Raw genomic sequence first — 144,179 nt, 5'->3', positions numbered from 1 at the left:
CAATGGCTCACCCAGGGCACACACCAAGTCATGGGGCAAGCATGAAAACCCAGCCCTACCATCTGATGCCCCAGGGCTCCAGGCACTGCCACGGCACCTGACCTGTGGCCCCTGCATGCGTGGAGGAGCCTGCAGGCCTACAGTCCCACCTCAGACTTCAGGAGTGGGTGACAAGTCCTGAGTCCCCTAAAAATTACTGCATTCTCAATGTAGCAAAGAGATTAAATCTCAGAAGCAGTGCTCCTTACAAGCCTAATATATTTTAATTTTTTCTTTTAAAAAAAATATTTTATTTGTTTATTTTAGAGAGAGGGGAAGGAATGGAGAAAGAGAGAGAGAGAAACATCAATGTACAGTTGCCTCTCACACACGCCCCCACCAGGGACCCAGCCCACAACCCAGGCATGTGCCCTGACTGGGAATCGAACCGGAGACCCTTCAGGGTAGTCCACTGAGCCACACCAACCAGGGCTATATTTTAATTTCTAAGCTATGACATCCTCAAAGGCTAATTTGTATTTGATCATTTGTGAAAATTTTATGCCTGGCATGTAGCATGTGTTTTCCTGTTCGTTAATAGAGAATCACAGCTCATAAAAATCAAATGCTATTCTTATATTGTGTTCTTAAACTACGGTGTTCTTAAAGTACGCTGGTCTTGTGAAATTGCAGTACCTAGAAAATTGAAGGTTGTAACATTTCATATGATGTTCAAGAAACCAGAAGGGTAAGATAATGGTATATATATCAATAACAAATACTTGGTGAAACGCGTATGGACCAATCAATGCCTTGACATTGCCAGACAAAACAGGGGTCTGACTGACTCTTCATTGCAAAGCACTGATGGTTCTGACAGTTGCATTATTATTTCTCAGTGCACCTCGGATATTCCTGTTAATTACATTCTGGCCTTTAGTTTTCCAGTACTTTAATTAAGTTCTTCAATATTATCACTGAACTGTATTTACCCAGAAGTAGAGTCATCTTGTGACATCATAGGCATTCTCTGCACTTGAAAATTAAGAAAACACATCTTTTCCATGGCAGGAGAGAAAATATGCATACACATATATACGTATAACATAAGTGTCATAAATTTATAAACATGTTACATGTTTATACATTATATATAATACATGACAGCATATTAGAAGTGGAAGGGAAAGGACATCAGGTGAAAATAACTTAGAATTCACAGCTATCTAGGTAGATGGGAAAACCTACAAAAGCCTAATCCTGAGCAGAGCTCCAAATTCATGGGTGTCTGTCCCCTGGCAAAATAAGTAGCCACCCTCATTCATTTGTGAAAAAATTTTGAAAATCAATGAATGAAACACAGTTGTTTGGTGGGATCTAAGTGATTAAGGACGAGCAAAGTAACTGGCAGCGAGAACACAGGGTCAGGGTTAAAGAGACCGAGGTCAAATCTCTGTTCAGTGCCTCAGTTTTCTCACCTACGAAGTAGGGACGAACATGGCCTCCTGAATGTCTGCAGCTAAGATGAGATCCCTCACATGAAGAGCCTTGGATGGGGCCGGTCACACAGTAAGTGCTCATTGCAGGGCAGCAGCTGTCAATCTTGGTTATTTGTGCCTGATGTTAACAGTAATCACATGGCCACTGTTTTCACCTTGTGGAGGAAAGGCAAGACTTTTGCACTTGAGCCCAAAAGTGAAAACTGTCCTCTAGGCAGCCAGGCCTGATTGTTCAGTTGGTTGGGGCTTTGTCCTATAAACCAAAAGCTTGTGGGTTCAATCCCCTGTCAGGTCACATATGTAGGTTGTAGATTCTACCCCTGGTTGGGGCACATGCAGGAGGCAACCAATCGATGTTTGTTTCTCTCCCCTTAAGTCAGGATTAAAAAAAAAATGTACCCTGGGTATATCAATGAATCTGTTTATGCTCTTTTTGGGAGCAAAGCATCAGTCATGTAATCCTCATAAGTAACAGCTAATTCTGTTTCAATTCCAGTGTCACATAAAAAGTGTAATCAAGGATGGGCTGCTTCAAATGAGTATCACTGCCAGGTGTGAATGGGTTTGGCCACAAACAGACTTTCCATAAAACTGGAGCATCTCCCAGGGAGACAAGGAGGCTGCTCCCTGTGTTCCTGCTGTGGCTTTGTTCTCTGTTCCGAGGGCATTTTCCAGAGCTGGGTTGCTTCCTTCTCACAGAAATGGTGACAGCTTGGGGGAACTCAATCAAACTATGATGAGGGGAAAAATTGCCAGAAGAAGTATTCTCAATTCAAATTGAAATAAGTTTTTTACTCTGCTGATTGGGGAGGTCTCAAAACACGGCTCTTTCCAAGGATACGAGTGAATTCTGTGATGTTTGCTGTCAGTGTGGGTCTCCTAGAGCCATGCTCTCCCCCCACCCCCGGCTTTCCAAGCAAGCACCCATTTATCACCAGAGGACAAGGTTAGTGGGTCTGCAACCTGTTGTTAAGTGGGCAGAGAAAATGGATCACAGGAAAGGAGTGTGATGTGATCTGGTATCCTTGTAGAGAAACAAATGACAGGTCTCCTGCCAAGCAAAGTAATTGAACAGAGAGCGGGGACGTCCTTCTCACGTACCAGTTTGCCTAGGACTGCTTCTGCCAAATAAAACTGGGGTGTGTGACTCTCTGGGACAGGGCTCTCTGGAAAGTCACATAAGCTATGGCACCAGCTGAATAGAAAATGCAGAGGTCTCAAGACTAAAGTGGCCCTCTCCTGTGTAAGTGATTCAACAAGCACACATTGCTTAGAGACCTCACATGTTCACCTGGGCCAGAAATGACCTAGTGCCTTTGGAAAGGGCCTGGGGACACAGGGCTCATGGTCCCAGATGGGTTCTTGTGTTGTCTCTTGATTACTTGTCTCCTTGAAATTCTTAGTAAAGCCTGAGCCTGGGTAAGATGTCTGACATGAGTCTGGTTTGACAGTCGCATCCTTGAGATCTGTCAGGAGTCTGGTAAAGGAAGAGGGAAGGGTGTGTTCAAGTTTTCAGCAGCAGGTATCAGGCTGTGGGCTGAACTGCATGCCCTCTCAGGACAGTCCACAAACTGAAGGCTATGTCCATGTTGAATTGCCTTTGGAATCTGCCATATGTAAGGACCCAGGACTTGGTCCTCAAGAAGAGCTACTCCAGATGACCACTGAGGATAAAGAAATGGGATTTAGAAACCCAAGTGTAGATGTCATTCCATCCCACAGGTTTCTCTCTAATTCACAATAAAGGGCTCTCCTTATAAACTATTTTTGACTCTGAATTCAGCAAAGCCCGTAACACCAGAGTAAGAATGATAATACCAAACAATGTCGAGTCTTGCCAGATGGATGGAACGTTTGAACAAATGTGCTCAGCCCACCGAGACAACCATGGCAAGCAACAATGCAGGCACCGTCCGGGCAGCCTGTGGATCAGGGCATTCTTAGGCACACACCCCTTCATCCTGCCTCCTGCTCTGCCTCTTCCCAACCTGGGTCTGTAAAGTGCACCTTTGTCCCCAGACTTCCCAGTCATTATAATTTTCTACCCATTTCCTCTTAACTTTTATTTGTATCCCTCTGGGCTCCACCTTTGTAAGATACCTGCCTGAGAAGATAAAAACCAAAGTTTGCAAGAACTTCTTTCTAATGATGGAGGACTAAAGGAACATTAGTTTCCTGTAGAATGATTTTTCTGAAATCATTCTGCTGAACAACTCCAGTGAGTCAGCATGCAGCATGTCACCTGGTTACATTCAGAATAGGAGTGCACTCGTGGTAACTCCAGTCACCAGAAACAGTCTCTGGTGAAGTGGGGTGAGAAACTGAGCTGCCAGGCCCCTCTGGGACCAGGTGAAGTCATTTAACTCAAAAATCAGGTAGATTAAGCAAGGTATGTCTTTAGAGGGCAAGTAAATTGCTTGAAAAACAGTTCTTCCCTCCAGCTTGTGATGAAAACTCAGGTCTTGCAGTGCCCATTAGAGAGCAGGTTTCTGCCAAATTCTAATGGATGTTCCCACAGATTTTGGAAGCAGAATGAAAATCAAGTCATCAAAGAGCAATCAACTGTGGCTCCATTTCAGATACTTCATTGGGCAGGAGAGGTTTAATTCCACCCCAAAAGCAAGGTTAAAATCAATAACTCAGGCTCCTTAAATCTCATGCAGACATCATGGGCTTCTGCATCCTCCAAGGAAGACACAAAATATAGAATATTTGCAACACAATCAGATACCAGAAGCTAACATTGCAACATCCTTATCTTCCTTTCCCTAAACAATTGTTTGTTTATATTTAACCTACATTTATATGTCACTTACTATAAGTCATGAATTGTTATGAGTTCTTTATGAAAATTAACTCATTTCATCCCCATAACAACCATATGACTGAGGCAGGTATTATTATGCTCTTCATTCCCACTTTATAGTTGAGGAAACTAAGGAAGAAAGAGTTTAAATAAGTTGTCCATGGTCACACAGCCTCCCTGATTCAAATTTGGGGTCTGCTCCAGAATCCATTCTCTTACAGTCTGGTATGCTATCTTTTAAAATATTTTAAGAAAAAGATTTAAGCCCTGGCTGGTGTAGCTCAGTCAAATGAGCATGGGCCTGCGAACCAAACGGTCGCCAGTTCAATTCCCAGTCAGGGCACATGCCTGGGTTGCAGGCTAGGTCCCCATGAGGGGGTATGACAGAGACAACCACACATTGATGCTTCTCTCTGTCTCTTTATCCTTCCTTTCCCCTCTCTCTAAAAATAAATAAATAAAATCTTTTTAAAAATCTCATTATCTTAACAAAAGAAAAATATTAAAAGCATTTCATTTATTCTCTATCTTAAAATCTTCCTTGTCTATCTACAAAGGTATGTAAGACGTCTCCAGCAGACGGTGGCTAGAAGTCACTCACAAGATGAGGGGCAGCATGGGCAGCTGCTGCTTGGAGTCCGCCTTCTGGCCAAAGTTTTCTCCCTCCCTCTTCTGCCTCCACCGCTGGTTCTGAGTGGAGGGTCCCACCTGCTTCCTCTTCCCTGTTCTGTGCTCAGGCTCCCCACTGCAGATGCCAAATGACTCTCCTAAGATCATGGATTCAATCATTCCATAAACTCCTTCCACGTGCCAAGCCTGTACTTGGCATGAAAAATAATTGAGAGCCTCTTCTAGGTGAGTGAATATATGAGAATGCTGCCTGAAATATATAAAAGTGGGACTGAAGTTTATGCAAGTTAACCCAGCATACATCAGATAGACCAAGGGCCATCTATTAATTCTACTTTCATGGCACACCAGTGCTAGACACTACGTTAGTGTGACTCAAAACAAATGTTCTTAATTGCCTGTAGGTTCCTGGCCCTCTACCAGGTTCTGGGGACATATGAGTGAACAAGATAAACTCTGCCTCTGCTGCACAAAACATACAAGCTTTGGAGAAGGCTGCCATTTAAAAAGCAATTACAAGTATAAGTCATTTTAAAATTCTAAATTATGTTTCTAGGTTTGACTTAATCAAATGCCGAGATTCCCTGACCTGGCAGTTACATTCTCAGGAGTATCATTTTAGAACTTTTAGAATATACAAGATACTGGGCACTAAGCAATTGAATTACAATTTCTGGTATTACTGGATGGAAGAGAGGTTCACCAGTTACATGGCCACTGTCATGGTGGGTACACAGGAGGGTTCTCCTTGGGGATGGATTCTTCCTGCCAAAGGTCCTAGAGAGACAGAAAGTCAGCCACTGCAAGAACACCCTGGAGGAGAGCAAACCCTCCCTTCAAGTCAACTGATGAAGATTCACTACATAAACTCTGTCATGGGAGCATATGGAATCTTTTTAAGACAAAGACTTAGTCATAAAGTACCCCAAGTGAAAGGCGGAAATTAATCCCCTCCAGATGGTGAGAATGAGAGCCACAAGGACTCACTCGTGAATCCAGCCTGTTCTGCCCTCAGGACCACTTCCTCTGTTATCACCATTCTCTGAAGAATGAGAAGTGGACCCAGTCTTCAGTCTCTGCAGATTGTTGCTTAAGTAGAGTGAGCCTGCATGTTCTTTTTGGACAGAATGGCTATCATGCCTTTCTGTAATCTTCATAAGTTTCTATGTATGTTCCTGGAGAAAGTGGATCCTTCCTAACCGAAATTAGCCAAACTAGGTAAGCAGAGACCCCCAAGGGGTATTTACACCTTCTTTACCAGACCTGCATTCTCTGTTGTAAGCTTCATTCAGCTGCAAGTTGCAAGTGTTTTGGAGAGGGACTATCTCATCAAGCAACCATCTTTCAGTTTACCCTCAGCTCCATTATTTCCTCTCAGAAGAGCACCTTGGCTCCAAGTGAAATGGCCAGTGCTATAGCCTTAAGCATTGTGCATGGTTAGCATTTCATTTTCATGCTGCCTAGGCAAAGTCCCACTACCTTTCATTCATTTAATAGATATTTACTGAAACATGTCTAAGTATGTGCAGTAAATGGTAAGTGTGCTAACCAGTGTGACAGGGCACATCTAACTGAAGGATCTCTCATCTGGAGAATCTCAGCACCCTCAACAGTGGAGACAGACACCCTGGGCACAGCTGCGGACTAATGACTAGAAAATGCTTAGGGGTCTCTGTGTTCAGTCGCCCTGGTGGGCTTTCAGAATTTATTTAAACACGGTCCAGGGTAGTGTGAGGCACTAGATTTGCTTCTCTGGATAATAGCAGGAGTTTGGGAAGGGAGGTAGGGAGAGAGGTCTAAGCAGTGTCCTACAGCAACCACAGAGCAATTGTCAGGACTGTGTGCCCAGAACAAGGTTCTGAGACAGCACCTCAGGGAAGTGAAGGAAGGCTGGTGAAACCCAGCAGTAAAGAGCAATGAAGCATACAGAACCCAACCCCAAGGCTTTATCCTGATGGAACTGGCAGATTTACTTTATAAACAGGCCAACTGTTCCCCATCCCCAGGAAAGGTCAGTTGTTCATAATGATACCTGGGTAAATTATTAGTGTTGTGTGACCAGTCTGGGGATGCGGAGTCACACACAGGCAATGTATTGTTAAATGGGATGTGTTAAGAGATCACAGGAAAAAGCAATTATGGGCTCAGAAACTGCTTTTATGGCATTTGCATTTGAAAAGCAAGATCTGGAGAAGAAATTATTTTTTTAAAAAAACTCCATTCTAATGGACACACGAGGGCTTTAATTCATAGTATATAAGAAAGAAATATAAGTAAAGAAAAGATGTTCAATCATTTCCTCCTTTCCAACCCCGGGGGAACCTTACAGATAAGGATTTGGGAGGCAAAAACCTAAAATCATGCAATAGGTTACATGGCCTTGGACTAGTTCATGGTTGGGGATGTGGAAGACCACTTGATTTACAGACACCCCTCCCCTCCCATTAAAGGGTGTTCACAACTCTCTCACTATCAAGCAGTATAATGGTTCCATCGAGTTCCCCTTCAGCTGTAACTCTGGCACTTTTTTTCCTAGCAGAGGAGTACATTTATGAGCTCACACTTGTTTTACTAGCCTAAGCAGTCAGCATGTTACCCTAGAGCCCCATATGTCTCTTTAGAACTGAATCCAAAGGCCACAGAACAAAAGAGGAAAACTTCAATCATGATTTTTGATGCTGTGGTTCAAAATGCTAGTCCTTCCTTTAACAGAGCTACAAAGACAGCAGGAAGTAGAGATTCACAGATTATGTGGTATGACAATAGAAGAAAGCCATTTTATAGCAATTATAAGAGCTTGAGAAAACATAATTAAAGCTCTTCATCAGGCAATTTCTGGCTATTACCATTGTTCCAGATGGCATTCCTTGTCCTAAGCCATACACCTTGCAATGACCACATAATACAGATTATTTCCTTCTAGTCAAACTGTTATTGTGTATAATCTGACTAACAACAAGTGACCCTACATTCTGGGAAAGCTCAAGTTCCACTGCCTCATTTCCTGATGCCTAGAAATACAGGTCCACAGCAACATGGCTCTCTAAATTAATAATGGAAAAGGAAAATGGCAAGAGATGTTTCGCTCTTCTCCTTTTATCCTTTTGCCAAGTTTTAAGAACTTTACCGTGAAAATCACAACAAATGAAGGAAATTAAGCCCATCATTCTAAATGATTAAAACATTTTCACTTTTTGTTTCTAAAGAGAGAAATTATATCAAAGCTTTATGTGTATTTGTGTTCTAAGTCCAAAACTAGGAAAATATAATTTAGTGAGGAAATTCGGGAAAAGTAGAAAAAACTTTTAAACAAGTCAGAAGCTGATGTGAATTTTGTTTGGCTTTTTAGAAAATTATTTTCCCTATTACCTTTCATTTGGAGAAAGAAAGGCTGCTTGCAGGGAGAGTGTAAATTTTACCAAGGAAGTTTATAAGCTTCCTTTTCTGAGCAAAACCAAAATCTGACCCAGAATGTCTTGCCGGAGTCACCACCTAAATGTGACCAATAGTTAATTATAGCTTCCACTGGTGATTCTTTGCCTGCATTTTTTAAAAGATTTTATTTATTTATTTTTAGAGAGGGAAGGGAGAGAGATAGAGAGAGAGAAACATCAATGTGCGGTTGCTGGGGGTTATGGCCTGCAACCCAGGCATGTACCCTGGCTGGGAATTGAACCTGGGACACTTTGGTTCCCAGCCCACGCTCCATCCACTGAGCTACACCAGCCAGGGCTTGCCTGCATTTTTTATGATAATCTTTTACTGAAGTTGAAAGCATCATTTATGGCACAGTATGGCTTGATGAAATAAAGAAATGAGTGGAGATTGTAGAAAACAGGACAATATTATTTATGATCATATTGACCTTTAAAGTTATGTCTACATGAATCCATAATTTTGGTACATAATTTTGGTACATTTTTCCCTAGGGCTGCCATGACAAAATTCCATGAACTTGATGGCTTAAAGCAACAGGAATGTATTTGTCACTGTTCTGAGAGCTAGAAGTTCAAAATCAATGTATTGGCAAGTTTGGTTCCCTCCGGAGGGCTCTGAGAGAGAGTCTGTTCTGTGCCTCTCTCTTAGCCTCTGGTGGTTGCCAGGAATCTTGGCATTTCTTGGCATACAGACCCACCATTCACCTACCTTTATCACCACTCGGAGTTCCCTGCTGGTATGCATGTGTGTTTTCCTAAAACTGTGCTAGACATAAGGGGCCCACCGTACTCCAGGATGACATCATCTTAACTGGTATCTTAGTTACACCTGCAGAGACCTATTTCCAAACGAGGTCACACTCACATGCCCTAGGGGGTGGGTTAGGGCTCCAACAACGTATCTTCTGTGGGACACATGGCAACTTCCAACAGCCAGAATCTTTGTTTCTGATTTTCACAAAAGCGCCTAAAGGGCAAGAAACCATTTTGTATAAATTATCTCACCCCTGAAAATGTAAACCTTTAGATTAACCTATGAGATTTGGGTGTCAGCAAGTTATGTGTTACATATAAGGTCAAAACTGACAGGTGACTTTGAAGAGACACATCTAGCCAGTGCCCTTTAGTCTCATTAAAATAACTCATTTGAATTGCTACACTTGGGCTGTCTTCAGAAATAGCCTGTTTGCAGTTGACTTCTGGCATCCAGACTTATCTGGATGACGAGAGACCAAAATGTAAGGTATTAGAGTCTCATACCTTACATGCTGGATACGCAGATAGGGGACACAGAGCTGGACACCCTTTGGAAGTATTCTACGTGACCCACCAAACTTGGACTGCTTCCAGTGGAATTCCAAGACAAGACTGCTTGGAAAGCAGTTTTTCCAATTTCGAAAGAGTAATAGGAGAATTGTCTCAGTGGAAGTTCCACTGAAATTACCTTCATTTGGTATCATTCCAGTCATCCTTGGAGGGGTCCTGCCTAGTAGCACCTTACCTTGGACATTCATGTTAAGACATTCAACCTCTTAACACATCAATCAGGAAGCTCTGAGAAAAAGTCAGAGTAGAAAGAAATCATCAAGCTGTTGTGACTGACTCTTCCATTATTACCTGTTGGAATTAAGTATGCAGAGCCCTTGATTTGGGAGCATTGTAACTGTTGTGAAATTAACAACTACAAATTGTTTCACTTCCACAATCTTCCCCAATATTTTACAATGAGTAATTTCAAGCATATAGCAAACTTGAAACAATTTTACAGTGAATATCACCTAGAGTCTTTCTTTAACATTTCACTGCACTTGCTTTCTCACACATCTATCCATTAGTCCAACCCTCTAGCCACCTATCAATCTATTTTGTTTTTATGCATTTCAAAGTGAATTGCAGACATTAGTACATATTTTCCAAAATTCTTCAGCAAGCACATCGTTAACCAGAGCTTTTGTTTTAAGCTGTGGAAAAACCCACATAACCTATGAGCTATTGACAGAGGAATGCATAACACCTCTGTGAGGATATGTCAGTTCATGGTAAGCATCCAGGTAGCATGTTCCTTCTCCAGAGAATTTCAGTGAATATCTAAAATACAAGACAGGCACTCTGGGTCTCATCAGTAAAAACTCCATAAAGCATAACCTTGTATTTTATTGATATTTTTCAAACTATACCTTTGCATTAAAAAAAAGCACTTTTGCCCCATCTATTTTCATGGGCTGCTGTGCATTGTCTGAAAATATAGCTTAATTGTGACAGAAAATGTTCAAGTAAAACAGAATTTCATTGATTAAATGGACAGCAAAGACAAGGACAGGAAGCCATTCATAAACTCAGCAACCGAACGAAGCAATTACCACTCTGAAAATAGCAACTAAGAACTCAGGGAAGGGAAGGCAAAGCAATGGGAGGAGAGTACACATGAGCTGGGGAAAAGCAGCAGAGAACCAAAAGGGTAAGAAACGTCATAGAAATAAGGCAAAACTGGGGTGAGCACAACTCGAAATAGACACTGTAAAGTAATCAAAACAAAAAAGAAATTTGTTTCTTTAAAAGTTGAAAAAATAGTGAAAGAAAGGTTGAAGAAACAGGCAAAGAAAATCCAACATATAGTTGGAATTACCAAATAAGAAAAGAAAAAAAGAAAACAAATAGTATGAGGACTAGAAGGACAGAACCACAATGGTAACATCATACATCCCCTGCAATAGAGGGATTGTGTAAAAGTGATCTAACTACCATGGATTGAAATGGAAGATGGAAAAAATGGGAGGAAGAATGAGTACAATGATGTATAATATATCTGAGTGAAGGATATCATTTAAAGCTGTAAAATAAACTAATATGAACCAGAGCATATACAAATGGTATAAAGATAAATTTAAAAAATATATTGTTGACCCAAATTGGGAGGAGAGGAGGAGAACGTTGCAAGAAGGATGTGAAAATAACTTATTTTCACCACTTGCACATGGTAGTGAAAAAGAAATACTGTCTCTAAAAACACAAAGAGCTAAGGGTATTAAATATCTATTATTACACAAGTAACCACAAAACAAAACATGAAGCTTCCTAAATATCAAATGAATCATCTATAGCACAAAACAAAGAAAATAGATCAGAGTGAGATGCTTTTTAAAACTATAAAAACAACAGATATATTAGCTCAGTGGACTGAGCACGGGCTGGGAACCAAAGTATCCCAGGTTCGATTCCCAGCCAGGGTACATTCCTGGGTTGCAGGCCATAACCCCCAGCAACCGCACATTGATGTTTCTCTCTCTCTCTCTCTCTATCTCCCTCCCTTCCCTCTCTAAAAAACAAATAAATAAAATCTTTAAAAATATATTTAAAAAAGTACTTAAAAAATTAAAAAAAACAACAGATATAAATAATAGAATTAAGACAATATGTGTCTTTTAAATTAATAAATACAAATAAACTTATCTATTAAAAGAAAAATAATTGTAAACCAGATCAAATGGTAAGACAATTCCAAGCCATGTATAAAATTCACTAAAACAAAGTGATTCAGAAACATTAAAAATAAAAATATAGGCAGTTATACTAGATAACTATAAACTAAAAGAAAGCAAGGGGCCCGATTGTAATATCAGAATAGGTGGAGGGAGCATCAGAAAAGGAACATTAAATGAGACAATAAAAAGGCATTTTATAATCCAGAAACTTTCTTTTTTAAAAAAAGATTTTATTTATTTATTTTGAGAGGGAGGGGAAGGGGGAGAGAGAGGGAAACATCAATATGTGGTTGCCTCTCACATGGCCCCCCCTGGGGACATGGCCTGCAACCCAGGCATGTGCCCTGACTGGGAATTGAACTGGCAACCCTTTGGTTCTCAGCCTCTGTTCAATTCACTGAGCTATACCAGCCAGGACTATAATCTGGAAACCTTCAATTAAATGATGAACATATGGCAGTTATAAATATTTACTTAAATACAAAGTAACAGTATACAGTATACATTTTCATAATTCAGAAATTGTAGGAAATACCAGAAAGGTTAACAAAACCTTAAAGTTTTTAGTAGAAAACTTTAAGTCACCTTTCAGTGCATGAAAGATAAATCGGCAAAACAAGTAAGTATATAGAAGACCTAAATAACATCAATAGGGGACATAAATTAATGTATACTCAATACCCAAAAAATAAAGAATACTTCTTTTCAAGCATCCATGGTAGAGTCACCAAAATGGACCAGATGAGGCCACACAGAAAACCTCAATACATTTTTCTTGATAATGAGTTCTGCCATCCAAAATTATGAATGCTTTTCCATTTGTCCAAATCTTATTTTCCCTTCACACAGGTTTTTTGCCTAATTATTGATACACTTATTTCTTGATATTTTATCTTACAGTCACAATTGATAATAGGCTCTTTCATTCCATTATGTTTTTATATTGACTATATATAAAGAGAATATTGACTATATATATAGTGGTTATGATTTCTATATATATGCATATATGTAATTTCTAAATACTAATTTTATACTATGCTCCATTACTGAACTGCAGAAGATTTTTAGCTGATGCTTGTTGTTGTATAACCCGAACCTGCAGCCAGCCTCACAGCACTGCTCAGTCCTGAGGAAGGCGGCAGGCAGGGGGACCCTGAAGTCCTTGCAAAGACTCATGGCACTGAACCTATTTATCTGCCTTTGCTTCTGGAAGAGAATATGGTTTCTGCCTTCTTGCTGCCTTCTAAAATCCTACAGGTGTCCTTCGTATTCATATAATGTACTTTCTAGCTTCTAATCCCCATGATTTAGGAGTGAGCATAACCAGGGGTGAAAATGAATGCATGAATGCTGGTTGTGTGTATATATAATATAAAAAGTTTAGAAAACATACAAAAAGTTTATGATATCTATTAGATATAGAAAAAATGGCAAAGGATATTTTATTTGCATAAAAATACACGAAGTTATGAATAAACAGTTCATAGAAAAGGATGCCTCTTTAATGCCTCTTAAATATTTGAAAGCATGTTTATGCTTATTTATAATAAGAGAAGTGCAAATTGAAAGTACCCTTAGATTTTAGTTTTCATTGACTGAAAATATGCCATAAAACTGGCAGCACACTGTATTGGTGAGTGTGTGAGGAAACAGGGATGCTTGGTGTGTGATAGTAGGAAAGTGCAATTTGGCATTATCTGCCAATATATAATCATACACACACACACACACACACACACACACACATAATATTTTCTGTTTGACACAGAATTTCCACTTTCAGGAATTTGCCCACCAGATTATATTTATACATGTGAAATTATAGTAGCAGGCATCTAAACACAACCTAAGTGCCTATCAATAGGGGGTTGGTTGAAGAAATTTGGTATAGTCGTATAATAGATTATTATGCATGTTAAAAAAATTAAGAGAAACTTTGTGAACTTCTTTGGAAATATTTTCAGCACTGTAAGTGAAAAAAGGTGAAAAACTTTATAAAGAGAAGTTTAACTTTATTTATTTATTGTGGTTAAAGATTTCTTGAATTTATTTTTATCTTCTATTTTTTATTGAACTTATTTATTTTAACAGAGGAAAAAACATATATATTGCATTGGCTTTTATATCCTAAAACTTCTGAAAAGGCAAATACAAAGCTAAAAATAATGGCTATTAGGGTGAGGGGACAGTAAGAAATGGTCAAATGGAGAACAGCATGGAAAAGATGCTATTGGTTGAATTATATACATGTATTGCCTAGTCAAAAATAAACAAATGATCTTTTTTTAAATACAAATGACTTTTTTTTTTAGAGAGAGAAGGGAGGGAGATAGAGAGAGAGAAACATCAATGTGCAGTTGCTGGGGGTTATGGGGTTATGTTCTGCAACCCAGGAATGTACCCTGACTGGGAATTGAATCTGTGACACTGGTTTGCAGCCAGCACTCAATCCACTGAGCTACGCCAGCCAGGGCACAAATGATCTTTTTAATGAAGAATATTTGTGGAGGAAAAGACCTTGGCAGAAATTCAGTGGAATGCTACAAAGACTCGAGAACAAGACCTGTGAGGAGTGAGTCTGTTAATCGGGTTAGAAAAAAAGGAGGTGAGAAGGGATAGAACGGAACTCTGCCAGCCATTGCCAGCTTGCCTGAAAACAGGAGGCAGTAGGGTTCAAACACAAATGGTTTAGCTTGAATATATAAGTTAGGATATCCTATGAATATTCAGTATATATTCAAAAGAATATATAGACTTGCCTTCTGTAAAGCTAACCACTTTTTGAAATATACAGCTCTTAGTTCATTGGTGTAACTTCCCTGCACTGGCTTTTGGTCCAATTGCTATAGAACAGAGTACAGAGTCTTTAAAATCTGCACCACCTTCTAACCTAGGCTACTGTGAGGCACTTCCTGCTTCCCTCCTCCTTACATACAGTATACTCTTACTTCTGGCCTGGTTAACATCCTGTTTTTAAAATCTGTGCATTTTCATGCCCTCATGCCTTTGTGGATGCTGGTCTCACATTCAGAAATATCCTTCTATGGATCTCCCTAAAGCGCTCCCACTCACTCTGGAGATGAAACAAGGAACACCTTTGTGACAATATTTGGAGCCCTCCCTAACTATGGCACAATTTGTTGTGCCCTCCATGTCTTCCCTCACCAAATGCCCATATCCCTGCTTTCTTGTTCACTAGGGTATATGATGATCAGTGCAATAGATGTTTGGTGCCCCATTAAAGTCAGCAGATGTCAGAACTTGTCTTTTTATCCTTAGAAATGAATATGCTGGCCTTGAATTTTGCTGACTGCATGGAGAATGAAGTATAAAACCACAATTGGGAATGACAAAATCCAGGTACTCATTCTGTGTTTATACATTTCAAACAGTTTGAGGAAATGGAATAATTACTAGTTTGCTCTACTACACTTAAAACACCAGTGACGGAATCCAAGGCAGTACTTGGGGTGCACTGAATAGATCCTCAACACATGGGAATAGATTACATTTCAAAGGTGCACAATGGGCTTGCCATCGATGCAGTCATACTATGGGTAATGTAAACATGCAAAAGCATGCTCTAAAAGTGAGGCTCCCTCTGTTGTAGGCTGTACTTGAATAAATAATTTGGGTGTGTACTTTCTGTTAATGCTTGTATTTAAAACTCCAAACTTAATGTGCTACTAATTTATTTAGCAGTTTGGTTTTTTTCCTTGAGCAGGATAAAGAAAAGCAAAAGCCCACACATGCTTCTGCCTTGACCCTGCACCATGATCCTTTACATCTCCAATCACAAAATAAACAGAAATAGGACTTCTTCACGAAGCCTTGGTTTTGGAAATGAGTTTCTCACGTGTCAGAAAAACAGATTTTAATATATGCTTCTTAAAAATGTTTCCAATCATAAATTCAATCTCAGGTTCCTATTTTATAGCCAAAGGCTTGTTCAGACATCTGAGTCCCTATGCAATAATTTCATTTATCTTTATTTAAATAAATTATCCATAATTATCAGGAACAATAATATCATTTATCAGGAAATTGAAACAACTAGAAACACATATGCCTTTTTCCAGTCCAATTGCATACTGAATCTACACAAGAGAAGTGGGATCAAACCACTCTGGAGTCAGGTCACGCTGGGCTAAACTTCAGTCACTACTGTTGGACCTTGGGCAAGTAGTGATCCTCACTGAATCTTTGTTTTCTCCCTTATTGAAGAGGAGTAGTTATAACAACATGTCATCAAGAGCTTTGAATTATGAGTAACAAAAAAAATTGGTAGCCTATAGTGCCTGGCATATAACAGGTTCACAGTAAGTTTTTTAAAATATATACATATCATGGTTTCATCTGCCAATCAATATTTTCTCTGCCTTATTGCCATTTTCTCAGTCTGGAGCACCCCTTGCCCATTCCTACCTCCCCTCCTCAGGCAAACTCATCTTGGTCCCTAAATAACAGTGTCAACTCTGGAGAAAACTTCCTCACTCCCTGCCACTACTCCAGGCCAGGTGAGTCACCCCTGAATGTTCTGTTTACCTCTGTCATTACTCTTATTATATATTGTAATAAAATATTTATTCACTCATCTATCTCCCCTACTTCAGTGTAAGTTCCTTGAGAAGAGATCCGGTCTTGATCTGCATTATCTTACTATCTTTACTTCTAGCACTATGTCTGCATTTGGAAGGGAAATAAAAATAAGAGCTCTGGAAATGCTTTAACTCAGGCAGCTAAAATGAAAAGACCCGAGGAAAAGGTGTCCTCAGTGGGGAGCAGGTGAAAGGCTCCGAGCTCTGTGATATAAACCAGCATCCCCACCCAGCCTTCCCTGCTGTGTCCATTTCTCACCAGGGCCTGAGGGAGAAGCTTTTCATTCAGAGGAGGAGACCCTCTGAGTTCTGCGGCCAGACAGGAACGAGGTGAGGGCCAAGCTCTCCGCAGGACACAGTCACATCTGCCTCACACAATTATTTTAATTTTTTGGTTTGATTTAAACCTCAAAGGGGATCAATTAATTCCATTATTGACAGAACTGAGAGAAAAAGATAAACGAATCCCAACAAACAGAAGCTGTGTATATGCATCCTGCAGGGGTTAGTTCCTGGTAACTAGTCAAAACCGGTGATGTTACTTGGAGTCAGTAATGAATAAACTCTTTAAAAATCATTGAAATCAAGTTGAATAGGCCATGCTTCCCAATTTCGATGGGAATGCTATTGACAGAGTTGTAAATATTTCCTTTCAAAATCACAACAGTTGGATATAGGGTGCCTCTGCAGTAAATTCCTCCCTCCTGGCTGATACAATCAGTTGCCATGGTAACAGAGTTAAACCAGCAAGTGGCAGAAAATCATTTTTCATCTCCAGCACGATGTCTTCCCCTTTTACAAAATAACACCAACACCCAAACAGGTAAAATAACAAAAAAGGAAAGCCCTAATTATGGGCACTCTAGAATTCACAAACACAATCTCTTACTTGCTCTTGTAATCCATCTCCCTACACCACTCCATCACCTGGCCCCTACCAAAAACATTTTTTGATTCATCCCACCTCTTACTACAAATCCCCCGGCTCTTTGGCCAGAATTGTTAGTGACAGAGTCATTCCATAGATCTCCATGAATGCTCCCAGTCATCCGGGAGCCGGGACAGCCCCAGTAACACCCCAGAGGCCCATTTGTGCACACTCCACCTCATTTATAAACAAGTCCAGCTGGATCCTTCCCAGTGAAGATAAATGCCTCTCCTTCCCCTCCAAACTGGTCTTCTTTTCCAAGTTCGTCATTTCATCTCCAGGTGGGACCACTTTCCTTCATCCTGGATTCATAATTATAGTGTCACTTGTTATTTCTCCATCTCTTCTGTTCTTCAGGTTTCACCAGCTGCTAAGATCTCAGACACTTCTTGGTCATGTTGCTTGGCTCTTTCCTCTGCCCTCCCTCAAAACCCCCCAAATTCAGGAACTTCACAGACGTGCATTTCACAAGCTAACCTCCCTGCTAGCATCTTCTTTCTACTCTCATTTCCCCTCTGACCTATTTCCTCACAGTCTTACTTTGATGCAGAAGTCCAAAGATGTTCTTCTTGCCTCAGCCTTAACAAGCAGAGAACTACTTGTAGGGCAAGACCTGTCCTTGTTGAGAAAATCATCTGAGTTAGAGTCAGCTGCTTTGGGGTAGAAACTCCACCTGAAGGGCCCGAAAGTGGTGGAACTTCCTGTGTGAGGTGAGGGAATTTGCTTCAGTAGGGAAGGAAGGACACAGGAGCCAGCAAGATGGCAAGGGCTTTGCACCCTGGAGGCCCCTAAGCTTTAGTAAAGTAGGCAAAGCAAATGTCTGGTGAAAGCAGATTTTGGTTTTGTTTATTCTGTGGGGTTTTTGTGTATATGTAACAACTAATGAGTGTGCTGTGCTTATCATCCTGATTGCTGTGGCAGGACTTACACGGCCAGTTGTCTCCTTTACGGGCAGGGAGCTGGGGGAAAATGAGTTTGTGAGTAGTCAGACCTTCTCAGAACCTCAGAAGGGCTCTGGATTCTCGTTTGCCATGTGTTCCAGTGTTGGTTGGGTGTTTACATAAATATCTGAAGAATATGAGCCCTGAGCTAATGTCTAACATATTTTACTAAATTTATGTAATTTCTATAACCCACCTTTCTGGCCCAAGGGAGAGCAATAAATAAATAAGTGAACAAACAAATCTTAAAGAATATGAAAAAAAGGACATTTTATACATTGTGATTATAACCTTATAACAACTATTTTTAGGGGGAAGAATTCAGGAAATACACCAAAATATGAAATCAACTACATAGTAGTGGAGTTATGAGTAAGTTTCTCTTTTTCAAAGATTCTACAATATGGTTATATTACTTTAGTTTTACATTTTGAAGAAGTACTTATGAAGGCTCTGTAACAATGAGAAACTGTTCATGATAGAAAGTTAAGTTGAAAAATTAGACTAAAGGTAGTACTTCAGAATGTCCGCCAAAACAAAATACAAAATTAGTATGTGTATACAAGAAGTAGGGGGGATATTAAAAACTGGTACAATTTATTTTTCTGGGAAGCAGCCTCTGAGACTGAGTTGGATTTAGGCTCTTTATCAGGTAGCCTTTAGGATCAACACCTTTGGAAAAGAGCACGCAGAAGCAGGATGAGCAACGGAAGTCCAGCTGAATTGGTCCATTAGCGCTGTTGCCCATTGGGCCAGAACACCTGCCCTACACCCCACCTCCACACCCCCCTAGCCACACACACACTCTCTCAGCCACTGGACTTGGGCCCCGCAGTTGGGGGTGATGGTGGCAGAGGCAGTTCTGCATCCACACCAACAGGCTTCACCTGAGGGCTGCCTGCTGTCAACAGTCCTGGTAATGGGGCCAACAATCCCTTCCTTGAAGGGGAATCTGAACCCCTATATGTCCATATCTGGGACAAAAACAAACATTTTGTATACAATGGTAGAGTAAAATGTCATTGAAAAACATTTTTTGTAAAAGCCACTTTTAATTTTGCTACATCAAGAATATATTTCTATAAAATGGGATTTTTAACAGTACCCATCTCACAACCTAGTAAAAATTAAATAAGAACTGTGATGCACAATGCCTGACACAAAGTGCTCAGTATTACTGTTCTTTGTTTTAGACTCTTCCTAGCTTATACCATGCCAAGGAGCGAGTCATCTTCTTTCCATTGCTCATGTAGCTAGTCAACGCCAAGCCACCTTTATCTGCACCTGCACTTATCTTTCTGCTGTCTGGCATTGAAAATGATGGGGAGGTTGTTGTGCTGGGATCACAGCAGCCATTGTATGAGCATTCAGTGACAAACAGGAGGACAACAGGGTGACACTCTGTGGATGGTGAAGCCATGGAATAAGTAGTCTGGGCCTTTAAGGGCATTGCTGAGTCTCCAAACAATCCTGAGTCCACTGCCTTCTGGTCTTCTCCCTAAGTAAACAATAAATGTCCTTAGTTGGGCTTTGCTATTGGATGCTAAAAACACTTCTAGCTGATATTTAGGAAATAAGGGTAGATTAAAGATTGGGAGGAAAGAAATGCATAAAGTTTACAAGCTGACTTGAATTCTTTAAGTTGGGAGAGTTGTGTGAATATGGGAGCTTTATAATAAATATAACTTAATGATGACATCACTTCTGACTGTTTCAAATTGATTCATGGTTTAATTGTCTGAAGAACTCCATGCTCATGATACAAAACAATAATCCCACCTTTGCCTCTAAGCTGTATGGAGTAGGTATGTGTGGACCAAAGGATACCAATGACATTTTCTGTTTACTGGTGTCTAGTGTGGCCATTATAAAACAAACAAAATCCTTTATATAGCACACTGAGATTCCTAGAATTTTTGTAAGGAGACTTGCATCCTGACAACTTCTAATATTACCTATAATTCTAAATGTAAGCTATCTATGTTTTCACCATTCAGCAGATATGATCCCTGTGGTGTTGTGGAAAGACACTTTAATCTTCATTCTTAGGAGTGAAAAAATACAATAAAAATTAAATTTAAATAAATAAATAAATAATGCTGCTTATCAGAGGTACATTTTAAGCTTTTATATTGTCATATATTACATAAAAGGAGACAACTGCAGAAATAAAAGCTTCCTGATTATCATTTTAAATGGGCTTCAAGAACTGTAGAGTTTTAAATTGGAACATTATGAAAAATAACCCTGAGTGCCTGGGTTGGCTTCTAGGACTGGAGTGAGACCATTTGCAGAGGAGATGGATGAAACGATGCAGCCCTGGGCCTACAGACCACACAAGCTCATACATATCGGGAGACGTCAGTTATTTAGCAAGATGCTCCCCTAGGTTGGTGACACATTTTTGGTTGTACGTATACCCCAAATTCTGTTTTGTTACAGCTCTTAACTTTATGTGGATAATGCACACTTACCCAGCGAAGTGACTTCTGGATTCACGGCTGAGTTAGCCACCGAGTTGGCCTGCTGTTCTCTACTGGGGCTGTGCTTCTTTTGTTCCCAGTGTCAACGCTTCCCAGCTCCGACATCCCGGCATACCTTTTAGACCTCTCCTTTGGCTGCTTACATGGTCTTGTGTTTATCTTTGACCCATCAAGTGTCATGCGGTGAAGTGCACACATGTCATGTCCACACAGCCTGACTCTGCCCTAAGGACCTGTCTGCTGCTTTTATCTCAGCACATTAGCTGAACCCAGAGCCATGAGGAGGGCACTGGGGCAGCGGATAGGTCCAGTGCTACACAGTCTCACAAGGAACTGAGTGTTTCTACAAGTAGCCCAGTTCTTGCCTCTTTTGTTCACGCTTCCCTCCAGTCCCTCTGCTCATCAGAGATGCCTCAGAAGTGCCCAGCATCACCTCCAGGGTACTTACAGGCACTAAATCAGATTAGGTGATCAGAGCAAGATAAAAAAGCCCACACAAGCAAAACCATGCAAACTCTGAACAGATTGCACAATAGACTGTGAATTACTTCTTAGCCCCAAGCCAAAGAATTTGGCATAGAAGGGACCAGCTATAATCTGGTATGAGAAAGAATAATAGTTGGCAGTGAAAATGATTGCCTCTAATTCATATATTCCCTGAATTGGAAGCAGAAGCAAAGCTATAAAACAGTAGATTACCCCAGTCCAGATTACGGACTACCAGACAACTAGCAGAATGAGTGAATTTTCTACTCTATTACACCTGAGAGATTCTCCTCTATGTGGTTTTGCAATTTTTTGAACCAGTACCTAGTGCCAAAGCTCATAAAATCTATTTCTCTTTATTTTGCAGTGTTTTTCTGACAATGCCTTAATTTTAGGTTTTCTTTTTTCAAATATTTTCTGATGTTCATGGTATATATCAAACTCACTCTATCAGAACACCTGAAGTTTGTTTCTATACCATTAGCTTCTCCTCCAATGACCTTGTTGACTTTGCCTCTACATCACAGCCAAGGATTCAGAACTATTACTGCCCAGAGGCTAGAAGAGATGTCACAAAATCTCCTGCTGAGCAGCTGCAACAAAAACGCTCCGATCTTAGGAGGTCTTGATTTTTTTTTAACGATGTCCATTAATCACACATACACTTTGAGTCAGGCTAATAATCTCTTGAGTTCATGAACTAACTTAAATTTTCTGAAGAAATTTCATAAAAAACAATTTTCAGAAAACTATGTCCTGTACATACATATCGCCCAGAGCAGTGGTACATAAAAATAATGGTTGTGTCAGGGTTAGAGAAGGACATGGAAATGTCCCCCTGCCTAAAGGGGGGAGGGAGGAGATGAAATTCATCTTGTCTAAACAAACAGACATTATATGTCATTTTAAAATTCAAATTCAAACGTGGGAAGAGGAACTCAATGGTAGGCATGCTGAGTCTGATTTGGAGTGCGGTTGCCTTTTTACAGGGCTGTGTGGTTCTGAGCAGCCTCTGAGCAACTGAGCAATGGACTGTGAACAGTCCAAATGGACAGGCAAAATAAATTAGGAATTGTTGTTTAAAAGTAATTGCATTTCTGTGACCAGCTGAAAAAGTGGCCTGTTTAATTATTAGGAATGCTTTAGGCAACACTCAGACCTGATTGCTTCAGAGTTCTCTTTTTGTCTTTGTTTTTTCCCCCTTAAAAAGCTTTAATTTGCCCTGGCTGATGTGATTCAGTGGATTGAGCACCAGACTGCGAAGCAAAGGGTCATTGGTTCGATTCCCAGTCAGGGCACGTGCTTGGGTTGCGGGCCAGGTCCTTGGTAGTGGGTACATGAGAGGCAACCCCACACAGATGTTTCTCTCCCTTTCTTTCTTCCTCCCTTCCCTTTCTCTAAAAATAAACAAATAAAATTAAAAAAATAAAAAAGCTTTAACTTTGTTGAGTTAAGTTAAAGCTTTAACTTTGCTGAGGTATAATCAGCATAGAAGACACTGTACATATTTAAAGTGTCCAATGTGGTAAGTTTGGGCACAAGTACACAGCTGTGAAACCATCACCACAATCAAGATGGAGAACTATGCACCACCAGCAAAAGTCTCCTTTCATACCCGCACAAAAGTACCTTTTCGCAATCACAGCCCTCCCTCTCTATCCCTTGGCAACCACTGGTCTCTCTCTGATACTATTGAATAGTTTGCATTTTCTAGAATTTTCTTTTTTTTCCTAACCAATGAGTCATGAATTTAATTTTCAATAAAGTTATTCTTTCAGTATTAACATGCTCATTTTGCTTAGAATGTTAAGAGTGCTTTTATTCTACTTAACATTTTCCAATAAGGTGAAACAAAAGATTCAAAATGATTTCATAATACATAGAAGATGAAATCTTATTTTTATGGCATAGAGTTTGATTCTTATGTATGCATGATTAATCAAAATTGTGTCTTTAAATGACAACTTGATATTTTAAAAATTATACTCAGAAACACTATGTGTGTCATGTATTTTCAGATTGATATTTTTAAGAATAGATTTATTAACAATAGGACATGATCATGCATCCCTCAATTTTACACTAGTTTTAATACTCACAGTGTTTAAGTTCAATCAACAAATATTCAAGCCCCCATGGAAACAAATGAAATGAGATAACCTTTTTGTATAATTGGGTCAGCTCTTTTTAAGAGTAAAAAAAGTTAAATTGGGATTTAAAAATCTAATGGACAGGCAAAATACTTTTAATTCAACCACATTACTGTTACTGTTAATTCAACCACATTATTTAGGTCACAGGACTTCCCACTAGCCTTTCTTGTCAGAGCAGCTCATCTTTTGAACCACTTTTCCTCAGCATCAGCTTTATGAATAAATAAATGTGGACGAGCCAGAGAATTGTCACCTTGGTACTCGATAGCAGTAGGGATGCTGCCAGGGTCTATTTCTCTCTCATTACTGGGTGCATCAGCAACTGCTGGTGCTGGTCCTGAGAGTGAGTTGCGTGCTTCTCCTCACTAGGTTCCACTGAGTCTTTGACTTCTTTACTTGATCTGAATGTCTGCTGAACAAAAGAATTACTTTCAATGGCTTCAATTTTTTACTTTTTTCACTTGTTCTACCAGGGTGGTTTGATCTTCCTCCTTTCTTCTCTTTGCTTCTTCTTTATTTATTTCTGTGGCTTTCAATGCTTCATCAGCTTTTGAAACAGCTTCAAGAACTAGCTGTAGTTTAGCTTTGGCTTGTTCAGCTGGGGGCAGATGTTCTAATCCAGAGCTTTGTTGTTTCCAGATTCCCCGAGTTTGATGTTGTTTAATTCTTTGCCCTTGCCTTTCTCCTTCTCCCTTTCTCTTTTCTCCTTATCTCTGCCTTTACATTGTTCTCTGTCCCAAGATGAACTTTGTGTTCTTCTGTGACTGGACTTTCCACCTCTTCGACTATGGAAACATGGATGAGGTCTTGACCTGGACCTTCTTGTTCTGCTTTGTGACCTAGATCTCTGAACTCTGTAGGATTTCCCTCAACCTCTTGAATGACTTTGACTTTGTTTCCTTCTAGAGCCATAAAAAGAGTTACTGCTGATTATGCTACATCTTCGATCATAAGAATGTGAGTGAGGTTGAAAATTTCTGGACCAAGACTTGACTTTGACCTTAATGTCCCTCCACCTTTCCTTCAGCTATATGTTCTGCTATCTGAAGAACTACTTGAAGATGACTGTCTATGGTATTTCTTTTTTTCCCCTTGCATCTGCTTTCTTCTCCAGCATCTGATGAACAGCATCACATTCCTGGCTCCCTGCCTTTGGGCTCTCACCTCTCCTTGACTTGAAAGCACCACAAACCTACAAATATGTCTTCCAACTGAGGTGCTGCCAGCATCCTCTGTCTGAACTTAAGGGTACCACCTTTCTTCTAGAACTTTCTAAAAAATAGAACCCTACAGTAATATGTGCTTTTTGTCTGGCTTCTTTCACTCAACAAATGTATTTCTTGTTGCTGAGTTGTTTATCCATTCACCTGTTGATGGACTTTTGGGTTGTTTCCAGTTTGGAGCCATTATGAATAAAGCTGCTATGAATATTTGCTTAGAAATATGTGTTTGGATATATGCTTTCACTTATCTTGGATAAATACTTAAGACAGTAATGGCAGGGTCATATAGTAAATACATGCTTTTATTTTTCAAGAAACTGTCAACTTTTCCAAAGTGGTTGTACCACTTATATGCCCATCAGCAGTGTATGGGAGTTCTGATTCCCCCATACACTAGCCAACACCTGGTACAGCCAGTCTTTTTAATTTTAGCCCTTCTAATAGAGGTGCAGTGGTATTTCCTTGTGTTTTAATTTGCATTTTTCTAATGACTTATGTTGAATATCTTTTCATGTGCTTATTTGTTCTCCATGCATTGTCTTTGGTGATAGGCTTGCTGAAATTTTTTGCCCACTTTTTAAATAGAGTGTTTTCTCATTTTTTAGTTTTCAGAGTTTTTTCTTTTTACATTCTGGATACAAGTTTTTCATCAGTCATGTGATTTGAAAATAGTTTCCCCCATCCATGGCTTTTCTTTTTATTTTCATGGCCTTTGTGAAGCTTATTGACGAGAGGACGCAAACCCGCCAGTGGCCTGGGTGGCCCACGCCTGTGCTGCAGCACCAGCATGGATGGGCACTTGTTCTCTGGGGCAAATGCAGAAATCCCCGGGTCTTCCCAAATGATAAAGACCACCCACTTTTTCAAGCCTAATTTAATTTACTGACATTTTTCTATGCAAAAAAAATATGGTAGATGAAGTGTGTGAAAGATACCTATCTCAGTATATTTCTTCTACAATGACTGGGTTTTGTCTCTAGGGTGTAACAGTTTTGTGGAATTTCTTAAGCCTGCAGGGCTTATTTAAGACTATTTTTCCTTTATTCCAACTCTGAAGAACATTATGCTCATTAAAAGTCATAGGAAATTAAACACAGCTAACCACCAGGTATTACGGTTTAAACAGGAAAAAGAAAGATTTGCAATTGATCCAATTTGAAGTGATTTGAAGGTGCAGACAGTATGGGGTGACTAATTCAAATGTATGATAATTACCTGCTTCTATTGAACAAACTACAGCCAAAGATTATGTGCTTCCAGGAGGCCAACTTCCCAGTTGCCTTCATGGTGGCTAAAGAGTGTACATAAGACAGAAAAGATTTATTGATCCCTTTAAACAAGGTGCCTTTTCCCAATTACACACAATTTATAACATAATCGAGAAATGTTTATTCCCACTTTGAACTTTTTTCTCCCCATCTTCTCTTTAGTTCTGAGTAATTTTTTTTCTGAAAGGATGCTCTTCTTAGACTTCTACTGATCACCTTTGATATTTACTTACAGGTGCAAGTGTACCTTGTGAAACAGTCATGTGTGAAAGGCAGTCATTTCACTTGCCCTGGATGTAGAAATTTTGTTCTCTAGGTAGGACGGTTCCTCTGAAGATGCAGCCAGATGTGGCCTACTGGGAAGCAGAGGCAGTCTGTGATAAGCCTGGATTTAGGTCCAGAGAGCTGCTCCCTTGTGGCAGTCAGGTGCTGGGAGAAGAAGCTTTGGTACATGGAGACCCCCAACTCCTTTATCCCTAAGTGTGCTGCTTCCAAGAAAAGCCCAGCATCGGGGGCAATGGGCCATGGCAGCAAATCCTGGCAGAGTCAGACAAAAGCAGGCCTCACTGGGAAGTCCAGGCTAAGGGAGGATATAAAGGAAGTCTGTTGAAAGACAAGGCTCATGCTCAGGCTGTGAGGCCAGCCCACATGTGGGAGGGAAAGAAAGCTCTAAACCAGGGCTGCCTGATGGGGCATGTACATGCAAAGCCTCCTTCTTGATTCTCATTTGTCTTATAATATGCACATGGCTAAACCTGACCTTTTGATCAAGAAATCCATTCATTCATCCATTTGCTCATTCATCCATCATTCATTTGGTCAATCACTCGTTATGCAACAAACATTTACTGAGTGTGACAGATGTGCTAGCAACTTCGCTAAATGCCAGGGAACAAAACCTATGTATCCATAAACCACAGACTGTGTGCTAACAAATTTAAGATATAAAAATATCCCTAAATGACAGTACTCTCTTCTGGAGAAGCCCAGTGAATAATTTACATTCAGACTTTCTAAAGGAATAAATAAAGGCTAATTTAAAATGTGAGATAAAAAGAAACATTTGTCTATGATCCAACAGGAATGCACATTTAATGTGGAATACAGTCATTGGACAGTTTTGGTCAAATAGGTTCATGGTTCCCCTTTTTGCTAAGTTGGTATTAAAAGTAAAGAAAGGGTAAAAGGAGGTGAAAATATAAGTTTTGACTTCAAATTCTTTAAAAAGAAAACAAAAAACTAGAGATAATATTGAACTATACATTTAAATGAAAAATCAACATCATCATTTACACAGGTGTTCTTTTAGGATAAGGGATACACTAAATTTCGCTTCATTAGCAGAGAACAACTTTTTAATAAACAAGGTAAATATAATAAATAATCTCAGTCAAGGCATCAATTAAATAAATTGCATAAACTAGGGTTTACTTTAGATCAGTGGTTCTCAATATTTTGGTCTCAGGAGTCCTTTAGTCTTTTAAAAGTTATTGAAAACCCTAAAGAACTTTCTTTGTGTGGATTATATTTATCAATATTTATTATATTAGAACTAAATCCAAGAATTTAAAAACATATATTTATTAATTGATTTAGAAATAACAATAAGCCCATTTCATATTCATATAAATAACATACATACACTCATCAAAAATGTATTTTCTAAAACAAAGAGATTTAGTGACAAGAGTGGATTGTTCTACATTTTTGCCCTACTGTCTTGCTTAAAGATTCTCATATTCTGCATGTGATATGTTTCAATATGCCGTTTGGTAGAAAAAAATCAAACTTCACAGAGGTATATAGTTGGAAAACAGAAGAGCATTTTAAGCTTTACTGAGGTATTAATTGACAAAATATTAAGATATTTTGAGTATACATGGTGGTGATTTGATAGACATTGTGAAAGGATTCCTCCTGCCTAGTTAGTTAACATACCATCACCTCACCTTCCCTCCCTCTTTCTTTCTTTCTTTCTTTCTTTCTTTCTTTCTTTCTTTCTTTCTTTCTTTCTTTCTTTCTTTCTTTCCTTCTTTCTTTCTTTCTTTCTTTCCTTCTTTCCTTCTTTCCTTTGGTGAGAACATACACATTGTAATCTCTTAGCAAATTTCAATTGTACAATATGACATAATAAACTACAGTCACCATGTTTTACATTAGATTCTTAGACCTTAAACATCTTATAGCTGAAAGTTTATACCCACTTGCCAACCTCTCCCTATTTCCCTCCAGCCCCAGCCAATGGCAACTACTCTTCTACTTTCTGCTTCTCTGAGTTGACTTTTTATTTAGATCCCACAGATAAATGATACATTGCAGTATTTATCTTTCTCTGTGTGGCTTTTTCTTTCTTACTTAGCATAATGTCCTCAAGGTCCATCTATGTTTTTGCAAATGGCAGGATTCCCTTCTTTCTCATGACTGAATAATGACTATATACATATATGTGTATATACATACATAGATGTGCACCCCCTTTCTTTACATATACATTGGTGGACCCTGGATTGTTTCCATATCTTGGTTACTGTGAATAAAGCTGCAGTAAACATGGGAATGCAGATCCCTCTTTGAGCTCCTGTTTTCATTTCCTTTGTACATATACTCAGAAGTGGGTTGCTAGATAATAGAGTAGTTCTATTTTTAATTTTTTTTGAGAAACACGCTGTTTTCAACAGAAGCTGCACCAATTCACATGCCCACAAATAGGGCACAAGTGTTCCCTTTTCTTCACATGAAAGCAGCATTTACAGAGCCTTTCAGTAACTGTGGACTGTCTTCTTTAACACAATATGCAAATTCAACAGTGTTAGTTTCTTGAATTTGAAGAAATGTCAATGAACTTTTAATACTCTGTAACAGTAAAATTCACTGGTATATCTTGCCCTTTAAATGGATCTTTTATTCATGCATGTTTTCACCAGATCACCCACTGGCAAATATTAGTTCACTAAGTTGTGCAGATTTTCCAAAAGTTGATATAAAAAGTTATGCAGTATCAAAAAATCACAATGATTAATATCTGCATTTATCTCATCAAAAATACCATTAGGTATTGAGAAGCTACCAAACTCACAGGAGAAGATACAAGTTTTTCAAGATTTAGTTTCTTCAAGGTTGAAACTTAGCAAAAATGGTGAATTAAATAAATACAAGATTAGCAAAATTAAAAAAAAAGTTAGACCTGAGAGTGACAGGTTACTTTGTTAATTTTCCAGAAAATGTCTGCAAAATAAACCTGTCTGAATAACCACAGTTTGTATGTCATTTGTTATTTGTATGTTGCTTATACGTGGCCTTCCAGAAATTAAGCAGCTAGTTCAGCTTGTAATTTAAAGTGTTTTTTCTTCAAACAACTGTTTTCCTTCAGTACACAATAGAAATGTTTTATATATACTTACCATTTTCTCACACAAAATGTGTCTGCATTCTTAAGTGAAATTGGCTTTTTTTTTTTTCTGGGCACGTGTGATATTGAAGAATACCATCGCTCGTTGCTGGTGCAGGGCAGTTCCCTAGATCTGTATTTAGGCACCAGTGGTTCTACCCACTGTTTCTTTTGGATTTTCAGTAAAATGTCAACACACTTGTCACAAGGATAAACTGTAAGATTCAAAAAAGCTTTTCTTTCTTTCTTTTTTTTTTTAGAGAGGGAAGGGAGGGGAATAGAGAGAGAGAAACATCAATGTGCGGTTGCTGGGGGTCATGGCCTGCAACCCAGGCATGTTCTCTGACTGGGAATCGAACCTGCAACACTTTGGTTCGCAGCCTGCGCTCAATCCACTGAGGTATGCCATCCAGGGCTCAAAATTGCTTTGCAACACTGAATACTTCAGTGCCACTGTGGTTGTTGCTGAACAGTCACGTAGAAGAACCTCTTCTTTGTGTTTATTGGTGCTGGGACCAGATGAATGCAAGCACAGAAGCAAGTCTAGCCATGTCTGCAGATGAATCTATTTGCAAGGCAGAAGTACAATGAGATGTTACCTCCATTTGCACTTCTGCTGCTTGCTCGGCACACACCGAGTTGCCACACTCTGGAAGCTGGTGCTGCCGTGGCTTCCTTTGCTTATGTTTCCTCCCACCGGCATTCAGCAGTGCAGTGTCTGCCTGTCAAATTGTTAAAGGTGGTGTTTGTCACCCAGTTACTGTTTGTGCTCCTCTGGTCACAGGACTGAGTCCCAAAGATGCTTTACGTAGTCTTCATTTCCAGTTCCAAAAGTTGTAACACAGAATTTTTGGTATATAAAGAGCTCTTGAAGTCAACACTTAAAATATTCAATTAAATTCTTCTTTTTTAAAAAATTTATTTTTTAAAAATTACTTTATTGTTGTTCAATTAGTTTTCTGCATTTCCCCCCACCCTAGCCAAACCCACCTTCCTCCCTTGCTTCCACCCTCCCCTTTGGTTTTGTCCATGTGTCCTTTACAGTGGTTCCAGAAAACCCTTCTCCTGGAGAGCATTATGTTAAGTGAAATAAGCTAGGCTGTGAGGGGCAAATATCACATGATCTCACCTTTAACTGGAACATAATCAACAAAAGAAAAAAGCAAACAAAATATAACTAAAGACATTGAAATTAAGAACAATCCAACAATTAAATTCTTCTTTAAACTCTGAGTTATTGGCCTCAAAATTGGCTTGAAAGTGACGATAGAGAGTGACAACTGAGTTGATTCTCCATATTATCTGAAGTTCCTGTTAAGCAGAGCCCACCCGACAAATTACTAACACCTGTGAAGTGAGGCCAGCATAGCTTTGGTCATGTCTGTCTCATTTACAGTTTTGCACAGTCTCTTTGGAGAGTTGGAATTCTCCATCATGTCCGTTTTCGTGTTTTCAGCCTTTTTAGACATGAACGGTACAACTCTGGGTTAAGAAGCAAATATTCTAATTTTTTATGCCAATAATTCTTTTTTAAATATAAGATAAATGTAATGTTTTATTTTTTGAGTGGTGGGATTTTAGCCATTTTTCTTTTTGTTTATACTGTTCTGTATTGCCTAAATTTTTATTATGTATTACTTATAGGCTTTGAAAGCTGTTTTCCTTACTTGTTTAGGGGAGGGATCCCCATTCCTAACAGTCACTGTGCAAACCTCAGATGCCACTTTGTGACATGCTGAGGAAAGGATGAGTGGGCCTCGTCAGGTGATTTGATAAGTATGCTTGGAAGTGATTTGGGAGGGAAATTGTCCACAATAAACAGAGCCCACAGAGATGAACTTGAATACCCAAACATGACTATTTTAATTTACTAAATAAGCCTCCAGATCCATTGAAATATCACCTCATTGTCTTTCAAATCACAGAGCTGAACTGACAAAACAAATTATAGACTCACAGAACACCAGAACTGGAAAAGAATTCAGAGATCACGTGGCCCAACCCTGTCCTGTAACAGACAAGAAAATTGGGCTCCAAGAGGCCGAAACATGTCTTCCAGGCCACGGAGAAGCCTCACACAGCGCTTGTGTGCAAGGACAGTGCCGTGTCAGAGGATGGCAGTCAGTCCTCGGCAGGGCCCTGGTTTGTCAGCCTCGGAGGAAGTGTCCCATCCCTTCCTCTCCCTCCCTACTGCCATCACCAAAGCTTTCTCTCAGCTTCAAGATCTCTGCTTTTCCTGGTTTAATCACATTGTACTCCCAAACCTTCTGTTTCCTTCTGTGATGCCGCCTCATTCGTACACACACGTGCTATCTAAGTCTCCAGGCAGAACGAGCAGCAGTGTGGGCCACATTGATGCTCATTAGTACCAACTGCAGACCAACCTTATTCCCAGATTCCAGAGGCCAGTGTCTGCCGAACCCACCATTTCTACTCTTTTAATGTATTTGCTTTAGGGATCATCAGACAGGGGCGAAGTGACCTGGGGCAGTGAGCGATAGATAGGGAGTAAATAAGGGAAATAGTCAAAAATCCATGGAAGGTATATTCGCTCTAAAAAAATCACTTGAACTTGTAAAATGTAAAGCTAGATTGTATTGAATGTGGGTGCTTAGTCATCTGAAAATACCTTTGGAAACATTTGGGGTACATATTAGGGTTTTTCAGAGAAATAGAGCCAAGAGGAGATGGATAGATAGATAGATAGATAGATAGATAGATAGATAGATAGATAGATAAAAATAGGTAAGTATATATTCATAAGCACACACAGTCATACCTTGGTTGGCTTCAGAACTTGTCAAACCCTGTACTCACTGCATTTGACAAGAAGAAAATGTTTCAGTGCTCTGTGCTTGCTTGCAACTCATCACACTTGCTGAAACTTGTATGAGTCATGATACCTCCCCACGAGAAAACACTCCATCACTTGTCCCTTGCTCAGTACTTGTCAGTTTGGGCACTCATCACGAGTTCTGGAATGAATTAACAATGAGTACCAAGGTACCACTGTGTAAATGCATACTTTCTCCATACCTCTACCTATCTATCTGTATTTGTACATGGAGAGAGAGATTGTCAGGCCAAGCACTGTGTACCAGTTACCAGTCCCATGGAAGGACTCCAGATGCTTCTGTTCACAGCATCTTGGTAGTGGAGTGGCCAAGGAAAACGCAACACAGCCCATCACTGGATGGAACAAGTCTTTACTCACATAGAAAAGAGACAGAGCAAGATTAGCTCCAATAGTCTGCATCAGTCCCTCATGGCTAGCAGATCCTCCCCCACCACAATTGATGCAGAACAATTGGCCTATAAGAACCTTCCTCCTGCCGGAGTAGAGGGACCCTGCCCCTCCTCTGTGCAGTCTGAAATACTGAAGGCAGGGTGCATGCTCGAGGGCCATGGACGTACATGCTCATGCAGAACAAAGGACCACTCACTGAGCCTGAGACAGGGAAAGGTTTCCACTCAAGATGGTAAACCAGGCATAGGCTATGTGGGGTCTTTATCTTATGTGGCCAAATTGGGGTTGAAAGGCTGTGTACTGGACTGCCTTTACCAACACTTATTTTAAGGAACTAGCTTACACAATTTGTGGGGCAGGCCAACAGGCTAGAAATTCAGGCAAGGTTTCTATGTTGCAGTCTTGAGGCTGAATTCCTTCTCCTTCAGGAAACCTCAGTCTTTACTCTTAAGGTCTTCCACTGATTAGATGAGGCCCACCCACACCATGGAGGGCAATCTGCATTGCTATGATTGAAAATGCTAATCACATCTTAAAAATACCTTCACTGCAACATCTCATGTTTGACCAAATAGCTGGGCACTATAGCCTAGCAAAGTTGACACATAAAATTAGCCATCACCTGTTACAAATTATTTTAATGCATTGGTTACTGCCTTATGTTCTAAATCACTGGACCTTCTCTGAAAGGGTATCATGGATCATGAATTATTTTCTCTTCATACCATTTCCATTCTGGAAAACATCCAAAGTGCCTCTGCTGTCCTTATGGTTACCACCAAACTCCTTATCCTGACACATTAAGACCCTCCATGACCTGGCCGCAGACCTCACCTGCCATCACTCACCTTCACGCAGGCGGCAAACCGTACACCCAGCCCTTCCTGGCTCTGAGCTTGCTCTCAGCCTTTCCCCAGCCCTGCCCATCACATCCTACTGCCTAACACAGGTCAGCTGAAATACCACATCCATTCAAAAATCTTCATTGCTCATCATCTAAGATTATCTCCCTCTTCTGTGTTTTCAAAAACAAAAAACAAGTACCTTAAAAGTTTTGTCAACATTCTGCCTTATTCAGAGTCCTTTTAAATCCATTAATTTCCTTCTAAAGTAAGTGCCTTGAGGATAAGGACCATCTCTACCTCCTCACAGAACAGGCACTCACATAGCCAGGTAATTTCAGAGCTAGAGATATAATGAAGTAAAACAGTTTTCTTAAGGTCACCAACCAGCATGAGAATAAATGTTACATTGAGGTACAAAAAGCAAAGTTCTGCTGTAACTATCTGCTCTCTCCCTAGTTCTGTACTCTGCTATCTGAGGCCACTTCATCCCCACCTGTGCATCCCACCTGCCCTGACTCTGACCTCAGATGAAGGAATACAAGGGCTATGAACTCAGCTGATTGGCTCAACCTCAGCTCGTCTAACTGCCGACCCTGCCCTCTCTCTGGACTCGCACTAGGCTTCCCCTGACTGGTGCACTCAGTATGACAGACTTTAAAGGACCAGGCTTCCTGTCCCCATTCCATCCCCTCAGCTGAGGTGAAGCGAGGTTTGTGAGTTACCCAAGGCCACACACACTTTGCAGTAGGGAAAGCAGCATGGGCTCAGGCATCAAAAGACCTGAGTGTGAGTTCTGAATGTTACACACAGAGGAACTTGGTTAGGTATGTAACTTCCCCCAGCATCTACTCCTCAATGCAAAGTGTTGATATAATGCAGCTCACAATGTTTACTGAGCAATCAGTGAATAAGATGCTGTCTGTGAAAGTGCATTGCAGCCTCAGTTATTCCTGTGATGGGGTTGCCTCAGGCTGCTGGGGGCAGCTTCTCTGCCCCAGAAACACTTTGGATTAGGAATTTGGTCCCCATTTACCAACCTTGCATCTAGGCCCAGATTATGATCTTTACATAAGCTGATTTTTTTTAATAACTATTTTTTAAAGATTTTATTTATTTATTTTTAGAGAGGGAAGGGAGGGAGAAAGAGTAGAGAGAAACATCAATGTGTGGTTGCTGGGGGTCATGGCCTGCAACCCAGGCATGTACCCTGACTGGGAATCAAACCTGCGACACTTTGGTTCGCAGCCCACCCTCAATCCACTAAGCTACGCCAGCCAGGGCCACATAAGCTGATGTTAATGTAAGAAATTCTAATACAGTGTCCTCATATTTCTTATGGCAATAGCTTTGAAGTTTAGGCCCTCTGCTGTACCTAAAGCACGTGGTGGGGTCAGCCTGCTGGTAAACCAGTGTGGATTTCATCCTCTCTTCATGTCCTAAGGCCGGGCTTTTACAGCCCAAACCAGGGGGGCCCCAACCCCAACCACCCCAGTCTCACTTAGCTTATACATTTTTCTGGAAATGACTATGTAGATCAGCAAATGGCATAGTCCAGAGAAAGAGAGAGAGAAAGAGATCTTATCTCTAAATAAAGTCATTTGAAAGCTCAGGCAAGTGGCAAGCCAGTCAGGTCACATGGGAGCAGATGGCTCTTCTTGGAGTGGCTCTGGTGGTATCAGTGGCATTTTTCTCCATTTGGGTGACATCTGGGAGATGGTCGGCCTCTTCTATGCTAGAAGGCTCTACCAGTCATTCCAATTAAGAAAGGTATACTCCACTGCTACCCCTCCCTCTTCTCCTGCCTTTCTCATTTCTAGAGTGCTTTGGTGAGAACAGAGGCTCTTTTGTGGGCCTGGCCTCACTGCCTCTGCACAGCCCACCAATCCCATCACCTGTCTGGAATTAACTCCTTACCCACCCACATCCATTTTGAAAGAGATTCCATCAGCTTGATCACCTAAACTTCAATTCTTCCTCCAGGAATGCTGTTACAACTCCTGAAGGCTGAATGAGGGGTTCTTTTTCTACTTCTAATCTCAGGGCAACCTTTGCCTATTTCTAATGTGGCATTTATTGGAATGTACCATAATTGTTGGTTGACTTGTTTGCACACATTAAACTAGAAACTTCTTGATTTAAAAATAAATTCCATTACATTGAGGGATGCAAGAATCGGCCCAAAATCAGCTCAGAGGACATCAGAAATTGAATTACCAAAGGGACCATGTTGGTAAGTGGCAATGTAGACATACATGAACCAACTCTTCCCAGTACTTCCAGACCACTTGAGTGCTTGCAGAAAATTGAGGCAGGAAAATCCTGCCATTTGTGTGGGTGATGGGCTACGTGTGGGTAGGAGCTCATCAGCTAGGCAAAATGCCAGATAGTAAAAGAGCTCAGCCCATGGATTGTGATTTAGAAATAAATTACATAGTCATTGCTTTCTTATTTTCTTCTTCCTTGACTGCCACAACATAATGCAGCATTATGAGCTCTGCAGTGAATCACACCATAAAATAAAAAAGAAAATCCTTTTGCTTTGCCTCTAAGTTTCATAGAAATTCATTATGCAACAAAAACATTAATAGTCTCTGAAGATGTTCTCCTCAATAAAACGTACCTTCTAGGGTTTTGCAAAGAGCTCAGACAAAGAGTTTCAAAAGTTTTCCTCTAAAGAACAACTCAAGTCGAGCACTTGTCAAAGTAAGTGCCAGTCCCAATTTTTCTGGGCTTCATTTCATTTAAAAAATAGTACATTGTCTTCTTCCTCCTCTCAGCCTTTGGTCCCTAGTCCCAGGAAGAAAAGGAGGCACAGCAAGCCACCACAGTTAGTAGATAATAGATGTAAGAGTAAAAATAATGAGATTGGAAACAAAAACACACTGGAAAGGATGAGCAAATTAGAAGTTCATTCTTTAAAAAAACTAATAAAGTAGCTAAAGCTTTGAAAAGATTGATGAGAGAACCAGTAAGTAATAGGAATGAAAAAATGGCCTTACCTACAGATGTAGAAGTAATACAAAAACCAAAATACTATGAGCAAATTTTTCCAGTAAATTAGAAAAGTTAAATAAACACAAATCCTATTCTAGTTAAATATATTGGCAAAACTGACTCAAAGGGGGGAAAACTCACAGAATCCCAGCCATAGTCTAAATTATGGGACCCTCATAACCCCCAAATCCATACAGTATATTGAAATCCTAACACTCAGAGGGAATGCTATTGGGTGAGGCTCTCAGGAGATGCTGAAGCAGTGAGAGTGGAGTCCTCACGAGTGGGATTCATGCCATTACAAAAAAGGCCCAGAGACATCTCTGGCCCCTTCTACACGTGAGGACATAGTCAGGTGTCACCTGTGAACCAGGAAGAGTCCCTTGACTGGAATGTGACCATGCCAGTGCCTTGATCTTGGACTTCCAGCTTCCAGAACTGGGGAAAACACATTTCTTTTGTTCATAAACTACCCAGGCTGTGGTATTCTGGTACAGCAGACCAGACAGGCTAGGACAACCCCAGAAAGACTTAACAATATTAAAGACAATCAATCAGGAATATAAAACTCTGCCCATGGGATAGAGGAATGGTAATAAACAGTTTTACAAATGACATCCACCAACTGTTGAAGGAAAAGATTTCTGCCATATAGGAAATTTAGCCTAAAATAGAAAAAGGTGAAGAATTACCCACTCCAAAATACACGTTATATGACTGGTATTACTCTGATAGCAAAACCAGGTACTACTTTGATTTAAAAATAAGAATAACATGCTAATCTTACTTAATGAATACTGATAAAAGCATCTTAAATATAACCAAAGAAAATGTATTTATGGAAAAACAATAATAATTTTGGCCCACTGGGTTTAGTCCAAGAATATAAGTATGAATCAAGTTTAGAAAAATATATTGTTTTTTATCTATATTTTACCTATTATCACATTAGGTGATTAAAAGAAAAAAAACAATAGTCATCTCAATATATGCAAAAAATATTTAAAAATTAATGATTTAAACAACATTGCATATTTCTTTGCAAAGCTGAATACATAGACATTTCCTCAACACAGTAAGTTTTAACACAACAGTAAAATCATACTTAACACAGAAAATAGAATTAAAAACATTTGATAAAAATCAACACCATTAAAAATTGTTTAAAATACTTTTCAAACTAAAAGTAAAAAAAAAAAACCCTCCCCTAACCAATTAAAATTTGTAAAACTAAAGCAAATATCCTATTTAATGGTGAAACATAGAAGCATTCCTTTAGAATTAAGACTAAGATAATGAGTTTCCACTGTTACTCTTTGCAGGGAGTTGGAAGGGGTTAACTTCCAAAATAGGAAGAAAAAAAAGGAGAAGTTACAGGTATAAGAATTTTAAAAGAAGAAACAAAATCAACATTATTCATAGACAGCATTCATGATCTAAATAGAAAATTCAAGAGAAAAAATAGACCAATTATTAGCACTGGAACTGAGGTCAGAATGTATACTAGACATAAGATAAATATATAAAAATCAGTTGCATTCCTATAATATACATATATCCCAAAATATACATATATGTATAATTTTTAAAGCATATCATATAAAATAGCAACAAAATGCAAGGTACTAAAAATAGATTTAATGAAAGTACACATTTTTATCAAGGAAATTATAAAACTTTATTAAAAGATATTAAAGAAATTCTATATAAGTAGAGGCATAATAAGTCCTTACTTAACTTTGACAGGTTCTGGGACTTTAAGCAAAACAATGTATAGTAAAACAAAACCAATTTTACTATAGCTTAATTGAATTTTTAAAATATTTTATTTTTTTTTTTAAGATTTTATTTATTTATTTTTAGAGAGGGGAGGGAGAAAGAGAGAGAGAAACATCAATGTGTGGTTTCCTTTCACATGGCCCCCACTGGGGACCTGGCCCACAACCCAGGCATGTGCCCTGACTGGGGATTGAACCCACAACCCTTCAGTTCACAAGCCCTTGCTGAATCCACTGAGCTACATTAGCCAGGGCTAGGGTAGTTGATTTAAAAAGGAGTTAAGTTCCTATGGCATTTCATCAATGTTATAACAAAATGACAACAAACAAAACAACGTAATTTGAAGACCTGCTGTATATACCATGTTGGAGGATAAGAAGAATGAATATTGTAAAGCTGTTAATTTTCCCCAATAATCCAGTGTAAATCATTGGATTCCCCAAATAAAGCCAATGTAATTCAATCACAGCTTTGTCTTAAAACTTGTATAGAAAAGAACCAACTACAGACATGACAATTTTGAAGAACTTCAGGAGTAAAAAATCTCAGCCTAGCAGCTATACAGACTTTCTTGTAGTTACAATTACCATGTGTAATGCATTCTGGTATTTTCTACCCAGGCTCATTTTATTAAAAAGTAAAACCTACAAAACTTCTGCAGCCTACAAAATTGATTTCATCATCACCACACAGTTATGACCTTCAGTTTGAAAAACTGCAGTGTACAGGAAGGTTCTGGATAAAGGTCTGTGTGGTATCCTGCTAAGGTGTTAAACAACCATTTTCCAGGGTCAGAGAGGGAGTTCGTTTGTAGCATTCACCCATTTCTATGGTGTAAACATTCTCACCATACTGACATAAGCTAGTAACATGTTTAACAACCAGCTAACAAAATCCTGAGAATTTAACAGTGGACTCCCAGGAGCTGGTATGAGGCAGCTCCAGAGCACCACTGATTCTGGATACCTGGTTTCCCGTTTGAAAGAAAGAAACGGCCGTATCTGTGCATCACACCGTATGTGAACATTCATTTCAGGTCAGCTAAATACCTGACATAGAAAAAGCAAAGTTAGACATGAATGTCAAATGTGAAAAGCAAAAGCTTAAAGAGTTAAAAAACAAAACAGCAGCGTATCTTTTTTATCCCTCCTAGGAAAAGATTCTTGAGTGATGTGAAAAACACAAACCACAGAGGAAAGCTTGATACCTCACCTAATTACATTTAAATAAGCATGTCTGAGCATTAAAATGCATCAGTTAAAAAGTGAAAAGACAAGCCACTGACCAGGATAAAACATTTGCAACTCATATATATTCAAAAATTTTAAACAATTCCTACAAATCAACGAAAAAAGATAACCCAGTAGAAAAAAATAGACAAAAACATGCACATTTAATTTATAGCAGAGAAAATATAAATGCAACAAAAGAAAAAGGAAGGAAGGAGGGAAGGGAGGGAGGGGGGGAAGGAAGGAAGGATGGGAGGGAGGGAGGAAGGGAGGGAAGGAGGGAGGAAGGGGAGAGAGAACAAGAAAACAAGCTGAATCTCATTTGCGTTGAAAGTATCAGCTAGGGTTCAGACTGGAAAGGAATATTCATATCCAGTCTTCAATGCAGGCATTTAATACAGAGGCTTTGGAATCCCCAAAGGTAAGACAATCAAGAAACATAACTGTGAGATCCTCTGAGTTGGCGAGGAAAGAGAGGAGATGGTGCTTCCTTGAATCTGGGGCCTGGGGCCACCCAGCGGGCACTGGTTGGAGAGTTGTGGCCGTGACAGGGGCTCGACAATGGAGCTGAGACATGGAGGAGAGAAGCATTGCTGGAGGCTCCTCCAGAAACAGGGTGGCAGGGGAGAAAGACTCTGGCTTCTTTCCTTCAGCCACATTAGCTGACCGTAGGGTGTCAGTGGACAAGGGACCTGGGTGCTGTCCTTTCTGAGATGGGTTCCCTTCAGGATAGAAGAGGGGAAAGATCTGAGAGCAAACAGGTACATGCCCAATACATCAAGGGAATGCAAACTGAAGTTACATTGAGATCTTTTCATACCCTTTAGATGTGGAATATTTCTAAAGTCAAACAATAAAACGCAGTTTCAGGGTATGAATAAGTGAGAACCCTAATTCACTGGCAGTCTAGCAGGTAAATTAACACAACCAATTTTGAAAATAGGTTTAGTTGGGTGCGTGTGTGTCTTTTAAATCTCTAGTAATATTGAAGGTGTACACATCTATGACTTAGAAATCCTATTCCTAGGTATAAATTCCAGAGAAAATTCTCTTGTGTATGCACAAGGTGACATGTACAAGAATATTAACCATTTAGGGATGGTAAAAATTGGAAACAATTTAAATGTCCATCAATAGAATTGATTTTTAAAAAATATTTATATATTCATATAATAATCCAATGCTATATCACCGTTAAAATTAATCAAAAAGTGCTACATGTATCAGCACGGGTTTATCCCCCAAACCATGCCATTATAACAAAGCAAAGAACAGCCAGACATAAACAGTGTAATTCAGGTAAAGTTTAAAGACACAAAAGTCAATGCTGTATTTGCCTGGGGATACTGGAACTTTAGGACTATGTGCCTTACTAAAGTATAAAGCACAGGAATGATGAATACAAGGTTCAGGGTGCTGGTCACTGTGGGATTGGTACGGAGGGAAATGGGATCATGGGAAGGGCCCAGGAGCCTTCAGGGACATTTAAATGCTTTGTTTCTCAACCTAGGTAGGAAATACTTGCCTGTTCATTGTATTTTTTTCTTTGCCTTTGTGTAGGTTTGATATGCAATACTTGATTTACTTTTTTAATTTTTTAATTTTTTTATCCTCATGCAAGGGTATTTTGTTTTCATTGCTTTTACAGAGAAAGCAATGGAGAGAAGAAGGGAGAAACATCAACTGGTTGCCTCTCGTACATACCCGGGACCCCACAGCCTACGTATGTGCCCTGACTGGGTATCAAACCTGCAGCCTTTTGGTTATGGAATGACACTCCAACCAACTGAGCCACACACACCAGCCATGGCTGATATACTTGATTTTTATTAAAAGAATAAGGAAGCCCTGACATCAAATTACTTTATTGCTCAACTAAAAATACTAATCCTAATGTTTGTCAAAACTTTGAAAGGCGCGTATAAGAACCTGTAACGCACAGTGGGTGTAGGAGAGGGCCGTGGTTCATAAACTGTCCATTAATTAATCATTCCCTATGTTTCTGGACTTACAAAGAATGTGTAAGCTTTCCCTGAAAAGTGTAGCTTCTTGGTTTCATCAAATATATAAAAAGCTAGAACATTTTGAAACAGCATTAGTGGCTAACGTTTCTTAGGCACCTATTCTGGGCCAGGCGCCCATCGTCCCCACTGTACAGAGGAGGAAACCACAGCAGCCAGGGAGAAAGTCAGTGTCCCAAAGCCACCCAGCTAGTGAGGGGAGCTCTCTCTTCTGTCCTTCCCAAAGCAGCCGGTATTTTTCTGTCTCACCTGTCAGTAATTTTTTAAACAAGTATGGATAAAGTAAGAGTGCTTCTGGACCTGACCATAATGCAGAGCTCTCTGATTTCAGACTGGAAAACAAAATGCGAAGGGTTCCCCACAGCAGTGAGGCCCCACTATGCCAACAGCGGGCTCTGCAGCCCTGCAATATGCCTTCCAAGTGTGCAGCCTTGGGCAAGTTCATCAGACCAAATCTGTTCTAGTCCTGGCTCTACCACTTTCTGACACTTTGCTTAGCTTCTTCATGCCTTTGCTGCAAAATAGAAACTTCATACTATCTCACTGAGTTTGTCAGTGGCTGGTCCACACCCTCCCTGAGGCTGTTACCCACCGGGCAGAGCCCATAGTGCTGTCTCTTCCCAGCTCCACATTCGGCCGCCTCACGCTGAAATTGCCTGTGCCTGCTGAGCTCCATAGTGGAAACCGGTGCTTAAACCTTTACAGCTAACCACTTCAGGATTGCTGGAAGCTCCTTTGGCAATTGAAAAGCACTATATAAATATTAGCTATTATCACTTAAGATTTCATTGCCAAGAGAACAGAAAGGAGAAAACTTTAGGGCTGAAGACACCACCCCACAAGAATGTTGCCCTCCACCCCTCAGGACACCTCCCGCAGGACAGAAGTCTAAGGCCTTCCTCCGCAGCCAACCAAGCCCGGTGGGGCTCCTGGCAACCAGTGTTTTTTCCAGACTCACCCAGCACAACAGGGCACAGCCCTGGGGCTTTGTTACTGCACAAGCAGACAAGATCTTCCTTGGTCACTTTTCCTTTTTTTTAGTTTATTTATTTCTTTTTAGAGGGGAGGAGAGGGAGAAATAAAGTGAGAGAAACATCGATGTGGGACAGAAACATGAATTGGTTGCCTCTCATGTGCCCCCAACTGGGGACCTGGCCCACAACCTAGACATGCGCCCTGACTCGGAACCAAGCTGGTGACCTTTCAGTTCACAGGCCAGCACTCGACTCACTGAGCCACACCAGCCAGGGCTTCCCTGGTTACTTTGGAATGTTCTGCTCCTCCCGAATCCCAGTGGGATACAGGGAATCCTGCCTTTGGGTGTTTGGTTCCTTTGCCTCATCCTAACTGGGTAAGGGGGTGTCCCTTCTTCTAATAGTCTATTGTGCAGAAGTGTGACCTCATTACAGGTTTATAATAATAAATTCAAGATTTAAAGATATAAGTATCTACATTAAAAAACACCATACTTAATATACGAATGGTAATGATGAATGATGTATGATTTTTGTGAATTTTTTTCCCAAACAGCACAAAAATGTGGCTAGTCTGAGAATTGCCTTGTGACAATTCTTATATAAATAAGACATTAACTTGCCCAGAAAGTGAGATATTTTCACATAACAAATATTTGAATGTATTTCACTGAAAATGTCAGCAGTCTTTTCCTTCAGAAATGTTTAAAGAGCTATTGCAGAGCACAAATAACTGCTTTTCTCAACATGCTCCAACTACAGGGAAATAGAATTGTAATGAAGTCTACGCAGGCTGCAGGCTGCCTCTGCAAACACTCCAATAAAAACACTCCCCTCACTGTTCTAATCACTGCCGGTGGAGATGGCTAATTAGAAAATCCTAAACCAGAACATAAGGCCTTTGAATTCAAGAAAGTTGCCAGTTCATTTTCAGGTTTACCTCTAAGTCTCCAGTGGCAACAAAGCAATGGGCAGACCGCACGCCAACACGGAAATGATCTGATCCCCCTATTTGCCTTCATGGTGACAGAGTCAGGACTTCCATTACCTAGTGTTTCTCGTCACGGTCCTGCTTGCCATTAGCTGCCTGCCTCTCGGGCTGGCCCCCTCCAGGATGGCCTCTCCACTCTGCCTCAAGCACGCTTTTCCTGGGGTTTGCCATTCACATTCCAATGCCTCGTGTACTATTGTTTATTTTACATTTTTATTTTTGCTCAAATCTAAATTGATTTGTGCCTCTAAGCTTGTTCATGTCCTACACATTAATAGCTGTGAAAGCACATATATGATTTACTGTCACACTACAGAAAATATTCACGAAACGTACCTGATAAAGGACTTGCATAGGGAATATGTAAAGGATGCTGATAACTCAATAAGAAGAAAAAACAATCCAGTTTAAAAATAGTAAAAAGTTTAGATAGGCACCCTACAAAAGATAATATACCAATGACCAATAAGCACATGAAGATAATGATATGTTCATTATGAGACATCACACAAATGCAAATTAAAACCCCAATCAGATACCACTACACACTAAAATTTAAAAGATTAATAGTTCAAAGTTGGTGAGGATATGGAATAATTCAAAGTATTATACAATGTTGGCAGGAATGTAAAAATTGTACAACAGTTTATAAAAGCAAAACAAAACAAAACAAAAACCCCAGCATTTCCTTAAAAGTTTGAAATACGAGGTCTGTCCGGAAAAAGCCCAGCCATTGTTAATACAACAAGAACAATTTGCACAACATGGATGTAGCCTGGCAGCCTAAGAGCATGGACTGGAATGTGCATGTGTGAACAATGATGACTTCACTGTACTAGTCAGTGGGGACAGTAGATGCCACTGAGTGAGCATATGTACTGTGGCCATCACATTCAAAATGACTGAGCAAATAGAGCAATGAATCTGCATCAAATTTTGCATTAAGCTTGAACATTCCCCCACATAAACTATTTGGATGATTCAGAAGGCTGTAGCTATGGGCAACTGGTGATCGGCAGCTTCATCATGACAACATGCCCACTCATGCATCATGACTCGTGCATAGGTTTTTGGCAAAACATCAAATCACCTAGGTGACTTTGTTGCCCTACATCCCAAATTTGGTACCCTGAAATTTCTGGCTTTTCCCAAAACTAAAATCACCTTTGAAAGGGAGAGATTTCAGACTGAGATTTTTGACGAGATTCAGGAAAATACGGTGGGGCAACTGATGGCAACTGGGAGAACTGTGTGAAGTCTCAAGGTGCCTACTTTGAAGGGGACTGAGGCGTCATTGTCCTATGTACAGTGTTTCTTGTATCTCATATCTTCTTCAATAAATGTCTCTATTTTTCACAGTACATGGTTGGATAACTTCTAGACAGACCTCATAGTATATTCAAAAGGCCTGATTCTACCTAGTATACATATATGCATTTGACCTAGAAATATACACAGAATAAATAGGGTTCAAAATAAAGTTAAAAATACAGTTACCACAGGACCCAGCAATTTCATTTCTGATTATTCATTCAAGAGAGATGAAAAAATACATCCCCCCCAAAGGCTTGGACATAAATGTTCTTAGGGATGCAGACAATAGCAAGCTTCTAAGTGACACAGCATTCTAAGAGCCAAGCACTTGCTGGAGGGATGGGAGTGGGCAGCAGCTTCAGGTCTGCTGTCTTGCTTCCCCTGGTATGGAGCCACTGCCTCATTCTACAGCCCAGTACTGGTGTGCTGCACCCAACGCAGGGCTTCTGTTCCACGGTGGGGATCGGTCAGCAGAAGAGAACGTTAACCAAGAAAGAAAACATGTTTTTGCGTTTACATAGACCACTGGCATTGCTTTTGAGGTCTGCCACACTGCCAACCCTGGGTGAGGATAATTCACAATGAAACCAAAGCAGAAAGCTACCCACAGACTGGGGCAGGTTAAGGTTTTACTTTTCCTTTTTAACCTCTGAGCCCTAATTGTAAATACTATAGACCAAACAGAGTCTGCTTCATCTGCCCAAAGGTAGGGGTCTGTGGCTATCAACAGATGCAGCCTCAAACTAGTTTAGGTCAAATTCATGTGACCAGAGGGGGAGTTGCAGCCACATCTTTACCAGCATGATGACGCTGAATACAGGCATGCCTTGTTTTATTGCACTTAGCTTTATGATGCTTCATGGGTGTTGGAATTTTTTACAAACTGAAGGCAAGACTCTCCACCGGCAAAAAGATTGCAACTTGTTTTACTGCAACACTCACTTTATCAACGGTCTGGAAACGACCCCGCTCTGTCTCTGAGGTATGCCTGTCTTCTGGAGCCTGAAAGCCCATCTTACGACTCCATTCCACTAAGGTAAACACTGAGGGCCCACAGTAGTATCTAGACAAAGCGCAATTCTTACCTTGGACAAGTTTCTCTTGGTTCTTCACAGAGTGGTACACAGAATGGCTCCCCCAAGATGTCAACATCCTGATGTCTGAACCTTTGAAAATATGTTAAATGGCACAAGGGACTCTGCAGCTGCAAGGTTACCAAGACTAAAATCGGGAGATTATCCCAGATGAGCTGGGTGGGCCCAATCTCATCATGTGAGGCCTTAAAAGCAGTGAACTTTCTCCAGCTGGAGCAAGAAAGGGAGCTTCAGAGAGAGTTGAAGCCTGAGAGGGATGCAGACTGCTCTTACAAGCAAAGACTGGCCCCAGATGACAGCTAGCAAGGAAGTGGGGGACTCAGCCTACAGCTGCAAGGAACCAAGTTCCAACAACCTGAATGAGCCTGGAAGTATGAGCATCCCCCCTGAGAAATGCCCAGGCCAGCTGGCAGCCTATTTTAGCCTTGTGAGGTCCTCAGCAGAGGACCCAGCTGAGCTTGGCTGTGCCCACATTTCTAAGCTACGTAAATGTTATGTAATAAATGTGTGTTGTTTTAAAGCTCTAAGTTTGTGGTGATTTGTCCTGGCAGCAATAGAAAACTAATACTTAACACATTTTAAAACAAAGAACCAGGTACACAGAATTCTAAGCAAAAGTGACTTTGAGTATCATTTTTTCCTCACTGCAATGAGGTGATATAGGAGTCTTTAAGTTCTTTGCTCAAGCCCATAGTTACTTACAATCCATACTCCCCTCTGTGCCCCACTGTATGTGGTTGTGTTCCATAGAGACTGCGGCTCTGTTCAGGGGATGTTCTCTCCAAGGCATGTGAGGACACACTGGGATGGAGAATGAGTGTCAGTGAGATCAGGACTGCCACAGGAAGACAAGTGGGGAGGAGGCTACCACTCGCCAAGTGGACGGGTGAGGGGGCGTGGCCTATATGGTACAGAGATCGGATTGGAGAGGGAGACACTGGTACCTAATGGCTCTAGAAAGGCTGGTCAGTGGGAAGCAGTCCCAGTGAATTAAAGACAGAACTCAAGAATTGGACTAGACACGGGGAATGATCATAAAAGTTTAGTTTGGGACATGTTGAGTTTGAGGGGCTCGAGGAAGGAACATCGAGGTGGTATCCAGCAGGTAAGTGAATACTAGAAAAAAACTCAGTTGATTCTTAATTTAAAAATTATTAACATATAAGTTGACAGAATCATGACTGAATGAGATAACTCAGAAGAGACTTATGCATTTTCTTTTGCTTTAAAATGTAAGAAAAGGGATGAAGAAGAGATATGTATAGAAAGTAACAGAAGATTTTGTTTGAGGTAATTAGAAAAGGATTAGAGGAGAAAGAAGAAAGAAAGAGGTTAGGAAAGATGAGAAAGTGTCCAGAAAGTACAAGATCCCTCTTAGAGGAGAAAAAGGAGGTAGTTGGGAGGTGTGAAGCTAGAGAATGGCCACCAGGGAGCAGTGCCAGCCCAGGACGGCTAGATGCTGCCTGGGTGGATGATGATGTGGTGGAACTGGCCACCCATGGACACAGACACTACCAGAGGGAAAGGGGGTGGGTGAGGCAGGTAGAAGAGGGTAAAGGGGGGATGAGTGGCAGTGGATGGAGACTCGCCTTTGGGTGATGAATGCACAATACAATATACAGATGATGTATTATAGAAACTGAACACTGAAACCTAATAATTTTATTAACCAGTGTCACCCCAATAAATTCAATGAAAAAATTATATATATATAAAAGAGGGAGGCACAGGAAAAGATTAGAGTGTTCAACCAGCCACTTGTCCACAGGGAGCTTGGTAAGGTGGTGTTAGCAATTTGAGCAACCTTAACACTGTGTTCCTCTTGGGTGCATTCATTCAGTGAAGACGTAGCTATTACAGAATCATTTAGAAGGACACTGGAGACTCTCCCTACCCCCCTATTTCTGTGAAAGCACTCCTATCTTAAGCAAGACTGAAAAATCCATGAGCTTATGCAGTAGCCACCTCTGCATCAACAGTTTGCTCACGAAAGCTCACACAGACTTTTCCTGATACCCTTTCTGAGTCCCAGCCTGGGAAGGCACACGCAGGCTGCACACTCAACAGGGAGGGAGACTAAGTGCCCCCCCCTCACCCCCCACAGAGCACAGGAGGGCTCCCTGCTGCACTGCCAGCTGTAAGGAAGCAGCCAGAGAGGGGAAGGACCACTCCGGACACAGTGTTCCTCATCTTCCCAGCTGGTCTGGACAGGCTCGAAAAGAATTAAAGTTTAACCCACTCCAAAGCATCAAATGATTACTTTGGGCCATGGGACCAGATGCTATGCTTTCATTATCTTTCCCAAAGCCTCTGGTTTGGGCTAAGAATAAACACAGTTTTCAAGGTTCTCTTAAACTCTCTAACACACCTGATTCAAGATGCACATGTGAGGCATCTCCAATATCTTTTACTGTTGCCTTTAAAAGTTTCCCTTAGACACAGACCCAGTGTTGTTGCATTCAAACACATTTCTAGGACAAGGATTAAAAAGTACGTAAGTATATTTTTATCCTACTCTGTATCAATGCCAAACACACACACACACAGAAAATGTTTAGATCACTTAATAAGTTATAACATTCCATGTTTTAATATTAACAAGAACATACATGATCATTTCCTGAGTTGACAGTGCAATGTAAAATTTAATCTGTATTGCTAAGACATTTTACAGCATAGAAACATGATCAAAATGACCATTTACTTCATCAAGTCATAAAACACAGGAGCTCATCGTGGAACAGTGATACAATTTAAATGGCAAGGAGCTTTATGATTCGTAACAAACCACCTGTACGGGTTTGCTGCCATGACTGACTTTCCTGGCCAAAAATCAGTAGTAAAGTAAGTTATGGTATAAAGTAAAGCCGACCGTTACCTATACTGAAGGAGCATTTGATTTCATTTGAGAAACTGAAGCCTGGAGCCCAGTTAACCTTTCAGTATATAAAAAAGTTGTCTTAAAAAATCCTAAGCAACCACAAATTTAGATAAAACAGCTCAGTAAAAGACAATGACGGCTCTTCATCATCCAGTAAAACTATGGATCTCATCTTTGGAAAAGTTAAGATCATGAAGCAACCTGAAAAACAAATACAAAGCAAACATCTCTTAGGGAAAATGTTTATAAATAAAGAAGTAAAATCAAAGTTTACAATCATAAATACAGTACTTAAAAAACGTAATTATTGCTTCTAAAAAGTTAACAATAATTCTTTAATATCACCAAATATCTAGTCAGTGTTCAAATTTTTCAATTGAAAATAAAGGTCATGATTTTTAAAAGTTTGTTTCAACCAAGATCCAATTAAAGTCTACATCTTATGATTAGCTGATAAATCTTCCAGGTATCCTTTGATAAGATTCCCCTCCATCTCTGTCTTTGTCCTATAATTCATTTGACCAAGTAAGACTTCTCCGTGCCGAGTCACCCCCAGTCCTCATTTTGCCGAGTCCCTGCAGTATGTGTTAATGATATGTACTGTATTCTCTTACTGCCCGTAATTTAATACTTGGATCTAGGGCATGGGTCAGACACAGGTTAAATTCTTTTTGACAAGACTGCTTCATAGGTAGTATTCTTTCATCAGGAGGCATGTAATACCTAGTTGTGGCTGCCTCTCTTTTTGAACGCTAACAACTATCGATGATCTACATATAGATCCATCAGCAGTTCATTAGGGACTGAAATTGGTGATATTCTACTTCTGTCACATTCTTTCTTCATTTATAAGCTGAGAGACTCTATAAAGAAAAACTTCTCATTTATTATGCGGTTGCCCTGTAGTATAGCTCATATAGAAAATGCAAAATAAATGCTAGAGTTCCCCAATCTCTATTCACCAGTTTTCAAAGGAGCGGACACCCACAGCACTGCATCTTTACTCTCTCCACTGAACCAAGAAACAGAAACACTTGGACAACACTCTAAATGAAGACACATCTTACAAATGGCTGTTTAAAATGCTCCTGAACATAAGAAACATTTATCTAGTACTTACTCTATGTAGCCCCTGTACTAAGCACTTCACACACTAAGTATTATTGATTTCCTTTCACAGGTGAGTGCAATAAAGCTTAGAAAGGTTAAGTAGCTGACCTAGGACACCCAGCTAATGACAAGAAGATGACTCTAGGTGGTAGAGATGGAATTCAAACCCAAATTGGCAGCTTCCTGAGCACACACGCGCGTCCCGACCAAAGACCAGGATGTACGGCACGGAAACCTGGGGCAGCAGCATGCCTCTCCCCGTCTGGACCCGTCCTGCCTTTCCAGCTGTACCTCCTGCCTCCCCCAGCAAGCGGCTTCACACCAGCTGCACCAGTCTAGTCTTTTGAACACCTGCATCTCTGTAGCATCTGCTGGTTCTCGCCCTGCCTGCACCACTCTTCTCTGCCTCCTCTGACTAGCAGCGTTTTAGCCCTCATTCAAAGTACAGGCCTTTCTGACCGTAAGTGGAGTTATCTCCACCACACACACCCCAAGGTGAAAGTAACTGGTCTCTCCCTGCATGTCCGTAACACCTTGTGTTCATCTCTAGTGAGAGTATTTATGATACTCTGGTCACATTTCAGTTATCGGTCTGTGCGTCTGTTTCCATCACAAGGCAGCTGGGCCTTGAGAGCAGAGCCTGTCTCATTCATCTCTGTGATAAACAAGGTGGGCATTTAATGGATGAAAGAAACTTTATTGACCAGATAGTTTTGAGCTTTTATTTACATGAAAGAAATACGTTTCTGAGTTGTCATATCATATAAATTTGACAAATTTTCACCAAATATGGAGAGCATGTTTGGAGTGGTTATGCTTATACTACAACCTGTGCAGCAGACTAAAATTAACTTTGGGGGGCACTTAGGAGTGGGTATCCCAGAAAAAGAGTCATCTTTCAGGGCAGAAAAAACTATGATATCATAAGAGACTCATGTACCTGCCAAGTAAGAAAGATATGTCACATCCATTAAGAGGGTGAGGACAGGAAATCAAAGAAATAAGAGTCCTGGGTTGAAATTCTAAAGGGCTATGAACTGCAGGCACTGATTTGAATTAAGCTACATCTCACAGGTAACTCTATATATAGCATGTTTAAGGGGGAGTGGCAGCAGGGATCCATGCATGCTGACTGACAACACTCCCAAGCAATCCGGGGCAAGTACAGGATAGAAAGGTTAACTCTGAGGTAAAGCTGAGAGAATAAAGCTGTAGAGATTACAGTCAATTTTAAAAATGCAAAAATACTGGAACCATAGCTACCTTCTACTCAATTACATGTGTACTGAGGCTCCAGTATGCGAGACAGTGGGCTAAGCTTTGCATGGATCCAAAATGAAGAATCCCGAGAAGCTGATAATTCATGGGGGAAAACAACCCACTCCCACACTGTACAAGGGACTCCTCCTCTGTCAGCAGAAAGTAGACTAAGTGGCCTTAATGTCTGCCTCTTTCTTAAGAGTTTATGATTCCCGTCATTTATAAGAATTATTATATTGTAATCTCTAAAGTAAACATTAAGATACTTCCAAAACAGAAGTGTTAACAAAGTAGAAGAATGTAGCTCTTAGTCTTTTTTCTGAAAAATTATTTTACTTCAAACCATATTAGCCTTCACTGTAATTTTAATAGTTTTCTTTGAACTTCAAAAAAGTAAAAGTTTAATAGTAATTAAAATTATTTTTAATTTAAAAGAGCTTAAGTGGAAATACACTTTCCTGAAAGTATTAAAATCCAGAAATACACTTAAATTTAATCAAAATAGCTTTTAAATTCAACATGGTAAGAAACACTTTTAATGTCTATGTATTTTTGAGGTCAATCTTTTTCATAGTTAAAATTAAAAATAAAATAGTAATAGATGACATTATCTAGAAAATATGAGGTTTAGGCATACACCAAACAAAGAAAAACATGGCATTTAAGGCAGTCATATTTTAAGATCATCTAGAAATCCAACAGTGACTATATTTAACCAAATATTTTAAAGTTTCATTTTTTTGCTTATTATGTTCTAGCACTGCCTTTTTGACTTGCTGTCTGGCTTTTAATCACTGTATCATTCACTAATTTTCACCCAGTTGCAAAGCATGTAGAAAGATCAAAAGCTACCATATTAACACTGCTTACTAACTACTGTATGTTATAAAGCTTTGGTGGAAGAAGAGGTTGAATCCAGTGTCCCAGATAAGATTGTGGCACCAACCCTGAGGATGTATCCACACTGCCAGTGATTAGCAGAGACACTGAGAGCTGGCTGCATCTGACTTTTGTGTCCACATCTAACTCTACACATAATCTTAGCTTCCAACCCTTCAACTGCATGAAGAGTAAAAACTGTCATTTTCTTAGGCTGTAACAGACTATTAAAAGTGCAGATTTGGCTCTGGCAGGGTGGCTCAGTTGGTTGGAGCATTATCCTGTCCACCAAAAAGATTGTGGGTTCAATCCCTGGTCAGGATGTGTGTGGGTGGTAACTGATCCTTGCTTCTCTCATTCTCTCTCTGCTACCTCCAATCAATAAAAATATCCTCAGGGGATTTTTTTTAAAAGTGCAGGTATCTATGAATAGAAGGAACCAAGAGCCAAGTCAACCACTTCTTACGGAAGATCTACATTTCAGTATCGAGGACTCTTTTTCTATCACATTGCTACTCACCTTATTCCCTGCTCTGTAAATGGCATTGGTCCACAAATGCAGATGAGAACTTTGGATTTGTCTGAACTTCTTTTCAAAAATTCAGAAAGAAGACCTGATGAAATGTATCCCGTTTTGCCATTCCATTCAGAAGTAGGTGCTGAGAGAACAAATTCAACATCAAATCTAGAGAAAAGAAACATATTTAGAAGGTCTATTATTTTAACATAGGATTAACATGTTCAAGTTTACTAAAATATCTTTTTTTGCCCTTGAAAGTGATATAATATGTAAAAATGGATACACTTGTTAGAAAAGCACTGGAATAGGTTATACTCAAAGATTTAACAAAAACATACAGGTAAATCCACATTTACCGAGGATTAGCTTTTGCTACAGATAAGAAGTGTAATTTGGCATTTTTTGAACTCATTAGAAAGAGCTCTAAGGGATCTCAGAGAACTACACATTTCTATTAATAATCTTCCAGTATAAGTCACAGTAAACAGCAATTACCAGTGACATGCGCTTTTTAATCTCTGACTCAAACCTTTTGGGTTCTAGACCCTTATTTATAACCAACAGCCTATTTGACTTTTTACTATTTCCGTCTCAGCCTCATCTCATAACCTCCCTACCCCACACCTGACCTGCCCTTTGGGAATGGTGCCACGGTCCCCTTGGTCACGTAAGCCAGGAACCTGGAATTTATCCTGGGACCTCTTCTGCCTCGCCCCCACATCCACATACTCAGCAAGACCTTCACCACCACAACACTTCCATTCTCCTCCTTTTTCCCATATTGTTTTCGTCATGCCCCGTTCTTCAGTTCTTAGCTAAGCACCACTTCCACTGCAGCCATGGGGTTCTTTGTTCTATGTGTTGTAGAAATAGTTTCCATTTTCTTTTCCTCATACATCTTACTTCAGGTTTTAAAGACCATGTATTTTAAACTTCCTAAGAGCAGGTTTCTAAGACCACTTTTGCTTTGGCTACGACTAAGTCCCTAGTGGCCACCACACCAGAGGCACTCAAGAACTATGGAATGAAACATGTGAAAGAGAAAGAAAGTGTACAGAATAAAAATGAGAAAGAACATCAAACTAAGTTTCACAGTGTAGCTATGGACCATTTTCCCTCCATAGTTTTGTAACCTGTTAAGTGAATGGCTGGTGAAGAGTCAAGTAAATGATTCAAAATTCTATGTTGTACCTGCTCCCTTTACTCCATTTTAGCAAAACATAATGAATTCTTACCATTTTCAATAGTATTAGACCAAATGCATTTCTACATTTTCCAGTGAGTAACTGAGATATTTTCTCATGAGTAGACGGAATGAACTATCCATTAATCTACTAAGGAAAAGTTGCACGTTTATCTTGTGAGGGGCCTGCGCAGTCAAATACAAGACCAGAAACAGGGTGCAGCTGCTGCTGCTGCTGCCCTGATCACCGTGCCACCCTCACGTGGCTGTGCCACCCTTGGGTCATGGTTCCCACCGGCTGATGAGCCCGGTTCAGGCACACAGACTGACTCTGGGACAGAGAAGTAGCTCCAGCTCCCACCTAGACCCCAGTCTCTAGGTCTTATTTGTGCATTTGTGGAACAAGGTGAGAAAACCACATCATCTCTTATAACTGTAATATTCTGGTTTTATGTTTTTTAAAAAACCCTATAGACTTATGTCTTCTTTTTACCTTCAAGGTTCCCATTTAGTTCTAGCGGGTACACGAATCCACCTTATACAAAATGCCTTCCCCAAATACCTTCTTTCACTGACTTATTTTTCCTTCCTGGCATGTGAAATTAAGACAGTTTTAGGTAAATTTCGAATGTAATATTTGTTTAATGTACCATGAGGGTGAGATCCTTGCTTGTCTTGTTCAATGCTGTACCCCAGCCTGGCTCAAGGTAAGTGCATGAAAACACTTGTTGAATGAATAAAGGAATTTATTTACAAAGAAGCCATACTGACTAAAAATAAAAACTGTGAGTGGAAGAACAAAGCCATGAGCTGGCATCTGTAACACCACACAGAAGAACACCTGTGATTCCTATGTGCCTTTTTCTAGGAGGAAGGGCAGCCTTCGTTGGGTCAGCCACGGGGACCCAGAGCAGCTGCAGGGCCACTTCCTTAGGACACTTCCAATTATACACAGACAACTGGATAAAAGGTAGCAATTGCCTTGTTAAACTTAAAAATTATCCTCTGGCTGTCGTTCCAACACATCTATCACTGGAATAAAACTGCTAAGATATAGAAATCTGTCCTTTGAAAATATTCATAATTTTCCTTTACTGAGATGCTTTAAAAAAAAAGAGCCTAGTCAGGGGTGGCATGCTGTCTGCAGGTGTCTGCTAAGTGCCTGAGACCCTTACAGAAGGGCCGTGACCATCTCATGCATTTTGTATTTATTCACATAATGGTCCCTTGGCTATAACTTTTGGGCACTCAATAGAAAAAGTTATGAGGGGCATGAATGAAATCTTTAAGATTATTATTATTATTTTTAAATTTGTTACTTATTTTTAGAGAGAGGAGAAGGGAAGGCAAGAGGAAGAGAAACATCAGTGTGTGGTTGCCTCTCACACTCCCTCTACTGGGGACCTGGCCCACAACCCAGGCATGTGCCCTGACTGGGAATCAAACCAGTGACCACTTGGTTTGCAGGCTGGTGCTCAATCCACTGAGCTGCACCAGCCAGGGCTCTTTAAGATTATTGTACAGAGCCTGCTATCCTAATTATCTCCTTCTTCACAGGACCAGGAAAGAGCTTCACTGGAGTAGGAGCAATCCCAAGTTAAGCCTCAAAACTATTTGAAAGAAGGATTTCTTATGCCACATCAAGGCACCGATGGGAACCATGAAACCAACCTGTTCTGAAGTGTTCTGTGTGAAAGCCCACTCACTCTCTAAAGCAAGTGCAGCATTGAGGCGTGAGACAGCACAGACGCAGAACCTGCAGTCATCCTACAAATAACTCTCCTCTAGCTGCTCAGTACCAAAACCAGCCTCTGACCTATTTCTCACACACACCCTCTACCTTCCGTTTTCACTGCCACAACTCTAAATAAGGCCCTCACATCTCTTGTCTAAATACTGCTCTAAGAGCCTTGGCCGCAGTCCATCCGACATACCATTGCCAGCAGTTCTCCTAAATACCCAGATCCAATTGTACAATAAATATCGTTGGTTTCAAAGCATCAGTGATTTGTCACTGCCCACAGAGGATTATTTCATAGTATTTGGGGTCCCAGACTTTTCTGGTTTCTCTAGCTAAACAAAAATTACTACAAAAAAGGAGGAAAACTTGGTATTTGCTCACAGGAAAAAATAGCTCACAAAATAAACAGCTACAAGTTAAAATTATACAAAACCTATATATTATAAAAACATTTCTCAAAATGATGCTATGAAACACCAGTGTTCCTTCAGATGTAGTGGTATTCCATGAAAAAAGGCTAACTAACAAATAAATTTGGGACTACTGGGTTTAAAATAAGTTTAAGAGATTTCTTTAGAATTTCTCAAAGCCTTGATTATGCAAGTTAAGGATAAATCTTCAAGAGGGCAATATGGTACACACTGTTTCTCAAAGTTATATAATCACAGAGCCCTTTGAGGGGACACACAAACATTGGGGTAACACATCCTACAAAATGCACCAGCTGGGGAGCATCTGGGAGGGACAGAAAGTGGTAGAAGGCGCAGGTTAGGGTCCCACATATCTGTGGGTATCTCAGGCTGGGGAAGAAGAAAGGGGTTAAGACACACTGTTCAATTTACTTATGCTTCTGCAATCATGGGCTTCTCCATCTTGAAGGGTATAATACACTGCTCGTCCCAACACTGACACCAGAGCAGGGAAACGTAGTAGGCCGTTATCTCCGGAGCTCGTCAGTAGTAAAGGGAGACGAGCTACCGTGTGTTGCTGTTCCTTCTCCAGTCCATCTAATACACATTTAGTTAATATATGAATTACATTCAAGGTCTCCTATCACCTGACTTTAGCCTACAGGTTTCTTCAACTGTAAAACAAGAGGCTTAGAAGAGATCACCAGTAAGATGCCTTCTAATATATGCATAAAAGTTTAATTATTTTATTTTTACAAAGTTATTTTACATTGTTCTCCTTCATGCACTGCATTTACTTCAACAAAACTGGACCCTTGCTCTTTTGCTAAAACACTCTAAACATCCTGGCCCTCATGTTGTTTGCTCATGAAGTCCTACAACCCAAATTTCTTTTCCTGTTTATGAAACTCTAATTGTTTCCCAAATCCCAGCTCAGAAGCCTGATCTCCCCTCACAAAAATAGAATTCCTTTCTCTAGACCTCTCTAACTTGTGATTTGTTACTCTAAAAGCATAGACTTTACAGCTACTGCTGTACCTCAGAACTTCTGCCCCATTAGAGTAGTCTCACCATTTCATGACTGTTTCCAACATTAAACACATTTTGCAAATAACGAGCACACAAACGCTTGCAGTGAGGCATGGGGTCTGCTGGTGCATGAAACCGGGCACACTCTCCTTTATCGTTCATGCACCCAATCCCTTGCTGTTCGGAATCCTTTCTTTTTCTCTTTCCAGTATGCTCCAACCGTTACCCTCATCCTTTCCAGAGGGAAAATGAGGACACTAACAACATAGTGTGTTGGGTACAATATTCTTTACCTTTCTAGAGGTTGTTTGTCAAAATGCTTCAATAGCCTTAGTACACTTTGACTTAGTGACTCTTATGATGAATTTTTATCCTGCATAGTTACAGAGGTACAAAACAACTTCTATTCACTATGTCAAACAGTAGGGTATTGGTTAAATAAATTATTGTATGCTCACATGACTAAATAAAATGCAGCCATTAAAACTCCTAGTGTGGTGCAGGTTTTCCCAACTGGCACTATGGCATTTCTGGTCAGGTATTTCTCTCTTGCAGGGGGCTGTCCTGTGCACTGCAGGAGGTTAGCGCCACTCCTGGCCTCTCCCAGCTGGGAACCCATAGGATTCCCACCATCAGCTGTTACCATCAAAAATGTCTCCAGACATAAATGTCCCCTGAGCCATAGTGCGGAAGGCAGGGTGAGGGGGCGGAGACAAAGTCATTCCAGGTTGAGAACCACTGATTCAAAGCATTCTAAACACAGAATATATAAAATACACTAAGTAGAAAACGCAGTTATAAAAAGTATAGCCAGAATAACCATTTTGTTTTAAAATACAGAACAAAAAAGTATGTGTGTAGGTGTCAGTGTGTGTGTATGTGTGTATCAAGGAGCAAGGGCAGGGGAGAGCAGGAGAGAATGGAGAGAGACAGACCACAAATGGTAATAATTGTTCTTTAAATGGTAGGATTATGGGTGATCTTCCTTACATTTTTTCTATATAAATATGTATTAATTTTGTAAACAGAGGGGGAAAGTCAGCAAATCAACTTCTATTAATATAAAAGTATATGCTACCAGCTTTACTAAAATTAGGTTATTGTCTCCAAAATCACTGCTTTGAAAGAGAGGAAAATGCTTGCTATATTATAAATGGTGCCCAGAATTCAGCCTCATTGTCAAACTGTCCAGTTCCTTCAAACTAGTTCAGAAAGGCCAATATCTCATAGAGTCAGTGTATTTTACTGAGGGGGGTGGACCAGTGCATGACACTGAGTCAACCAAGCTTCACAACACTGCTCAGTAGTTAAGAGATGTGTATACTTAATTTGGATTTCAGTTTACATAGTAATTAGCTACATCTGCTACCATGCATATTTGCTTTCTGTTAAGCAATGTGAGAAAATGAAGATGCACATTCCTAGACTGCGTAAGAAAATAAGCCAACACTGTATCTTGTTCACTTCTGCATTCCTGTGTATAGGCACACAGCAGATGCTCATATATATTTCATGAATGAACGAATGTTACAAATATGCTAATTCGGGGTTAGGACCTACATGTGCTATCTCATTGTCCCCCATCCAAACAATTCTGTAATGTAGGTATTGCTGTCCCTGTTCTACAGATGGAAAAACTGAGGCTCAGTCCAATTAGGTACTCGCCCAAGGCCACAATTTAATAAGTTTCCATTATACAGTGACATTTCTAAGAATTTTATTTGCTAGTAAATGATTTACCTAGATAAGCTCTGAGGACAAGCATAGCATGCTTGCTGAAAAAGAAAATATTAGACCCTATACCACTCTCATTACCCACCCTTCCTATCCTTCCTGCTCCACAAAGCATTTAGCAGAAGCTGAGCCCTAATCCTACAGACAGCAGTAGATTATTTCACTTGTTTTAGCTACAAATGTAAGAAAAAATTTTTATTTTCATAATCCAATAAAAATGTAACCAATGAGATATGTTCAGACATCCCATTTTGTCACTAGAACCTTTAGTACTAAAACTACAAGTGACATAAGAGAATCAAGACGTAGAAAAGGATGATTTAATGTATAAAAATATAGATTTAAATGCTAACTAAAATAATAAATGCAACTAACTAAAATTACCTTCTAGTAAATATGAATGTTTACTTTCCTTTTATGTATGAAACTTCAGTTATGTTTTTGAATAAAGAGTACCAAAAACCCATCAATAAGGCTTGGTTTCTCCTACACACGCACAATGCCTCAGAATATTGTAAAATTCTCTTTTTTTAAGATTTTATTTATTTATTTTTAGAGAGGGAAGGGAGGGAGAAAGAGAGAGAGAGAGAGAAACATCAATGTGCGGTTGCTGGGGGCCATGGCCTGCAACCCAGGTATGTGCCCTGACTGGGAATCGAACCTACGACTATTTGTTCGCAGCCCGCACTCAATCCACTGAGCTACGCCAGCCAGGGCTCTCTCTCTCTCTCTCTCTCTCTCTTTTTTTTTTTTTTAAAGAGAGGATTTCTTTTTTTTTTTAAGATTTTATTTATTTATTTTTAGAGAGGGAAGGGAGGGAGAAAGAGAGAGAGAGAGAAACATCAATGTGTGGTTGTTGGGGGTCATGGCCTGCAACCCAAGCATGTACCCTGGTTGGGAATAGAACCTGAGACACTTTGGTTCGCAGCCTACGCTCAATCCACTGAGCTACGCAAGCCAGGGCTAATATTGTGAAATTCTTGATAAATGTTCCAAAGCTATGTAGACAGGCAAAGCTTTTTCCTGTCTAGTGAGGGCCTGCCTGAGTCTCCAGGGAGCATAAGCTACCCAGTGCTGGAAGTCGGTACTGGTGCCGACAGAGTGCCTCAGTGAGGAGCCCTGTCTCCAGAAAGAGGACGAAGGTTAGGGAGCAGGCAGATGAGAGCAAGAAGAGAAAGAGGAGGAGCAGAAAAGGGAGGAGGATGAAAGCAGGCCAGAAGTCAGAACACTATCATTTCTCCCTGCAAGCTGGGGAGTGTCACTCACCTGCTGTTAGAGCCAGCAGTGGGTGCTGTTACAGCCAGTCATCCAGAAGTGGGGAAAAGGGGCCTTCCCTCATCCTCAACACTGCAGCCTACACCATTCCACCAACCCAAATTATGTAGACCAAAACAAAACAAAAATCACAACTGACTTTCTTAAAAGACACTTTATGTTCAGAAGCTCCCAATACGTTACATCTTAAATCAAGTTCAACTCCTATTAAGAGACTGAAAATATAACATCTGCTCATTATAAGGGAACTATCTTAAAGAATACAAAAACACTGCCAAAAATACTTAAAAAAAAAACCTAGCTAAAAAAGGCTTATCCATGTGTGTTTAAATTCTTTTAAATGTTTAGGAAAACAAGAGCTCAAACAGTGAATACAGAAAGGAAACCCATGTATAGGTCCTCTATAACCACAATTCAAGTATCTGAGGTAGGGCTTCAGTTTCCAAGGCATTTATACTTTTCTAAGTAGGAAAGTAGGAAAGATATTTTATTTTGAAGCTAACCAAACAGACCATCAGATTTAAATAATTTTCTAATTAAGTTTCAAGCTAGTGAACATAGAATAAAAACTAGAATTTTAGGTCTTTAGGCTTTTCGATAAATGCTACTTCCACTTCAAAAATTAGTGTGAAAGACTTGAAAACCTAGGACTTTGCATTTTGTTATACATCATGCTCTAAATTGCCATACAACTACCTACACGTGGTAAATATTCTTAGTTTTATGTCTTAACTGTAAGAAGAGTAAATACTTGAAGGATAAGTTCAGGTCATCATTAATTTGTGAAAGTCCTTTATTAAAAGAGAAAGAGGAGTATGGGAGACAACAGAAAGAAAAAAAACTAGAAAAGACCACGGCATTACCTTATTAAGAATATTTGGAGAATATTCAGGAGGATCTGGAGCCACTGGAGAAACAGCTGAGTTTGTGGCATCTTTAACTTTTATAAAGCCTAGGACTATCTATACTATGCTATGAGATATTTATTTCAGATACTTATAAAGTCCTGAAATTATTAGAAATAGCTTTTATTAATTACAGAAAGTACATTAGGTTATCCAATTCATTCTTTTTCTAAAAAATTTATTTAGAATTTCTTACTGCTTTCAAATTTCCTTAGGGGAAATGGGGACTGTACCCACTTAAATGGTCTTGTTTCAGCTGCCTGTTTGCAAGGGCTCGTTTTTCAAGGAAACACATTTTCACTATGCTGTCCTCGCTGCCTCCTTCTCCACCGACTGTGTTCAGACTAACTTGAACTTCTCCTGCTACCCACACCAGCATTTCCCAAAGTGTGTACTGAGGACCACTAGTGATACAGCTATTAGTGCATCTTAATGTACACAAACAAAAATGACGAGAATCCTGCTAAACAATGCAAGAAACTCCCCCCCCCCCCCCCCAACCCAGGCCACTTTTTGGAAAGTCACTGTGGACATTAGCATATTAAAGGCTCCAAGAAATCCTGCAGTAAAGAAACATGCTTATGTTTGCTTAATCCATCTCACCAAATTTATCGCAGTTATAACAAGAAAATCTTGGCTGCACTGAAACCCAACTCAGTATAAACAACATCACATAAACATCAAACCCAGTATGCGCTGGCACATACATGATGTCACACTGATCTCATCAAACTATTTCTTCAGAGGAAGATTTAACATTACTTACATTTAGAAAGTTGTTGATTAGTTCATTTTTCCTTTGAAGAAGCTTCCTGGTCAATTAAGAACTCCACCCAAAGGAAATAATGGCAAGACTGACTACATATGTATAATATTTAAATACAAAGCTAGTACCAGTTTAATACCTTTTATCTTTATATGCTAATTTCTCCAACTGGCTTCTCCAAATTATATCATCTTCTGTTTTATTGAAGAACATCAGCTTTGCTTTCCTTAAAAGAAAAAAGAACTACTCAAAAAAAACACCTATTTCGATTACATTTAAAATATGCATGAATAAAAGTGAACTAGTACAAATGTTTTTTAGTGCCAATAAAGTAACTGAAAAAATCAAAATAAAAGAACCAAATTAGTTAAACTGCCAGGACTTGAGGAGGCAGAGTTAAGAAATGAATGAGGGAATGAGAACATGTCTATTAAGGCTCATTGAAATAATTAAATAATTTAGAATACCTTATACTAATTTAGCCACTTCAAAAGATAGTTAAAGGTAAAATTACATACCTGAGACTGGGTATATTATTCAAAGCATAATTCAATACTTTAACCATTGGTGTGAAGCCTGTTCCAGCTGCCAATAAAAAGAGGTCTTCCAATTCTTGGAACTGGGATATTTTAAAATTGCCCTCAGGATTGCTCACGGAAACAAAATCTCCTAAACAGTGAAATATAAACTAAATCAGAAAAAAAAAAATCAGAGAAACTGAGAAGGCTATACCCACCTGAATGCAGAACACTGGTGAGGATGAAAGTTTAACTTTCAGACTACGTCTCAAAGACTTAGTTTCTGTAAGGAGTACTCATTAGACCCCCAAATATGTCTGGATCACATCATTATAATCAAAGTAATAATGGGGTTTTATTCACTTATTTCCCAACATTATTTTCCCAAACCATCTGGAGTCTCTAATTTACAAACTATTGCTAAGTATTTAAGTACAAATTATCAGTAAGTAGGTGGCTAAATTAAATTATAAGCACCTCAAAAGCAGAGTTCCTGTCTACCTGTCTTGCATAGTACAGAGTAGAGAACAGGTATTTACTACCTACATACTGATTCTTACCCACAGTAATAGGACTAGTAGGAGAGAAAGTTGAAATAAAAATGTATTCTAAAATCTTATGTTGGTAAATGTGCTTACTTCACCCTCATCAAATCTTTGAACAGACTAATGGATTAAAACAACAAGAGCTATTCTGAATTCAATTCCTATAAAAACAAAGATCAGAAACTGTACTTGGAGCATGCTACTTCCCAATATAGAATCAAGATAGTTGAAAAAGCATTTTCTGAAATGCAGTGGTATATAACCAATATATACCACTCATATAAGGGAATTGCCTTTAGGATATTTCAGAAATTTTCAGTGTAATTAAATAAAAATAAAGCTGTCCATATTTTAAAAGCAATTTAAAAATTTTAAATGCTTGAATGCTCATAATTTTTCCTTTCTTTCCCATAGCAGAATAATTTTGCAGTAAATGATGAATTAAGCACTAGAAAGTAACAAAGCTTCTTGTTATAGTTTGAAAGTAACTGTAAGATCAGAATATCCCCAGGATATAATAGGGCTGGCCAAGAAGTCTGTTCAGTTTTTGCCTTACCGTGACTGTAGTAGTGAGTACTTAGTTCTCTTAACTTCATCTGAAATAATTCTGTTAGACTGTATTGTGACAGCTGTCATATCAGTACACATTAAAAAAAAAAACGTATCAAAATTGAATTTTCAACACAGCCACTTTAATAATGAACATGGAAGAAACTACTCAACATTTTCTATATATTATGCTTTATTATTTCAATAAAGGTAAAAATGCAACTGAAACACAAAACGAGATTTGTGCAGTGTATGGAGAAGGTGCCATGACTGATAGGACATGTCAAAAGTGGTTTGTGAAGTTTCTTGGTACTATTGACATTTTAGCCAAATAATTCTTTGCTGTGGGGTTGTCTTATGCTTTGAAAGATGTTCAGCAGAACTCCTGGCCTCTACTTAGTAGAAGCCAAAAGCAGGAGATAGCCAATGTACTCAAAATATCCAAATCAATAAAGTTATTGATGAAAATGAAAACTGTGTCTTTTACTTTACAGAAAAAACATAATGGACGTTTTGGCCAGCCCAATAATAAAGAAGCTTCACAGAATGATATTAACTTGGCAACTTTTGTTCACAGTCCAGGCCTTCCAATATCATAAAACTGATTAGACAATGGCAAAGTACCTGATGCTAATCAAATTCCTGGGAGATTAAAATAGACATGCCAGGATGGCCACTGATTTACAGCCAGGCTCTCTCCATGTAGTCACCTGTCACCTGAATGTTCCACATCCCATCTAGGGGGGCATCTTATTCATTTGACATGTGAAAGGCCAACATAATCATATAAAAGTTGCTTGGTGAACATGGGATTGAGACAGAGAAGTGGATAACGTCACCGCACCGCCCGACTAGGCAATGATGAGGCTGCACAGCTCGCACTGCCATGCCAGTACAGCTCCCTGTGGGTGAGACAGGCATTTGTGCCATGCCTAGGCCCCTGTATAGAGTTGAGAACTATTGTTTTGAGCTTTATGTTTCCCAGTTTTAGGCTAACTCTTCACCTTGCTCTGTTCACTCAGTCTCTATAAATAGGTTATAAATACTGCTGGGTAAGTTTCCACTTGCTATATCACAGTCAGGTGTCAGTCCTTCCCAAGATGACAGTCACCTTCACTGGATTTGTGGGTACTCCAAAATTCTTCAGTTCACATTTATCATCAATATTTTGACTCTGTAACCAAAGATGACTAATTATATCATTACATATAGATTTCTAAGCTTAACTTTCAGAAAACAACATAATTTTCTTTATTTCAAAATTTTAGTCATCGATTTCACTGTTACTCCAACATACAGCATGCCTTATAAAGGGGATGAACACATTTACTGTTAGGCGAAGGCACTGAAAAGCTGAAGACACAGAAGAAGGGGTGGAATCAGAAAGAAGATTCTCTAAACCTTAGTAAATTTCATTAGAGTACTTTTATTTTTTCAAATTTTCACTGAGAACCTATTATGTGCCAACTGCCATGCTAGGTACAGGAAATACAAAGATAAGTAAGACACTACCTTTAAATTCAAAGTCTTGTAAAGAAGAAATATTATTTATTCTTATCCTAGAGCTATGAACAACGTGTTAGGTATTTCAGGGGTTCAGGGGAAGAGGCAAGATTCATAAAAGAAGTGATATTTTGTTTGGTTCTTCAAAAAAAAGGGGCACTTTATAGGTAGAGAAAGGGCCAATGGGCATCCTAGGTGAGGCAACTGTATTTCTCTATAAATAAAGATGACGAGCTTTTGGAACCTTGAGTAGCACAAGGATCTGTACTCAAGAGATGAAGCTGGAGAGATCATGAAAGTCTTTGTAGGTCATGCAGGGGATGTAATCAGGTGATGGAGACCCAGCAGAGGTTTCAGGGGACATGGTTCAATCCATCCTCAGGGCAGCTTGGAAAAAGAACTGACAAATAGAAAGAGAAAGACCCTCGTTAGAGGGAACTAAGAGAGGCCAGTTAGAGGCCAAGAGAGAAATGATGAAGGCTTGATCTAAGAGGGTGGTGGCAGAGAAAGAAAAATTAGAATGTCACTGGGAGGTTGGCTCAACAGAACACAGTGCCTGACTGGACTGGGAGAGAGAAAATGGGAAGACTCTAAGACAGCTCCAGTCTCTGGACTGGGTCAAGAATGAACAGTGAGTGAGGCTACAGATGAGTATGATGAGTTGGGTGGGACAAAGGAAGCATGACTCTGTTTGCAGACATGCTGAGCTTCAGATATGTGACAGAGTCCCAGATGGAGATAACTAGAAGGCAGTGTAACATATGCTCCAACTGAGAACACAAATGAGGTAAAAAACAAAACAAAAAATTAACAAACAAAAAAACACAAAATACTAACCAATCTGAAGACGATCAAGCTGTGGTGTGAAGAGTCCAGCAGGATAGATTTTGGTCAGAAAGTAGATGTACTTATTGTTGGGAAGAACTGGGTCCTTGAACTCTGAGAGTAAGGAATCAGATACAGGCGTATATGGCTTCACTATTTCAGTTCCTAGAAAAAGTCATGAAAAAGAAATTCAATTATACAAATCTAAAAAGCTCTGAACAAAGATAAGACCTATACATTTTATAATGCAATCAGTATATATTTAAGCCTATATACCTAATGTTTACATAATTCTAACTATATATATGTTCCATATGTATACAGTACAGATGTAGATGTACCCCAAGCCAATATGTGCTGAAATAATTTTAACAGATCAATATTTTATCAGTAATATAAACAATCTGTTTTTATTAAGTGTGGTATAAGACCAGGATTTATGTTCATAAACTCAGACAATCTTATATTCTACCAGCATACAAACTTTGTAATAGGTCACAACAAAAATGGCATAAAAAGTTTAGAGATTTGAGAAGGTAGTTATATAATATTTTTAATTATACATCAACACTTTAACAATGGTTACTGATCATTTATTTGGGTGTGTGAAAGGGAAGAATCTCACATTTTACTTTATCTATTTTAAATTGTTTTAATGTTTACTATAGTATAAATTACTTTGGTAACTGAATGAAAAGAATATTAATCCAACTACTTTTGAACAATGGCTTGACATTAGATGTCGCAGAGAAAAACCTCATAGTTCCATGATAACAGGCCACACCCACCAGATCCTGGCTGGTGGTCTGTTAGACCGATTACTGGGAACACCATGACAAATAGGAGAATGTTAACTTTGCAGCTTCAGAAGGCCAAGAAAACATTAGACATCAGTAAGAAGGGTATTTGAAACAAATAAAGTAATTTTAGGGTGAAAAGGAGGGAAAAAGAATTCACACAGTAAGGATTACATTTATAGATCTTATACTGGGGAAATGTATAAAGAAATAATTTATAATTATCCACTCATCTTGAAATTTGTAAATTCAGCTCTATAGATGACAACAGTAAGTGGCTTCTAAGAGACGCTGGTATGTGTTTCTAGGAGCTGTCTTCACAGAGGGGCATTTGTGCATGCCCTCACCTCTTTCCTCTGAGGCTTTGTCGGTAATAAACTACAGTGCCAGTGGGACCATGTCTGACCAGTGGCAAGCCCTTTGTTCCATATGGCACAGCTGTAGTTGCAACGTGTGGGAACACTGCATCCACAGACCTAGAATCTGGCCATCCCTAAATCTAGCTGCCCAGAAACATTTCATAACAACTTAAAAGGGTGCTTTCTAACGAGATCAGGAGTGATTTTGAACTGCTTATAAAAGAAAAAACTCTTCCCCCAAAGCTTCTATTTGCCTTACCTGTAATAGTTAGTTTGAGGTAAACATGTTGTCCAATTGGCACCTGAAGGTGAGTGCTTCGTGGCAGCATCAGACAGAAAAACTTCGTATCATGAGTAACATTTTCCTTGGAAATTAACTGGCACTTTCTGTAGTACAAACCTAAAAAGTGATTCATTTTCTGTTATTCATGAATATACTAAATAAGAATAATACTAGACCCACTATGTGAAAGCACAGACTCAGCTTTGCTCTTTGGTTGAGCTTGAATTTCACTAATAGACATACATGTTTTTTAAAATACATCAGTATTTTGAAAACCTTATTGTGTTTATGTGTTAATTTTAAACCTTATGTGTTAATTTTTTCCACTTTATTTCCTGAGTATCTATTTTCTAAAGCCTCAAAAGTATAAAACCTTTTATAATTTAAAAATAAACTTTATAAAATGAGTATTATATTGCTCATGTCTGTTATTACAGCATGTTAAAAACATTACTTTCTAAGAAATTAAAACCTAATTTATTTCTTCCTAAATTCACTTATTTATAATTCCATCTTTTAAAACCTTATATTAACAGATTATATAATAAATTATGGATGTGAAAGACATTTGACAAGCAACAAATCTACAGTCTAAATTCCTTACTTATACAAGAGAAAAGTTCTGTAACTCAAATATTGAAAGTTTAATATTAGCACCATTAAATAACTTTAGAAATATTTCTTTCATAAAGGCAGTGAAAATATACATTCTTATGCATATACATTTGTATACCAGGTCTGTCCAGAGGTATCCAGCCATATAATATTAAAAAATAGAGACATTTATTGAAGAAGATACAAGATATAAGAAACACTGTATGTAGGACAATGACACCTCAGTCCCCTTCAAAGTAGGCACCTTGGGACCTCACACAGTTCTCCCAATTGCCATCAGCTGCCCCATCGTATTTTCCTGAATCTCATCAATGGTATGATATCTCTTCCCTTTCAAAGGTGATTTTAGTTTGGGAAAAGCCAGAAGTTTCAGGGCACCAAATCTGGGCTGTGAAGGGGCTGAGTCACTGAGTGATTTGATGTTTTGCCAAAAACATTTTCATGAGACGTGATGCATGAGCAGGAGTATTGTCCTGATGAAGCTGCCAATCACTAGTTGCCCTATAGCTGCGGCCTTCTCAATCATCCAAATAGTTTTCCATGGAAGAATGAATGATCAAGGTTAATGAAAAATTTGACATGAATCATGTGAGCAGGTTTGTTGCTCTACTGGCTCAGTCATTTTTAATGTGACAGCCACACAGTACACATGCTCACTCAACAATGTCTAGTGCCTCCACTGACTAGTACAGTGAAGTCATCACTGTTCATGCATGTGCATTTCAGTCCACTCTCCTTGACTGCTAATTACAGCAATGCCGCTCAAACCGTTCTTGTTCTCATTATATTAACCTTGGCTGGACATTTTCCAGACAGACCTTGTATATGTATTCATATATATATATGAAGCATAGAACATTTTAACTGTCAAAAATGATTAAAACAAAAAATATATTTAAGGGTGTAAGTCTTGATTACCTAAAGCACTCAATTTAAGTGAAAACCTGAAGATACCAGGTTTGTGGTACTAAAATACAAATAAACAAAAGGAATGAAGTAGTTCTATAAATACTAGAAATATTTTAAATTAGTATCCCAAGTTCAGAAAACATTATTTGTATAAAGAGCAAAACTATGCCCTGGCTGGCGTAGCTCAGTGGATTGAGCTCGGGCTGGGAACCAAAGTGTCCCAGGTTCGATTCCCAGCCAGGTTACATGCCTGGGTTGCAGGCCATAACCCCCAGCAACCGTACATTGATGTTTCTCTCTCTCTCTCTCTATCTCCCTCCCTTCCCTCTCTAAAAATAAATAAATAAATAAATATTTAAAAAAAAAAAAAAAAAAAAAAAAAAGAGCAAAACTATACCACTTGGGTTAAAAAAACTTATTATAGACCATCTGAAAGCATTAATATTTTCACTTGTAAATTCTCTTTTGGATGTAAACAGCACACTAGAGTAGACAGATGATAGTAGTTTATTTCATTATTTCCTCTCTTATAAAAAATATTTACAGAGATGTATCAGAAATCAACATTGAAAAAGCATTTCTTACCTTAATAGTCTTTTTCTATCAACCTAAAAAAATTTTGAGTATGTACCAAAAGATCTATTCAGATCACAGGACAGGAAGGCCTAATATCTAATAATCAATGGTTAGTAGGAGACTAAAATTCACAAACCTAAAACATTATTTAGGCCACAGTTTCATCCAATTTCTCTCTTCCCTTGTCCCTTTTGAGCCCCCAAAATCCCAGTCACTAAATCTTTCTACCTGCTAGCACAGAAGCTTGGTATGTTTAGAGTGCATCACTATAGGCAAAAACCTGAGGCATCATTTAAGTCACTTCATTCTAGTGCAAAGGCACAGCTGGGACAAGACAACAGCTAAGGGAACCATCCTAATGCTATCCAGGAGGCCTAATCCAGTACTGGGCTGACAAAAGATCAAAAGATAGGCTCACCTATCTTCTCACAAGGTGACCCGAAGGTTCAAATGCTCTCATCACTTCTTCCAGACCCTTCTGGGACTCAGACCCAGAGTGAGAATAAAGAGATTCATATACTACATGCTTAAACATTTCACTTATAAATAATATGAATAACTGTTAAATAAAATACATTCTGTGCTATATCCTGAAATATACCCTCATAAATATCTTAGGAGGCTAGATTCAAATTCTAGATTCTTGAACCCCTCAGAGTTCCATGCAGGAAGATAGCAGAGAAATGAGAGCTGCACCCCCACTGACTATCTATGGCCTGCCACCTTCACTTCTCAGCCCCATCTCTGTCTGACATGGAGTGACTTTTGGGCATGCCCTCCTATAGCTCTCCCTGTAAACAGCCTTGGGCAGTCCTTAGATGGAAGTGGATTTGGGGCCACTTGAGCAGGGAATTCTGGGGTTTCAATATCTGGAGTGTGGTTTTAAAGAAAGAGCGTGAACTCTGGATGAACTTTTGTTGGCCTTTCACACTCCTCATCCTCTGGGAGGGGTGCAGCTGGAGGGGAGCTACTGTGGAGTTCTCCAAGTATGAGTGCAGGGCAGGTGCCCCTCTAGCCCAAGTTTGAAGGCTGTAGTGCTTTCCTCTAATCAAATCTACTGTGTGCCCTTCTGATAGCTTTACTGTGGGAAGGAAGCGTTCACCTCCTGACTCGACCATTTCATGTCAACTCTAGCATTCACCAAAAAAGATCTGCTACAGTAATTATGCATCTCTTCAAACATACTTAGAAAACAAGGAAACCGTGGGTGTTAGATCGATTTACTGGCTTCCCTTCTTAGAGATTTAACCGAGTAAGAATTCTTGCTATTTAACACCACTGAGAAAATTTAAGAAAATTTTCGTATGTCAGTTGGACGGAAGAGAGAGGGAGCTATAGCTGATGTATGAGGGACAAAGAGTGTAGATCTGATGCACTGGCTACTGAAGTAGGGACAATGCCATTATTTAAGTTTAAGCATCAGATTTGGCCTTTGTAAGCATAGTTATACCACAAAATGAGAAGGTAAATTCTAGATCTGACATAAGAAGGCACTGCATTAAAAGTTTTCAACTTATGTTATTTTCAAACTAAAATTCCTTAGCTAACAAATTTCAGTAAGAGGAAGCCAGTATGCTAATCAGTAATTTTAGTAATCTATACTGAAGACCTATGAACCAGGTGATGGACTACACATTTAAAGATACTGACATCAAGTTAATCATAATACTTTATGATATAAGCATTCCGATTTGCTATGGTGAATAAAATAATCTATGGGTTTTGTCCCAGGTTAATGAAGAAAAATGACAAATAAATTATTTTTGCTAATTTAGTCAAATAAATAAAAATACCCCCTAAACTCTGAGTCATTTTCCAAAGTAAAAAACCCAACTCACTGAAAAACACACCCGTGGCTCCAGTTTCAGACAAGAGAGTGAAAGCTAACTATGGGGGTTCCTGACACGAGGAGAAATGTACAGCTAGAATAAACAGTTCATGGAAAGCCTCTGGAAATTACAGGGGACAGTGAGCAATGTTCATTCTATTTCCAAATGGAAGTTAGCCTTGGTTCTCAGTACCATTTGTTTCTTGGATTTGGCTTTTATTGGAGTAAGAGGTTTCACTTTAATAATATCTGTTTTCATTTTTATGTCTTTACCTAATCTTTTTGGATATGTTAGATCATTCTGTTATTACTCTATGTTCTCTCTCTCCACTTAATACCACAAAATTCAGACCTACTGCTCTGGTAAAATTAATCTATTTAACCTTTCCCACACATGGCTTACATTTTTCTTTCTCTACAACCTGCAAACTGCCTGGCACAATAAGTACCAGTAACAATTAGAGGCTCTTACCTGCAAAAGCATTCATAGCTTTTTGTAATTTTTTTGGAAAGCTACTTTCAAAACATTGTTTGAAATCCACCTCCTTCAGGGAGTTATTCAAGGTCAAATTTATCTACATCTGTTCAAGTGGGATAACCTCAGAATGTGCTCAATTTGTACAATATAACTTGCCCTTATTAGCCTGTTTCATTAATGTATTCTTCCATCTCATATTTGTGTATGGTTTTTCCTCCACCTGGGAAAATAGTATCTGATGACTTCTGTTTCAGACCACAGTGCCTAAAACAAAATAGCCTTCTGCACATGATGTTTACACAAAATATGGCTACCTGATGCTTTTCTGTAAAATGTTATCCACAGACATATTTTTGTAATTTTAAATATTCAAAGATGATAAAATGAATACACACAGTTAGTTCCTCTAACAACCCCAACCCTCAAATAAAAGCAAACATGTTTTGCATTTGCATTTGGTTGTTTTTTAAGGCATAAGGCTGCAAGGACAGAAGAATGGAAACGTTAAATAGCAGCAAAACTTTGGGACCTGAGAAGCCACAGAGATGACTGACAACTGACATGGTAGACTCAGTAAAGCTGAGTCCGAAGCTAGAAGGACAGAAAGCCAAAAATCAAGGACCTATTTGTAATACAAGATCCCTTTAAGGCTCAGAAATTGGCAGAACCAAAAACCTTTGGATCAAAGTGAAGGCAGAGCTAAAACCACCTTTCTGGACAGAAAATTCATTTAAGAAGCCTAGATGCCCTCCCACCCTCAGCTTTTCTGAAATCCTCCCCCTACGTAGCACAGCCACATGACTGACCCTCTCTTATTCTAGCAAAATATTAGAAATTTGCTCCCCAGAGAGAGTAAAATGTAGGATCTTTGAATTTGGGTATATATTATAGGCTAAACTGTATCTCTCTCAATTCTAATATGCTAAAATCATAACCCAAGTACCTCAGAATGTCACTATATTTAGAGACAAAAAAAAAAAAGAAAAGTACTTAAGTTTACAGGCACCCTAGCATTTCCCCTAAACATCACTTGTGAATTGCTGGGTGCAAGTTAGAAGACTGTTCACTCTGGAAACTCTGAAAAAATACTGGCATCAGACCTTCCCCCCAAAATGATCCAACTACATAGTGAATACATTGTCGACAAGCTACATCCACATGCACAGTTTCTAATCAGCTTCTAGAGTTCCACCCTGAAATATGGGTAGATACAGTCAAGGATACACAGACTCAAAGAAAGCATCTACTACACAAGACAGACTGAAACAAACAAGCTTTGAGGATATGGAGGTTATGTACGGAGAAAAAAAAAACTAAAAAATAATATGGTAATTTTAAAAAAGATAAGTTAATAAGAATAGGATACTAAAAGAAACAAAAATCAAAGGAGTCCTTAGAAGCTAAAAATATGAAAATAGAAATAAGTAATTCAATAGAAGAACTGGAAGACACAGATGAAGAAATCTCCCAAAAGGAAGAACAAAAGAACTACACTGAAAATGAAAGAGAAAGATAGTGGACAGGTTAAGGAGGTTTAAAATAAGAATACCTCTGGAAAGTAGCCCCAGCTGGTGTGGCTCAGTAGATTGAGCACTGGCCAATGAACTGAAGGGTTGCCAGTTTGATTCCCAGTCAGGGCACATGCCTGTGTTGTGGGCCAGGTCCCCAACGGGGGACGTGCAAAAGGTAACCACACACTGATGTTTCTCTCCCTTTCTCCTTCCTTTCCCCTCTCTAAAAATAGATAAATAAAATCTTTTTTTTTAAAAAAAAAGAATACTTCTGGAAAGCGAAACAGACCATGAGCGGAAGAAAAAAATCAGTATTTCCCAAAACTGAGGGTCATAAATTTACATAATAAGATTAGCACAAAGGATGACCATCCAGCCCAAAGATGAGGACAGACCCACACTAAGGCATATCAAATTGTGAAATTTCAGAACATATTCCAAATATAGTGTGTTCACTCTGAAAAGTCAAATAGAACATTTACATTATGTACCCTTTTCTATAAATATGTTATGCTTAGGTAAAACACTTAAAAAATAAAGGAAGAAAGGAAGCAATGAAGAAATGAGATAAAGAAATGAATTACATCCTTTAGGAGTAAATTGAGAAACTAGTTTATGTAAGCAGAAAAACAATAAACATGTTTTTCTTCTTTTTTTAATAGAAAAATATTAGATGTGCACACAAGACATGAACTGAAACCTGTCCTGGCATCTTTTATAAAATAGAACCTGAAGAAGCAAATGGTCAGACAACAGCCTAAGCACAGTGGGCTTCTGCACTGACGTATCATTACCTAATGACTTTGTTATGCCCCAACATTAGATCGTGGATCTGAAAATTTAATCTGTTAAAAAAAAAAAAAAAAGCTGAAATATATTTCAGCTTCTTAGTGGGACATAGGAGGGCTCTTTCACTCTTCCCAAAGTGGTCTTCCACACTCTGGAACAAATGTTTCACCAACAATTTCATAATCATGGAACTTAAAATAACAGCACAGCATACCTTTATCTTTCTTCAGAATAAGTGAATTGTGATTCTCCAGGGGACGGCCAAGACATTCCCATGAAGTACTCTCCTTTTTCTTTAGGACAATCTCTATCTTTCCCACATTCTCAACAACCCGCACTGAAAACAATATAAATTTCATTTATGTTCAATGATACTCAACACAAAATTTTACTTTAAAAACAATCTCTCTCAAATGATCTAAATCTATATGAATGACACAAATAATTAGTAAAATTAATAAGATTTTGTACATATATTCATCAAAATTGTTTATAGCTTATATGATGTTAAATCCAGCCTAATTTATTTTAGATTCAGATTAATCTCTTTCAAGCTAATTCATCAAGGACCAAACTAATATATATTATTAGTTTTCATACTAGCTCAAGTATAGCCATGACATAACTAATTAACACATAGCTAAAAAAGGGGTAGGGGACTGCCATATACAAATTAGCCATTGAATGGTCCCATAAAAGCAAATTTAATTTGCAACCTTTTAACATTTCTTAGTTTGGATCTGAGGGGTTCTTATGAATGAATTCAGTAGACCAAAACTGAGTCTAATAAACACAGAAACTGCCTCAGTGGAATGAGTCCCTATAGAACACATGTGCATCTTTGATGATTAAAAGCCTTATACATTTATTTTTGAATGATTAAAATAGTTTAGACTACATTGGTAAATTAATAAACTATAGACTTTTACATACTGATTAAATTTTATGAATTGAATGTGTGTTTCAAGACCTAAAGTATATTTCATTTTGTCCTTAGAAACAATCTTCCTGTTCTTCCTCACCATAAACACAAAATTTCATAACGATTTAACAACTTATGACAGGCAAATGACTTCAATTCAATGAGCACTAACTTGAAGCTTACCAAACATAAAACATAGTTTGTGACTTTAAGGAGCTAAATTTAAGGAATTTATAGAGTTACTATGGTACCCAGAGAAGGAGAACTGTGCAAAGTATTCTGACAGTATTTTAAGAGAAAAAAAGGAATATTATTCAGCCTTAAAAAAGAAGGAAATCCTGCCATGTAATGGCACGGATGAACCTGGAGGGTTTAAGCAAAAATAAGCCAGACAGAACAAACAAATACTACATGGTACATGTAGAATCTTGCAGGGGAAAAAGGTGACATAAAGAAAGAGAGAGCAGAACAGTGGCTGCTGGGGGCTGGAACTGGGAGGTGTATAAACTTTCAGTTATAAAAGGAATAATCTGAAAATCTAAAGTATAACATTGTGACTACAGGTGCTAATACTTCATTGTATAATTTAGACTGGCTAAGAGAGCAGTAGAACGTGCACTCTCACCAAAAAAAAAGGTAAATATGTGGGATGATGGATATGTTATATAATATTGTGAGAATCCTTTCACAATGTATTCCTGTATCAAATCATCATGTTATATATATTAAATATAATTTTTTTAAATTTTTATTTATTTATTTTTTAGAGAGGGAAGGGAGGGAGAGAGAGAGAGAGAGAGAGAGAGAGAGAGAAACATCAATGTGTGGTTGCTGGGGGCTGTGGCCTACAACCCAGGCATGTACCCTGACTGGGAATCGAACCTGCGACACTTCGGTTCACAGCCCACGCTCAATCCACTGAGCTATGCCAGCCAGGGCTTAAATATACTTTTATTATATTTAAAATAAAGCTTAAAAAAATCCCAAGAAATCACCATTCTATAATGAGTCTTTTATTGTTAAAAAACTGTGCAAAATCCACATTGTATATTTGTATGCAGCAATATTCATAATTTAATATGCTTTGTCAACATTAAACATTCAAGTATATATATACCTAAGAAAAATCTGTCTGGTGTCATATATTTCTACAAGCTGAATGTCAGGAGTAGGGCAGCAGTACGGAATAAAGGAAGAATAAAAGGGAAACAAATGATAAAGGGTAAAGAGATGGAAGCAATAAGGGGAAAGAAAAAACTGAATCAGAGGGAGATGGGTGTATTTAAAAATGTATTAGTTTACTAGAAAACATCACATTTTTGTTTTGCAAGGGGCATACATGTGGAAGATGAAACAAATGATTTCCACCTCCTTCACATGTGTGTACATATGTATGTGTGTATGTATGCATATACACAATTATTTTTTGTAAGGCTTACCAGAAAAATCTTCTTGAATCTCATGGCTTAGTCCTAGCAGAGAAAAATATACATTTAGTTAAATCCAACTTTAATTCATACAGTTCATGAACATCAGAGATTGTTTAAATTGTTCTTTTATGTACTACTTCAAATCTCTCAAGATAAATAAAACATACTGAGAGACCAAAAGAAAGAAATTGTATAGAACTGAAATGTAGAGTCAAATTATTTAAACATACCATATACATTTCTTTATTTTTCCATTTCTCTCCCTATTAATTAGAGTTAATACCCAACTGCTCACAGGTGGGTAACCCACACTATTCCACATACAGTCCCAGACTGACTATCCTACAAACCAAGAGGAGAGCAGGCAGGGAGAGGCACGCATGTTCCAGTGTGTGCGTGTGCACTTGTGAATAAGGCCACCCCAGAATCTAGCTCAGTTTCTCCTTTCCTATTGTTCTCTAAAGTTGAATGCTCATTCAGTTACTGAGAAAAGGTTACTGAGCATCTGTGTGTGCCATGCACTGTCTAGGTGTTATGGGTGCAGCAGTTGGTGAAAGAGAAAAATCCCTGCCCTTATGGAACTTAACATTCCAGAAGGAGAAGACACAAGAAATATTTTTACAGACATTTGCTCTAAATTTCACTATGTTAATATGGTTATCTGAAACTAAAAGTCTTACATTATTTCTTCTAATCCATATTACCAACCAAAAGTTTCATACTTTTTAATGTTATTTTTGTTCATTTTTAATAATTATGCTCGATATGTCAGCTACATATAGCGTGAACAAATCAGCTATAGCATTTAAAACATAATAGATGCTGGGCACCCAGGTTTTACATAAAGAAAAATTATGACAGTGCTAATAAATAATGTATGCTTTCCTAAAAATATGTGTTTTCTGGGTATCTCCTATAAAAGGCAATTTATTAGGCTAACAAAAAATAGGATAAGACATATTTCTAGGAGAAAGGCTGTAGGTTTGAGGTTGATTAAATCAATCAATGGAGGAAAATATGAAAGAAAAAAGACATTTATCACTCTGACCAAATTCAGAACTACTGGTACTTTACTAATATAGCAAAGCACCAATCAAAATCCTAAGTCAGCAGAGACCTACAGAATTTCAGTCTGTGTTTTGAGACTGTGTTCAGTCTATGTTGTGTTCAGTCTGTCTTATATAAATAAAGTGTTCTTTATATAAGAACTCATGCTTAAAACAATAATGAAGATGATTTTCTTTTTCCTGTCGTTTTTATTTGTTTCATTTCTACCTTCTAATTATAATATAACCTTCATTGGAGAAAAGGGTAAAATCCTAGAGTCAAGTTATGGGTCACAACTGGATTCAGAATCTGGTATCTTTTATTCCATATTTCAGTCCTGATTTTCTTTCTTTCTTTTTCTAACTTTATTTTTATTGTTGACACTATTATAGATGTCTCCATTCCCTGCCACCCCGTTTGCCCCCTCCAATCAGGCCCTGCCCCCTTTCCCTCTGGCCATCACCACACTGCTGTCTGTGTCTGTGGGTTATGCATGCATGTTCTTTGGCTGATCTCTTTATCATCTTTCATCAAGTTCCTCCCTCCCTCCTCTAGGTCTGTAATCTCTCAAAAAAAACTGTATGGTTGCTCTCTGACCATGGAGGTTACAATACAGCCTTGCAGCCCATGCTGCTTTGGTGCAGCCTCTGCCTGTCCTGTGACATAGCCCGCAAGAAACAGGCGATGAAACTAGCGCCTCGTGATGAGTGCTCAGTAAACGATGTAACAGACAAGCTACCAGAGCTGTGTGTGTAGGAGTCAAGTGAGAGTCTTACAAAGCTGGGCCAACAAATATTTCATATTATTACTGACTTTTTACATCAAATTGTTTCAATTTTGGAAAGGTGAGATTATACTGCCATTTCCATCAATGTCATTAGTATAAAGAAATAACAAAGAAATTGATAAAAAATGACAAACCAAAATGATAACATATTAAATATTAACCCAAAACAACAGCAGATAAAATATTTAGCACCTAAACTTCAGACCAAGTTATTGCCACAATTAAAGGAAACTAGAGTTGTTCCCATTAATAAGAAATAAGATACTTACCAATATGTACAAGATATGAATAATCCTTGATAATTGTTTCTGCTCTAAAGGTGTCACACTGATGATCAACTATTACTGAGTCTAAATTGATATCCTTAAACAGAAAGCAAAAGATTAAAAAGTAATTTTTCCCCAAACTTCAATAACTATATGATGAGGTCTGTCCAGAAAAAGTCAATTGTTAATATGACAAGAATGGTTTGCACATCGATATAACCTGGCAGCCAAGGAGAGTGGACTGGAATGCACATGCATGAACAATGCTGACTTTACTAGAACAGTCAATATGGGCAGTAAATGCCAAGGAGTGAGCATGTGTACTGTGTGGCTGTCACATTCAAAATGACTGAGTAAGTAGAGCAACAAATTTGCATCAAATTTTGTGTTAAGCTTGAACATTCCTCCATGGAAACTATCTAAATGATTCAGAAGGCTGCAGCTAAGGGCAACTAGTGACTGGCAGCTTCATCCAGATGTGCCCGCTCATGCATCACGTCTTGTGCAGAGTTTTTTGGTAAAACATCCAATCACCCAAGTGACTCAGTCCCCCTACGGACCAGATTTGGCACCCTGAGACTTCTGGCTTTTCCCAAACTAAAATTACCTTTGAAAGGGAAGAGATTTCATAACACTGATGAGATTCAGGAAAATACAATGGGGTGGCTGACAGCAACTGGGAGAACTGTGTGAGGTACCAAGGTGCCTACTTTGAAGGGGACTGAGGCATCATTGTCCTATGAACAAAGTTACTTATATTTGGTATCTTCTCCCACAAATGTCTCTACTTTTCATATTACACGGCTGGATAGCGTCTGGACAGACCTCATACTTCTAAGATGATCAATTAGAACTTCACATGGCACTTCTTTACAGAACCCACAAGATAAATGTTACTCCTGTTTTTTCTGTCCTACAACCCAGTTCTCTTCAGACCACATACTACAATCTGAATTATATACCTATCTATATTTACTATCTACCTTACTCACTTGTCTCTAAGCTCTAGACATAAGGAACTGTATAGAGAATATTTTTAATCCTCATGCAAGGACATGTTTCCATTGATTTTCAGAGAGAGAGGAAGTGAGGGGGCGGAAGAGAGAGAACACCCATGTGAGAGAGAAACATCAATTGGTTGCTTCCTGTATGCACCCCCACTGGGAATGAGACTTGCAACCAAGGTGTTGTGTGCCCTGACCAGGAACCAAACCAGCAACTCTTTGGTACATGGAGTGACACTCCAATTTAGCCACGTGGCAAGGGCTGCATATAGAACACTGCTTGGCACCTAGTAGGTGTTTAATAAATATTTGTTGAATAAATAATTTGGCAACAACCATTATAATTAAACCAGGAGCCAAGATATGTGTGCTCATTTTATTCTTACCACTATTGTGTGATGCCAGCAAATTACACAGCTTCTCAACCTCAGCTTATCACAAAAATAAATTCACTAACAAATTTTTAGTTGTGTCTAATTACCACATAGCCTGGGTGCAAGTTATTTTGGTACCTATCATTTATAACAATCATTTTCAACCAGTGTGCCACAAACAGTTTTAACACATGCAATACCTAACTAGTCGGGGACTGTTCTTTTCCCTTAAATCATCAAATAAAAGAATGACAATGGCCAACACAACAATAACCATCTGGTGTGAATGAATCAAAATTATACTAGTTTTTGTCAGATTGACAAAAAATATATTCTTTGGTGTGTCACAGAATTTTAGTAATTAGTTTATGTGTGCCATGAGATGAAGAAGGTTGGAAATCACTGATTTATATCATATATTGAACACATCATAACACATAGAAGACTTCCCCCTTCCCTTAGTCATCCACCCTCTGTGCCTTACCAATACTACTAATGGCAGTAAACCCCAACTCCCCTAGGCCTTACCCTCTTGGTGTTGGACTGTGCAATGAGGAGACAATAACAAGAGCGAGTAGAGGCGGGACAAGCAGTGCCTCTGGCCCTCCTGGCTATATCAAGCAGAGGCTGGTCACTCTTATGAAATGGTCAAATCATGCTGCAAGAGTCAGAGGAACTCACTGGCTCAGACATGGTTCTGCTACTATAGAAGCAACATGAGTTCTCACAAACTCCTTGCTGCCAGACCTTGTCTTTAAATCCACATGGTCCCATGCTGCTTCTTTATTTATTTGATTTCCCAGCTGGCCTACAAGCCCAATAAAAGCCAGATCTCAATGTGTCTAGTGTATTACTGGATTCCTGACATCTAAGACAGTGCTGCAAATAAAGTAGGTGTTCAAGGAACAGTGAATGAATTATGTCCTGAATTTTAGTTTCAAGATGGCACATGAACCCCATAAGTGGTTTAAGCACACTAAAGCCACAACAGTGCCATCTCTCCTGTCTCTCAAATCCCAATTTATGGCAAGAAATTAGGTCTCATGATGAAGTTAAATGGGATTCTCACTTTTTCCATCTCTGCTTAAAAAAAAAAATAGAAAGGCACATACACTTGCTAGTCTAGTTTTTTTCTAAGAGGATACAATGTGGTTGTTAAGAACATACACAGCGGAACTAGCCTGGCTGGGTTCAAAATGCTAGATATGTCACTGCATGCCTTTGAATAAATTACTTAACCTTTCATTGTTTCCTTGTCTGTGTAGCAGAGATAAGAAAAGTATTTCCCTCATAGAGTTATTGTGAAGAGTAAGTCAATACAAGAAAAGTGTTTAGAGAAGTACCTGGCACTTAGCTAACATGGATCTTAAAGATGCACTTACCTTCTGTTTAGTATATATGACAATGGTGACTAAAGAGTCTGTTTGGAACCAGTCATAGCTGCAAAACATCAGGAGAAGAATAATTATATCGACGATCATGTACATCAACATATATTAAATCATTAAATATTTAACATCTATAATGAGAACTATATTTCTGTAGGTAAACTTTTCCCCCAAGTAATCAGTAGTTTTATCATCTGGCAGTTATTTCCAAATTTAAAATATTTATACTCCCATGTGTTCCAACTTGGACATAGAAAAAGTTATCTTTGACAAGACACTTTTTATAAAAATTACACATCTACTTATAGAATATTCTTTTATCAGAGCAATAAGAAAACACAATATATTTTCTTAAGGAACATGACAAAATCAACATGCTTTTATTCCTCCCTGTCACAAATATATTACTATTCAAGAAATTAATTCAAGTTTGTTATTGGGTAAACAGTAAAACTTAAGGAAAAAACTAAGTCTTCTGTTTTGTAATAGCTATTAATTAAACTTAATGAGTTTAATGCATTAGAGTTGATTCATTAGTCACAGATAGGTAAATACTAAAGGAGGTATCCCTAGGCCCTTAACCTATATAAAATAATTTAATAGATTGTATATGAAATAACAAATTTAACAAATATAGCAGGATGCTGCTGATAAAATATAGATTGATGATAGGGAGAAAGGCAGAAAGAGAAAAAAGCTACAAAGAACACATATAACCCTGAGGGCACTTGAAATGGCATTAACAAAAATATATATGAATTACTTAATTTACTAAGACAGCTGGCATGCAATAAATACATTTTGAAAGATTTCCATTAAAAATTATATAATCAATTAGTATACAAAAACAGAATAAATTATAGTATGGTTACATAATGTAATACATACAAAAATGCTTTTATAGAATATTTAATGACATAGGAAATTAGTCATAGAATGTATCTTAGTTCCAATAATATATATCAAAAGGGAATAATTTGCAAATAGGTATTATATGAATCAAACTGGGTGGAATAAACCAAATATTAGAGCATGTACCTAGGGCTGATGGAATTACAATGCATTTTTATCACTTTCTTTTGTATTTTTCTGGATTTTCAAAGTTTTCTACCATGAATGTATATTTTATAATGAAAAATATTTTGAAGTTTTTTTTAAGTTTTGACGTTGAAAACAAATCAAACTTCAGTATATTAAATACTTATATTTACAGAACAGTTCATTCTCCAATACCACCTGATAAAGCACTATAGTTCTGTTTTGTTTTGTTTTAATAAGAGGGAAAGGAGGGAGACAGAGAGAGAAAGACATGTTGACGTGTGAAGAAACATCAGTCAGTTGCCTCTCACATGCCCCCAACTGAGGACCCAGCCTGCAACCCAGGCATGTGCCCTGCCTGGGAATTGCACCATCAACCTTTCAGTTTGCAGGCCAGAGCTCAATCCATGGAGCCACACCAGCCAGGGCCACTTGACAGTTCAAAGAAGTACAACTAATATAGTAAGCAATTGATAAACCCATGGCTTGTTTCTTTTTTTAATGTGTATGTTTTGATCTAGAACTAATTTAAAAAAGTAAAAGAAGAACGCATACCTTGGAGAAATAGGGCTTTCTTTGGCAAGTGTACCTGTCACTTGGCTCTTAGGAAGCATGCCTTCATAAAAAAAAAAAAAAAAAGCCACAGTTCATCAATGTAGCATTTTTCTTTCTTTTTTTAAAAGTATATATATATATATATTTTTTTTTCTAAATAACTTTTTTAAAAGATTTTATTTATTTATTTTTAGAGAGAGAAGGGAGGGAGAAAGAGAGAGAGAAACATCAATGTGTGGTTGCTGGGGGCCGTGGCCTGCAACCCAGACATGGGCCCTGACTGGGAATCAAACCTGCAATGCTTTGGTTTGCAGCCTGCGCTCAATTCACTGAGCTACACCAGCCAGAACGCATTTTTCTTTCTTTTAATCTTTTCAGCAAACTTATTGAAATATTACAGATGTGCTACTGTAACATTCATAACCATGCATAATAAATGTTTATGAAGTATACATAACATTTGTAGCCAGCACCTTGTCTGTACCCCTCCCAATCACCATCCCTGTTGTGACTTTTAACATCATGATTAGTTTATGCCTGTAGGCGACCTTTCTAAAAGTAGAATCATATGATATGTTCTCTTTTGGTCTGGCTTTTTTCTTTTTTTCTTTTTGGTCCAGCATTATAGACATTACAGTTCTGGTGTCAAATAAGCATAATTGAGTAAGCAACAAATCACACCTGGAGCTTTCACCTGTGTCACTGAATGCATCAGCAGTTTGTCCCTTTTTTATTACTGAGTATAGTATTATGATGTATGACTGCACCAGAATTGATTCATTCTTCTGTTTGAGAGTTCTAGGTGCTCCTCGACCTCACTAACATGTTTTTTCCCCCCTACAGTCATTCTTGTGGGCATATGTCAACAAACATTCTAAAAGTGCGATAAAGCTTGGTTTTCAAATTGTATTAGAAAACTCTGAGACATGGAAGAATTCTGGAGATTATGTAAACATTAAATATTGGGTTGGTCAAAAAGTTCCTATGTTTTTTTCCATAAAATAAAAAACATATGTTTCATTTTCACCAATAACTTCATTGATTTGGGTATCTTGAGTATGTCCACTATCTCCCAAGCGATATAATGTTCATTGTTTTCAATTACTGTCTTGATTTAATCACTATCAACTTAAACTGGTCTACCCAGCAATGGAGCATCACCCAGAAAGAAATCTCCAGCATGAAACTTCACAAACCGCTTTTGCCATGTCTGATCAGCCACAGCACCTTCTCCATACACTGCAAAAATCTTTTTATTGGCATTTCAGTTGCATTTTTACCTTTCTTGAAATAATAAGCATAATACACCAAAAATGTTGCTTATTTTCTTCCATCTTCACCAATTTTTATTTTTTAAAAAAATGCAGCCAATATGACAGCTGTCACAATACAATCTAACAAGACTGTTTCAAATGATGTAAAAGATAATTAAGTGCTCCTAGAGCCATCTGATGAAAAAGAAAACAACTTTTTAGCCAACCCAATATCCCTCCACCCCCCACAACAGGAGTGCATTGTTGTATCTATAAGATTTTGTTGTGGAAAAAGAGTACTGCTGCTGAGAGTTTTGAAAAGCATTGATTATATTATTATTTTTCAAACTACATAGGAAAAAATAGTTAATTTTTAGTCTCTGGTGAGTCTTGAAATTCTGAATCAGAAGTCACAGCCATTATATAACGTTAGAGTAGGGAGGTACCTTTAAGACAAGCTAGTTTAGAGGTTTTCAAGATTCTTTTTAGTCACAGAAGCTTCTGTTGAAACATAAGCTTAAGTGAAAGCACAGGTGTCAAATAGCCACATTTTTTTAATAAACCTATCTCTTTTTTAAAGATTTTATTTATTTATTTTTAGAGAGGAAAGGGAGGGAGAAAGAGAGAGGAACATCAATGTGCAATTGCTGGGGGCCGTGGCCTGCAACCCAGGTGTGGGCCCTGACTGGGAATCGAATCTGCGATGCTTTGATTTGCAGTGGATTCGCAGCCCGCGCTCAATCCACTAAGCTATGCCAGCCAGGGCAGATTTTTTTTTAGATGAGGCTGACTGTGAACCTGAGTTCAGGCCTTATTCTTCCCATGTAATTCTGCAGTCTCTTCCCATGTAATTCTGCAGGACACACTTAATTTTCAGATAAACAAAGGAAGTCTTGGAGATGTGATAAAACAAGGCCAAAGATATGAAGCAATCAGCAGTGAGCCTACTAAGCAAGAATGCTCCATCACAAAACTATGGTGTAATAAAACAGATAAGACTATAATATGTAATTAAAATGTATTCTTTCTACAATGACAAAAAAAGAGAAATCTTATTAAAATATTTGAAAAGCCCTAAAAGATATTTTATGAAGAGATATGAGGGGGTACCCCCCAAAACCTCAGAATTATCTTCTGGAAGGCGGGCCCCTTGCAGTACAGGTTTCTCCCACTAGGTGAGTGTTCTGGGAACCCATCTGTATCAGTGAACTAGCTGGTGTTGTTGTGAGAGGCCATGTTCAGCTTCAGTGAATTTTTTTGGAAGATGTTTTCAATGTGTTTGCCCATTTCATGAGGGGTGATTGTCAAGGGCACCTGCCTATACCACACTCAGTGCTCTTCAGTTTTTGGCCAAAAAGGGCATGACCCCCCTGCCCCACTCTCCCTATTCACCCAATCTCACCCCAGTGACTCTTTTTTTGTTTCCTTGGATGAAAAAAGTCCTCAAAGGGAAATATCTTGCTGATGTGGAAGAGGTAAAACAAAAAATGGCAGAAGCATTAAAAAGCATTGAAATCAATGAGTTCAAAAGCTGTTTTGAGGGGTGGAAAAAATGTCTTAAAAGGTGTATTGCATCAAATGGAGGAGAGTACTTTGAAGATGACTGCAGTTTAAACATGTAAGAGTAAATACACACTTTTTTATAAATAAATCCCGGTGGTTTTGGGTGCCCCCTCATATATCATATATCATCTTTTGGAGGCCTCTTACATAAATAAAAGAAAACAAGCATATCACAATCTAAGAATTTTTATAAGAAAAAGCTATCAACAGAATTCATAAATTGTTACTCAATAATTTTTATCTTGCATAATCTTATTAGGACCAGGAAATCTGGACACTGTGATTTTATGAAAACCACTGTTGCCTCTTCCTCAAATTCAAACTAGCACAGAAATCTGTCCTACAATCTCATGAGAAAGCACATAAGGCAATGCCCAAACATTCTAAAAACTACACAGTACCATACAAATTTAAATTATTACAAGAGACCATAGGCCAATAATACCATAGGCCAAATAATACACAATACCTTACATATACTATCCTTGAGATAAGTTGAAGGAATCTAAGGTTAATGTGAGGTGGAATAAAATAATTAGGTAAAGTAAGCTAGACTGAATGAACATTCTCCCTCCCACAAGTGCTGACCTGATGGACTAATAACACTTTGGAGGGATCAGGTATCTAATGGAACACTATACTAGTCTATCCCACTCAGTATTTTAAACAACTGTATGAATAACAACTTACAGGGCAGACAAATCACATCTGCAAATACACAGACTTACCACATGTACTTAAATGAACCAGATACGAGAAGCAACTAATATGGCAAAAGTAAGTTTACAGTTGTAAGTTTGCAAAAAAGTATATTCTTGTACTATTATTATTATTATAACCTTCAGGTCTTCCCATACAACCTTAAACCTACTTTTGCTCATCCCTGTATGTATATGTGTGTGTGTGTGTGTGTGTGTGTAACAATCTCAGAAGATCTAAGGTCTTAAAAGGTAATAATGCTGGCCAGACCACTGATATGCTATAGTGCATTTTTAGGGCTACCTTTAATGGAGATATTAGTTAAATGCAGTGCATCCAAAGCAGGGCAGTAGGAAAGTGTAGATTCTAGAAGCCATATGTGATGGGAAATAAAATGCCCATTCTATCAATAATTAGTCTTTAAGTGAAGGTTGTTTGCATAGTATCACAGAACAGCCAATCATCAGATGGAATTTAAGATCAGTGCCCCCTCTATGCAGCATTATACAGTGGACTAGCAACTTGTTTTTTTTTTTTTAATTTCTTGCCACTTACAAATGCTTTTATGGTGCTAAATGTTAATCAATGAGAAACATTCTCATTGCCCCTATTTTTTTAAAACAACCTAGTGTACCAGTTTTTGTACTTCCTGTAAAATAGACCTACTATAATCACCTGTTACAAATCTTGTGGTTCAGGTCAAAGTATATAATACTACATTTCCTCATTACTATTTTTTAACTTGATTTAACACATGACTAGTAGATCAAACTGCTATTTATAGCTGTAAGTAAAAAATGGAAAGGCTTATGAGTGTTCAGCTTACAGAGCTTTTATTACATTCGTTATAAATATTTCATTGGCTAAATTTAATTCAGTGCAGTGGAATTGAAATGTAATAATGCTATTGACTTAATAAATGCTGGCATCCTAATGTCCAGCTTTAGATGAAACAAACATGAGAGTAATTTTCTAATGAACACGAGCACTAAATCATTGTTAAAACAAAAAGGAACAATATGATGAATTGCACTGGGTCTATTTTTAGCATGACATGCTGATATAAGTAAATGAATTAAAGCGTAGTTCATTATATATCAATTTGAATGTAATACTTTTTTAAAATTTCATTTTAATCATTGTTCAAGTACAGTTTTCGCAACTTCAGTTGTTACATTGGAACCTGCATAAATTAGTCTACTATACAGACTATTTTTTCTAGTTATAAAATGGTAACTCATCTGACAATGTAGCTCATTAGCTGAATTTCTAAAACTTCCTTTTAAGGAGAAAAACAACCCTATTTCTAAACACACATGAATATAATTCAGTTGTAATTCCAAGTCATACTGAGTGGGTTGAAGAAGCCACTGCTGCTGAGCCCAAGGGGGAGATTAACAGGCTACTGAGCATTTGCATGCAAACACGGGAGGTGAGCTTATCTGCCTGGGGAGGGGACTTACTCAGTCCTGCTTCCTAATGACTACAAGTCTTCAAGCTGAGGGCAGATGGACACATTCTCAGGGATGTCACAGAAGGGACTACTATAAGCGTAATGGCTAGAATACATGATCTATAAAGTTCTGTCAAATCCTCTAGGTTTGGGCAAGTACAGACATCTTGAATATAAAAAAATATCTATATACCCCAGATAATTCTGTGAAGCAATATTATACATAATCATGTTAGTGATTTTTTTTACTATAAATTTATGACTTACCATTTAAGACTTTCTTTTCCTCACGACAGTCTGTACAATGATTTAGAAAAAAAATCAGATAAGAATATTATAATGCCAAAGTTAATATTATTAACTTAAAGATATCAGCCCTTTTTTGTCAAAGGGGTTTCTTCTAAGGCTGGAGAGAGAAATGAGACTAATGAGTAGATAGCCCGTTTTTCAAATAAGTTTAATCTCTGAAGCTTGCCTGGCCATCTCCCCAGGTGTTTGTCTCCCATTTCTCTGGGCTTTTTTCCTTGGACATTTTTTTTCTAACATCTTGATAAATTATTTTAGAAAGCATATAAAACACATTTTTCCAGATTATCATATTCTAAATTAGTCAAAATTAACCAGAATTTATTAGATTACATTTTATAACTCATACATATTAAAAACCCCAAACTGATACCTTATTGTTTAGTTTTATATAGGTCAGTATGTAATGGGGTACAGAGTGAGGGGTACCCAGGAAAATAACAGAATGCCCCCACAGCCCTTGGTTGGGGGATGTGGGGAGTGGAAGATATGGCTTAGAATACTCTCCATAATAAAGCCTAGTTTATAACTGTGCTACTGCCTCAGGGAAAAGTGGGCATGACTCTTAGACTGTATACGTAGCCAGGAGAGGTGGAGGCCCCTGGATCACTGAGTCACATTTGCCCTGACAGGGGATGGCAGCTGAATGAATGTAACCATACAGAAAACTGGCAAGTGCAGCTCATTGTGGGAAGAGTTGGAGATGAGGTCATGCAGCAGGATCCGGGTCAGGATTTAAACTAAGGGTGGGCAGCCATGAGGGGATTCAACCATGCACCTTGAAAGGGAGTAGAAGAGCCATGAGAGAGCCATGACGCAGCTGGTACTGCAGGAAGACTCTGGCAGGCTGCCAGTAGTGAGATAGGAGCCATGCAGATGGAGGAGTGAGGAAGGAGAGCCACGATGCAGCTGGTACTGCAGAAGATTCCAGCAGGCTGTCAGTGGTGAGACAGGAGCCATGTGGGCTGTAGGAGCTGGTCTGCCATGGGCTAGTAAGAAAGCAGGCATGCTGCTTCAATCATGCCTGCTCTAGCTGACTCTGAAGCTCTGAAGGATCTCCCCTTGCAAGGCACTGACCTGCTGCCTTGCAAACCTGGGCTCTCTGCGTACTTTTGGAACTTTCCTGGACTTCACCATGATCCAGTTTAACACAGTACATGCTTTCTTGGACTATTACACAGAGGCTGATGACAATGTACCCCAAATTCTAAAGGACAGAGCTACTGTGCAACTGGCTTAAGATAAGGAAACAGGGACCTACTGGGCTTGGTTTTGGCTTATAGCTTTTTGGGGAACAAGGGAAGCGCTGGGTCTCATGGGAAAAAGGGCTCGGAGCATAAGTGGTCCAAGCCACCCCAACCCTGCCCCAAGGTTAGAACATTGTAAAAACAAACAAACAAAAAAAACCCCCCAAAACCTGTTTCTCCCCATACTCATTGTTGGGTCATTCACCAAGGTGCCCCATGGATGGACCCCTGTCTGCTAGGTCACAAGTACTTAAAATCACCACGGTTAATCCAAATTTTGGACAAAAATGCTAAAAATATGATGACTTTCACATGTATATACAATGCAATCTTTAGTGTCACAACTCAGAAAAGATTTTAGCAGGTGTTTTCTTTCAGGATGGCAGCCAGCTCACAAATCGATACCTTCATCACAAGAGTTATACCAAACAGTCAAAATAAACCCTCAGCACACTGTCAGGTTAATAACAAAAATTGAGTGGCAAGCTAGTAAACAGAAAGACATCACTTGGTACTGTGGTAATACCTTGTTTCATAGAAAAAGAAACTTAAAGCTTTCAAATTTTTATGTTTTGATTTTCCATCAACCAGAGATCCCATAATTACCTCCATTTCACTCACCTGTCATAAAATAACCATGATTACGGGGCCAGATGACCAGTCTTTTTATTTTCCAAAATAATTTCATAGCAAAAGGGATCTTAAGATACAGCAAATTATCAATGATCTCCTCATTTACAACTGAAAATCAGAGGTCAAGGACTTGAATGAAACCCACAGCTTCTGAGCAGCAAAACCAAGATTATACTTCATCTCTTCCAAAATTAGCACCATACTTCTTACTATGCCATTGCTAGAGTTAATATTTACTGAAAACACAAAAGACCTAAAAACCACTTAAATTATACCTCAAAATGAGCTTTGTTTATCAAATGGCAGATAAAAACCTAGCAATTACAGTATGCAAGGGATTGCTGATGTCCCTGCTTAGCCGCTTCCTCTCATTCAGCCAGTTTCATCTGTCTTTGCAACTGCAGTTGTGATTGTTTTATCTTAGGACAAACAGCAAACTTGCAGCATCACAAGTAAATCTATTTTCAGTGTACTACAGAGCTGGCAGTTTGATGAATTTTATTTATCACATAAAACAATTTGGGTTTATCTAAGAGGCTCACAGATTTTGAAAAATTGCCCCAGGTAATTAGTTTCTAGTGAAAAATATGTATTTACTTCCTGCCTGATATGAATTGATTTGTATCTGTCAGAATTTTCTGGATTCTAATAAATTAGTAATTTTTCCCTGAGTCTTTTTAAATTTTATTTTTATTTTTTAAAGATTTTATTTATTTATTTTTAGAGAGGGAAAGGGAAGGAGAAAGAGAGGAGAAACACATCAATGTGTGCTTGCATTTTGCACGCACCCTACTGGGGACCTGGCCCACAACCCAGGCATGTGCCTTGACTGGCAATTGAACCAGAGACCCTTTTGTTTGCAGGCAGGCACTCAATCCACTGAGCCACACCAGCCAGGACCCTGGGTCTTCTTTTGATACAAAAATTAACATCAGGAAGAGAACTTCTACTTCAATGATCTAAATTACCTTTAAAAACTCTGCTAGTCTACTTTTGCAGCTCTTTTCAAAAATTGAGCCATAAAAAATAAAACAACTTTTTTTTTTCACTATTAAGTATATTTATATCTGAATCATTTTAGTCACATGAGACACTTTCCTCTCTAACAAGAAATGTTATTCTGTCTTGACAACTAATATTATCATTTGGTTGGCTCCAAGGTTAAGAGAATTTATTCTTTTCTCATAATGTTGTATGAACTGCATTATTCTGATTAGAGCCTCTGCTTTCTGGAGAGGTCAGCATCATTAGGATGGCTAGCTCTGTGATCTATTCTCACTCTACTCTTCTTTGGTAAGAGGGCTGGGTAAGGAATTTTAATCGAGACCTGGTTCTAGTTACCCTCTGCTGAGTGGAGCCACAGCAGAGCCCCAGGATAAAAAAACTAACAAAACTCCTGCTTTACCAGTATGCTCATTCTTAACAAATAATCTGTTGATCATTATTTTAACAGGGATACTGACTTACTAAGAAACCATTTGGATAAAAAATTAGGAAAATATAAACAAACATTAAGATTGTTTATACATGCATAAAGAGATTTGGAAGGATTCACAATAATGTGCTGATGTGGTTACCTCTAGGTGTGCAAGGCAGGGGAAGAAGGTAGATGGGAGACAGGTACGAGAAGGGCACTTCTCAGTCTTGAATCATGTGAATGCATTACTTATTCGAAAATTGAGTAAACTTAATTAAAAGGAAAATGCTAATATGTTCTTTTTAATACCATGTGATAAATGCTGTAAAAGAGGTGTGTAGAAGGTGGTATGGAAGCCGACAGAGTGGGGGGCATCTGTACTTACAAGGAATTTGAAAGGACTCCACTAAGGAACTAATATAATAGTTGTCTTTTAAAAAACTATACAGGCATTTGTCAGAAAGACTCTGAAAAAAATATTTTAGGAAGACGAATACATTTACATCTAAATGTTTTACATTTGTCATATAGCTACATTATCTCATCTTCCCATCTCACTCTAAAAGACTGACATCGTGAAACCATCAGATATGACTTCAGTCTTGTTACCAAAACATTCCATTCTGTGTTCCCTTTACTGCTGAGCCTTGCCAGAAGACTCAATGGCTCTGCTCCCTACAATGTGTTTAACAACTATTTTTCTCTAGAAAATTCTTCCATATCTCTAAATGGAACTCCTCATAACACAACTTAGGCCTAATTCTTGATTTTGTTTCAAAAGTTATACACTCATTTCTCCCATCTTATAAAATTTTTGTATTTTTAAACTATCTTTATTCATCTTTGTAATCATCTTCTGAATCATCTTGAAATCTTAGGCATCTTTCAAACATTAAGGCCCAAAATTACTCTTTATCCTAGAAGCAGTTTACCAGTAGAATTAAAATAAAGACTGAAGAGTTCAAATAGGTACTCAGATAAATCCCAGGTTTAAACTCAGATAAGAAACTGTAGCCACAAAAGCAAAGTAAGGCAACCTGGCTGAGATAACAACTTGCTCATTCAATAAAGGCCATTTCATCATGACACCCTGCCCCTCTCCCTCCACTAGAAACTCTCTTGCCTCTCCCCTACCATTAACCTCAGAGCTTGTGTTTTGCTCACATACTTGAGCCCTGAATTGTCCTCATCTTCCCAATGAGGAAACTGACACTCTGGGAGAGAGAACTTTGACTCTTACAGAAGGTGAACTTCTAGCCCATCCAAATGCTGTCTTGTCTACATACCAGCTTCAACATATACTAACACCATCAATTTTTTTTAAGAATAAAAAAACTAATTCATATATGAAGGTTTCTCTACTTCAGCACTACTAAAATTTGGAGCTAGATAATTCCTTAATGTGGGAGTCTATTCTGTGTGTTATAGGGTAGTGAGCAGAATCCTGGACCTCCCCTCCACTGGCTAGAACATCAGGAGCATTTAGCTTAGGTGCAGCAACCAAAATGTCTCCAAACATTGCCAAATACCCTGCAGGAACAAAATCAACCCCAGTTAAAAAACACTGGCATATGGCAAAGGAAAAATAATGACGCAAAAGTGGATAACTTTGATGAGGTTATTCTCTGCCTTACAAAAGGAAGCATCCATGATTTCTTCAAGAGGTGGTATTAAACACCTATAGCTTTTAGTAAGGTATGTATACATGCATGCCTAAGTATCCTCACTTCTAAACTGAGAGAGTTAGAACAGCTTTAAATCTCTCTTCCCTCTAAGTATTCGATTGATCCATGGTTCTAAGTTACGTATACTCATTAACTGATCAAGAGAGTGGACAAGAAAGCTAAAAACATAAAGTAATAGAAATCTTGATAAAGCAATGAGAAATTAACAAGAAGCATTCCTGAAACTGCACTATGTTATTGGAAAATATGACATTTAAAAAATGTGACTTATGGTAAATTTGTTTAAAGTACATTTATGGTCTAGAACAGCACCCCCCAAAAGAAATACAATGCAAGCCCCAAGTATAATTTCTAATTTTCTAATAACAACATTAGCAAGGTGAAAAATAAACAGGTTAAATTTTAACAATACATCTTTACTTAATACAGTATATCCAGAATATTATTTTAACATGTAATCAATATAAAATTTATGAGATATTTTACATTCTTTATTTCATACATAAAGTTTCTAAATGTAGTGTGTATTTGATACTTGTAGCACATCACAATTTGGACTAGGTGCATTTTGAATGTTCAATAGCCACATGCAGCCAGTGGTTATCGTGACAGAAAAGGACTAGGATAAGGATAAAGAGAAGATTTTTCATCTTTGCCAGAGAATGAGAATTCTACATAAATAAATTATTAGCAACTAAAACTTAACTTTTTGAAGTTTCTTTTTATTCATTATTGATATCTTTCTAAAGATATCAATACAAACCATAATATTTCTCAAGCAAAGGATTATAAAAATCACCCTGACTGCTTAACAAGGATCCATTACTATTATTTCATATTCTGACTGTTGGCTTTTCTGTTTGCCTCCTAGATACCCAGGCATTTCACCACTGCCACACTAGAAACCACCAGATAAAATGAACACTATACTGCCCAACTGTGGAGATGCCCTCAAAATGCCAATTCTGGATCCCCCTGCATTGGTGTCTGGCAGGTCACCCCACCTAAAAGATGGTGTCAGGGGTATGACATTGAGAGAAGCCCACATATAACATTCCTCTTCGGTACATCCACTGTCCCCCCCCACCCCTGCCCCACCTCCACAAATCATCTCAGCACAGTCTCTTTCCACCTACTACTCCTACTTTCTTTCTGTTTTCATCCTCTGTTCTTATCTCACCCAGGAGCTGTAACTATACAGTAAACGCATGCCTTGGGTTGCCAGAGTCAGTGCACTCCCTCTTATCCCAGCATAATTACTGACAGAATCCTCTTCATTGTCAAAACTGCCCCAGTTTGGACAATTACACAGTCATCCCATATAATAGTGTCTGTCCGTAAGAAACAGGCACCAGAGCTAGCTTATCACTCTGGATTGCTGTTTCTAACTACCCTTTTTTTTATGGATATCTGGGGATTTCCATGTGAATTATGCTCCTTTTAGTGGTGTTTGTTATATCTGGTGAAGCATTTTGAGGCTTGTCTTTCATTTCCAGGGAGGAAGGAAAGAAACCAGAAAAGTCTTTTCACTAATTGGCAGAAGCCTAAAAAGCCTGGCCTATGTTCTGATTGCCCTGAATGGGTAAGAACCCATGGCTTTTGGTACCAGATTGTACAAATAAGATACATAACATTCAGAATGAGGTAAAATTATTCATTCAGAAATTTTAGTTATGATCTTATCTCCTGCAAGCAGTGAATCAGTGAACTTAGGAACCAATTAAAAGGAGAAAGGGATTGGTTTACAAGAGTAAATTGTTTGGAAGAATTTCTAAACACTCAAGTTCAAACTAGTTTGCTTTTGGTATATACATATATGGCTTATTTGCTTTTGTAGTAATAGGAACAAAAAGAAATAATCCTTTTGTTGAGCATCTGTTTACTCTCACTGTGCAAGGAACTTTACTCATATTAATTCTTAGCCCCATGAATCACTGTGCAGATTTAAAAATTGAGACTCAGTGTTCAAAACTGGTTCAAAGATTGCATAGCCAATAGGTTTTAGAGCTAGGGTTCAAATCCACGTAAGCCTGTGCTATTTCCATACTGCTGGTGCAGGCCTTTAGCAACAAGACCTGGAATTACAAAACTCACTGAACTAAATATAAATAGAAGGCTCAGGTCAAACAAGCCAATTTATTCTTATTTGTGTGTCAAAGTCAGGAGTTACTGAAAAAAATAAAATAAAATAAACCAGATTCCTTCCACAGTAAAGGATTAAGCAAAGTATTCCTGCTATTCCTATTGCTTGTCCAAATTTTCAAACAGTACTCTTCTGAACAAAGCTTAGGAGATAAAGAGATAAACTATAAAGCCATGCATATTGTACAACCATAGGTTAGAAGGCAAGGGGAAAATGGATTCTATTTTATAAGTAGCCTAAAATCAGAACATGGGTTTTCTATGGTAATGAATCAAGGACTTGAAAGCTTCAAGGCAAATGGGAGACAAAACCTGGAGGAAAAAAAATTCACTGTATAATTCTTTATATTTCCTCATTTTTGAGTCATGTGAATATATTACATATTCAAAACATTAATTCTAAAAAACTAGTCGAAAAGTCAACTCTAACCAAGTGCTCTAGCAAATCTGTCTAACAGGAGAATAAAAGACTAGTGAAAACTAAATTAAGAGTAAAGGAAGTTCTTTCACTTCCATAATACTTAATACTCATACCATGAATGTTCTTTCAAAATGTCAAAAATTTAAGGTTAAAGTCTGTGTTTCCTTCTAAAGAACTAAAGTAAAACCTTTACAGTGGCTAGACCAGGAAGCCAGTGAAAATGAGAACATAGTGATTTATTTAAATCCATTCGTTGAAATCCAAGTTCAAAAAAAACACATGCATCAAATATCAATGCCAGCTTGGCACTGGCACTGCTTACCTTTAGGAACAGCAGGTTTAACTGCCATTCTGCCAACCAGGCATTCTCTCAGCATGGATTCATAGTTGACCCAACGATGAACCTGGTATGGGATACAAGTGACAGAAAAGCACCATGACTAACTCCATGAGATGCTCTGATTTTATTCTGAGCAAAACTACACATTTTTTACACTGCTCTAAAAAAATGAAGAGGCAGATTCAACTTGTCAACAGGGGAATGGCAGAAAGGCAGCATACAGAGGGTAACAATGTTCTCAAAAAGTTATCTACAGACCTCTGGAGGTTCCTGATGCCCTTTCAGATATCCATGAGGTCTCGGTTAGTTTCAAAATAGAGTCCAGCAGAAATCATGCCTGCTTGAGTGTGGTTGGTAGGGTAATAATATGGGTGTAATAATTTATAGTTTTAATTTGAACATTTCACCTAAAATGTCACAGGGTATCCTTCAGTGTGATATTGTTGTTACAGAATTACACACTTATGATTTTGTGTTAAAAGATTTTGTAATAAAGAGGGGGCGTTATTTGTGCCAGACCCTGTACACTAAAATTTATTTGCCTTTTTCATTGTGTTGACATTTGCATCGATGTCAAAAAAGCAATGGCTGGTAAAACTGCTTTCATCTTAGCACAAATTAAGGCAGTGATTTCAATCATTATATTCTTCACCAGACACAAGGGGGGTGGGGTGGGGATTTAGTTTCATTTAAGAACATCCTTCATGAAGTAGAAAATACTATTAATTTTTTTTTTAATTTCTTTTTTAAATTGAACTTATTGGGATGATATTGGTTAATAAAATTATATAGGTTTCAGGTGTACAACTCTATAATGCATCATCTGTATATTGTATTGTGGGTTCACCACCCCAAGTCTCCTTCATCACCATTTATTCCCTCCATCCCCTCTTCTACCTCCCCCTCACTGCCTCCATTCTCTGGGAATCACCATACTGTTGTCTTTGTCTATGAGTTTCCTGTATTTATTGTTTTGCTTGATCTCTTCACCTTTTACACTCAGATCCCCAACTAGCCTCCCCTGACAGCTGTCAGTCTGTTTCCTGTATCTATGTTTCTGTTTCTATTTTGTTTGTTAAATTATATTGTTCATTAGATTCCACGTATAACTGAGATCATATGGTATTTGTCTTACTTGGTCTCATTGGCTTATTTCACTTAGCATAATAATCTTGAGGTCAATTCATGCTGTCACAAATAAGATTTTTATAGCCCAGTAGTATTCCATTATGTAAATGTACCATAGCTTTCTATCCACTCTTCTACTGATGCGCACATGGTCTGCTTCCAAAACTCAGCTATTGTTATTAAATCACAACCCTTGATTACAGGTCTTTTTTATATTCTGTGTGACAAAATGGGAAGTTCTCAAAAACACTTCTACTGCAGTGCAAGACAATAGCCTTGAGGAAAAACACCAAAACAATTGTTGGATTTGCAAAGTGATCCGAGTTTTTTCTTAAAAGCTTGTTCATGCTTTCAAGGAAAAGAATGACCTATAAAACAAGTGGTTACTCAGACTTGAAGATCTGATAGGACATTCTCTTGAAAAGGAACAAAGTGAGATTGTCATTTCAAAAAAATAACTTAGGGTATTTGTTGCCAGTCTTAGGGTGGGAATTAAATTTAAACAAACTTTCTGAAGGACACCTTCTCAACGGACATTAAAAGCCTAAAAATATGCAGCTCCTTCATTAATTCAGAAATTCACCTGAGAAAATATCTGCACGTGTGCAAAGATACAAGTGCCAGGATACTCATCACAACACTATTTCTATCAACAAAATATCGGAAACAACCTAAATGTCCAATTGTAAAAGACCAGTATAGAAAAATCATAATATACCATAATATACCAATAAAATACTCTATAATCACTAATAATCAGGTTAAATTATTCTGATGTCAGAATTTCTATGCATGTTCTTATGTAAATATACACTAAAATAGAAAATGTATGAAATTACAGATGAACACTCATTTGTTAACATTGGTTAAAATTTCACTTATCAAATATTTATGGTGCATCCAATAATGTGTGAAGCACCATCTCTGGGGCTATGGAGTCGGGTAGAATTTTAACAGACAGATGAAGGAAAAAGATATTCAAGGAGGCAAAGGGTTGTGGTTTGTCAATCATGGAACCAGGGACTTACTTGCTCAAAGCAAGATGAATGTTGAGAATATTTACCTTCATATAGTCTTTTCAGGGCCTCAAATAATGACTTTAAATTTATTCCACAGTCAGTGGTGAGCTCTCAGAGTCATAGAACAAGGTATTAATACGACTGTCTTTAAGAATGCAGTAGTCCTGCCCTGGCCAGGTGGCTCAGTTAGTTGGAGCATCGCCCTGTACACCAAAAAAAGGTTGTGGGATCCGTTTCCAGTCAGGACACACAACAAGGCTGTGGGTTCAATCCCCAGTTGGAATGTGTATGGGAGGCAACTGATCAATGTTTCTGTCTCACATAGATATTTCTCTCCCTTCTCCCCCTTTTTTTCTCCCTAAAAATCAATAAACATATCCTCAGGTGAGGATTTTAAAAAGCAAAAACAAAGAATACAGTAGTCCCCGGCCCCTTATCCACAGAGGATAAGTTCCAAGACTACCCCCCAAAGTGGATGCCTGAAACAGTGAAGAGTACTAAACTCTATATATTCTATGTATTGTTATACCTACATACCTCTGATAAAGTTAAACTTATAAATTAGGCACAGTAAGAATTACCAATAATTAAAAATAAAATAGAAAAATTACAATCATATACTATAATAAAAGTTATGTGAATATGGTTTCTCTCTCAAAATATTTTATTGTGCTGTACTCACCTTTTCACTTCCAGGAAGTACCTGATGGCTTCTCTGTGGCAGGTAAGAACTGCCAGCACCACTACTCTCATGCTTTGGGGTCATTATTAAGTGAAACAAGGGTTATTTTAACACAGCATTGTGATACCAGGACAGCTGATCTGATGAGTCAGACCACTGCTAAGTGACTCACAGACAGGAGTGCATGCTGGGTGGATATGTTGGATTACTCATGTTCTGGTTAGGAGATTCTTATTACTGATTTAAGGCAAATTCCATTGTAATTTGTTATTTGTTACTGCCCCGAAATGCAAGCCAAATAGAAAAGTTTGGGAACACTTTTCATTTCCATGAAAACTTGTCCACCATACCTTTATATCTGTCCTATAACATCTTGTACTCTTCCGCAAGAAGAATTTCCAGTATAATTTAGTTCTCTTTATATTCCTCAGTGTCATGAGGTTACACGGACCTTATTTAAGTAAGCTTGCCACAACTGTCATACTGCTAAATCAGAGAGTACTCTCCATTGTAACTCTATGATTACTTTCAGCACCTTACCTGATCAAAGAGGTCTGTGCCATCTGACCCTGCTGCTCTCATTAGTTCATCTTCTCCACCGGGATGATACTCCATATACGGGCTGACATTATAAACAAGCCCTGTGTCAATGCAAGGAGAAATAATATCCTAAATGAACTTCCTGAAAACTATACAAACTACAAAAATGTTCCAATAAATCTTTCCAAATTCACCCTATTATGTCAAAGATTTAAGAATATAAAGGGTCTCAGATTTCTTCATACTTGCAAACTAATAAGTTAGCCTGCCACTTTCATGGGTCCTGTAGGAAAACACAAGACTCCTAAGTCAGAGACATAGGACAGTTTAGTACCCACATCAGTAGCAGCAGCTAGAATAACAACAGGTGCATCAGTTCTCTGAACCCAAATTCCCACAGAGCTATGTGAAGAGGGCTGGTTAATATCTGTATACCAATGTGCTGCATGACACGAGAAATGCTGAGTGAGCTTAGGAAACTCGAATCTTTCATAATGGACAGTTAAGTGTGTCTACCCTTTGTCCCAAAGGGAGACATTAATATACTGAGACGTAAGCAAGTCTGTCAGAGGAAGACACTAGCTCTCCTATCATCTAAAGTTGTTCACTATGCAAACATCCCTGAAAAGATTGTCCAGAACAAAGACAGTGAGTATCTCTGCTTCAAAGATATTGCCATATCCCCACCTCTCCCTCTCTTTCTCTCTCTCTCTTGCTCTCACTCTCTCTCTCATTTCCACTCCATCTTCTTCTCCTGCCCTGTCGCAGAATCTGATGAAATAGAACTGAGCTCACATCATGTAGGATGCTCTGTGAAAGCAAGCACAATTCTTTTCTGCAGTTGCCCAAGGAACAAAGACTATTGTTTAGATCTTAATAATCACTTTATCTTCCAAAAATATTCACTTAATCAGATCATACATTTAACTGTAGTTTTATCTCTTCAGAAAAAAGAATAAGGAACAAATAGAGAATAGCCCAGTGCCTAGCCTTACCAAGGAAGTGAGCTGCTTTTTAACCCTTTACTTGTATCTAAACGGGCAAATCCAGCCCTAAAGACACTCACGAGTGCAATGAAAACAACTGGCTTTCTCACATCCAGGACTATGCCCTCTTTTTATGATGACGTCCATGAATTCAAATAATCTCAGACAACTTAAAACATCCATCTCATGTAATAATCTTGGAAGGAAAGAAAAAATTAGATTTCAGATCCAAGAAATCTACTGCAGTTTTCCTCCAATTTAATTTTAGAAAATAACCAATCAGTCAGGATTTCTTCATAAAATTTCTGAAAGGCAACTTAGGCAACAAAAAGAATTCACAAAAATCTCTCTTTCAGCAGTCTTCAAAATAAGTATGAAAAAAAGAAAAAGAATTTCTGGAGTCCTCTTCTTTCTCCTTTCCATACACTTTTCCCCACTAAATTTAGAAAGAACTTGTTGTTTAGTCTTCCAAAATCCACAGACCGCAAATGTCAGAGATAACAATTAGGGCTGAAATTATTCCCAATAGGCTTTTTAAAAGAGAACTCCCTTCCAAACAAAAGAATTCCAATTTTTCTCTGCCACCAAACTTTGACGAGAGTTCCAGTTTCTCAAGAACATGAAATCCTCGACACATGATCACCCCACCTTCTGTGATAGAGCTGCATGTGGTTCAGCAACCAGGAAGATAAACAGGCAGCTTTAACATCTATCAATAATCAGCACAGAAAGCCTGAAATGTCCCACATGTGTTCTCTGCTCCTCCAAACTCTTCAGATTGAGACTTATACTCTCATAATCTTCCTATCCTTTCTGATGGGCTGGGATCCAGAGCTAAAGAACTTCCCAGCTTCTTCAAAAGGACAAAACGAGGAATGCCTACAAAATCCCTCACTATAAGGAATTAAACTGTTAGATCCCACCACACTTGGCAGTCTCAGTGATTTGCTGATTATGATTCTTAAACCCTGACCCCTATTAATACAACTGGTGCACTTCCACTGGTCCAGAGGCTCTTTCTTCCCTTTCTTCCTCCCTCTTACCTCCTTCTTTTTTTCTCTTTCAAAAGCATTTCCTAATAACTAAAATTGGACCCCTGCATGTTACAGCAGAAAACAAATTCAAAGAACTTAATTTTATGTTTTTCCTTCACACTTTATTGTATTCTATTTATACTATACACAGCTTTTAGACAGCAATCTCTCCTATGCAGGCTTTTTGTTTCCTATGAGTTCTTACTACTTGGTTTATAGAAACTAATTTTGCAACTCTAAATTTTGCAATAACACAAATTAACTTCTTCCCATAGCTCTCATGGCTCGGGGGTGGCAGATTTGCACAACTGACTGACATTAAATATAAATAAATAGTATTCATGGACCCACAGAAATAATCTCAATTTGATGCTAAGTTATTAATTCACCAAAACCTAATAATATTAAGAACAAATACAGGCAGAAACGGATTTATGAAACATCATCAATGCTGCTTTTAGATTATTTACATGGGCGACCTTCAGTGGCACAGGGAGAGTTAGGGAGCCTGTCTGTTTACCTACCTATCTATATCTATCCTTTATGCTAATACTTTATTTTGTTTTGCACTTTGCTTTTCAAACTCTAACCAGAAGTAGATACAATAAAAGGAGTGACTGCTGCTAAGAAGAGCAACTTAATTTCATAATATATACATATGCCAAACAATAATGTTGTACACCCTAAATTTATACAATGTTATTTTTTATTATATCTCAATGAAACTGTGGTAAAAGTATTTAAAAAGGAGGAAGAAGAAGGAAAAGGAGAGAAGGAAAGGAGAGGGCAGCAGCAACTTATTAAAATTAAAATACAGCAGTTCTGTTAAAAACTGTATTTAAACATACATGCTATAGGTACATTCTAGATGTATATGTTTAAACATCTGTATTTAAGCATATACACTAATGTTCAAATACATCATTTTTAAATGCCCCAGCAATACTCAGGGGGTACATTTTATAGCTAACTCATCCTAGCAGAGCTGCACTGCAATTGAAAACACACATTTAGAACAACTTTATTGAGTTCTTTAGGCAATGTACTGGTAATACCTGTTCTAATATTTTCACACTAAGTTGTCTCTTTTGTGTTACATGTCTGGGACATTGAGCTCTCAAATAAGTTCTTAGAATAAGAATTACCCACTTTAAAATTACCAATCAGTGCTTTGCATTGTCAGAAACTTATACTTCTAATTCAATCAAAGAATGATAATCTTAAGGCTGAGAGAACTATAACAGCATTTTTTAAACTGATCTCTCATTCATACAGTATTAACCTCTACAGAATCTAGAGACAGACCACCACCCAGAATCTGCTTGAATAGTACCTGAGTCTAGGAGCTTACTGCTTGTTTAAAAGCTTAAAGAGCTGTGTCTGGTTTAGTTCAGTGGATTGAGCGCGGGCCTTCGAACCAAATGGTTGCCGGTTTGCTTTCCAGTCAGGGCACATGCCTGAGTTGTGGGCCAAGTCCCCAGTGTGGGACACATGAGAGGCAACCACACACTGGTGTTTTCCTCCCTCTCTTTCTCCTTCCCTTCCCCTCTCTCTAAAACTAAATAAATAAAAACTTTGAAAAACCCTTAAAGAATCAACATTATTTTTATGCCTGAAAACTAAAATTGCCACTTTATATAGAACTCTTTCCCATCTTTGCAAACGCTGCCTCTAGTTTTTCTCATATACTTTGTATATTTGTTGCAATTTAAATCCTAACTGCTACTGATAGAGACCATGGACATCTTACAATAAAATATGTAAGTTTGTGTGTAATAGTTTAAAGAACTCACACCGAAACATATACCAAAAAAGAAAATACACTAGCTGCCTCATCTAGCTAACAATGTTACTAACACTGAGCATTAAACCTAGTCCTGAACTTCCTAGCAGCCAAAGCCAAAGGACACTAGTAACAGTGCTCTCATTATCTGAGCTTAAAAAGCATTACGAGGACACAAGCAAACAAACAACAAAAGAGAGATTTATTAGTTAGCCAAAGTGGAGAAACTCCCTGTGAGTGTTTGCTGCTGACATTGTGGAGAATGGTTGAGTCCCCATGTGGGGGCCATTGACCACAACAGATATTACAACCTAACGATACGCAGAAACATTCTTCAGGTAGCATTCCTCCCATCCTCCCCAGCCCTAGGCCGCTGCTAATGTACTTTCTGCCTCTTCAGATTGCATATTTTGGACATTTCATATAAATGGAATCACACAATATGTGTTTTTTTGTGTTTGCCTTCTTCCGCTCAGTATTTTCAAAGTCCATCTATGTTGTTGCCCATATCAGTAATTCATTTCTTTTCATGGCTGAGTAACATCCCATGCATGGATATGCCACACTTCGTTTATTCATTTATCAGTTCCTGAACATCTACGTTGTTTCCACTTTTTGGCTATTATAAATAATGCTGCTATGAACAGTCATGTCCAAGTTTTTGTGTGGGCATATATTTTTATTTCTTTTGAGTATGTACTTAGCAATGAATTTGTTAGGTCACATAACAATCAATATTGAACCTTTAGAGCAGGGGTGTCAAACTCATTTTCACCAGGGGCCATATCAGCCTCGCAGTTGCCTTCAAAGGGCCACAACAATTTTAGGACTGTATAAATGTAACTACTCCTTAACTGTTAAGGAGCTGAAATTGCATTTGTTCCTTTGAAGGCAACTTCGAGGCTGATGTGGCCCCCGGTGAAAATGAGTTTGACAGCCCTGACATAGAGGAACCGCCAGACTTTTCCATTCTCAGCAGCAATGTGCAAAGGTTCCAGCTTCCAAGAGCTCTTTTTCAGTCACTAGTCCAACTTCCCATAGGCAAGAAACACCTTTTCTCACCAATAGAACCTGAATCACACATTTCTCAGATAGCTGAACTCCGAACGGGACTGCAGCATGCAACAACTTATTCTCAACCACCAGCTCTATATGAGACAGTACAATTCTGGACTTAAGAGACATTTTTTACCTGCCTATTTATCTCCTGGATGAGACTCGCACAATTTCTCAGGTTAGGCAACCATACATGGGAACCCTAATTACCCTCCAGGAAGAAGTGACCTGTATCTCCATGGTTCAGGCCACACACTCACCAACTAGTAATTTTTCATTTTTTCCTTTTCCTATTTGTAAGTCAGAGTCTAGAGCATGGTCCAGGGACTTCTGAAGGAGCTCAAGACTTTTTGGGTGGTCCAAGACTAACATTTTTTCTAGTAATACTAAAATGCTATCTGCCTTTAAAAAAACTCTCATTCTTTCATGAGTGTCTAAGATTTAATACAGAAGGTGACATGAGAATATAGCTGTCATCTATTAAGCCATACAATAAAAATATTTGCCAAAAAGTAAAATACCAATTTTCTCACTAATTTTTTGCTTTGTAAAATGTAGTTATTTTTCATGTATTATTTATAATACAGTGAGTTTATTTTTAACTGTTAAATTAATTTTAAAATATTCTTTAAATTTCTTAAGTTTAATTCCTGAAGGGTAAACATCGATAGAGCCATCATAAACAAAGCCCTTTAGGGTCCTCAATGTTTTTTTAAATTTTATTCATTTATTTTTGGAGAGAGGGGAAAGGAGGGAGAAGGAGGGAAAGAAACATTGATTAATTGCCTTTCTCATGCCCCCACCTGGGGACCTGGCCCACAACCCAGGCATGTGCTCTGACCAGAAATCCAACAGGTAACCTTTCGATCCGCAGGCCAGCAGTCAATCCACTGAGCCACATCAGCCAGGGAGGGGTCCTTGATCATTTTAAAAGAGTAAAGAGATCTTAAAACCAAAATGTTTTATTTCAAAAATAAAAGTGGTATTTTTGTAATTTGTTTTAAAAATAATTTTTGTTTTAAAATTTAATCAGATTTAACTTCAAAGCTCCATTTATATTCATTCAACAAAAAATTATTTAATGCCTATTATATATGTGCCAAGTATTATGGCACTATACTGCAGTATTCGTACTAATTTCATTAGTCACCAATGTTCATTTTGTTGGCTCTAAAATGAATGAAAGAAAAAGGTATGTTCACAAGATAAAAGAATGGTATGCAGAGCCATTTTTTGCAAGCACTGTGACTACTTCGCCATCTTGTGTCCAGTAGAGAAATTGCACATTAGTATTATTTTATGTCTGGTGATGTTTGTCTAGTTCTACCAACTGCTATGAGAGGGTGTAAAAATATGCAGCAATGATTGTGGATTTTAATTATCTTTCAATTCTAGTAATGTATGCTTCATACATTCTTTTGGAATGTAGAGCTACCATTTTATTAGTTTCCATTCCCACCCCCAAGTTTTCTTCCCCATTCCAACCCTATAATTTTCTGTGTCTCTGTTCCTCTATTTCCCTGACTTCTTTTGGGTTAGCCAAATTTTTTCCTAGAATTTCATTTTTTCCTAGAATTCCAATTTTATTGGCTTTTTAATTATAGCTTTTTGCATTATATTTTAAGTGGCTGTCCTAAAGATTACAATATATATCCTTAACTTGAACGAGTTTACTTGAGTTAATATTGTACATCCCTTCACATTTAATATAAGGACCATTTACCACTCTTCATCCCTTTACTTTATATAATATCAACATAATGTTACAATTTTTGCTTTAAATACTCATGTATTTTTTCAAAGATTTTATTTATTTATTTTTAGAAAGAGGGAAAAGGAGGGAGAAAAAGAGGGAGAGAATCATCAATGTGTGGTTGCCTCTTGCACACCCCCTACTGGGGACCTGGCCCACAACCCAGGCATCTGCCCTGACTGGGAATTGAACCAGCAACCTTTTGGTTCACAGGCCAGCACTCAATCCACTGAGCCACACCAGTCAGGACATGTATTTTTTGAAGGAAAAAAAGTAATTTTATCTCTTTACTCACATATTTACCATTTCCCGAAGATCTGAATTTCCATTTGGTGGCATTACCTTTCAACCTAATGAACTTCTTTTAGAGCTCTTTGTGAAGTGGATCTGTTGGTACTAAATTCTCAGTTTTTGTTATCCAAAAGAGTCTTTATTTCATCTTCACCCTGAAAGCATTCTGTATCTTTAAGGATATAGAACTCAAGATTGATAGTGTTCTATTTTTTTCTCTCTCTCTCCAGCATTTTTATTGTTTTCGGGTGTGCTTTTCTCTGGCTGCTTTCAAGATCTTTATCTTTGGCTTTTGCAGTTTGAATATGATGTGCCTCTATATAATTTTCTTTGTATTGATCATGCTTGGATTTACTAAGATACTGAATTGACAGTTTTATGTCCTTAGCCAAATTTGGAAAATTTTTGGTCAATATTTCTTCAAATATTTGTCTGTTCTATTCTCCCATTCTTTTCCTTCTGGAAGTACAACTACACACATACTATGTATTTTTATTTCGTCCTATATGTCCCTGAGCCTCTGTTCATTTTACTTCCAGTCATCTTCTCTCTATTATTCAGATTGAATTATTTCTATGAATCTGCCCTCATGCTCAGTAAGTCCTCCTTCCATTACCTCCAACTTGCTATTAGGCCCATTTGGTAAAAATTTTTACTTCCTATATTATATTTTTCAGTTCTAGATTCCCATTTTTTATGGTTTCTATTTCTTTGCTGAGATTTCCTATTAATGTATTCATTATATACATATATACACACACCTTCACTTCCTTGAGTTATAATATGTGCTTTAAATCCCTGTGAACTAAATTCAACACCTGTATCAACTCAGTGTCAGTCTCTAATAATTAAATGCCTTTTCCCTCGAGCATGTCTAGAAACTTTACATTATATTCTGGTCATTGCAAATAGTATTTTGTAGAAACTCTGGAGTCTACTACATTCCTCCCCAAAATATTGACTACTTTAGTAGCAAATAAACTGGACTGGATTCAAACTCTCTTTCCCCTTTGGGAGAGTGAAAACTGAAACCTGTGGTCAACACTTTTAGCCTGAGTTGGGCTGTGTAGTCCATCCTTAAGCAAGAGCTAGACAATTTATCCCCACTGCTGGGTCTCTCTTTTTTTCCAGATTTTCTCCCTCACTTTCCAGTTGGTCCAAATGCACCAAATTCTGTCATCTGAAAGTCTCCATCTGAGTTTCAGCCACCCTTCATGATACCAACCTGGGCATGATCTCAGGTTAAATACCATAGCAAATGGGAAAACCAGGTAGTGACATTTCCCTCTTCTAAATACAGATGACCCTTACCCTCTAGTTTCTGCTTGTTTTTGGTTGCTCACCAGTGCCTCTAGGATATATTCTTTAATATCTTGTCCTGAGTTTATATAGTCAGTATTTGCTGGAGTGTTATAACCAAAAGTAGAATTCTGCATGTTATTTTAGAAAACTAGGTAATAATTCCTTGCTAATTTCAAAAGAGACTAATGGAAAAGAAACCAATGAAAGATAAATGGATTTTATAATGATTTAAAGTACTGCATTTTGCCACATATAATAAGCTCCCGTGTACAATGCGTACCCACGTTTTAATGTGCATTATACCCGGTATTACTATACCCTGGCATGTAATCATTATACCCATGTATAATGCACACCCTTATTCTTCCCTCAAAAATGTGGGCAAGCAGACCCTTATTCTTCCGTCAAAAATGTGGGCAAAAAAGTGCTCATCATACATGGCAAAATATGGTAATGTGGCCTTGGTAGGAATAGTAACTAGAATGTAGGTGTCTGAGGTGTTTGGATAGTAGAGTATCTTAGTGCTTTGGGATTAAAAGCATTCATTTGTCTCTCACACTTCCCAAAAGTTTCTAAAATAACTGTAAAAAATAAATAAGGTGTAAAACCAACAGAGTCACAGAAGTCAAAAGTCAAGATGGCAGCAAGAAAGTTTTGAAGAATGAAAGCCAAATGGATGTGTGAGTAAATACCTAGCAGAATGAAAAAAGGTGAAATAAGGCCTATGTGTAAGTCAGAGGAGTACCTATAAGAGAGGCAGTATGTGCAACAGAATCCCCCAAAGATGCAGGAATCAGAGATTCCAGGTAGTTCTGAAAGCCATGGTGCAGGACAACCTCAAATTCAATGTAAGCAGCAGTGTGACCCTTAACTCCCTCGTTCATCCCACACTAGCAAGTAACAAGCCCCTTCCCAACCCTGCAGGAATTGTAGGTTTACTCTTTAGAGAGTATGAACCACAGAGACCTTACATGCAGGGAAATAGACACACTCACTGGGTGAGGAGTTTAAACTAAAAACAGGAAGCAAAAGTCTGCATGTCAAAACATTAACACCCACCTCCTACCACTCATCAGATCAGCTCCTGCTCTCCAAATGACCCCCAGAACACTTACCTACTCAACAATTCCAGATGACTAGAGGATTTCAGCCCAAGAGAAAGACTTACATGTAGTATGTTGGAGAGCCCTATCAGTGCAACTAAGCGATTCATTTAAAAAGTTCTCACACATGGAACTTCCATTCAGTTTTCTGGGCCATCACTCTCACAATGAAAGGACAAACATTTGAGGAAAGCCTCTAACATGAATGAATGAATGTTGAAGCAAGTCACAAAATTGTCAAGCTTTAGTACATGATTTTTAAAATGGCAGAAGAAGTAGAAAAAAGAAGAAGAAAGAAGGAAGAAGAAGGAGAAGGAGGAGGAGGAGGAGGGGGAGAAAATGAGACCATCACTACCTCACAGAAATGAGAAAAAAGACAGGTAGTAACTGTGCTGAATAACTTAGAGCTTCTAAATTGCACCCAACAACTCAATGATGGCCAGTTCAACTAATAAAAGAGCTAAAAGGATCTGATTCAAATGCCTCAGTTTGCACAGGGAAATTTAAACAGAATGTAGCACAAGCCTTTAAGCACTTCAAAAGGTGAAGTAGGCATAATTATCAAAGGTCAACTTATGTGACATTAATAATTGGGAAAAACAGATCTGACAATAAACTAGAAGGAAACTGACCAGTAAGAGCATTAAAAATTACCCAATGTTCTGAGTAATCACTTATACTCTGAATATTTTTTTAAAAATTCAGACTTCTCCCAAGGAGACTAGTGACCAAACGTCACTAGCAGCAGTCACATCCACTATCCCTAAACTGAGTGTGTAACTTACATCAACACTAAACAAGGTGCACTTTCTCTAAATGATCAGATTTCCTGCCTTTCCTCCACCTTTTTCCTATTTCATGGGACCATTTTCTATATGCCTGAGGTCTACCAGTGACAGCCACCAGCATTTAACTGCTCTGCTATTAGTTACTTGAGAAAAAAGTCAGATATGTCCTTGTGCTTTGGGTTATTTCCTATTTTCCAAAACAAGTCAGCTGCAACGATTAATTAAGATGTAATGATCAACTTTAAGAAGTAGAAAAACACAAGAAAAAACTGCCCCAACTCTTAATTTAAAAAAGAAAGCCAGATAATCCACAAAAATCATGTTTTTGAACCCATCAGTGAGGGGAGGTCATAAGGATACCAATTATCTAAATTCCAAAGAGTAGTAAGTCCCTCTGAGAAGAGACACATGATTTATTTCACCTATGACAAAGCACAGAAAAACATGACATCACTATAAAATATCTGAAATTTTAACAAACTCTTTAAGGACCAAGAGTACACTAGTGACGGGATAGAGCCCTGAGAACCTCAGGCACAAGGAGATTCTGCACCTACTCAACAATTCCTTTTTCACAGTCTCCTACCTCTGGAGATGCTCATGGGAAATAGTGTGAGCAGGGCAGACCTGAGGCTGGCCCACGGGTAGTACAGATATGTAGTACCTGCTCCAGCATTTAAAGGTAGAGCAGCAGTACCAACAAAAGTCCATCTATACCTTGGTTAGCATGAATACAAGGTGGTTATCAGCTATATTGCTGGGATAGGAGGAAGAAATTCACCCATGCCCCAGATTGAACCCTGACATGGCAAAAGGACAATAAAGACTTTTACCCTTGAGTACCTGCACTGATAGCAGGCAAAGATTAGTGGCTGCTGCAAAGGGTAGGAAATACACCTCCTTCATTCTGTACTGACAACTAAGCAAATGCAATCTAAACACTGGAGGAGGGGGGGTAAATACACTCATGCCAGCCTCTGCACTGACATAAAACAGCTCTTTTAGCACTGGAAGAGAGGTAGGGAAATTGCTCACATTCTACACCCTCTGCCCTATCCTCTCCCTCCCTTACTGATATAAGACAAAGCTCAGCTGTTATGTGGGGGGACAAGGCAAAAAAGCTGCCTGAATTCTTGATCCTGCCCTGAGCAGAAGGCAGAGAATATCACCACTGGGGAAGTGACATAAGTATTGAGAAAGCTCAGTCCCTGGGGCTCAGGCGCACAGGAGCTGCCTAAGACAGAAGCTAGAAGGGAAAAATTGCAAAACCCCATCATCCCTCCCCACAAATATTGTACCAAGTAACGAGCAACAGCAGTCTGCTACTGGGAGAGGAGGGGGAACACAAAGAGACACCCTACACAGCTATGTAGGACAAGCTGTCAGCTAAGGGTAGGACAGGAACAATGAGAAAAATCCTCCAGTCCTGCTGGACCCACAAGAAAAACAGGCAGCAGTAACCCACTGTCGAAGGAATTCGAAGTCTGTGGGGCACTGATGGTATCAATACCAACAATAAATACCAAACTCAGCTCAACAACTAACTAGACTAAGTCAACCTAATTGTCTGACAGAAAATGTACACCTATTTCTGAGTATAAATTCTACTCTTTATCTATATGCAATGTGTGACATTCAATCAAAAAGTATGACATATTTTTTCAAAAGATAAAACAATCCATGTCAAGAGAGAAAAACAGCAATACAAACAGACTTAGAGATGGTGCATGCATGGCAACCCTCAAACAGGGACAGTAAAATAACAATTAGTATCTTAAAATATCTGTCAGGATGGCACTTTACAGATGGGAAATTCCAGCTGAGATGAAAGCTATAAAAAAAGAGTGTAGCCCTGGCTGGCATAGCTCAGTGGATTGAGAGCGGCTGCGAACCAAAGTGTCGCAGGTTCGATTCCCAGTCAGGGTACATGCCTGGGTTGCAGGCCATGACCCCCAGCAACCACACACTGATGTTTCTCTCTCTCTCTATCTCCCTCCCTTCCCTCTCTAAAAATAAATAAATAAAATATTTTTTAAAAAAGAGTCTAATGAAGATACTAAAAATAAAAAACATATCAGAATGCAGAATGCCTTTGATGGGCTTATCAGCAGACTCCACACACAAAAAGGAAAGAATTAGTAAACTTGAAGAAAGTTCAACGGAAATTATCAACTGAAAAACAAAGAGAAAAATGAGTAAAAAAGGAGAATGGTGCATCTAAGAGTTACATACGGATCACTACAGTCTAATGTATATGTGACTGGAATCCCAGAAGAAAAGAAGAAAAAGCAAAAGAAATACTTGAGGAGACAATGGGCAGAAATTTTCCAAAATTAATTTGTAAAACCCAAAGCAAAACAAATACAATAAAACCAAATTATAGTCAAAGGGTTGAAAACCAAAGATAAAATCTTACAAGCAGAGGTTAGAGAAGAAAGAAATTTTACCTACTTTGAGAAAAAAGTTAAGAGGGATAGCAGAGTTCTTAATCTATGCAACTAGAAGATTGAATGACATTTTTAAAGTGCTCAGGAGAGGAAAAAACCTGTCAATCTAGAATTTTATTTTATTTTTAAAAGCATTTTATTTATTTATTTTTAGAAAGAGGGGAAAGGAGAGAAGAAGAGAGGGACAGAAACATCAAAGTGTGAGAGAAACATCAATTGGCTGCCTCTCGCACACCCCCAAGCAGGGACCTGGCCCATAACCCAGGCATGGACCCTTACTAGGAATTGAACCAGTGACCTTTCAGTTCATAGGCCAGCACTCAACCCACTGAGCCATACCAGCCAGGGCTCAACCTAGAACTTTATATCCAATAATATATTTAAAATGAAGGCACAAGAAATATGTCTTCAGATGAACAGAAGCTGAGGAAATTCACTGGCAGCAAACCTGCATTACAAGAAATGTTAAAACTAAGTTCTTCAAGGGAAATCTGAGCCAACACAAAGGAATACCAAGCACTGAAAATGGTAAAACTGTGGGTAAATATAAAAGATAAAGTTTTTAGTACCTTAATCTCTTTAAAAGACAAGTGGCTGTCTAAAGCAAAAACAGCAACATATTGTGGGATTTATAGCATATGCAGAAGTAAAATGAAAACCAATAATAGCACAAAGCACAGGAGAGTGAAACAGAAGCACATGGTAAGGTTCTTACACTACATGTGAAATGGTATAATATTATTTGCAAATAGACTGATAAGTAAAATGTATATCATAAATGTAGAACAACTACTAAAATGAAGACAAAGAAGTATAAAGAATTAATAATGTAGATAAAATGGATTCATTAAAATATATTACATCAACAATGAATAAATCCAGGCAGGTAAAGGGTTTATGGAGTTGACTCCATCACTCTTGTAATGTTTTTTTAACTCTGAAATTTTTTTCAAAAGAAAAAGTTAAGTTAAAAATATTTAGTGACCAATGGCCCTTAAGAAATCTTCAATATTTAACCAACCCCACAGTGCACAATTCCCAAAAAGGAAATGAGGCTATATAAAGGAAAGAGAACAAATTATCCCTTCAGGCTATAGCTCACATTCTAAAATGAGGCTCAAAAATGAAAAAAGATCATTAATATATATTCAAAAATCATCCAGAAATAACAGTTTCTGATTAAGGAACTTCTATATACCCTAACTCCAACAGCCAATTATCTGGAAACAGCAAAAAGTGAAAATCCCCAACTGTTTACTATTTTGTGAAATCATTAAGATATCTCTACCATAATGTGGTTTTGAAGTCTTGTACATGATTCAAAGAACATTTATTGACACTCTGGGTCATGCCCTGTGATAAGTGCTAGGGCTAGGGAGAGAAGCAGTGTATTAATATCCTAAAACTCAATTTAAATGGAAAGATATCGTTGAAGATGGTAGAGGAGATGGTGGAAGACACTAACCTCCTCCCAGGACCAATCTGGAATTACAATTGAATTGTAGAGAAATCATTCTGAACAACCAACAGAACACTAGTTGGAGAGAAGGCTCATAAACATGTACAGACAGAAGAAACACTTCACCACACAACACTGGTAGGCAGTGCAGAGGAGGTCTGAAATGGCTGGATGGGCTCTCAAGGCGGCAGCTGAAGTTCTGGAGGAATATTTCAGTGGCTAGAAGGTTCCCCCTGAGAAGTGTAGGGTCTGAACCCCAAGCTGTGCTCCCAAGCCTACAGCACCAGAGTGGAAAAGGAACACAGATAACATCCAGCTGTAAAAAGTAGCAGTGTTTCTGTTGGCCAGGGAGAGATGGCTGGAGACACAAAGAGCCTCTTAAAGGGCCAACACACAAAATTTTGTTTGCAGCCACTTACCTTGGGTTCCAACAGAGGGGAGGGCAAAGTGAACTAGAGACGCTTAAGGACAGTCTGGAGCTGGTGGAGCTGGTGGATCTGGGGAGAGAACTGGAGGAGGAGCTACTAGAGTTCCTGTGCTGAGTCTTCTTCATACTGCAGGAAAATCCCAGTCAGAGCACTCCTCTCCAAATGGCATCAACCTGAGGGAAAACAATAGCCCCACCCACAGGAATTACTCTGCCCCACCTCGCTGTGCTTAAACCAGACTGCTGATTGCAGCTTGATTACATTCAATGGCTGATTAGTTTAATATACAAAATGGTAAATACAAAGAAGCAGCCAAAATGCAAAGACAAAGAAACAGACCTCAAATGAAAGAATAAGAGAATTCTCCAGAAGAACTAGATGAAATGGCGGCAAGTGATTTATCAGAGAGTTTAGAGTAATGATTATAAGGATACTCAACAGCATGAAAAAAGACATGGAATCCATTAAAAAAGGACCAATCAGAAATAAAGAATACCATATCTGAAATAAACAATGTACTGGAAGGAATAAATGGTAGGTTAGATGAAGCAAAGAACAGAATCAGTGTTTTGAAAGACAATGTAGAAAAAAACACCCAGGCAGAGAAACAAAAAGAAAAAAGAATTTTAAAAAAATGGAGAGAGTTTAAGAAACGTTTTGGACAACATGAAGAATAACAACATCCACATCATGGGAATACCAGAAGGAGAAGACAGTGAGCAAGGGATCGAGAACCTATTTGAGGAAATAATGACCAAAAACTTCCCCAATCTGGTGAAGGAAAAAGTCACACAAGTCCAGGAAGCTCAGAGAGTCCCAAACGAGTTGGACCCAAAGAGGCCTACACCAAGATACATCCTAATTAGAATGACGTAGTTTAAAGACAGGGAGAGAATCTGGAAAGCTATAAGAGAAAAGTGGGCAGTTTCCTATGAGGGAACACCAATTAGACTGGCATCTGATTACTCAACAAAAACATTTCAGGCCAGAAGGAAGTAGTGTGAAATATTCAAGGCGACGCAAAGCAAGGACATCCAACCAAGGCTATTTTACCCAGCAAGGCTATCATTTGAAATTGAAGGAGAAATAGGGAGCTTCCCACATAAGAAAAAGCTAAAGGAATGTGTTAACACCAAACCAGTATTGCAGCAAATGTTAAAGGGCTAACTTTAAGAAGAAGAAAAAGAGAAAGAAAGAAAAAGAAGGAAAACAGTCTAACAATAAAATGGCACTATGTAAGTATCTATCAACAATCACCTTAACTATAAATGGCTTAAATGTTCCAATGAAAAGACAGAGGGTAGCTGAATAGATAAGGAGACAAGACCCATATATATGCTGCCTTCAAGAGACCTATCTCAGATCAAAAGATATACAAAGACTAAAAATAAAGGGTTGGAAAAAGATATTTCATGCAAATGAGAAAGAAAAAATGCTGGGATAGTAGTACTTATATCTCACAAAATAGACTTTAAAACCAAGGCTACAGTAAGAGACAAAGAACACTACATAATGATAAAGGGAACAATCCAACATGAGGTTATAACCCTAGTAAAGATTTACGCACCCAACATAGGAGCACCTAAATAGGTCAAACAAATCTTGAGGGATGTAAAAGGAAAGACTGACAGAAATATAGTCATGGTGTGGGGATTTTAACACACCATTGACTTCAATGGATAGATCTTCCAGGCAGAAAATCAACAACCTTATACAGCAAGCAGCCTTATATGACACACTAGATCAAATAAATTTAAATTTGATATCTTCAGAGGATTTCACCCCAAAGCAGCAAACTATGCATACTTTTTAAGTGCACATGGAACATTTTTTAGGATAGACCACCTATTGGGACACAAAACAATTCTCAATAAATTTAAGAAGATTGAAATCGTATCTAGCATCTTCTCTGACCACAATGCTATGAAACAAGAACTTGAGCACAAGAATACTGGAAAAACACTCAAGGACTTGGAAGCTAAATAACATGTTATTAAGCAATGAATGGGTCAACAATGAGATCAAGGAAGAAATCAACAGACACTTTGAAACAAATGTAAATGAGGACACAACAATCCAAAACCTATGGGATACTGGGAAAGCAATCCTAAGAGGGAAATTCATAACATTACATGCCTATCTCAAAAAAACAAGAAAAAAGCTCAAATAAACCATCTAACTTCACACTTAAAAGAACTTGAAAGAACAACAAACAAAGCCCAAAGTGAGTAGAAGGAAGGAATTAATGAAGATCAGAATGGAAATAAATGAAATAGAGTCTAAAAAAACCATACAAAAGATCAATGAATCCAAGAGCTTTTTTTTTTGAAAAGATAAACAAGATTGACAAACCTTTAGCCAGACTCACCAAGAAAAAAAGAGAAAGGATTCAAATAAATAAAATCAGAAGTGAAAGAGGAGAAATAACTGACACCAAAGAAATATAAAGAATTGTAAGAAAATATTATGAATAATTATATGCCAACAAACTGGACAACGTGAAGAAAATGGATATTCCTAGAAACATATAATCTTCCAAAAATAAACTAGGAAGAATCAGAGAATCTGAATAAACAGGTTACAACTAGTGAACCTGAGCCAGTAATCAAAAACTCCCAACAAACAAAAGCCCTGGACCAGATGGCTCACAGGTGAAGTTTACCAAAGATTCCATGAAGAACTAATACCTCTACTTCTCAAACTATTTCATAAAATTTAAGAGGATGCAAGGCTCGAAATCTTATTGTATGAGGCTAGCATTATCCTAATTCCAAACCCAGATAAAGACACTACAAAAAAAAAAAAAAAGAATATTACAGGCCAATATCTATGATGAACATAGATACTAAAATCCTCAACAAAATATTAGCAAAGCAAATACAGCAATGCATCAAAAAGATCATACACCATGACCACACAGGATTTATTTGGTGAATGAATAGTTGGTACAACATTCACAAATCAATAAATGTTATTCACCACATAAACAAAATGAAGGATAAAAAACATGATCATATTCATAGATGCAGAAAAAGCTTTTGATAAAATCCAGCACCCATTTGTGATCAAAACTCTCAGCAAAGTGGGAATACAGGGAACATACCTAAACATAATAAAAGTCATATATGATAAACACATTGCCAGCATCATACTTAATGGGCAAAAAATACAAGCATTCCCCTTAAGAGCAGGAACAAGACAGGGATGTCCACTTTTACCTCACTTATTCAACATGGTACTGGAAGTCCTAGCCACAGCAATCAGATACGAAGAACTAAGACATTCAAATTGGAAAGGAAGAAGTAAAACTATCTTTATTTGTAAAGTAGTAGATGACATAATACTTTACATAGAGAACCCCAAAAATTCTATCAAGAAACTACTAGAACTGATAAATGGATTCAGCAAAGTAGCAGGATACAAAATTAATATCCAGAAATCAGTTACATTTTTATATGCCAATAATGAACTAACAGAAAGGGAAATTAAGAAAACAATCCCATTCACAATTGCTTCAAAAAGAAAAAAATACCTAGGAATAAACCTAACCAAGGGTGTAAAAGACCTGTATGTGGAAAATTACAGGATAATGAAGAAAGACACTGAAGAAAGAATCTGAAGAAGATACAAATAAGTGGAAGCACATACCCTGTTCATGGATAGGGAGAATTATCACCACTAAAATGTCCACACTACCCAAAACAATCTACAGATTCAATGTCATCCCTATCAAGATTCCAATGACGTATTTCACAGAACTAAAACGAGTATTTCAAAAATGTATACAGAACCACAAAAAGCCCCTCGTGGCAACAGCGATCCTGATAAAGAACAAAGTTGGAGGAATCATGCTACCTAATATCAAATTATACTACAAGACCATAGTTTTCATCAAAACAGCATGGTACTGGCACAAAAACAGACACATACATCAATGGAACAGAATAGAGAGCCCAGAAATAAACATTTATAGTCAAATAATATTTGACAGAGGAAGCAAACACACACAATGGGCTAAAGATAGCTTATTCAATACATAGTGTTGGGAAAATTGGACAGATTCATGCAGAAAAATGAAACCAGACCATCCTCCTACACCACACACAAGAATAAATTCAAAATGGATCAAAGACTTAAATGTTAGACTTGAAACCATAAAAATTCTAGGAAAAAACTTAGGAAGAAAATCTTGGCTATTGCTCGTAGAAATTTTTTATCAGATATATCTCCCCAGGCAAGGGAAATAAAAGAAAAAATAAACAAATGGGACTATATCAAACTAAAAATGTTTTGCACAGCAACGGAAATCATCAACAAAATAAAAAGACAACTCACAGAATAGGAGAGCATATTTGCCAATACATTTGATAAGGGGTTAATATTCAAAATTTACATAGTACTTAAAAAACTCAACACCAAATAAACAACCCAATTAAAAAATGGGCAAAGGTCCTGAATAGGCACTTCTCCTAAGAGAACATACAGATGGTCAATACACATATGAATAGATGTTCAATATCACTAATCATCAGAGAGATGCAAATGAATCCATGAGATACTATCTCACACCTGTCAGAATAGCTATTATCAATAAATCAACCAACAACAAGTGCTGGCAAGGATGTGGAAAAAGGGGAACTCTTTTGCACTGTTGAGGGGAATGCAGACTAGTGTAGCCACTGTGGAAAGCAGTATGGAGATACCTCAAAAAATTAAAAATGGATCTACCTTTTGACCTAGCAATCCCACTTCTGGGAATATAGCTAAAAGAATCCAAAAGAATATAAGCATCCCTATGTTCATGGCAGTGTTATTTACAATCACCAGGATATGGAGGCAGCCCAAGTGTCCATCAGTAGATGAGTGGATAAAACAATTACGGGACATTTACACAATGGACTATTACTCAGCCATAAAAAGAAGAAAATTTTACCCTTTGAGACAGTACGGATGGACCTGGAGAATGTAAGTGAAAGAAGCCAGTCAGAGAAAGACAAATACAATATGATTTCACTCATATGTAGAGTTTAATGAACAAACTGAACTAACAAGCAAAACAGAGACAGACTCATAGATGGAGAACAGATGACAGCTAGTAGGGGTGTGGGTTAAGGGGTGGAGCAAAAATGAAAAATGTCTCATGGATATGGACAATAGTGTGGTAATTGCTCGGGAAAGAGGGTATAAGGGGACTAAATGGTGATGGAAAAATACAATAAAGATTAAAAAAGTGCAAAAGAAAGAAGAAAGGGAGGGAGGGAGGGAGAGGGGGAGGGAAAAAGGGAGGCAGGCCCAAAAATGTTATAGTTATTCTAACAGAGGTCCTACGCTAAGTGCTGAGGATGAAAGCAAAGTCAGAGAGGGCCAGAGTCAGGTCTTCAAAAATGAGGAGACTGAAAGGAAGAAGCTTTTGGCAGAAATAGAGGAAAGAACTAAGGTTGCCAAACAATGTAGGATGAGCAACTAACTGCCCAACATCACAGAGGAGGCTGGAGAGAATAAGGGCACATAGAGGGACTACCCTTAGAAAAGGGAGTGTCTTAGAAGGAATGGTGTCTTTGTAGGGAGGATGTCCTGATGCAAGAGAAAGGGAAGAATACAGACATCTCTAGCTTTATGTTCCTTATATTCACAATGCGTGTGTGTGTTGTCTTCCCCTCTCTCTCATATAGTCATGCCACCCAACCTTTGCACAGGCTTTTGCTGGAGCCTGGAATATTATTTCCATTGCTCTTTGCCTAGTTAATTCCCATTTATCCTTCACATCTAGGCTCAATCTTCTGCAGTCTTCACCAGCACAGCATCTCTCCCCTTCACAATATCCAGCAGACTTGAATAATACTCATGTTCCCCTCCAGATTGGAAATTACATAAGAGCAGGGGCCACCTCTGTTTTAAATTTCCATGTTACCCCCCAGAACCTGGTACAGTACATGACACATAGCAGACCCTTTAGAAATAAATTAAATAAATGAACCAAGATAGAGAAAAAGTTACAATCTCTTTTCTACTTTTTATGAATGACAACTATACACAAAGTCACAAAAAGTAAAGCTACATTTCATTAAATTACTAAAATTAAAAACTGTCTCAGAAGGATATCTTGTATGACTGTTAATTAGCAATGTTAATTAGCACAAGGGAAGAACTGCAAGTAATAGACATCCCGTGCTAATCTCTTAATGAATGAGTTTACACATGGCACTCAAAGTAAGTAATACACAAATGCTAAACTAGGATTAAATCTAGAATTGAATATGGCAAAACAGAAGAGTATACAATTTAAGCATAACAGCTGAGACCCAGGCTGCCTAGGTTAAAACAGAGGCTCCATACTCATTAGTTATGTCTTTGGCAAATCACTTTACTCTCATTAATGTTTTCTCTACCAGCACCCACTCCCCTTCCAGCAATAAGGTCAATTTGTTTTTCCAGGAGCCATGCCCTCCCCAGCTCTCAGTCATGTGTGCCCCAGTTTGGCCCCAACGAGGCTATAGGATGAAGCTTGTGACCTCGGTTTAAGGGATTAAGTTCATCATTTTCCCCTAAATAGAATTATTGTCACAGCAATGTGAACATGATCAAAACTGTGGGATGCAGAGCTTTGACATAGCTCAAATCCAAGACTTGAATTTTAGCTATTAGGTAAATAAAACAGAACCTGACAATAACGAGTGGGAGAGTTGCTGTGATCATCTTTCTGTTGCTATAAAGAGTTCGAAAATGAAGCAATCCCAGAAGGGAAGCAAAGATAGCGTGAGAGCAGGTCCTGGGGACACTATCTGAACTCTGCACCAACCTTCACCTCAAGTCAGTTCCACCTGTGACTCTGTAGTCAGTTTTTGTTTTCTACCAAACCAGGTTAGACTGGAGCATCTGCCAGTTCTATCCATGAGTCCCCACTGAAATACTTTCTTAGCTTCAATTTCCTCCCTTGGAGAGTAAGAATTCTCCTAGCTTCAGGACCCTCATCTGTGAAGTAGAATACCTATCTACTTCATAGATTTGTTATGAAAATCAAACAGTACACAGCACAGGTCTGACAGACACATCATCAATCTGCTAAGATATTTAAAAACAGAGAACACTCCTTATAAAGAGTACTGAGCTATGTATGTGGTTTCAGTTTAAAACGAAAATTATATGTCCAGGTACTAAGTTCAAGTAAGCAAAGGGATAATGGCAACAGCTATGACCTAAGTTGGGATAAACATCACAACACTGAATTTGCCATTCTCAAGCAATTCACACATTCACCAGGAATATAATGAGAGCTATTCCAAATTATCTCTATAAATATATTGATGCCAAAGCTGAAGGAAGAAACTCTTAAAATAGCCACCTCCCTGATAACAATAAGACTGGTCAATAGACATATGAGAAAATGATCAATGTCACTCCTCAACAGAGAAATGCCAATTAAAACTACAATGGGATATCGCCTCATGCCTGTTAGAATGGCTATCACCAATATATCAACAAACAAGTGCTAGAGAGGATGTGGAGAAAAGGGAACTGTTGGTGGGAATGCAGACTGGTATAGCCACTGTAGAAAGCAGTATGGAGTTTCCTCAAAAAATTAAAAATAGAACTGCTTTATGACCCAGCAATTCCATTTCTGGGAATATATCCAAAGAAACCTGAAACACTAGTTCAAAAGAATATATGCACCCCTACGTGCACCCTTAATATTAAAACATTATTTGCAACAGCCAAGATCTGGAAACAGCCCAAGTGCCCATTAGTAGATGAGTGGATAAAAAAACTGTGGTACATTTACACAATGGAATACTACTTGGCCATAAAAAGAAGGAAATCTTACCTTTTGTGACAGCATGGATGGACCTGGAAATTATTATTCTCAGTGAAATAAGCCAGTCAGAGAAAGACAAATACCATATGATCTCATTGATCTGTGAAATCTAATGAAAAAAATAAACTAACAAACTAAAAAAGAAGCATGGACACATGGAACAGACTGACAGCTGTCAGAGGGGAGGAGAGTTGGGGGGCTAGATGAAAGAAGGTGAAGGGATTAAGTAAATATATATATATATTATATTACTTATATATATAGATATATAATGATGTTTTGTTGAGTTGTACACTTGAAACCTGCACAGTTTTGTGACCCAATGTTACCCCAATAATTTTTTTTAAAAAGATTAGAAATAAATGAAACAGAAAATGGACAAGCAATGGAGAAAATCAAAACCAAAAGTTATACAAATTTGTAAACTTCTAGTAAGACTGATTAAGGAAAAAAAAGAGAAACCAAAAATTAGCACTATCAAGAATAAAAGCAGGAATACCATAATAGGACCTACATACAATAAAGATATAAATAAGGGAATATTGCAAATAATTTTTTGCCAATATGATCAATAACTGGGATGAAATGAACAAATTCACTAAAAAATAACATAGAAACTGACATAAGAACAGCAGAAAATTTGAATAATCCTATATCTTTGTTTAAAATTGAATTTGTAATCCAAAAATGTCCCATGAAGAACATTTCAAAATGTTGGCTGAAGTCTGTTCAAACACCTGAGGGTCAGATGAGGCACTGAGACCACAATATTTTTCCTCTGTTCAGTTTTTAGTGACTGAAGGGAAGTAGGGAGAGAGGAAGAGTTATAAAGAAAAAAAAAAGGAAGAGACTGAATGACAGTTAAGCAGATCAAGAGAAAGTAAAACAAAGCAAAGAGTTTTGGATGTTAGTAGGACAGAACTAACAAAATCAGCAAAGACTGGATTATCTGCATCAATGGTGTCAAATGGGCAATCTGAAAAATCTATGGATTGGATTAGAAATGGATGAAATGAATAAAGGAAATGGTGCCTGTAGAAATGTTGATTTGTATCCTAAAGCAAGTGATAGTGGAACAGAGTTGTTCAAATTTCCGCTGTCAAAAAAAGAAGTAATGAGGATAATACACGAAGCAGACGAACCACAGAATAACTGAGCTGTGAGAGTAATGCATTATTGTTTCCATATGCTCTCTATTACTATGATAATATATCCTACTAGAAATTAAAACATTAGTTCCAAATTTGAAAAGCTGTTCCTAGAAGAAAAGTTTCAGATAGGAAAAGTTTCTCTGTTAGAAAAAAATAATAATGCAGATTCTCAAAACAGAATTAAAGCAGGGAGCTGAGGAAAACTATAGAAAGGAACTTGTTTGAAAAAGCAGCTCTATTCTTGGTGGGTTTGGATCTAACCTAAAAGGTATAAACTTACTTTACTTTATTATTACTGCAGTATAAATGCAAAAGCCTAAAGACATAGTCAATTCTCTTTATGCACAGCAGTTAAGTTCTACAGGCGCACTGTGAATACTGAGCTAGTGAATACTGAACTGTTGCTCTTTGGGGAAAATACAAGGTTAGGTTACTGAGAGCATCTGGTCACAACCTTTTTTTGTGAAAAAATTAACACTTAACCTTGTCTAATGTATGTTTCTGTTTAAAGAAACTTTATTTGATATGTAATGTTGATTCTCGAACACTGAACTCACAGCCAACAGCACTGCATTTCATGCCTGAACAAGGCTTGCCTAACAGGTGTTTTCTCCATAAGGCATATTAGAGCCTTCTTACGACAGTACTTCAGTATTATCCTCAGGCTGCTTTAAACAGCAAAGTCACCAATAAAAAGCACAAAATGTGAAAACCATGGCAGCAAACAGACTGCAAAAGAGAGACCTGTGCTTACAGTATGAACACAGAAACAAGAAGTCAGAGCATCGCCCTGTTTGTCCTCAGACACAGACAACATGTATTTTTGTTGCACTGTGCAGGACTGTGAATGTCTGAAAGCACTGTGAGTTATGGATCTAGGGTTACACACAGATTTTAGCGAGTAGGCAAGATTGGAATCCACATGTAATGAGGATCAACTGTATTCACAACTTACACGAACACTGAGTCAATCTTAAAAAGGTTTCCTATCAGTGAACCTAGAAATCTAGGAAGCTATGATAAAAATAATAGGGCTATACACTACTTCTTAGAATAAATTTTCTATCATTTTAAAATATGAAACAAGAAAAACACCAACTCATTCAAAGTCAGTTTTTCAGGGGTGACAAGCAGACCTCTTTAATATACTAGTATATGCCAATCAGCTTTAGAAGAAATCAAAGCTAGTTCATTTCTAAGTTATAAATTAAATCCCATTTGGAAAACTTGACCCACTAAATTTTTTAAAACAGGGCCACCAGTCTATTGACTGTATTAACTATTTCTCAATACCATTTATTCAAATGGACTGCTGGTCAGGCCACACTTGCCCTCACCCTCATGAAGATCAAAGGCTGTACCACACTGCCAAATGATGATTTCAAAACTCAACACATCATTACCCACACTGACTACATACTATAGCAAAATACATCACAGAAAACAAAGTCTGAACTCTCACAGACGAGCAATTTAGACGTTTGCTCAAAGCTTTACATGTTTGTAAATCACCATTAGTTCTTAAGAGAGGGAGAAATAGCAGTAGGCAGAAAATCACAAAAGCATAATGAATTAATGGTAAATTCAACAAAGCTTTTGAAAAAGCATTATTTCCCCCATCCATTCCCTCAATGTTCCAATGAACTGTCATTGCACCAAAGGGATTATTACATAGAGAGAATGGTGAGAATTAAATGAACAAATTAGGAGCTCCATTATTACCTGCCTTACAGAATGCCCACCTTTCATAGTTCACACATTTCAGTCTGCTGCCAGCCCAGCCCTCTTTTTACAACATCATTTCTAGGAACATGACCAGACTCAGTACATGTGAACATCAAGAAGAAACACTCCTATATTCACCACTTCCCCCTCCAAAGAAAACAGTCTCCAAAATATTACTGATAAAAACCCAAATGAAAGTCTGTGTTTTCTAAGATTTCTTGAAGAGAAAAATTGTGTCTCCCACAACTACCCAATCAGCTGAATTTTGACCTGATCTAAAAAAGAGGCAATAGTTAAATGTTAATTTACTAAAGTAAAGGAAGAATTTAATACTTAAAAGAATGATACCATGATACTATGCTTCTCTGTGCTACAGCTTTGACTCAAATGTAGGTCCAAACATTATCTCTGACCTATAAGCTAATTCTGGCATGCATTCCCCCTTTTAAGAAGGTATTGTCAACATTTTAAATTAGAACAACTAAGAAGAAAAAGTCAATTACATTTACTCATATGCTTTCTTTTACTTTCATTTAGGAGCACGTTAGAAATTAACAGTAATCTGTTTGATTCATATTCATCCTAACTTTCCAGTGCCTTTGTCAACATCCTGGTTGACCTATTGCCACTTGAACTTCTGCAGTGAGCTAAATGCCTTCCTAGACCTGTCTCAATTCACTACACCCACCTCCAGACTGATCATTCCAAGGCACACTCGAATCACTGCCCCCACATTCAAATACCTCCCATAACTCACACTGTCATCTAAACTAAGAACACGAAGTCCTTCTCAGCCTGGCTTTCAAGGCCCTCTACAATCTGATCTAACATACCTTGCTCCAACAGTTAACCCAAGCTCCAGAACATACCTCAAACTTTTCTGGGCCTCTACACTTGTTTAGACCTTTCCCTCTACTAGATGTACCTACTCCTCATTTCTGTTGAAATCCTGTCCGCTTCACAGCTTATCTCTACCACAAAGCATCTGTGGTTTTCCTAACCCACATATCTCCCTCTTTTCAATCTGCTACTACTTTCTGTATAGCCCTCTACAGTACTTCACTCAGACTTGTCTAACAGTCACTTATCCTCTTCTATGAGAGTTGAAAATCCAAGGTCAGGGCCTGTACTGAATGTGTTTCTGGATAAAATACAAAAACAAACTCATCAAAAAGGTAAAAAAATAAAACGAGAAAAAGACATATCTTACTTTGACAAAGAGGAAAAAGGCCTTATTATTAATAGAGTAGGAAAAACTCTCCAACAGACACTTGTAAAAAATCTATCCTTAAATCAACACTTTACCAGAAGAGGTGCAATGCATTCACATCAGTACAGAAGATATGTAACTGGGATCACTGTGTATTTCGAACACAGCAAACCCGTCCCTTATCCCATTAATACACTAAGTGAATAATAAAGTATGACTATATTATAATAGTGCCTCATTTATCTCATATCACTAGGATATGAGGAGCTTACATAAGTGAGTTTTCTGGAGAAGAGGCTTCCTACTGAAGAAACAGATCAGACACGCCTGTAGCCTGGGCCAGCTGAGAGATGCTCCTGGGAAACTGAACCCCCAGTGCACCCAGTCAAGCAGAAAACACACAAGCAGAGTGGGAAGGTCATTTTGTGCCAGTTACTTGTACCTGGTAAACAGATAGGCAGCAGGGAGGAAGGGCAGGGAAGGTATTAAAACCCTATCAAATGACAAAAGGAATGTTTGCATGGCAGAATCCTCATTCCAAGGTGTTGGTCCTATCCATGGTTGCACCTCCCTGAGAAATAGAGGGGAGTTAAGCAGCTGTTCTTCTGTCTGGGAACAAGTTACATCACCACCAACTGAAAGATTCCATGCTTTTTTGCCACTGAAAAAAATTCACACTCTGATTATTTCTGTTATGGGTTGAATTGTGCACCCCAAAATTCATATGTTGAAGCCCTAACCACCAGCACTACTCAACATGACATTATTTGGATATAGGGTCAGTGAAGATGTAACTAGATGAGGTCAAACTGGAATAGGGTAATGAAATAAGACTGGTCTTCTTATAAAAACAGAAAATCTGGGCACAACTACACAAGGAGAATGCCACGTGAAGATGAAGGCAGAAATTGGGCTGGTGCTTCTACAAGCCAAGAAACTCCAAAGATTGGCAGCAGACCACCAGAAGCTAGGCAACAGGCATGAACAGATTCTCCTCCACAGCCCTCAAAAGGAACCAACCCTGCCAGCACCTGAACTCAGACTTTTAGCCTCCAGAGTGGTGAGACAATAAATTGCTGTTGTTTAAGCCACCCAGTCTATGGCACTTTGTTTGGGCATCCCTACCAAACAAATTGGGATCTACTGTGTTTTCCATTATCATATCACACTGTGACAATCACACACCTCTTTAAGAAACCAAAGTTCTTAAATATGAACAGTGTTGCATTCAATCAACAAACAAACATGGATGACTTGCACGTGCCAGGCACCAAGGACAGAGCAGTAAACTACATGGTCTCTGCCTTCATATGTGTTACTGCAATTAGGAAAACTGACAACAAGGCTAAGACATGTGATGAAAAGTTACAATTGCGGTAACAGCAATAACTGGCACACTTCCAACAGAGCACAGTGGGCATGTAAACCACATCTGAAGGACTCAAGGAAATCACAATGTAAAAATATTCTGTAACACCCAGTTTATGTAGAATAATGTTCTACTTTAGTGCCTTATAACAGAATATAACATCACAATGGAGGCACATTGTACAGTTCTGTACCCTTTGAATGGTTTGCTCCCAGGTAGATGCTGGGTTGTTGGATACTGGTAGGTTTGCTTTTATTAGCTAACCTCTTATTTCTCTGCTCACTTTCTCCAATCAACCCATTTCTACTTTGGAGCTTTTAATTTTCCATGGGACAGAAAAATCAGGTAACTAATACAGCTAAGAAATATACATTAAATAGTAAAGGTGGCTATAAGTAAGAACTGAAGATTTAGCTTTAATGTGGGCTTTCTAATTAACTTTAGATTCTGAGAGACATTTTTTCTGACAAAATTCTGTTATAAGGCACTAAAGTAAAACATTATTCTACATAAACTGGGTGTTACAGAATAATTTTACTACTTCCATATAAATTGATTGGCAAACACTTGTTTTCTTTCAAAGGGAAGAAAAGTTATGGAAGAAATAATGTAAAAAGTTATGAAGGGAAGAAATACTGTCCAAAGTTGGAATTATATAACTTATTGCCCAGCATAAGGCACATTTCTATTATCTAACTGTGAATCACACCACCAAATAACAGGAAGCATTACGACAGAAAGCATTACAACTTATCACCAAATAACAGGAAGCATGACAATAGGAAGACACAGCCCAAACTTTCTGCAGTACTTCATAAATACCACCTACCTCTTATGCATATCCAACAATCATCTTTTGTGTTGTGTTTTTTAAGTTCTTCTTCAGTTACTTCAATTAACCTGCCTTTTAATCCTGTTAGGTCCTTCCCACTTTTGGTCAGTCGAATCCAATCCATAAGACTTCTGCCCTGTTTTAGAGGTACCTAAGAAAGGAAAAGGGAAGAATTAAATGTGGCTTCTTCAAGTTAGTTGATTTTCCTTTCCCTCCTGCTGCTTGTCTTCAGGCTACTTCATTACAATTAAAAAAAAAAAAAGGTTTTATTTATTTATTTTTGGAGGGGGAAGGGAGGAAGAAAGAGGCAGAGAGAAATATCGACATGTGAGAGAGACATCAATTGGCTGGCTTTTGCACATGCCCTGATTTTGGAGAACCCAGTCGTGTGACCTGACCGGAATTGAACCAGTGACCTTTCTCTTCGTAGGATGACACTCAACCAACTGAGCCACACTGGTCAGGGCTACTTCATTACTCTTATTCCCATTCAAAAGAATAAAAAAAAGGCAAATCTAACAATTTCACAAATACTCTTTATAGCTTGAGGAGGTCATACAAAATCATTTTTTACAACAGAACAGAAATGTTCACCTTAATGGTAACAAGAATAGTATTAAACTTGGAATCAGAAAACAACTTTTGGTCCTGGCACTATCACTAATACATGATAGTTGCTTACCAATTTGGGCCAACATTTCTTTGCCTTAAATATCAAGAGAGATTTGATAGAAGAAATTATAAACAACTGGCTAAAGTTGGCTTTCTGGATTGTTAATATACACAGGACACTGGAAATCATGAGGCAGCAATTAATTTTCTAAGAATCCACTGAGAAACCAAGGTTATCAAATAACAGAAAATAATAAAACTAACACTCTAGGGAAGGGGGTAAATTGGCTCATACCTGTTTCTTCATAGCCCTTCAGCTAAGAATGGCTTTCACATGTAATAGTGGTGGTGGTGGTAAAATGACTAAATGCTTACGTGACCTCTGAAGTCTAACATATTTATTATCTGGCCCTTTGCAGAAAAGTTTGTCTATCCTTGTCTAGCGGATTTAATAACAAAATGTTTGGTTTCTTGTGTCCTTTTTCCCCAAAATACCTTTTCAGGACTTTTAGGTACTTATTAATGCTTTAACCAGTTAAAACAATCTGGCAGAAATTTTCAAGACATCCCTGTAAGATAGGACTACTGTCTAAACTTGTGTAACTAGTTTATAACACAGGACAAGAGGAATGTTTAATGTAAATGCAGGCACATTCAAGGAAGTTTACTGCTACAGATTGAAATCCTAAACCCTAATGTGACATTAATTAGGAATTGGGGCGTTTGGTAGGTGAGTCAGTCATAAGGGCAGTCTTCATGAATGGTTTCCATATTTAGATAAAAGTGGCCTGAGAGAGATCCCTCACCCCTTCCTGTCCTGTGAGGACCTGGAAAAAGTCAGTAATTGTTGAGATCACCAGAGGTGACCGCGGAACACTGTGGATGGCTCGTCAACAGGCGAGAAAAACATACACAGAGACAACCAGGTCCTGTGGGGAAGTAGGAACAAAATGGCCACTATCTCTGGTGGGGAGAGCACCGTTCCCCCTCCAGAGACGCTTTTTATTGGTTTCATTTGCGTAAGAAGTCAGGTAAGGATCAAACAATAGATAACAAGGAAGTCTGAGGGCCTATTTTGAGTCAGGATCAAAGAGCTGTAAAACTTTAAGGAACAAACTTACTTTTTCCTTGGACCCTTATCATTCAGCTGAGAGCACTGTAAACAAAGCAGGTTTCACAGGATTTTACATATTCTTTCTTAGGCCTGATCACCCAGGGAACCCGCCCTTTTCAGCACAGAGCTGCACCACCCTGTCATTGTTTCAGGCTTAAGTGGAGCAAGGCAAGTAAGGCAGCCAAGGGATAAGGAGATTTTCTCCCAGACAACGAGGACTCAGGCTATATCACAGCCGAGGAGCGAGGGTCTATCACCCCCTTTTGCTGTAGCCCCCAAAGTCCTTCCTTGGGGGCCTCCCACGTGATCGTGCCTGTCTTAAGTTGTTCCCCCCTTGGGGAATCTTACCCGTCATTGGCTAACCGACCAAGCATTGGGGTTCAGTTATGAGTGAAGTAGCAGAAGCAGTGCTCCTGCCAGGGAGATAAGCTTTTGTCTCCTTGGTGCCTTAAGGTCCAAGGCCACTCCCTCAGCCTTAGCCTTGGTGGGGGTTACAGCTTCTGATACCAGGCAGGGCAGTCCCCAATGGGCAAGGAACAAGGAATCAGGCCTTTACAACACACAGAATTGGTCATTGGCTAATGCACTGATCTTGAACTTCCAACCTGCAGAACTGTGAGAAATAAATTCCTGTTGTTTATCAGCCACCTGGCCTGCAGTGTTCTGTTATAGCAGCCTGGACCAACTAAGACCTTTATATGCCTCACTTACCTGAATCATACCAATTTTAGGCATTTGTTTACCCTCCAAATAATCAAGTGAACAGGTCTATTGTGCCTTTCCTATTTTACATTTCTTCCTACCAATCTACATCATCTCATTCTAATCATCACTGAAACTTTCTAGGTCTCTTGGTCCCAATAAAGTTCTAATACACTAAATGTGAGAATATGATCTTTCCCATTCCAAACCAAAATCACTTGTCTCTCTTGTGTATGTGGATTCCACAATCCACACAGTAGTTAAAAGTAATCTTTTGAAAATGCAAATCTAATCATAGGCCCTCCCTCCTTCAGTGGCTCCTCACACTACCTTATAATAACATCTCTATATTCCCTACAGTGGTCTACTATGCCCTTCAGAACTGGTCATAGTTTACCTCACCATGTTTTAACTTGCTCCTTCCCATTTCATATGCCTCAACTAAATGGGATCAGGTTCCTGATTGCTATGAAACGCTTGCTCCGTGCGTGAATCTAGCCCACTCCCTACTCCCGCCCTCCAGACATCATGTACTCCAGAAGCTTTCTCTGACCCCAACTCCTTCATGGGCATAACACACTATTACAGTATTATGGCATTTATAACTGCCTGTTTACTAGTCCATGCAGCCTATTACACTCAACTCCTTGAAACCAGAGACCACATCTCTAGAATAAGGTAGGTTCTCAAAAAATATTTATTGACTAGTAGAAATAACAATGGCTATCATATATTGCGTGCACACTTTAGCCAGGCACTGTGCCAGGGGATTTACACAACAAACATGATATTTAAGTAAAAGACGAGAGGTATTTAGTTACATTTAGTGAGTACTTCCCAAATATAAAGACTGTGCTAAGAGAAATATGATCTCATTTAATCCTATAAACAATCCTATAAAATGGGTACTGTTATTCCCATTTACACCTGAGGAAACTGACAGTCAAAAAGGTTAAGTGATAGAGTTGGGAAAAGAATCTGGGTCTTTCTCATTCAAAAGTCTGAGCTTTTTAACAATTATGATATACAACCTCCCCAACTATTCTATTTCTCAATCCACCCATATCATACAAACCAGACTCAGCTTCTAACATGATCAAGAGAAGCTTGTTTCACAAAGGGGGAAAAAAACCAGTCTTAGCTTCCCTTCAAACTGCACAATAATTCCATTTTGTTCCCTTTTTGGACTCAAGACTCACCTTTGCTATCACCACCTCAATCTTTTGTCTTTGACTCAAAATTTTTCCTTTAAATGGGTGCTGAGAATATGATTGGTCATTTTAATGGAGAAGGGTAAAAGCATATTCTAACTCATAGCTTCTTTCTCTGGAAAGAAAATACTATTCAGCCAAATATTTAGCTGAACAAACAGGTCAAATATCAAGGAGGAGGGGACAAATGATTAGATGGCTGGACAATGTATAGAGCAATAAATAAAATGTCACAGCCAGAGGCACATCACGTCAAGCCTATAAGATCTAGGGCAATATTCCTTCCTAGTTTCCTTGTCTGTGAAACAGAGATAACAAATGCATTCACTTCACAGGATCATTATAAAGACTGAATTAGTGAATACATCCAAAGCAATAAAAAAATCACTCTTAGAGCATACCCGGCCATCAGTAAACACTGAATACAGCACAGAGATTTATTTCTCAGCTGTATTATTCTTATAGGTGAGGTACAGACTTCCAAAAAGCTAATGAAAGCTACAGATCTCTGAACCCCTAATTATAACAGAGTTAAAATCCAGATCTAAGTGGAGGAAAACAAAAAAGAAATTCGGTGAAGGTCCCAAATGATGCTAAGACCCAAGAGTCCAGAAATGAAAACAGTGGTCCAAGCAGGTAGTAAACATGATGCGGTTACAGAATGAGGAACCAACAAATAACAGGGGCAAGCAATTCATGCTGCAACGAACAAAGGAGACATTTTTATTAAATTTTGCAAATGTAAAATACATTTGTATTCCACTTGTTGCACCGTAACCGTAACTATGTTCAACAAAAAGAGTAAAGTGCACATGAGCTTCAAAGTCATCGAGTGATATCAGAAAAGGCCGTGACAAAACACTGAAGTACCAGAGGAACAAAGGCAGTATGATTTGGAGAAGTCTCCCTAATCCGAACGAGAGGTTACAGACATTTGTTCTCCCTCCTCCGATCTCCCCTAGCTCAAGGAGTCCCCATCCTTGCCAAATGTCATATTCAACTGGTCACTGTCACCACTGCGCAACCTTTCCCTCCTGCTAAAGAATCCACATTCTCAGAACTCCTTCGGAAAGTGAGGAACAAAAGACCATAGAGGAGGATAGTTTGATGGAAGGAAGCTAATACTCAGTAGCTATACTCCAGCAAGCACAGTGCCTGGCCCTGTCATTTACATCTGACTTCAGTTCGCGGGGAAAGACTTAGAGGGAGGTAATACACAGGGATAAAGGGCTACGAAAGAAAAGCCACTAGTAGGTGTGAGGGAGATTAGGAGAGTTCGAGGACTGGAGAGTGCACGGGATCAGAAAGATGTCACCAGCTAGGGCAGGCGATACCGAAGGTTGGAGAGGGTGACTGGAGGTGGGAGAGTATGTGTGGGAACACGAAACGCTGGCGGGAGACAAGTGCTGAACCAGACCGTCCGTGTCATCCGCTTACCTTGCTACGCCCCCCGGAGGCCGCACGCTGCTGGGAGCTGGGGGCCGGAAAAGACTGGGAAGGGACGTTCAGCATCCTGGACCTCTGGCTCGGGCTCTGCCCGGGGTCCGCCACCGGAGGGCGACGTTCGGTAGGACCACTCTTCAGTTACACCTCCCGCTCCGGCATGGAGGCCGGAGAGAGGCCAAGCCCCCGGCTCACTTCCGGGGTCGCCCCGGGTGAGGCGCGCCTTGACGCAGCACGTCAAGCCGGCGGAGGGCGGGGCCAATGGGAAGGACTGCGAGCGGCCTGGGGGGAGAAGAGGCGGAACCAGGGGGAAGTACGCATGCTCCGTAAATTCTGCTCCAAGAATTTCAGCACTGCAAGGAGGTGACAGCTATTCCGCGGAGAGATTAAAGAGAGAGAGAGTGAAGCTGTTCCTTAGCCTTGGTGCTGACCTAATCTGAGAATAAACTCTTGTACAGTCCTGTTAACCCACAAGTGTCTGTACTACCATTACACAACTAAAAATATGGAATAAAAAATACTATTAGAGAAGTGTGATTTCTCTGAAACTCTAAGACACCAGGCTGTACGAGAAAGAGAAACTTGAAAAGCCATAAAGCCATAGTGTCAAATGCAAACAGCGACTTGCGTGGGGTAAAGAGAAAACTTAATCATTAAGAACCCTCACTAATGACTGACATTATGAGTCAAAGTCTTTTTCTGCTCCATTCATCTGCTCCAGTTCCTCCTCACCTAACTTCCTATTTCCCTGAAAGATACAGGATATTGTATACTGATGCAGCCCACCATCAACTGCGGTAATTAAGAGTACTTTAGTATCACAAAGCCCCATTGTTTTTCATCTAAATAGTTAATTTAGGTTTTAGAAAGAATTACATGTAATATATAAACTACTGCCTGTAGTATATAGTCCACTGCCTGGTTAATTGCAGGCATGCAATAAATGGCAGTGGTTCTTCGTACTATTCCAACATATCAATGAGAAGCACAAATACTGTGCAGGTAAACAACAGTCTCTAATGCTCAAGGTTCAGACTGGGGACCTGGTGAGTTTTTCGATGGGGAATGCACACATCCTGAGAATAGAAGGCAGTGAAAGAAGAAAAGTTTCAGCAGAAATATAGTTCTAAATAACTCTTCCCCAGCCTCATTCCATTACTAATTTTTCCTGAGTCTGAAACATGGTTTGAACTTGCCCTATTTCAATTGCCTTTTCCTTAAAGTGTCTGTAAATTAATGTCTGTCGTATCTTTTCAATTAGAAGGAAAAGTGTGGGAATACAAATAGACATTCAAATACGAGGCATTTCTTAGATAGGTAACCATCAATGACTTTCACCTATGCCCATTATCATTCTAGAATATTATAGGAACATTCTTTATTTGCAATTGAAATTCTTACTGTGAAAAAATGTATTTCAGCTGAAAGAATTTCACTACCGTAATTTACTATGTTACCTTTACCTTGCAAAGTGCTCTTGTTTTCTCTCCTATTGAAAGATGTAGTTTTCTATAAATCTACTTTAAAAAACTAATCCCTGAGAATTTCTTATTCCACTTCCCATAAGAAAATGTTTACATTAGAATATCAGGAGCAGGGAACCAGAGCAAAGGAGGGTGATGTTGGATGTTTTATATCTGGCAAATTTCTTAGCCCCCCCTTGGACAGAAAGTGAAAAAAATTCTGGCCTTTTGGCTGCCCCTTTTTACACAGTTTAAATCATACCCATTTAAACATTTTGTTTAAATCATACCCATTTAAACATTTTGTTTTAATTTTAGAGATTCCTTAATGTACTTCCACAAATATTGAACACTCATGTTATTTTACTACTGGACTTACAGACAGCAAAAGAATATTAAAGAGAGAATTACTTGACTCATCATTCATTAAAAATGCCTAAAATTTAATAGCCCTAATAATGATTCCCATCCTCAATTACAGACAAAGATTTAAAGTGCTTTTCATCATCTGCTAGCAAAGACATAACAACAAGGTGTGATAGTAACATAATGTAATTTCCTTCCTTATCTAATAATATTCATCTGTAACTACACTATCCAATGGAAATCTACAGGAAATAGTAGATGTTGCAAGACTCAGTTTGAAAATATTGTCATTCTGTGCAAAGTTATAACTAAATATTTGCGAAATTGTAACTAAAGATAAACTTGTAACTTGATTAAGGGATTAAAATTATTTTTTGTAAGCTCCAAATGCTTATGGTACAATCAAGACATTGGTAAATGTTACCTACTTTTAAATTCCAGCATTGACTAATAGTGTAGGGATAAAAAAGGCCCAACTACCATAATAATGACAAAATATTCATTTTATTAATAATTTATATACAAATAAATAAGTTTAAAGAATTATGATATATTTGCACACTAAATTCAAATCCTACAGGCTTTTAATGTCATCAAAAACAACTAATCAGATTCATTTTCACAGATCAGTTCCTCAATTTCATCTTCACTATCAGAATCTTCATAAAATGAAATTGTGGCTTGAATTGGAAAATTTTTCAGAAGAGCTTCTGCTTCCTGATATAAGTAATCATAGCACTTTGATTTTGGCCAAAAAAGTCTGAAAAAAGCAGACAAAATAATACACTTTATCTTTTTCATATTTAGAATACTTATACTCATTAAATGTGCAAATTCCAAGAGCTCTATGTATCCAACAATTGATTTATGCATTTAGACATAGCCGTAAGGTATAGTTTTAAAATGGTACTATTACAGCTTTCAAGGAATCTACTTGCCAAAGTATCAATAATTGGTCAATTATTTTATATCTTTATCCAAGCTGTAAGCCTACGATAAATATTTGTCTTACTTGGGTTGTTATACAATAAATATATTTATTCTTTAAAAAGATAAACAGAAGGCTTGTCTTCCAATTTCCAAATTTCATAGGGAGAAAATGAGTCCTACCACTACATTAAAAATTCTGATGATAGCCAACTTCATTAAAACATCAAAATATCATGCCCTTACATGAAGGCAGAAATCACCTAGTATCCTACTTAAAATTCACACATTTAACTCTTAGTTGCAGATATAGCCAATATAGGTTTAGGAAAGTACAAAAAGCAACATTTTAAAAGTTTGTCTGTGCACTCACAGCCTGAGGTTCAGAAAGGCACCTCTGAGCCCAACCTCGACCCCATCTCCCTTTCCTCTCCCCACCCAACTTCATTTGGGGACACCATATTGAGATATGGAGAATGGCACTGGTTTCATAAAAATAATTCACATGTAAACATGTTTACCTCAGAATTTCAAATTTCTGAAAAATATTGAACTTGCCATCTGGTCTTCTATTATTTTTCATCCGAGGAGAAGAAAAAGGATAAGGCCGAATCCCCAACTACAGTGTAGTCATTTCCATGTAAATAGCCCCATGTACAGAGAGATGGGGCATTATCTTCAGCAGGCTTCATTTTAAAAGGCAATGTAATTTATAATATTTTAGCAAAGTGGTAAAAATAGTTTATAATTTTGGTATGAAAATGTTAAACATCAATAATTCAGTCAATCAATAAATACCTTAGTGCTTTCTTGTGCTAGGCATAATTCATAATTCAAAGATGAATAAACCATGGTCCCTACTGTCAAGAAGTTGAAAGTCGAGTAAAAAATATCAGAAACACACAATACTACTCAAGACAGAAATTAAGAAAAGTAACTTAAGGGAAGTAAAAACAAAATGCTACAGTAGTTCAGAAAAGGAAAAAATTGCTGATATATAAAACAATTGACTTTTTAATGTGTTACTGGAACTGCCAAATCCAAAGAATGTTGTTTAATTGCTAGCATATTCTCCCCAGAATTTCTCACTATTTTTCTTCCAGGGACTTGGTCTGTTCCTGAATTTGGCCTGTTCTGAGTGATTCTGCTGTCTCCTTTGGGGACCTTTTTTCTCTAAATACAGGTTAGAGGTTGGCCTTCCCCCATGGTTTTATCACAAGCAGTCATCTCTCCTCTCTGACTCCACAGGATGACCTGACCCATTGCCATGATTGCCCCAAGTGTTCATTTATCAAAAGCCCCCAAGTCTGTATTTCCGCTTTATAACCTGATGACGAGCCCCTGGTTCATATGTGCAGTTCTCTGATGATCATTGCTACTTGGATGCCCCACAAGCACATCAAATACCATAGATGGAAAATGGGACTCATTATCTTGCTCCCATATCTGTTTTAGCCCTAATTTCCAACCTGTTAGTACAGCACTCAACCTGCATCAGTCATAAACTTGGAAACCATTCTGTCTTTTTACCTCTACTTCACCTATCCTATCCAATATGTTAATAAACCGAATCTATTTTGTCACCTACATATTTTCCAAATTCACCCAATCCCATCCCCACACCTGGTGACTTAGAATGGCTCTTTATCATTCTGGCTTGAACAATTGCAATAACTTCCAATTTCACTTTTGGTGTTTTAACTATAATTATATACCATTTCCTTAGTGATTTCTCTGAAACATAAATCTGACCATAGCACTCTCTGGTTGAAATCCTTTGAGTAATTCCCAATACTACCTACGGGATCAGGACAAAACTCTGTACCAAGGTATACAAAATCTGGGCTCTGGCTTCCCTGCTGGAATGATGCCCACAGCTTCACACACTCTAATTCCAGCAACTTGATGCTCCCAGAGGATCCATGTCATTCCATGACGCTGTTCATTCTTTCCCTGTGCTATTTCTTTTGCCCCTGCCTCCCCATCTACCATCCATTCAGCTAACTTCAAGACCACAGCCTATAATACACAATTTCCTTGGACCTCACTCCCTCTGACAGTTAGGTACTTCATGCCCTGGAGTCTAAAACTGACCAAATTAAACTCTATTACAACACTTCCCACAGGGCTGGGATTACTTCTTTTTTCCTGTGTCCTTCACTAGTGCTAGCTCATGTAGGAAATTAAACAAAATGCTATTTGGAAACACACAATTTACAAACATCAGCTCTTCACCTAACAGCTCTCTCAAGCAGGCAAACTGCAACGTTATCCTTTTGCCTAAATGAAAGCTACCAAGAATCCTACAGAGAGGCCAACTTCCTTGACTAGAACTGGAAACTAGCTCCTCGTTGATAGGCCAAACAACTTGTGTTCATTTTTATAACCCTTAGTAACTTTAGAATTTTCATCACCTTTCCATTTTCTCTTACAAGGCAAGCTCAATTTGCTCTAAAATTGCAACTGTGAACACCAATCTTCCTTCTGGTTTGCAAAAGAGTAATGTGTGAAGTCAATTTCATCCAGACTTTCTAGCATTAAAAAAAAATTGTTTTGCAGGCACAAGATGTCAACGTTCAACTTTTACTGTATCATCCACTTTCCTTCTTTTTATTGTATTCCTTAAGCTTTTGCTGAGTATACACTAATTAACCATTTTTCTAGGTAGGAGCTTGAGCTCCTACATTTATCAATTCGATGAATAAAGGACCTCTGGGACTGGGAAGATAAAGTAACCTTGAAGATAGATTTTCCAATGCAAAAACTGCAGGACCTGCTGCTGAACTGGGCTGTGCTAAGTCCCCAGCTCTTCCCAGGGACTGAAGAAGCAAGAGACGTTTGGTTTGGCCTGTCACTCACCTGACTGGGTGCCTGTATCGGGAAGGCTTTCCGGAGGCTTCGGCCATTCCGGGGCCATTGGGCATCTGGGGATGTAAGGAGATGAATTACAGTTAACACGCACCTTTTCCTAGAAACTGGAAACGCGCAAGACCCAGCGTTCCTCGCGCCCGCAGGGAATGTGACCCTAATGTTCTCCGCAGCCTCGCTCTGGATCCGATCCTTGTGTCGCAATTGTTCTGGAGAGCGCACTCGCCTCTTCAGCACCGACAGGACGACGGCAGGCGTGATCTTAAGAAAGGGGCAGACCGGGCGCGAGTCTCCCTCGGGCCGGGTGTTCCCAGTCCGGGTGAACCACCTGCATCTCTCGGAGGCGCGGCCAGCCGCGCGCCGCTCACTCACCCCCTTTTCTGCTTGGTGAGGGGCCTCCTCATGCTCGCCTCGGGTATCAACCCAAGGTCTCCAGAAGCCTGCGGATCTGCGGGGTGGGAAGCAAAAGTGTCCAGAAGAGACGTGAGCCCAGACTCGGCAGAACCGATTGCAGCAGAGTGTGGGCCCGAGGGAGTTTGGGGCGGGGGTGGAGGGTGCAGAACTGAGAGGAGGAGCTGGGGAAACGCGGGCGGGAGGGATGGGGTAAGGGAGGTGCAGGGCGGTGCTGGGACGCTGTACCGGGAGTCTGCGCCTGCGAGCCGCGTTGGGCAGTCGGGGCCCCCGGGCAGCTGGTGGCCGCAGCGCGCGCACTCGCCGGCTCCGTGATCCAGACGCTCTGCAGTCTCCATGGCGCCCAGGACTCCGCAGACGGCTGCTGACAGCTCGCCCGCAAACCTACCCGTTTCACAAACCAGGCCCGAGACCTGAGTTTATATAGCCTCAGCAGCCTGCCGCACTTAGAGAGGTTCGCTAGCTCTCCGCCCCTCTCTGCCCTGCTAGCCGCATAAACAAAAAGGCTGCGCGTGAAGGCGCAGTGGACGGAACCCGGTGTGAACGCGTGCAGCTCCCAAATGGCCCTGGAAGGGGTTTGTCGAGCAAGTGTTAATCGATCTTCACACTTGGCTGCGGAGGGGAAAAACAACATTCGCCCGAGCAACCAATTTCCAAGTGAAGAGGTTAGGAGGGGACAAAATTAAGCGATTCTACACGTTTTGTGTATTTCTGCAAAAAGACCAAGTAGCTGGTAATTGCTTGACTCCCCCCAAGTCTCACAGCTTTTTGGCCTATGGGAAATGAAACTGGTTCTGCTCCCCATATTCTAAAAGATGGGATGCTGAATAAATTAAAAGGAGTGGCCTTAATTCCTCTTTCTGGCACAGTACAAGATGGGTGAATGAATGGATTCTTATGAAAGAAACATAGGTTATTCTTTTAAATGCATTAACAGGCTAGGTTCATATATTTGCCTGTTATTATTTGAAGGTAATAAAATAATTCCGAAGAGATCAACTGTAAAACCTTGAATGTTCCAGCCCAGAGGGACTAGCGTCATGTGATTTATTATCTTTTCATAATATAAGGTGATTTCCCTCAGCATCTTATTAGTCCCCTGAAGATAAGTCTTGAGTTTCATCTATACAATTCTGTCACTAGCTGGCATTTTGTCACTCAATGATAATTAGAAAATTGTCTTTGGGGGGGTGTAGTATGTGTAGAATGATAATGAAACCTTGGAAAGTTATGCTATGGGACATGTTAATCAGCTTCTCTGCCCAGTTTCTCTTGTTTAAATTAATCCTCACTACGTATTCACATCGTCCATTTGAATATTGCACGTGTCCACTTCTCATATAGTTATAGTAATTGTGCTCTATATATTTTGAGGTTTTATAAATTTAAAAGTGTATTTTATATTTGTATTGAGTTCTGAAAATTTTGAATTACTAAAACTTCCTGCTGAAATAAACTTGTTATCATTAAAAAAAGAAAACTACCCCTCACTTATTACAGAGGTCCATTAAACATGATAAAAAAGTGTTATGCTTCAAAAGAAAGATGATGTATAAATGCCATATTTTTTCAAAATGTTTTAAATAATAGTGCTGAATTCCTCTGAAAAGTTGTAGATTAAAAAAAAAAACTTGAATGTAAGCTATAGTGTTTCTGCTACTCATTCAGTTACCGCATAGGAAAATATTTCATTGAATTAATACCTAAGGGTCTATAAGAACAGCCCATCAGGAAGGTGAGACAGGTTTGCTTCATATAATGCAATCAGTAACAATGGGCACTTAATGTGTGGCTCAGTGCCCTAGAACAGTGATTTTCAACCCTTTTCATCTCATGGCACATATCAGTAGTTACTAAAACTCTGCAGCACACCAAAAAATATATTTTTTGCTGATCTGACAAAAATAGGTATAACTTTGATTCATTCACACAGGACAGCTATTGATGTGTTGGCTGTTGTCATTTTTTAATTTGACAGTCCAAAGGGAAAGAGGTCAGTATCTCTGACTGCAGGTACTGCAGGTTTTAAAAATTCTGGTATATCAATGTGCCTCTTGCAGCCAACCGTGTGCCATGGCACACTGTCCTAGAATTATTGTTAGGCAAAATAAAATAACACTTATAGAATGCTTGCTACAGTGCCTAACTTATAGTAAGTCCTCAACAAATTTTAAACTAGGGGAGCATTGCCTGGGAGTAAGAGGGAGAAGGGGGTGGATTGGAGATATCTTCAATGGTGCCACATACACACTCACGCACACACATGCCTTTAACAGATGTTGAGCTATCTGATCAAATGGCCTATCACTTCAGTCTGTAAACATCTTTTGAGGTACCTGTAATATACTAAGTACTGTACTTTCCAGATAAAATGGAAAGCACATTTTACTCAAAGAAGTGGCGTGAGGGAAGAAATAGATATGTCTATTTGGGACAACTATGAAAGCCTTCTTAGAGGGAAGAGACCTAAGTTGGAATTTCTAGAAGAATCAGTCAAGAAATAGTACAGTGTATGTGAGGGGTGGGGGGAGGGAAATGGGGGAGAAAGAACAGTGCTTCTAGGGTTAGGTATTGCTAAAGCAGAGTTGTGGCTGAAGAGGTAGAAAGGACAGGCTATTAAGAGTCTAGTATTCCACAACAAAGCATTTCAGCTTTATTCTGTAAGTGATGATAAAAAATTGGAAGCAGGAGAGTGGAATGGTCAACATTTACATTTGAAAATTACTCTGGAAGCCATATGGAAGATGGATTTAGGGAAGACTGGTAATAGAGACAAAAAACATTCACAAAATCACTTCAATAGCTGAGGCAACAGATAATGAGAAGATGTATATTAAGGGCATACACGAAAGAATGTATTTGAGGGATACTTAGGGGATACAATCTACAGAACTAGACAAATCATAAAATGCGGATGGACATGAAAGTGGAAGCCAGACATGCTCCTAGGTTTTCTAGCCTGGTTAAGTGCATAGAGATGGTGATGGCTCAAAGACAAACAAAACTGGGATACAGGAGGAAAGGCAGGCCAGATGCTTTAATGCTGTTTTATCTGTTAATAAAGTACAGGGAAAAATTGATGAATTTGTTTTTGGATCTTGAATCAGGTCAGGCTGGGCTCTATGGCAACTCCAAAATCTCATAGGCTTGACTAACTTAATAGAAGTTTATTTCTCATTCATGTTGTACGTCCATTTTTGGTTGGTGGGAGATCTGCTTCCCACCACCTTCACATAAGGATACAAGCTGATGGAGCCTCTTTCCTCTGCAGTGTTGCCACTTGTCATAACAGGAGGAAGGGAATAAAATTATGTGTGTACCAGTTTTGAAGGTTTCTGCCTAAAAGTGACACACATCACCTCCAATGTGTTTCACTGGCCAAATAAAGTCATATGGTGCACCTAATTTCAAAGAAGCAATTATACAATTCCACCACGGATCCAGAAAGAGGAGAGACAGAAATAAGCAGCATTATAAGAGTACCATAATCTGCCCTTCTGACTACCAAGTATTCAGTTAACTTTCCATCTTGCATGTAAAATGCAGTCACTGCAAAGAAAGGAACCCAGAAGTGATCTAATAGATTTTAGAAGGCTTAGTAACACATAGGTGGAGAAGATACCCAGGGGACAGGCAGAGAAATAAGATCTAGAGTTCACAGATAGTTTACGGCTAAGGGTTTACATGTGGGCATCATCATAGAAGGGGTGGTGACCAAACCCATAGGAATTGATTGGTTTTCCCAGAGAAATTTTGTAGCTTGAAAACAGGACCAATGATAGAGCTCTGAAGAGCAATATTTGATTATAAACTGAGAGGGCATGCAATTAGTTAATTAATTAATTAAATAGGATCTCACAGAAAAGGAATGGTGAGGGTGGTAGAGGGTGCATTTGTGGAGATGTGGTGGAAAATGGGATGAAAGAATTCCAACAAGTAAGGAAAGGTCCAAGACATTAAGTTCTACCGAGGGGTCAAACAAGATAAGGATTCATGAAAATTGAATTTGGCAATTAAGGGGTTTAAGCAACTTTAAAATAACATCTTGAGTGTATGGGGACAAAAACTTTTATACAGTAAGTTGAGCTGAAATGGTGAAGAACCAAGACAATGAGAGAGGCTACCCTTTGAAAGGAAAAAGGAGAAGGGGAATGCTGGGTCAGTAGAGGGGTTTGGGTTTTAGGGTACAAGAGAGGATAGGGTGATGAGAGGAGACAGCAGAGCAGAGGTTTCTGGAGAGAGGGGACTGGATTATGGCTATGGTCCCCTAGGAGGCAGGAAGAAGTAAAATTCACAGCCCTGAGGAAGACTTTCATGCAGTGGGGAGGATGCATCAGTGATACATAAATGATGCACATATAAATGATATATAAATGATGTGATCCACGTCTGGGAACACTGGAGAAACAAGTATAATTAAGGTGACTGGATCTGGTGTGGAGAAAGAGGGATGTAATGTGATAATAGGACATAAGTCTGAGAAAACATCAATTGTCTTAAAGCTGTGGAGGAAAAGGAATCCATTAATAGAAAAAAAGGGGGGAAATCAATTAATAAATATATGGCAAGACTGACCAAAGTTAGGTAAACTGAGAAATATAAATATGGATTATTAGAGCTACAAAATCCCAAATTTTCTGTTTATAAATTCCGTTTATGCCAACTATTTATACAGATGTTGAAAGTGATTTTTCAGTGTGGACAGGCCAATATAACTTATTCATGTTACATTTAGATTTATTTTAGATTTCTATATGAGTCCCACTAGAGCATTTAAAATATGTGCTTTTAAAAAATTCAGATATAATTGACCTATAACATTATATTAGTTTCAGATGTACAACATAATAATTTGATATTTGTATATTTTGCATATATTGCAAGATCATCATCATTTTAAGGCTGGTTAATATCCATCACCATGAATAGTTACAATTTCCTATTTTGTGTGATGAGAACTTTTAAAATTTACTCTCCTGGCGACTTTCAAATAGGCATTACAGTATGACTAACCATAAGCACCAGGCTGTACTTTACATCCCCAGAACTTATTTTATAACTGGAAGTTTGTACATTTTGACCATCTTTACCCATTTTGCTCACTTCCATCCCCTGTCTCTCTCTCTGGCAACCACTAATCCACTCTCTACATCTATGAGTTTGGTTTTTTGTTTTGTTTTGTTTTTTAGATTCCACATGTAAGTGAGGTCATATAGTATTTGTCTTTCTTTGAACTATTACATTTACCATAATGCCCTAAGGGCTGTTTATGTTGTCACAAATGGCAGGATTTCCTTCTTTTTAGGGCCAAATAATATTCTATGTGTGTGTGCGTGTGTGTGTAACATCTTTATCAATGGATAAAATGGGTAAAGTGTCCATTGATGGACACTTAGGTTGTTTCCACATCTTGGCGATTGTAAATAATGCTGCAGCAAATGTGGGAGAGCAGCTGTGTTTTCAATATCCTGTTTTCATTTCCTCTGAAGAAATACCCAGAAATGGAATGGCTAGATCACATGGAAGTTCCATTTTTTGAGGAACCTCAATACGATCTACTGTAGTGGCTGCCCCAACGACCATTTCCAACAATAGTCCCTAGTGTCCTCTTTTTTCCATCTCC

General features: G+C 38.5%; 2 protein-coding genes and 1 pseudogene across 5 annotated transcripts; all 3 read right to left on the bottom strand.

Moving 5' to 3' along the window:
- Positions 1-23,561: 23,561 nt before the first annotated feature.
- Positions 23,562-24,523, bottom strand: LOC114495039 (annotated as a pseudogene).
- Positions 24,524-48,351: 23,828 nt separating this feature from the next.
- On the bottom strand, positions 48,352-132,756 carry LOC114495292 (cytochrome b5 reductase 4). Of its 2 annotated transcripts, XM_028510526.2 has the most exons (16): positions 132,516-132,756; positions 127,437-127,590; positions 98,910-99,010; positions 95,523-95,604; positions 87,617-87,646; positions 82,382-82,442; positions 80,783-80,840; positions 78,026-78,119; positions 75,932-75,964; positions 73,785-73,907; positions 66,841-66,981; positions 65,438-65,590; positions 62,004-62,154; positions 61,625-61,711; positions 52,443-52,607; positions 48,352-48,874 (listed from the first exon to the last, which is right to left on the bottom strand). In XM_028510526.2, exons 1-16 carry the CDS (start codon positions 132,588-132,590, stop codon positions 48,820-48,822), a joined length of 1,563 nt encoding a protein of 520 aa, XP_028366327.1. In that variant the 5' UTR covers positions 132,591-132,756; the 3' UTR covers positions 48,352-48,819. The 2 variants fall into 2 exon arrangements, with proteins under 2 accessions (XP_028366327.1, XP_035880319.1); XM_036024426.1 differs by lacking the exon at positions 87,617-87,646 and having other exon boundaries at positions 132,516-132,747.
- Positions 132,757-134,848: 2,092 nt separating this feature from the next.
- Positions 134,849-139,907, bottom strand: RIPPLY2 (ripply transcriptional repressor 2). 3 transcript variants are annotated; one of them, XM_036024429.1, is made up of 4 exons: positions 138,785-138,938; positions 138,518-138,593; positions 138,137-138,201; positions 134,849-135,110 (listed from the first exon to the last, which is right to left on the bottom strand). In XM_036024429.1, the coding sequence occupies exons 1-4, from the start codon at positions 138,892-138,894 to the stop codon at positions 134,954-134,956; spliced, it is 408 nt and encodes a 135-aa protein (XP_035880322.1). In that variant the 5' UTR covers positions 138,895-138,938; the 3' UTR covers positions 134,849-134,953. The 3 variants fall into 3 exon arrangements, with proteins under 3 accessions (XP_035880322.1, XP_035880321.1, XP_035880320.1); XM_036024428.1 differs by lacking the exons at positions 138,518-138,593; positions 138,785-138,938 and adding an exon at positions 138,945-139,907; XM_036024427.1 differs by lacking the exon at positions 138,137-138,201 and having other exon boundaries at positions 138,240-138,593.
- Positions 139,908-144,179: the final 4,272 nt, after the last annotated feature.

This window comes from Phyllostomus discolor, chromosome 4, assembly GCF_004126475.2.
Source record: "Phyllostomus discolor isolate MPI-MPIP mPhyDis1 chromosome 4, mPhyDis1.pri.v3, whole genome shotgun sequence".
Lineage (NCBI taxonomy): Eukaryota > Metazoa > Chordata > Mammalia > Chiroptera > Phyllostomidae > Phyllostomus > Phyllostomus discolor.
Note: the sequence above shows the minus strand (reverse complement) of the source record. Positions and strands in the feature narration are given on the sequence as shown.

What these genes read in the sequence shown, in the direction of transcription:
- LOC114495292 (XM_028510526.2), bottom strand. Translation starts at nt 132,590, where the DNA reads ATGCTGAACGTCCCTTCCCAGTCTTTTCCGGCCCCCAGCTCCCAGCAG. An exon ending in GAAAGCCCTATTTCTCCAAG is followed by an intron (nt 80,841 to 82,381) that starts GTATGCGTTCTT and finishes GATGTTTTGCAG; the next exon opens with CTATGACTGGTTCCAAACAG. An exon ending in CCTCAAACTAACTATTACAG is followed by an intron (nt 65,591 to 66,840) that starts GTAAGGCAAATA and finishes GACTTTTTCTAG; the next exon opens with GAACTGAAATAGTGAAGCCA.
- RIPPLY2 (XM_036024427.1), bottom strand. Translation starts at nt 138,894, where the DNA reads ATGGAGACTGCAGAGCGTCTGGATCACGGAGCCGGCGAGTGCGCGCGC. An exon ending in CTCGCAGGCGCAGACTCCCG is followed by an intron (nt 138,594 to 138,784) that starts GTACAGCGTCCC and finishes CCCACCCCGCAG; the next exon opens with ATCCGCAGGCTTCTGGAGAC. An exon ending in TTTCCAGTTTCTAGGAAAAG is followed by an intron (nt 135,111 to 138,239) that starts GTGCGTGTTAAC and finishes TGCTTTTTTCAG; the next exon opens with ACTTTTTTGGCCAAAATCAA.